At 48.5% G+C, this 134,325-nt stretch overlaps 1 protein-coding gene and 2 non-coding genes across 3 annotated transcripts; 1 reads left to right on the top strand and 2 right to left on the bottom strand.

The window, feature by feature from the left end:
- The first annotated feature begins 12,907 nt into the window (after nt 1-12,907).
- CD6 (CD6 molecule) lies at nt 12,908-62,865 on the top strand. The gene is given in 14 exon segments (XM_050757075.1): nt 12,908-13,179; nt 49,075-49,143; nt 50,065-50,415; nt 51,042-51,353; nt 52,078-52,100; nt 52,102-52,381; nt 53,575-53,640; nt 55,923-56,063; nt 56,404-56,499; nt 58,189-58,311; nt 59,963-60,034; nt 60,243-60,497; nt 60,775-60,879; nt 61,739-62,865. Coding segments are annotated over 14 exon segments (2,007 nt in total). The 5' UTR covers nt 12,908-13,130; the 3' UTR covers nt 61,804-62,865.
- LOC126936665 (U6 spliceosomal RNA) lies at nt 26,697-26,801 on the bottom strand. Its single transcript, XR_007719494.1, has one exon. It is a non-coding gene; the product is annotated as a U6 spliceosomal RNA (small nuclear RNA).
- Nucleotides 62,866-67,757: 4,892 nt separating the features above from the next.
- Nucleotides 67,758-67,829, bottom strand: TRNAE-CUC (transfer RNA glutamic acid (anticodon CUC)). The gene has a single exon. It is a non-coding gene; the product is annotated as a tRNA-Glu (tRNA).
- Nucleotides 67,830-134,325: the final 66,496 nt, after the last annotated feature.

Genomic DNA, 134,325 nt, shown 5'->3' with positions numbered 1-134,325 from the left:
GCTGGGATCCTGTGTTAGTCTGTTCTTGCATGGCTATAAAGAAATACCTGAGGCTGAGTAATTACAAAGAAAAGAGGTGCTGGGCGTGGTGGCTCATGCCTGTGATCTCAGCATTTTGGGAAGCCGAAGCGGGTAGATCACAAGATCAGGAGTTCACAGCCAGCCTGGCCAACATAGTGAAACTCCATCTCTACTAAAAATACAAAAACTAGCCGGGTGTGGTGGCGGGTACCTGTAATCCCACCTACTCAGGAGGCTGAGGCAGGAGAATTGCTTGAACCTGGGAGGTGGAGGTAAGAGTGAGCCAAGATTGTGCTACCGTGCTCCAGCCTGGGAGACAGAGCAAGACTCTGTTTTAAAAAAAAGAAGAAGAAGAAGAAGAAAAAGAAAAAGAGATTTAATTGGCTCATGGTTCTGCAGGCTGCACAAGAAGTATAGTGCCAGCATCTGCTTTTGGTGAGGCCTCAGGAAGCTTGTAATCATGATGGAAGGCAAAGGAGGGGAGCCAGCATGTCACATGGCAAGAAAGAGAGCAAGAGAGATAAGTGGGGGGGCCCAGAGTCTTTCAAACAACCAGATCTCCCACAAACTAACAGGGCAAGAACTCCCTGTTACCATAAGGGATGGGGATGGTGATAAGCCATTCATAAAGATCTGCCACAATGGTCCAGTCACCTCCTGTCAGACCCGCCTCCAAAACTGGGGATTACATTTCAGCATGAGATTAGGAGGGACAAACATCCAGACTGTCTCAGTTCTCCCTTATCATCCCTCGTGGCAACTCATGTCACACGGGCCTGCTTACTTCCCTGTTTCTCCCATTGGACTAGTGACTTTTTGAGGACAGGGCTCTTGTTTTCTTCCTCTCTGTTTCCTGGGACCATGCCTGGTACATAGAGGTCACATGGTCTCCAAGGGAATACTCTGGAGTTAGGTCACCAGAGGAAGGACCCTGGCTTGACCTCTTAAGAGCTGTGTGATCTTCAGCAATTACTTAACTTCTTCAGTTTCTTTATCTGAGAAATGGAGGAGAAAAATTATACTTAACTTAGAGGGGTTTTGTTGAGTATCAAAAAGAGATAACCCAGCATGGTGGCTGGCATAGAGTAAAGGCTCAAGAAATGTCTGTACCTGCCAGGCGTGGTGGCTCATGCCTATAATCCCAGAGCTTTGGGAGACCAGGGTGGGAGGATCGCTTGAGCCCAGGAGATTGAGATCAGCCTGGGCAACGTGGCAAAACTCCATCTCAGGCCTGGTATGGTGGCTCATGCCTGCAAACCCAGCACTTTGGGAGGCCGGGGAGGGTGGATCATCTGAGGTCAGGAGTTCGAGATCGGTCTGACCAATATGGTGAAACCCCTTCTCTACTAAATACAAAAATTAGCTGGGAGTCGTGGCGTGCGCCTGTAATCCCAGCTATTCAGGAGGCTGAGACAGGAGAATCGCTTGAACTCAGGAGGCGGAGGTTGCAATGAGCTGAGACGCGCCGCTGCACTCCAGCCTGGGCGACAGAACAAGATTCCATCTCAAAAAATAAGATAAAATAAAAAATCCATCTCTACAAAAAATTTAAAAATTAGCCGGGCAGGAGGCTGAGATGGGGGGATCGCTTGAGCCTGGGTGGTCAAGGTTGCATTGAGCCATGATTGTGCCATTGCATTTCAGCCTGGGTGACAAAGCAAGACCCTGGAGGCAGAGAGAGAGAGGAAATAACTGCACCATTATTAATTAATAAATAAATTGAGAATGCTCACGATGTGCTGAGTGCTGTTCAAGGTGCTGAGGACACAAGTGAATGAAACAGACAAAAATCTCTGCCCTTGTGGCTATGGGAAAGAGAAAACAAGCAAATAAGTATAGGATAGAATAGATTTAATGTCACATGTAATAAAGGTGATCATGAAAAAGAGTTAGAGACAGGGATGACAGCAGTTGCTTTTCAGATAGAATATACTATAATGCTAATTTACTGTAAGTCAGGATTTCTCAACATCGACACCATTGGCACTCCGGACTAGATACTTCTTTGCTGTGGGGAGCTGTCCTGTGAACCGCAGGGTGTTCAACAGTGTTCCTGGCCTCTATTCACAGATGCTTGCTGCATTCCATCCCCCATAGTTGTGACAACCGAAAAATGTCTTAGACATTACCAAACATCCCCTGGGGGCAAAGTTATTCCTGTCTGAAAGCTGCTGCTGCAAATAAATGTCTGCTGAATGGTGCCTCTCCCACAAAAGTGTATGTCCACATCCTAATCCCTGAAACCTGTGAATATTACTTCGTAGGGTGAAATATTTGCTTAAAGATCTAGAAGAAGGGAGCTTATTCTTGATTATTGGGATGGACCCTAACAGCTGTCAGAAATGCCCTATGAAGTGACACAAGAGGTTTGGGAAAAAATTAAAATATCAAGTGACAGAACAAGAGAAAGGCAGAGTGAGATTGGACAGACCCTCACAGAAGAGAGGCCACAAGCCAAGAGATGCCAAGGAACTCCCAGTGCCACCAGGAGGTAAAAGAGGCCAGGAACAGATTCTCCCCTAGCGACTCTTGAGGGAAGGCAGCCCTGTTAGCACCTTCATTTCAGACTTCCAGCCTCCAGAACTGTGAGGGAAGACATTTCTGATGTTTTAAACCACCGTGTTTGTCGTAATTTGTTACAGCAGCCTAGAAAACGATATAGAAGGGATGCATCATCAATGCGGGTGGTTTCACCATCAAGAGCTGTCATCCAAGATTCCCACGGGGTGTGGGGGCACCAAGGGGAAACTTCCCTTTTGCCCTCTGAAGGTTCACTGAAAAATCTCGGAGAAGAGGCAGATAAATCGGAGAAAAGGCATACAGACGTATTTAATGTGTATACACGGAAGCCTACAGAGTGAAGACCCAAAGAGACAAGGAAACTTGTCCACTTTGATGCTTAGGTTCCACAAAGTATGGACAGCCGTGTAGGTACAGAATTGAACAAAAAGGGTATGATCTAATGCTCTACTGACTGAGCTATCCAGGCTCCCTAAGGGTATGATCTAATGCTAACGGACTGAGTGGGGAAACCCAGCAAGGCCTGTCTGTCTAGATTCTTCTTGGCCTCTCTGTGCTGCATTCCTTCCTTCTGGGTGTATGACGGGGTTCTTTCTGCAATGGGAGTCTTACGACCTACATACAATCAAACAAGGCCTGTCTGGCTAGATTCTTCTAGGTATTCTGGGTTCTAGATTCTTCTTGGTATCCCGGGTTCTAGATTCTTCTTGGCCTCTCTGTGCTGCATTCCTTCCTTCTGGGTGTAGGACGGGGCTGTCTCTGGAATGGGAGTCTTACGACCTACATACAGTCAAACAAAGCCAAACCAAGACAATTTCTTGATGGCCAGGTTTTATACAGAAAGGTGGAGGGAAACTTAGAGTACAGTAATATAATTAGGCTTCATGGATGACTTTGGGGGAAAAGGGTTCTGTTTCTATGATCTGCCTTGGGGAAGAGGGATTCCAGTTTCTATGGCGAATCTTAGGGGAGAATGGGACTGAGAGACAGGAGGGCAGAAGGTTAGAGAAAAGCAGTTGCTTCTGAGGCTACTGTGGAGGACTTTATTTGGGGTATCGTTTTCTAAGCCCCAACAGGGAATTTAGGAAAGAGCCATTGACATGGATGTATTCTATGTGCAGATCACATGAAGCTAGAAGCGTTAGTCCATTTGGACAATGGATTCTGGACCACTGACAGGGGACCTCTATATGAATGAAGTGGACAGATCTGAATTATCAGGTCCCCCTCTTGGGAACCTAAGACCCAACTGGAAAGGGCCAGAACGATGTGGCTTAGCAGCATCAAGACAAAAAAATAGCCTTGGGATTTTTTCAACAACAGTAAGTTCAGGAAGAGTCAACCTTTAGGCCACCCTAGGCTACAGCATGATAGTGGTTGTCAAGGTAATGTGACTATAGGTGACTTTTTTTCTTTTCCTAATTTTCCAGAGTTCCTCTAATGTAGTTCGGAGGCTTTGATTGTTATATAAAGGTTAAATTTGGTATCAGGGACCTCACTCTGCTAGACCCCAGGCTGATTAGTTCCTTCCCAGACTGTTGGGTTCAGTGGACACCACACGTCAATGGAAACTGATCAGGCACCTTGGAATCCTATACATAAAGGGGAACATACAGCTGGGCTGCCCCTTGAAGAGAGCATACGTGTCTCAGGTAAAGCTTAGGAGAAGAACTAGGTCGGATGTTCAAGATGCTAAGTTTCAGCTCTGAGCACCATAGTTCTTCTTGCCCTTCTCAAAATGAGGTTCGTGAACCCCTAAGGATCCCTGAAACCCTTTCAGTGGTCCATGAGTTTAAAATTATTTGCATATAAACTTAAAGATACAATTTGCCTTTTTCACTGACATCATTTGCCTGGAGCAAAAGCAATGATGAGTAAAACCACTTGTGCCTTCCCATGAATCAAAGCCTTGGCACCAGGCTGGGCGCGGTGGCTCATGCCTGTAATCCCAACACTTTGGGAGGCTGTGGCAGGCGGATCACTTGAGGCCAGGAGTTCGAGATCAGTCTGGCCAACATGGCTAAACCCTAAAAATACAAAAATTAGCCAGGCATGGTGGCACGTGCCTGCAGTCCCAGCTTCTCAGAAGGCTGAGGCAGGAGAATCATTAAAACCTGGGAGGTGGAGGTTTCAGTGAGCCAAGATCATGCCACTGCACTCCAGACTGGGCTACAGAGTGACACTTTGCCAAAAAAAAAAAAAAAAAAAAAAAAAAAAAAAGCAGTGGCACCAAGCTACAGTAGTAGGTGTTGGATTTTTTTCATCCTCATGCATCCAGAGGATGCGTTCTTTTACTTAAGAATGTCCTCAATGAAGCAGTTAAAATTATTAATATTATTAAAGCACAATCTTTATTCTATGTGACAAATGAGAAGTAAGCAAAAATCACGCCTGCTGAATACTACAGTATGAAGGTTGCTCTGGGAAAAAAAAAGCACTTGTGCTATTTTTGGATTTGCCAGTTGAACTAGAATATTTCCCCCCGGAACACCATTTTTACTTGAAACTATGGTTATTCAGACTTAAAAGTTTGACTGACAATTGTTTGAAAATGAACACAGTGAGCCTGTCACTTGAAAGACAATGACAGTATTTGTTGCCAGTGATGAAATCAGAGCTTTTAAGTAAAAATTCAAATGTTAGAAAACCCGTGTCATGATCTTGACATCTTCCCAATACTCAAAAGTTTTCTGATGGGATCAGAGATGATATCGATGAATGTGATTTTCGATACTGTGTAAGGAAATATTTCAACATGTTATTACAAAATCATGCCTGGATAAGAGATCCATTCAAAGTACAAGATAGAACTATGCACTTTAAAAATGGACTGTAGAGCAGTATATTCTACAATGACTGAGGCATGTTATTACAAAATCATACATGGATAAGAAATCCATTCAAAGAACAAGATAGAGCAATAGACTTTAAAAATATATGAAAGGTCATTGATATGATTTCAGATTTCATGTTGGAGCTAACCTTTAGAAACTATCACTTGTGAACTTTTCTTGTAGTATCAGAGAAGAATATCTACAATTATTTTTAAAAGCTTATTAAAATGCTCCTCCTTTTATCTACTCCATATTGTGATATCAGATTTTTTCCCATATACTTCAACCTAAATAACATATCTCCACAAATTAAATGAAGAAGCAGATATGAAAATCCAGGTGGGTTCCACAAAGCTGGATGTTCAAGACATTTTCAAAAATATAAAATAATCATATCCCAATAATTTTTTTTTTTGAGACGGAGTCTTGTTCTGTCATGCAGGCTAGAATGGTTGACATCTGGCTCCATCTTGGCTCACTGCAACCTCCACAACCTCGGTTCAAGCCTTTCTCCTGCCTCAGCCTCCCAAGTAGGTGAGATTACAGGTACCCACCACCACACCTGGCTAATTTTTGTATTTTTAGTAGGGACGGGGTTTCACTATGTTGGTCAGGCTGGTCTTGAACTCCTGACCTCAGGTGATCTGTTCCCCTCGACCTTCCAAAGTGCTGGGATTACAAGAGTGAGTCACCATGCCTGGCCCCCAATACTTTTGTGGGGCTTGAGATATATAGTAATTTTTCACAGAAAGTGTTATTTATATTGACATGTAATGAGTTTGTTGTTTATATTTTAAAATGTATTAAATTGTATTAAATAAATATTTTAAATATCTTAGTTTATTGTTTAAACATTTTTTATTTTTAATTTTTGTGGGTACATAGTAGGCATGTGTATGTGTATATATATATGTTTATGGAGTACATTAGATTTTTTTTTGAGACAGTCTCACTGTCACCCAGGCTGGAGTGCAGTGGCACTATCTCAGCTCACTGCAACCTCCGCCTCCCAGGTTCAAGTGATTCTTCTGCCTCAGCCTCCAACGTAGCTGGAATTATAGGTGTGCACTACCACACCTGGCTAATTTTTTTGTGTTTTTAGTAGAGATGGTTATGTTAGTCAGGCTTGTCTCGAACCCCTGAGCTCAGGCAATCCACCCGCCTCGGCCTCCCAAAGTGCTGGGATGACAGGTGTGAGCCCCCACGCCCGGCCCCATATTTCTCTTTTAACTCACATCTATGGCCTTGAGAAAGCTCCTTCTGATAGAATTGGAAAACTTCAGACCTGGTTCACAAATGGGGTGGCACAAGAGGTTGTTACTAACCAGAAATGGACAGAAGCTATAGTCTCACTCAGAGGTGGCTCTGAAGGACAATGGTAAAGGGAAATACTGGCAGTGGGCAGAGATGGGATAGTAACTTTGTTCATTCACTGTACATGGAAACGAGTAGAGATATGGATATCCATGGACTCCTGGGCAGAGGCCTGGAAGGAACAAGACTGGAAAATCCGAGGCAAGGATATCTGGGGTAGAGGCATGTGGATGGACACGATGTATGTTAACGCCCAGTAGAGAAGCTCTACCACAGGGAGGCCTATGACTCTCAAGAGGACATTAGCCAGTTTCTCTCCATTTGCCACATCAGTGCTGGTGCAATGGGTGTTGGGAATGGAGACCACGTATGAGCAGACAGTTACAAGAACCATTTCAGAAGTCTGAGATGGAGTACTAGTTGTCCATAGTGTGGTCAACTCAATGAGACATCCTTTTATTGACTTTCCTTCTTTTCCTATTTCTCTTCTCTTTATTCCTCAACCTGTTCCCTCGGATCACATTCACAAATAACCTGTCGCCAAAAAGCCCTTGTTCTAGGCTCCATTTGAGGGGGAAGAGGCTAAGCTAAGCTATACTCATTTACAATAGTAACCTCTGTTCAGCACTCCTAGCCTCTCTTAAATGGCTGTTTCTTTTTATCCATATAATCTATTTATTGTGTCTATTGTTTATTATGTTTCTCTCCCACTAAAATGTAAGCTCTGTAAAAACAGGGATATTTGCCTGTTTTGGTCCGCATAGTGTCTCCAGCACCTAGAACACATGATAAAGTTGTGTTGAATGAGTGACTAAGTGATTAGAGTTAATGTATGTACATTTAGATGCTAAATATTTGGAACATGCTAGAAAATCCTGGGCCTCAGGAAACACAAGGTTTGTCTGAAGCTGGTTTGGAAACTGTGGTCAGGACTGAGAAATTTCAGGATTCAAGAGACTAAGGAGTGGGTTTGGCTTGGCCCAGGAGCAGGGCTGGTCCAAAATTTAGAGTCTGATAGAACCAGAGCCTTTCCTGCCCGTGGTGCCATGTTTCAGCCAAAGCCTTTATGTTTGTGCCACAATCCACCCCTGTGGTTAAGAGCCCAGGGTCTTCATCCAAACAGACCTGAGTTCAGAGCCTAGCCCTACTACTTCTTAGTTGTGGGATCCTGAGCAAACTACCTCCGTAACTTCAGTGTCATTATCTGCAAGGCTGTGCTAAGGACACAATGTACTTGGCTGAGTTGTAGTGAGAACTGAGGGTTAAGATTCCATGTACAGTGTCTGGCACAATAGGAAGTGCTCACTAAGTACCCGTCAGCGTTAAACTTTCCCCTGTGCCACATGGTGGGGGTGGCGGCCTTTCAGTTCTAGTTCCTCTCTTCCTTCTGGTGGGAGAGTCGGGCTTCCCTCAATAATGTTGCTTATTCCAATTTGCTGGGCCAAGGTCAGGAGAGAGATACAGTCTGGATGAAAAACTCCTGAGCTCTCCACAGGATGCAGAGCCACTGGGTGTCCCTTGCAAATTGAGTTCACAAGGTCCTGCTCCAAGAGTTCTAAATAAAAATGAGCTCATTGATTTGCACACCCAGCTGGGTGCACTTTTCAGCTTCATTTTTGAAGCTTCAAGTCTGTGAAACATGGGCGGCTTGGGGTGTATCATGTCAATCCAGCCCCAGCAACACCCACATTATGCTGTCTTGCCTCTACTTACCCTGTGCCCTGCCAGGAGCACCCTTCCTTCCACCCTACAGCTGAGCTACCTGCCGAAACCTACTGACCCTTCAGTTTATCCTATTCTCCCTTTCGTCTATTTCCTTTCCTGCCCTCTTTGGCTTTATAGCAGGCTTCTCTCCCCAACAGTTTCCATTTTATTGTTCAGCTAGTTTAACATGCATGTTTAACTGAAAAAGCTCAAACGCTAGTCAATATTTTGCCCTCCCACCAAATAATAGACCTTTCCCACTGTGATCACTCCTCACCAATTTGTTATTGTTTTATGGTTCTTTAGTTTTATCTCATTTTTTTCTTTTTTCTTTTTCTCTTTCTTTTTTTTTGGGGGGGGCAGGGGGGACAGAGTCTTGCTCTGTCACTCAGACTGGAGTGCAGTGGCGTGGTCTCAGCTCGCTGCAACCACCACCTCCCAGATTCAAGCGATTCTCTTGCCTCAGCCTCCTGAGTAGCTGGGACTACAGGCACGAGCCGCCATGCTTGGCTAATTTTTGTATTTTTAGTAGAGACAGGGTTTAGCCATGTTGGCCAAGCTGTTCTCAAACTCATGAGCTCAAGTGATCCAACCACCTCAGCCTCCCAAAGTGCTGGGATTACAGGCATGAGCCACCAAGTTCAGCCTATTTCATTTTTTCTCTAACTCCATAAATTGGACATTTTTGTAATTATTTTATGCAATCAGTGCTTATTTAATCCACTTCTGTGTTTACATATTTCTTTGCTCACCATTCTTACTTGAATCCAAGACCTTTTCTTCTGAGATTATTTTTCTTGTTTTTGAAGAACGTCCTTTAGAATTCCCTTAGGTGAGAGTCTGTTAGCTATAAATGTCTCCAGTTTTCATCTGAAAATGTGTCTTTTAAACCTTATACCTGAAAGATAGTCAGGGTTGACAGTTATTTTTTATTAGTACTTTAAGATGTTGTTCCATTGCCTTCTGGCTTTAATTGTTGGTATTGAGATATTAGCTGCCCATCTACTTCATAGTTCATCCATCTTCTGTCTAGTGATCAGCAGTTTTGCTACCAAAAGTGTTTGGTGTAGATTTCTTTTTATTTATCATGCTTGGGTTGGGGGAGCTTCCAGAATCTGAGGATTGTGTCTTTCATCAATTCTAGAAATTTTCCATTTTCTTCTAGATCTCTAATTAGATATTTAAATCCTTGTTCCTTGTCTATATCTCTTAGCCCTTTCATATTTTCTGTCACTTTGTCCTCCTGTGCTTCATCCTGGGTAAATTCTTCAAATCTATTGTTCACCCCAGTAGTTGTCTCTTCAGCCATATTAATCTGCTGTTTATTTTTATGTATTTATTTATTTATTTATTTGAGACAGAGTCTCACTCTCTCACCCAGGCTGGAGTGCAGCTCTGCCTTCTAGATTCAAGCAATTCTTGTGCCACAGCCTCCCGAGTAGCTGGGATTACAGGCATGTGCCACCCCGCCTGCCTAATTTTTGTATTTTTAGTAGAGATGGGGTTTCACTGTGTTGGCCAGGCTTGTCTTGAACTCCTGGCCTCAAGTCATCGGCCTGCCTCAGCCTCCCAAAGTGCTGGGCCTTAATTTACTGTTTAATCTGTATACTGGGCTTCTATTTTCAAAAATTATGTTCTCACATAGCTGCTTGCTTTTTTTCCCTCAATCTTCCTGGTCACTTTTAATAGTCTCTTGTTCCATATCTATACTTTCAATTACCAACTTCTAATTCTTGAAGCATATGAAACATCCTGATTCTACATTATATATACCATAATTCCAACATCTAAGATGTGTTTGAAGGTCTGCATTTTTAGTTTATTGCTTGGTGCCCCTGTCACCTAAAGCACCTCGTGTCCTGTGTTTTACGATTTTTCTGTTTTACAAATATGTGAACTCATGTTCCATGGAAGTTTCTCTGTGGGACTTCTTTGAGTCATGAATATAGGATGAGTTACTCCAGACAGGATTTTCACCATATGTTTCTGCCAAGTGTCTAAGAAGCTATTGTTTACCTCACTTTAAATTCTTATGTAATCTTCTGCTTATTTTTTCTGTGATTGTTTTTGCCACACAGGCACCATGAGTTTCACCTCCAGGTCTATCAGTGGGTAGACTTGTGGTGAGGGGCATTCAGGGTTGACATTTTTCTCCCACTCAGAGTCCATGCTGAGTTGGGCAAGCTCTGTGTCAGCTCGCTTTAAGGAATTTTTCTCTCCGAGTTCTTCACTGTGGATGTTGTATTTCAGTGACCTTTGTTTAAGGCAGAGATTTTGGATTTTGTTGTTCACTCGATTTTGTTTTTCAGCTTTAACTTTTGTCCATGTTCATAAGACTGAAGCTCTTGGTCAACTGGATCAACAGATACTTCTCTGCTGGCTGTGATCTCTTTGGATTTTTGTTGTATTTATTTATTTATGTATTTTAATTTTTTTTTTTTTTTGAGACGGAGTCTCGCTCTGTAGCCCAGACTGGAGTGCAGTGGCTCGATCTCAGCTCACTGCAAGCTCCACTTCCGGGGTTCACACCATTCTCCTGCCTCAGCCTCCCAAGTAGCTGGGACTACAGGAACCTGCCACCATGCCTGGCTAATTTTTGGTATTTTTAGTAGAGATGGGAATTTCACTGTGTTAGCCAGGATGGTCTCGATCTCCTGACCTCATGATCCGCCTGCCTCGGCCTCCCAATGTACTGGGATTACAGGCGTGAGCCACCGCGACCAGCCCTGTTGTCTTTATATATTAACATATACAGGGTCTCACTCTGTTGCCCAAGCTGGAGTGCAGCAGCACAATCTTGGCTCATTGCAGCCTTGACCTCCTGGGCTCAAGCGATCCTCCCACCTCAGCATCCTAAGTAGCTGAGACCACAGGTGTGCGCCACCACACCTGGCTAATGTTTTGCACCTTTTGCAGAGAGAGGGTTTCACCATGTTGCCCAGACTTATTGTCGTTTTTGATCTCTGATGATTTTCTTCATTTCTCACCACCTCAGCTACACATTTTAAAAGATGGTTTACAATATTTTTGTGGTGTTTTGTATTACAGGAATTCTTCAGCATCTGCTGTCTACCATATTGTCAGAAATGGAGTCTAGCTATCCTTCCCGGCCCCATTTCAAACGGGTTTCTCTTAGGACCAGGAGACCTCACATTATGTGTGTCCTACCCTGGCCTGTGGTTTGGTCACGTGTGTGTGAACTCCATGCTCCTTGAGGGCAGGAATATGGTTTCCTCTCTTTCGCTTCCACAGAGTCCTGTCCAGAGTTCTGCACACCAAGTCTCTGTAAATGAATGGAATTGCATCTGGGAGCTTGAGGCACCCATGCAAACCTGTGCTGTCAGTGACTTCCACCAGAGGGCAGTGGCAGCAGGTGCCAGCACTGGGGCAGGACTGGGCGGGGTCTAACTCTGGGGGCACCTGGCTCCCCGTGGCTCCAATACTTGCCACATCAAATGCATACACCCACCTTTAGGACCGAACCCAATGGAGGAGGACCCCTCCCCATTCCACATGTTGGAGAAATGAAGACAAGCAAGGATGCAGGAAGTGGAGGGCCAGGAGAAGTGGACCTGGGATGGGACCAACTGGGGCAGGGCCAGGATTTGGAACCAAACCTCTTCTGGATTTGACCACTTCCAGGGTCCTGCTTGGACAACCGAATTATCTATTCCTTTTTTCATTCAAGAAACATTTATTCGCCTCCTACCGTATGCTCCACAGGGAGTACCGTGGTGAATTAAACACACTTGGTCCCTGCCTTCTTCCTATAGCGTCAGTCTGCTGCACTGCAATGGGGCAACTTGGGGTTTCTCAGCAGCCCTGGGCTTCCTTCCTCCAGCCCTTCACTCCTGCTGTTCCTTCTGGCCCAGGGGCCTCCCACCATTGCTGCTTATCAAAAGCCTGCTCAGCCTTGTAGACCCAGCTCCCATGCCTGACTCCCACAGAGGCATGCCCAGTCTGGTACCTGGAGATGGGAGAGCTGGCCCCACTGTGCCATCTGAGGGGCCGGCTCCCACAGGGCCTTGGCACCCTTCCCTGTAGAAGGACTTGTGGGATGGTCATCTCTCAGGCCCTTCCCAATTTATGTTTCTCTGAGGGGAGACTTAGGCTCTTATCTCCAAAAGTGCATTAAGACCACACCCTCCTTCCCAACCACCATCGCCTCTAAAGTTAAGATAAAACTCAGGATTTAATCCATGAGAGCCAAATCGTGCAGACCGGGACAGGCAATGCCAGGACCCAGAATGACAGGGTCATTCCCTCCCTCTTCCAATAGGTACTGATTGAGCAGCTACTACATTATCAATTTTTTCTTCTGGGCCACCAGAAATGAGGCATGGCCCCTCCACTTGCCTTCTTAGAATACCCTCGGGGAAGTGTGTCTGCATGGATGTGTGTGCATGCTTGTGTCTGGCTCCGTGACTCTTGGGGTGCAGCCTGGATGGGTGGGCTCCGAGCACCGGCAGCTGGGGCTCTCCCCACCAGCCCCTGTAACAGCAGCCCAGCTTCCTGCAGACCAAAACCACAAGCAGAACAGGGAGGCGTGAGACACTCACAGGTTGGGTTTGATCGCATGCGTGTCGGAGGGGAGAGAGCAGAGAGACACAGGAACAGGAACAGCGAAGGGCAGAGCAGACCTGCGCCAGGGGCGCACAACGGCCGTGTCCACCTCCCGGCCCCAAAATGGTGCTTCCCACAGGCAGCCGCGTGTAGCAGCCAGAGACAGCTCCAGACATGTGGCTCTTCTTCGGGATCGCTGGATTGCTGACAGCAGCCCTCTCAGGTAGGCCCCCTTCCCTCATCTCCTGCCACTAGTGCTGGAGGAGCCAGATCCAGCCCTCTCAGTCCCCTTTCTGGTTGTTTGCCTGTGGTCACCTTTCTGGGATCTTTTAGCCAAGACTATACTCAGGTACCAGGGAGCTCCAGCATCTGGGGCTAGGATAGGACACAGGAGCCCCTCAAGGGGATGGGGCTGTGCCTGGGCAAGGAGCCCATCATGAGAAGCCTCCTGGAGTGACAGAATGTGGGAAGCATACTTTGTGCCTTACCAACAGGTCCCCAGGGTGTGAGGAGGGAGGTGCCCCTCCCACCCTTAAGCTCAGGAACTCCCCCATTTCCTATGTCTTGCCAACTCTTAAGAAGGAACCATTCACCCTCCAGAGAGGCAGGACCATTGACGGTGGTACTTTCCATGCTGAAGCTGAGGCTTGGGGTCCAGCAGGCTTAGGCCAGTCACAGGACAGCACCCCCAAAACAGGACTCAGGGAAGCCAGGGAGAGTTCCGGACAGCCAGGCGCTGATGGCTTCGGCACAACCAGTTGGGGTCGTCTAGGGCATAAGTGAGCATGAAGGCCACCCCCACGTCTCAAGCTGTCCCCAAGTGACAAGGCACCTGGCCACCCGGGGCCAGGGAATCAGATGACCAGAAGGTTTGGGGCACTGGACTATGCTCCCCAGATACTTGCTGGCCCCTGTTGAATGCAGGGTCCAAGCTGGCCGGAGCTGGGCAGGGGCCTGGAGATGCAAGAGGTCCTGACCCCATTGAGCTCTCACATTTTGGGGTTTGGGAGACCGGCGTGGAAACAGAATTCTGGGCCAGGGGAATCTGGGTCCACCCTGCAGCCGGGGAGCCAGGTGCTTTCATTTTGTGATGGGGGAGACCCAGGAAGACCCAGTCAGGAGGGGGCATCGAGCTGGCTTGGAGGACTGGGTATATGTTGGGAGACTCTGGGCAGGGGGTGCCCTCCTCTCTGCCTTGATCTCCTCTCCCTTGCCTTGATCTCCTGTGTTCCAAGCCCGTGGCCTCATACTGGTTCAGGCAAAGCCATTCGGCTCTAGGAGCTGGAGTTTGTGTGCCTTTGGCTCTGTGCGTGTAGCTTTGCCCTGCTAACTCTACCAGGACTTTCCAGAGCAGCAGCTCCGGAATTTCGGCTGCCTTCTGCCCCTGAGCTGAAACAGACTGTCCGAAAGCAGCCCCCTTTCCTCTTCCCCATGAAGCCCAGCCACAGGCTCCAGAGTAAAGTCGGGTCCAAAAGATCTTCCCTGACCCAGGGCTTCAGACCAGCTCCTTCTCAGCTTCCCAGTGGGAATGAGGGCCAGGGGCTGAGCTAGGCATTGGTGCCCTTGGCGTCCGAGCCGTGGCAGCTGGCCCAGCAGCCAGCCAGGAGAACTGGCTTTGAATGGTGCCCACAGGAGAGGCGGGAACCCAGAGACCCGGGCAGAGCTCAGGGAGGTCAAGCAAAGTAGTCCTGGAGCCTCCAAGCTCCTTCGTTCAGTGTGTCCCGCCCTGGCAGCTCTCGCCCGACCTGCTCCTTCCCAGTACTGTCATCCACTTTATGTTTTTGAAACTGTGTTGATATTTACTTGACTCACTTGTTGTTATCAATGCAAGCTCAGTTTTGAAAGGAAACTTTACATCACTGTTATAAGTGGAAAATCAGTATCACTTGCCATAGGTGAAAGGTAAAGAGAAACATAAAAACAAATGGTGGCAAAACCCAATTTCTATTACGCTTTAGCAAAAAGTGAAAAGATCGTGAAGACCCAGAGCTCGTCCTCTCTGTGAAAGGGGTGACGAGGGAGGGGAGAGGAGATGGCCTCCTGGCTCTAGTAGCTATTTTCTTCTTGACTTTGCAGAAGGACTGAAAACTCCGTGGGCAGGGAATAATTTCCTCACTCTGTGATTTCAGAGCATTAAACGCGGCTTCTGTAAACTCTCCCGAGGGTTGCTAGAGGTGTATGTCCTACTGCTGAAAAATATGGCCTCTCCAGGCAGGAGGAAGACGGCACCTTCAAGCAGCCCCCTTGTCTCTCTCCAGGGCTCATGCAAGGGACACTGAGCTGCTGCACCCCAGGCCTGCCTCAGCTTTTCTTCCTCTGTGTCTGGCTCAGCAGGCCCAAACCCTAGCAGAACCCAACCTCAGAGGGCAAGGTTGACCCACATCTGCTTGTGGGGAGTTTGTGTTAGGCCTAACATATTGGGGAAAGGAGACTAGGACCTCCAAGGAGAAAAAGAAGGAGAAAGAAAAATGATGGCAAAGAGGGAGGAAAGGGAGCTGGGAGAATGAAGTGCGTATGGAAGTTCCAGGCCTTTACCCCAAGAACTATTTTGGGGTGGGGCTCCCTGGCTCTGCCCTGGGACCACAGGCAGGTGGAATCCTGCCCTCCTTTGCACTGGCAGACCTGGCTGAGGACTTGCTGTGCTCGGGCAGACCTTCCCTCTCCTTCTTCTTCTTCTTTTTCTTTTCTTTTTTTTGACAGAGTCTTGCTCTGTTGCCAGGCTGGAGTGCAGTGACCCGATCTCGGGCTACTGCAACCTCCGCCTCCCGAGTTCAAGTGATTCTCCTGCCTCAGCATCTGGAGTAGCTGGGATGGCAGGCACGCGCCACCATGCCCAGCTAATTTTTGTATTTTTAGTAGAGGACTTTACCATGTTGGCCAGGATGGTCTCAATCTCCCGACCTCATGGGCCGCCCACCTCAGCCTCCCAAAGTGCTGGGATTACAAGCGTGAGCCACCGTGCCCAGCCTCCTTCTTCCCTTTCTAACCCTAGCAGGAGGCCCTATCTTCTGGGCCCCTGCCCAGGCGGCCCGGGTTCTGGGCCTGGACTTGGTTTGTGTTGTTGGTTTCTGTTGCTTAGAGATGCAAGCCTCCAGTTCTCTGCCTCAGTTTCCTAATCAGACAACTCAGGATGAAGGAACAGAGAGAATGAATTAGAAGCCCTTGACAGGGGAGGTTGGGGTGGCATCATGAGACCCCAGGTTCTGCCCTGGTCCTGCCTCTAATTCACCATGTGACTGTGCTGCTTTTCTTCGCCAGCGTGTTTTCTCATCAGTGGAAGGGGGATGCTTTGTTCAGACAATCTACAAGAAAGCTTTTGGCCAGATCTGACACTATGACGCAGTAACAAAGACCCAGGCCTTTCCCGCCAGGGCAGTGCTGAGCTCCGTGACTCTAACTCCATCTGCGCTCTGGCTGGCGAGGTCCTCGAGGGCTGTTTGTGGCTACTTTTAAAAAAAATAGTAATTCTTTAATTAACAATTTTTTAAGAACTTTTTTCTTAACTTGTGAGTTCAACATACTAATCATATTTTATTTTATAAGCCCTGTTATTTTGATCAATGATTTTCAATGGGCCTTTAATATTTGAGCAAATGAAGTTGAACAGACCTAACATCCTTAAATAATAAATGCCCTCACAAACGTAGCTAATCAAACTCCCTTAGTTCTGTGCTGTTCCATAGGGTAGCCGCTACAATCACGCATTTAAAATGTGAGAGTCCAAAATGAGATGTGTGAAGTGTAAAATATACAACAGGTTTTGAAGATGAGTTTCAAGAAAGAATGTAAAATATTTCAACAAATTTTATGTGATTTATATGTCAAAATGATAATATTTTTGATATGATGGGCTAAATGAATTTTATTATCACAATTAAGTTTACATATTTCTTTTTACTTTTTAAAAATGGGGTTCCTGGTCTGTTGTGGTAATTCACGCCTATAATCCCAGCACTTTGGGAGGCCAAGGCAGGAAGATTACTTGAACCCAGGAGCTCAAGACCAGCTGGGGAAACATGACAAAACCCTGTATTTCCAAAAAACACAAAAATTAGCTTGGGAGTGGTGGTGCAAGCCTGTAGTCCCAGCTACTCGGGAGGCTGAGGTGGGAGGATGGTTTGAGCCCGGGAGTTTGAGGCTACAATGAGCCATTACTGTGCCACTGCACTCCAGTCTGGTCGATGAAGGAGACCCTGTCTCAATAAAAAAAGCAGGGGGAGGGTTGTCCTGGAATATTTAAAATTACATACGTTACTTGCATTATATTTATATTGGATAGCACTGCCTTTGATATTCTAAACCACATTTACAAATATAATGAATTCCATATTTTATAGAGCAAGAAACAAAATGTTCCCAAGAATTTTAGAAAAAGCTTTCAGAACTAAAAAGCTAGCATAAGCGAAGTGAATATTAAGTTATTTTTTAAATTTGTATAGATATGGGGGTAGAAGTGCAGTTTTGTTACATGGCTATATTACGTAGTGGTGAAGTCTGGGATTGGAGTGTACCCAGCACTGGAATATGGTACATTGTACCCAATAAGTAATTTTAATTCCTCACTCCCCTCCCACCCTCCCACCTTTTGGAGACTCTGATGTCTGTCACTCCATTCTGTACGTCCGTGAGTACACGTTGTTTGGCTCCTACTTATAAGTGAGAACGTGGTGTTTGACTTTCTGTTTCTGAGTTATTAAAGCGAATATCAACTTCTCTTAAATATTCTAATGTTTACAGACATTGTCAAATTCTTTTAAATTTTCTGCTTCAAAATTGAACCGAAGTCAATTACCTGCTCACATTCCTGAGGAACTCAGTGGCCAAATGTTTTTGAATATCACAAATATAGGATTTTATACAACTCACGGAACTTGACCCAACTTACATTTAACACCAATGGATACATACTATGAGTGTTTGTTTATTTAATCATCTCTATTTTCTAAATTCTAATCTTCCTGGGTTTAAAAGCCACTTACTAAGGAGAAAACAATGGCGCCATTGCAGGTAACTTGGGTTATGCCAAGCAGGTTGAAGTTTTCCATCTCAGTGGACTGAGCTGAGGTCGGCGTTTTTGTTGTTTTGCCAAAACATAAGATACGGTTCACCTGTGTTGCTGATGGATGCGCTTCTGCCCTTTTTGATAGTCCGTGCCCTCCAACTGGGCTGGCTTCTTGACCTATGACCTCTGAATCCAAGTTATACAAACCTAATCCCCTACATCTGCCCTGCATCTGGCCTTATCGCTTGATTGGACTGAATTAAACACACATGTTTACTTTTCTATGCTGACCTCTTTTCACATTCTTCCTGCCTGGCAACACTTCATCTCATAGATACATAAATAATGTATGACAGGCTTCTGCGTCTTTCTCCCAGCTTAGCTTGGCTCTCTGGCCACAGGTCAATGACTGATGAGGACAGTTAGCGTGGCCTTCACTGTATTGGGGCCATGGAACGGGGTAGCTCCTAGGGTGCTGAAGCTCGGACTTTACAGAGGGATCTAGAATGAGTGAGAAACACTGCCCACGGCCCTCCTCATTCAGACCACATGAAGGCCTTATTTATGATATTTATAGAACATTCAAGAATTAAATTTGGCCCCCAGCTGTTAGATTCTGAGTTAAGGAATCAGCCTTCTCTCTGGGGCAAAGAGGAATAAACAGGTGGCCCCAACTGTCCTTTGGGACAGGAGCTTGAAGGATAAACCTCCCAGGTGTGTGGCCACCCTCTACTTGCCTGGACCACACATGGGACACCACGAGCTTTAACATCCATGCCATGTGCTCAGGCCTGCCCTGAGCAGACCCTGGTGGGGCTGGGATCCCCAGGCTGCATCTACTGCCTCAGCCACCATGGCCTCCAGGCCCTCCATCCTGTCCTCAGCACTGGCCCCTCTCCAGACTCATGGTAAGTTATCCAGAGTAGCTCTTCCCAGAGCACTTTATTCTAGTCCACCTTCCCAGTGTTGTGTTGGCCAACGCATCATCCACCGGGCAATTTGCTTAACGTAATTTCCTTCTTTTTTTTTTTTTTTTTTTTTTTTTTGAGATAGAGTCTCGCTCTGTTGACCAGGCTGGAGTATAGTGATGCGATCTCAGCTCACTGCAACCTCCACCTCCCAGGTTCAAGTGATTCTACTGCTTCAGCCTCTTGAGTAGCTGGGACTACAGGTGCGTGCCACCACACCCAGCTAATTTTTTGTATTTTTAATACAGATAGGGTTTCACCATGTTAGCCAGGATGGTCTCAATCTCCTGACCTCATGATCCGCCTGTCTCAGCTTCCCAAAGTGCTGGATTACAGGTGTGAGCCACTGTACCCATTTCTTTTCCCTTTCTTCCTTCTCTTCTATTTTCTTTTCTTTCTCTTTCTTTCTTTCTTTTTGATGGGGTCTCACTCTGTTGCTGAGGGTGGAGTGCAGTGTCAAGACCATAGCTCACTGCAGCTTCAAACTCTTGGGTTCAAGGGATCCTCCCACCTCAGCCTCCCAAATAGCTGGGATTACAGGCGCCTGACACCATGCCTGGCTACTCTTTCTTAATTGATGTTTTAAAATGTAAATACATTTATTTTGAGAAGAAACTTTGTATCACTCCCTTAAATGGAAAGCCATTCATTGTAAATCACCATCATGATGATCATTTTGAAAATAAACATAATGGAAATAAAACCATGTCATTAAATGCTAGCCAGATGCATCTGCTGCTTTCCCAAAAAGGGAGGGTTGTAGATGTCAGAGAGACTTTAGCGACTAACCCCATGGGAGATTTCCTCCTCCAAGTCTGTAATTAGAAAGGCTGACAGGGAAATAAAGAACATGCGTAACTTCCTCACCATGCAGGATAGTGGTAGATAATGCCAAGTCAATCACTAAATCATTTTGCATAGTTTCATGTATGTGCCCTGTGCTTTGGAAACACTGATCCAGAGAAAGGACAAAGCGGGTGGGCACTGTGTCCCCTGATAAGACCGAGCCTGGGGACGCTGACTGCTCAGCAGCCTGGGGGACATGAGACCCCCATATCAGGGGCTCCCCAGCACCCTGGGAAGTCCCTGGATTTTCCCAGTGAGCCTTGAGGTTGGGGGGCACCCAAGCTCATGTCCCTTGATTCAGCTCTGGGAAACTGGGCTCCTGCAGCCTGGGGAGGAGAAGGAACCTTGAGGAGGAGTAAGGTGGGTGTGGACTTTGAGAACTAGCTCTGGTCCTAACTTGCTGGGGAATCTTGGGCAAGTTCCTTCCTTTCTCTGGCCCTAGTTTCCTTCCTGGAAAACTGGGTAAACTGCACACTAAGGACCCAGCCTAAACACGCTTGTACTTTATATATGTTCCTTGAGGCTTTACAGGTTATGGAGCAGGGCACCTGGCTATATGGAGCAGAGATCCAGCCACTAGACACTTCACCCTAGGAAGGGCACAGTATCAACCCCAGCCGGCATCCTGTCCTATAGAATCATGGACTCTGGAGCCAGGCAGACGTGGGTTCTGAATTCCATCTCTGCATGGCCCCAGGGTGGTTTCTTTGCCTGCATGCTAGAGATAAAAATCTCCAGCTCACCAAAGTGTACAAGTTAACGTAGATGATGTATCTGAAAATAGCCGAACAAAATGCAGGGCTCAGAAATGTTAGCTTATAAATGCTCTACAGCAAGACCAAAGATAATCCCTTGCCTATGTGAATACAGGACTTGGCGGTTAACATAGTGCTGTTTGCACAATGAGCTCTGTCACCCACATGGCGACCTCATTTTATAGATGAGGAAACTGAGGTTTAGCGAGGCTAAGAGACTTGTCGGGACTTGGGCTTGGGTCTCCCAGCCAGCAGGCCGGTGCTTTTTCCATCGTGTGGGAGTTGCCTGGCTTGTGTCTAGCCAGCTGCCCTGTGGGCTCTATTCTAGTATAGGGTTTCTTCCTTAGATGCCAACTCCTAGCCTTGCAGCCTCACCACTGAGTCTAGGAACAGCCCTGAAGGACCTCTGAGGTCCTAGGGCCCCCTGGAAGTCTTAGCAACAGATGGGATCAAGTGTGGCTGCCTCCCTCATCATGGCATGCCCTCATGGGGTTTGCCTGGGGGTTGCCATGCACCTCGGGGCCAGGAGGAAGGCAAAATTAAAGAGGAACCATGAGCCAGGGGAGAGCTTGCTAGGCAGGAGCCTCCATATTTTGTTTCGTTTTCTTTTTTTTTTTTTTTTTTCTTTTTGAGACGGATTCTCGCTCTGTTACCCAAGCTGGAGTGCAATGGCATGATCCTGGCTCACTGCAACCTCCACCTCCCAGGTTCAAGCGATTCTCCTGCCTCAGCCTCCCAAGTAAGGGGACTACAGGCACCCACCACCATGCCCAGCTAATTTTTTGTATTTTTAGTAGATACAGGGTTTCACCATTTTGGCCAGGCTGGTCTCGAACTCCTAACCTCAGGTGATCCACCCACCCGCCTTAGCCTTCCAGAGTGCTTGGATTACAGGCGTGAGCCACTGAGCCTGGCCCAGGCTCCATATTTTCTTATTCACTCAGTATCTGCTGAGTACCAGGCCCTGTGCTGGCACTGCCATGGGACATGAAGGTTTGCCCTTGAACAGTTTATAGTGTCGTGGTAAGACACACCAGCACCAACCTGGGATAGGTGTGGCAACAGGTGCAATCCAGTGACAGCTGCAACCACCACCCATTACCGGGGACTTAATGTTCTCCAAGCACCAGCTATGCGTATGCTGTTCCACCCTGACAACATGAGGACAATCACCCCTTTTTTATGGGTGGGGAAACTGAGGTTCGGAAAGTTATGTATTTTGTCCCAGGCTGGTGGCTAATGTTGAATTGAAATCCATGTCATGATATGTCACCACTGTGGAAGTTGGCTGATGGGTACCCAGGATTTCTCTTTGCTATTTTGGCAACTTCTTGTGAGTCCATAGTTTAAAAATAAGAAGTTAAGGGGGAATAAAGGATTTCAGCCCTTTTTGGTGGCTCACACCTGTAATCCCAGCATGTTGGGAGGCCAAAGTGGGAGGATCACTTGAGTCCAAGAGTTCCAGACCAGCCTAGGCGACACAGTGTGACCCCCATGTTTACAAAAAATTAAAAAGTTAGCCGGGTGTGAGATTCATGCCTGTAGTTCCAGCTACTCGGGAGGCTGAGGCAGAGAATCGCTTGAGCCCAGGAGGGTGAGGCTGCAGTGAACCATGATCTCACCACTGCACTCCAGCCTGGACAACAGAGTAAGACCTTGTCTCAAAAAAAAAAAAAAGTATTTCAGAAAAAAGCCATTTGAAGGCCGGGTGCAGTGGCTCAAGCCTGTAACCCCTAACACTTTGGGAGGTCAAGGAGGGCGGGTCACTTGAGGTCAGGAGTCCGAGACCAGCCTGGCCAACATGGTGAAACCCCGTCTCTAGTTAAGAAATACAAAAATTACCCAGGTGTGGTTGGGGGGATGTGAGGCACCTGTAATCCCAGCTAATTGGAAGGCTGAGGGAAGAGAATTGCTTGAACCTGGGAGGCAGAGGTTACAGTGAACCAAGATTGCACCACTGCACTTCAGCCTGGGCAACAGAGACTCTGTTTCAAATAATTAATTAACTTAATTAAAAGAAAGAGAGACCCATTTGAGCAGAAACCTGGAGGTGGGACAGCCTGTGAGGGGCTGGCTGAGGGGAGGTGCTGACGAGCCAGCCCTGCTGGTCCTGTTGGTCACGTTGGGTGGGCAGGACCGAAATTCCCAAAGGAGCTGAGGTCCACGCTCTTTTCTGCCTCCTGACCCAGACTGGTGTGCCATGAGGATTCCATGAGCGCCAAGCACGGGGACCGGCCCATGGAAGGTGAGCCACAAAATGTACATTTACAAGTGTTAGGCAGGCAGTACGAGGATCACGTCCTCCCGTGTAGCACTCTGCAAATATGTAAACCTGCCTTCCCCTCGTCACAGCCCTAGGAGGTATGCGCTACTGTTTAATACTTCCATTTTACTGAGTAAGCGGCAGGCTCAGAGAGACTGACTCTTCCTAGATCGCACCACTAATAGATGACGGATACTTGCTTTGACCTCATGACTCCAAACTCAGTGCTTTTTCCCAGCCCGGGAATTGAGTAGGGTTTGGGCCGGGGACCCCTCCCCACCTCAAGACCCCTGCAGGAAAGGTCCGCCCTTCCCCCAGGGACTTTTCACCTCACCCACCAAGAGCTGGGCTGTCCTGGAACTATGTGGAGCCTGAGCTCTCCTCCTTCGGGCTGAGTGGCCATGCCCAGCCTTCGTTTCCCGGCTGTAAAGCAGGGCTAATGGGAGCTCAGGGCTGTGTGGGGCTCTCTAGATGCTGGCGGTGACATGCTTGGAGAAATGCCAGGCTCCTTAGGGTGTTAGGAGAGAGCTGTGGCCGCCGCTGCTACTCCAACTGGGGCCGGGGAGGCGCTCTCAGGGACAACTGAGGGAGGCAGAGGGAAGCCCAGCTTCCCACCCTCCATTTTGTAGGCTCCTGCAGCCCGACCGCCTTCTGCCTGAAAATGGCAGCTGAGAGAGGCCAGGAGGCAGGAGGCAGGAGGCAGGGCTGAGGAGGAAGCTCCGGGGCTGGGTCTCTGGTCCCAGGGAGATGCTGAGAGATAGGGAGATGGCCCTATCATAGGAATGTGGTCCCGTTTTCACTTGTATGGGAGGGTCTCCCATGTGGGTCTTCACCGTGTGCTGGGGGTGGGGGCACACTCAAAAGTCCGTCCAATAAGTGTCCAGGCCACCCCCAGTCTCCATGAAGACCCTGAGCTGGGCTGAGGTCTCCAGGAGGTGCCAGCAGATGCCCGGGGGGACGGGGGGGGGGCGTCCGTGCCTGGGGCCGGGGACTAGGGTCTTGTGGGGACATGGGCTGTAAGAATGACGAGGGGTGTCAGGGCTAGGGGCTTCTTGGGGTGTCTCGGGAGTCCCATCTGAGGCCCCACTTCTGACTTGGAGTCATGTACTGAGCGCTGTGGCAGAGAGAACGCAGAGATGAAGTCACTGTGTCCTCAGAGTCAGATGCAAAGCCAAGCATGACTTTGTTCATTCTACAGAAGGGCAGACGGACGCCCAGAGAGCTTAAGTAATGCCGCCAGTTGCTGACAGAGCTGGGAGCAGAGCCACTTCCGGTCACTGGGGTTTGGAGGGAGGATCAGTAGCCTTTTTGCTAGGGTGTTCACCTCTTTCAGGAGGGGTGCCCGGGAGCAGCCGGGGGCAGAGACAGCTGAGGAAGCCCCCCAGGCCTGGAGGAGGCCCGTTCCCCACTCCGCCTGGTGTGCTCTCATTTTCCCTCCCTCCCTCCTTCAGCCAAACTAAAAGATGCACAGTTGCCAAGTGGATTCAGCTCCTTGAAGAAATGTGTTGCTTTGCCAGGATGGGATTCTAGAAATATCATGACAGTGTCTGAGCTGGAAGAAACCCCAGCGAGCTGCCAGCCATCTCCTATTTGTCAGAGGAGGAAAGCGAGGTGCGAAGTGGGGAACGACATGCCCCAGGGTCTTGGAGCAGGGCTGAGAAGCCCAGGCCACAGGCCTTCTTCCCAGGGCCTCTTCCCACACTGCCCGCCCAGCAGGGCCTGGCGGGGCCTGTGTGAACCAGGCACAGGCTTAACTCCCCACCCCCACCCCTAGAGAGATTGCAGGGGACTGCTATGGCCCAGTGTGGCCTGACGTGGTCTGACAGGAACACAGGTGACCCTGGGCAGTGAGGAGCTGGCTTCATGCAGCTACTCTGCCCAGCCCCTCCAGCGGCTCCTCCAGTCCTCAGGCTCTGCCTTCTCTTTGTTTTTTTACTTAACTTTTTTTTTTTTTTTTTTTGAGACAGAGTCTCACTCTTGTTGCCCAGGCTGGAGTGCAGTGGTGTGATCTCGGCTCACTGCAACCTCCACCTCCCGGGTTCAAGCGGTTCTCGTGCCTCAGCCTCCCGAGTAGCTGGGATTACAGTCCTGCGCCACCACACCCAGCTAGTTTTTGTATTTTTAGTGGAGACGGGGTTTCACCATGTTGGTCAGGCTGGTCTTGAATTCCTGACCTCAAGTGATCCTCCCGCCTCAGCCTCCCAAAGTGCTGGGATTACAGACGTGAGCCACTGCACCTGGCCGGTTTTTTCACTTAACGTTTAATTTCAGCCTAATTTCAGGCTTATTGAGAAGCTGCAAGAACAATACAAAGAATTTCCACATGCTCTTTCCCCAGACTCTCCAACTGCTAACAATTTTCCACATTTGCTTTATTATTTCCTTTCAATGTGTCTGTTTTTCTATTGCTTTCCCCACAAACTGAGAGAAATTGTAATGTCCCCTTCTCCTAGATACCCCCATGTGTGTTGTTTTTTTTTTCTTTTTTGCATACAGACATTTTCTTACATAACCACAGTACATTTATCAAAACTAGGCAATTACTATTGATACAATTCTATTAGATAATCGACAGAATTTATTCAGATTTTGCCAGTGGTTCCAACAATATCTTCTAAGACAAAAGAAAATTTTGTTCAATATGCTGCGTTTAATTCTCATCTCTTTATTCTCCTTGAATCTGGAATGATTTCTTAGATTTTCTTTCTCTTTCATGACATTGATTTTTTGAAGCATAGAAGCAGTTATGCTGTAAAACGGCCCTTATCTGGATCGTCTGATGGTTCTTCGTGGTTCGATTTAAGTCGTGCCTCTTTGGCAGGAATATCACAGAAGCAAGTTTTGTCCTTCCCAGTGAATCATATCAGGAGGCACGTGGGCTTGCCCTGTCCCCTCTCTGGTGGTCTAACTTGCTTGGCTAACGTGTTGTCTGCTAGATTTCTCTGCTGTAAAGATAATTTCCCCCTTTGTATTCAACATGCATCTTGTGGGTAGATTCTTTGAGAATATGTAAATATCTTGATCTTCCTCAAACCTTTGCCCGCTAGTTGTAACATTATTATTGATTTTTGCCGGAATCAGTTATTATAAGGATAGTCACCCGGTGGTGATGTTATAATTCCACTATTCCTTCTGCATTAATAGTTGCTGACTTGGTTCTCTTTGCTGCCTCAGTGGGAGGGAGGCAGGTGGCTCAGTGCATGGCAGGCTAGTGCTAATGAGGCCAAGGTTTGAGCTCCCCTTCCACTGAGCCTCTGGTGGCTGCTGTCTTGCCCCACCTCGGATATTGGAGTCTGGGTCAGCACCTCTCCACCTTAGAGCCGGTTCTCCCTCCATCTTTACAATTTTGCCATTCATTTGTTGAACTACATTATGTTTTGGGCACCTTTTTTCAACCACTGAGGATATGGGACAAAGTCCCAGTGTTCAAGAAGTTTCTATTCTAATGGGAAAAATAGACCAGTAAAGTAAACACATTTTAAAAATAGGGTCATTTCAGAGAGGGCTATGTGCACCAAGGGCAATCAGGCAAAGTAAGGGGACTGAGAGCGGTTGCAGTGGAGACCCAGGCAGAGCCTCGGAGGGGATATAGACCTGAGTGATGAGATGAGCTGGGAATGCTGAGATCAGGGAGAGGACATTCCCAGCAGGGAGAGGAGCAGGGGCCGAGGCCCTGAGGCAGGAATGAGATTGATTTCAGACGGATGGAAGAGTGAAGGAGATGGAGTTGGAGAGGCTAGCAGGGCTTGAGGGCATAGATCATAGAGTTTGGAATTAATCCAAGGGCAATGGGAGCTCATCAGAGAGTTTTAGGTGTAGAAGGATGTGATTTAATTTGCCCTATATGCATATACCATTACTTAACAATTCTTTACATCAACTCCTTTTTTAATTCTTTTTTTAAACAAAGATATGCAATGCTTCATGAATTCGCGTGTCATACCTGTACAGGGATCACGCCAATCTTTTCTGTACCATTCCAGTTTCAGTAAATGTACTGCCGAAGCTTACACCCACTCCTTTTTTTCCTTTTTCTTTTTCTTTTTTTTTGAGACTGAGTTTCACTCTTGTTGCTCGGGCTGGAGTGCAATGGTGCCATCTTGGCTCACTGCAACCTCTGCCTCCTGGGTTCAAGTGATTCTCCTGCCTCAGCCTCCCAAGTAGCTGGGACTACAGGCAGGCTTGTACTACCTGTAGGCAGGCATGACTCCCACCATGCTTGGCGAATTATTGTATTTTTAGTAGAGACAGGGTTTTACCATGTTAGCCAGGCTGGTCTCAAACTCCTGACCTCAAGTGATCCGTCCGCCTCAGCCTCCCAAAGTGCTGGGATTACAGGTGTGGGCCACCACACCCGGCCACCCACTCCTTTTTTAAACCTAAGTTTATCTGAACTTAGAAATCTTCTATCACTACCACGTATCTCAAACCAGTACTACTTAAGTAAATACAATATATCTATATAAACAAAGAAAACTCTGAAAACATAAGTGTCATTAAATAGCCTGCTGCCCAAGCCTGAGCTGTCTCTCCATTCATTACCAAGTGTCAGATGGCCAGGCTCAGTGGCTGATGCCTGTCCTGTCAGCACTTTGGGAGGCCAAGGCAGGCAGGTTGCTTGAGCCCAGGAGTTCAAGAACATCCTGGGCAACACCGCAAGGCCCCATTTCTGCAAAAATAAAATTTAAAAAAAAGTGTTAGGTATTAAAGACTGAGTAGCGCCACAATGAGACTTTCTCCTTAAGGCAGACAGGGCAGAACAATTGGAAAAGGAATAATTTGTTTACTGCATGATTCAATTCCATTTAATCTTATATCTTAAATTGTCTTTCTGACTCAGACCTGATTTGAGAAGCATTTTGCTAACTGGTGGAAGGATTTGATAGGCCCAGCCCACCCATTTAACCATGGAGAAACTGAGGCCTTGGAACAGTCCTTAAGCAAGGACTTACCCAAGGTCCTGATAAGGGCTGCCCTCCATTCTACTCACCCTCAGTATCACTCCCACCCAATGCTAGCTGAAAATTCAGATGTGATGTAAACATTAGTCATCCTTATTGTAAAAACGGTGTAACAACCACATTAGAAGGAATGCAAAGAGAGAGAGAAGTCTCAGCCAGCACCTTCACACAACACGGCTGTTCGTTCTTGAAGGAGGAAGTTTTTGAGTCTGTGGAGCGTCACGGGCCTTCAGTCTCACCAGCAGGAAGGTGGGTGTGCTGATGGGCGCCGGGCTGGTGTTGATCCACACTTGGCAGGTGGCTCTGAGACCAGCCTCGACTCCAGGCTCCACCACTTCCGCCATGACCTTGGGCAAGTTCCCAAACCTCTCTGAGGTAAAATGGGTGTGGCCATGTCACTCTTCAGCTTTTGCGCTCTAGGTAGATGCTAAAGCCTTCCCTGAAGATCTCTATGGAACTTTTCATCACCCGCGTCTGTGGGGGCTGCCTCAGCCCTAACCATGTCAACATAACGTTGAAATTCAGTTCCGAGAAACCCTTGTGGGTTTGTAGACTCTACGGCATCTGGAAGTGAAAGAGGGACACATCTCTCCCTCTTACGGGTTCCTTACGGTACCCCGCTCTCAACACCCCTAATCCAGAATGCCCTAGAAGCTCTTCTCAGCTCCCAGTTCCTGCCCTGGAGGCAGCTTTTGTTGCAGGTTCACCTGTGGTTTAGTTTCCTAGAATTGCTGCAACAAACTGAGTGGCCAGAGCAACAGAAATGTATTGTCTCTGCCAGGCACGGTGGCGCACACCTGTAATCCCTGCACTTTGGGAGGCTGAGGCGGGCAGATCACCTGAGGTCAGGAGTTCAAGACTAGCCTGGCCAACATGGTGAAACCCTGTCTCTACTAAAAATACAAAAATTAGTCGGGTGAGGTGGCAAGTGCCTGTAATCCCTACTCAGGAGCCTCAGGCAGGAGAATCGCTTGAACCTGGGAGGCAGAGGTTGCAGTGAGCCGAGATGGTGCCACTGCACTCCAGCCTGGGCAACAGAGCGAGACTCTGTCTCAAAAACAGACAAACAAACAAAAAACAGAAATGTATTGTCTCACAGTTCTGGAGGCTCAAAGTCCAAGATCAAGGAGTCAGTGGGACTGGTTCCGTCTGAGGGCTGGGAGAGGGGAGCTGTTCTCTTCTGAGCTTCTGGTGGCTTGCTGGCAATCCTGGGCATTTCTTGACTTGTAGAAACATCATCCCAATCTCCGCCTTATCTTAAAATGGCATTCTCCTTTTGCGCATGTGCCTGTGTCCAAATGGCCCCCCTCTGTGAGGACAACAGTCATATTGAATTGGGGCCTGCCCTGATGGCCTCATGCTAACTTGATCACCTCTATAAAGACCCTATTTCCAAATAAGGTCACATTCTGGGGTACTGGAAATTAGGACTGTTTTAAGAAGAGGGGAACAATTCAGCTACTCATAGCAATGTATGTAGTGTGTGTGTGGCGTGTGTGTGTACACGTATGCATGTGTGTGGTGTGTGTGTGTGGTGGGGGGTAATGGAGGAAGAGGTGGGTCACTGCCCTGCTTAATCTCTGCTCCTAGCCCACTCATCCTCTGGAGAGACGCAAGCTACATCTCTCAGGTCATTTGGCAAAGGCCTGGAAAGAGGTATCTTTCCATTGATTTCTTACCCCGAAGAACTCCTGCTCATCCTCTAAAACCCTTCCCAATTGTCCCCTGTTCTTTGGAGTGAGTTATCCTAACTTTGTTTTTTCCAGAGTACTTTGTTCCACGCCCGAGGATAGCACTTACAACAGCTCATAATCAACTAGGAGTGCATCTGTATCTTCTACCAGGGCATGGGGCCTGGCCCAGAGCCTAGCTGAGACAATGGAGTGAATGAGTGGCATCTCCCTGACTAAGGGTTAAGATAGATGGGAACTCGAAAGGACTTTGAGCCACCTCAGAAGCATCCTATACGACTTGTGGAGAGGAGTAGGGGACAGTCATCTGGGCTGATAGCTGAGAGTATGAGATCAGATGTAGAGAGACCGGAAGTCTCGCTCCACCTCTTAGTAACTGTGGCCTTAGGCAAGTCATTTCATGCTGTGGAGCCTCAGTTTTCTCATCCGGAAAACTGAGCCTTCACAGGCTCCTCGTAGAGATGAATAAAAGAGTGTGTGCTGTTCACGTAAAGCTGGGGCACATGGTGGGCATTCAGATGTTACCTTCCTTCCAGGGAACCCATATTTTTTTCCTGAATTTGAATCCCTGAATCCAGTGGGACTCTGAGCCACATGGATCCATGTGGCCTTTGGCCACTGTCAGCCCCCAGCTATTAAGGACACAAGGTGGCCACGAAGCATCAGTCTGAACATCCCCGGTGCCTCCCCCAGCTTCTCTTTGAATCTGGATTTATTTAAAGAGAGGAGGTGAGTGGTAGGTGAGGAGGGGGCTGTTCTTAGGATATGGATGGGCACAGGACATGTGTCTGGTGAGCCTAGCCTGTCCCTGATGCCCCAAAGAGACTTTCTGGTCCCAGCCCAGCCCACACTCCCACCTGCTCGGGAGAGGCTGTGTTTCCTTCCAAGGATGGATGCTGATGATGTCTGATGGCTTCTGGATGTCTGATCTCAAGGGGGCTTTCTCGTTGGGGGCTTTAGGCCACCCTGGAAAGGTCTCAGCATCACTCCCTGGAGCGGGCAGGATTTTCACCCCTTGCCCACACACAAGCTTTATTCACCCTAAAACTGCTGCTGCTGCAGCTCTGGGAGACCTCGAACCAGGGCCCCTCCTGAGAGCCAGTGGGTGGGGGCAGGCCCCCTGGAAAATCGCTGAGAGCTCAGCAGTTTCAGCCTTCACTCCTCCTCCTCCCAGCCTGCAGAAACCTAGCCCAGCCTTTGCACAGAGGGCCATGCTCTGGGGAATTCTGTTCTTGAATTTCATACCTTGAGTGTCTAAGCCTGGCCTACCAGCTTCTGTCCCACCTCCAGGTGTTTGCTCGAGCTGTGCTCTCTCCCTAGAATGCCTTGTTAACTCTTTACACTTGTTGAGGGCGCCTGAAGAGTAGAAAGAGTGAATCTGGGGAACAAATTCAAATTTGGATTTGAATTCTGGCTCTGTCAATGTCAGGCTATGTGACCGTGGGCTAGGAACTTAATTTCTCTGAGCCTCTTTGTCTGTAAAATGGGTTTCATAATAGCACCTCCTCACAAGGTAGCCATGAGGCAACGTCTGCAAAGCACTCGGCACAGAGGAAGTCCTCAGGAAATGTGGATCTGCCTCAGTGAAATGCTCCTTGACCTTCAAGTCCTGGCCCAAAGGGCACCTCCCCTGCAGTACCTTCCTGGACTCACTTACCAGCCTCACAACTTGCAGAGCAGCCCTGTCCCTCCTCCAAGTTCCTCAAGCATGTCTCTTGCCTCTGCACCTACCTCAGAGGAACGGGATTTGAGTCAGCTCTTAACGCCTGACCTCCAGGCTGGACCACGGGCTCTATTATCTTTACTTTCCACGGCAGAGCCCAGCGTGGGCCTGGCCCTGGGCATGGCTCAAGAAATGCTGGGGGAGGTAAAGTGAGCTCTAGGGGCTTCCATTAATAATAAGAGTAACTAGAATTTGTTGAGCATTCACAGCACATGCTGAGGTGTTTATCAGAGCCCAGGAGACCCTCTTTCTGGGTTCAAATCCCTGCTCTGCTTCTTAGGGGCTCTGTTGTCCAAGAAAGTTCCTTGTCTCTTGAATCCTACATTTCCCCACCTGCACGGTGGTGATAACAACCGTGCCTACTTCTGAGCATTGTTAAGGAGATTCAAGAATTTAAAACTATAAAAATCCATGGCTTTCTTACTTAGAGAAGAGCACAAGAATCATTGGCAGGGTGCATTGATATGACTCGGACAATTTACAAAGGTTTTTCATATATGCTTTTATTTAAAAATTTTTCTGTTTTTATTTTTTATTTTACTAAAATTGTATTTAGTGAAAATAGTACAGAATTTAGAAAATACAAAAAAAAGGCCGGGCGAGGTGGCTCAAGCCTGTAATCCCAGCACTTTGGGAGGCCGAGACGGGCGGATCATGGGGTCAGGAGATCGAGACCATCCTGGCTAGTGCGGTGAAACCCCGTCTCTACTAAAAAATACAAAAAACTAGCCGGGCGAGGTGGCGGCGCCTGTAGTCCCAGCTACTCGGGAGGCTGAGGCAGGAGAATGGCATGAACCCAGGAGGCGGAGCTTGCAGTGAGCTGAGATCCGGCCACTGCACTCCAGGCTGGGCGACAGAGCGAGACTCCGTCTCAGGAAAAAAAAAAAAAAAAAAAAAAGAAAATACAAAAAAAAAAAACTTTAAAAACTTACCAATAGCTACCTTCAAAGATAACTGTTGTTACTAGCCTCCAGTAGAATCTTCCAGACATTTTGTTAGAGAGGAATATTGCAAACACACAGAAATGCACTAGAATGGGGTTTGTTTATTTGTTTGTTTGTTTTTGAGATGGAGTCTCACTCTGTCACCCAGGCTGGAGTGCAGTTGTGCGATCTCGGCTTATTGCAACCTCCACCTTCTGGATTCAAGTGATTCTCCTGCCTCCTGCCAAGTAGCTGGGACTACAGGCACACACCACCACACCCGGCTAATTTTTGTATTTTCAGTAGAGATGGGGTTTCACCATGTTGGTCACGCTGGTCTTGAACTCTTGACCTCAAGTGATCCACTTGCCTCGGCCTTCCAAAGTGCTGGGATTACAGGCGTGAGCCGCTGCACCTGGCCTGAGAATGTTTTAATGAACCCAATGCATCCTCACCACCCCGATTTAGAAAATGTTTACACTTTTGCCATATTTGCTCAGATCTGTATTAATAAGAAAAAAAACTATACAGATACTGTTACTGTTGAAATAATTCTTATCCTTTCCTCCCTAGAACACACAGTCCAAAGTGTGGTGTGTGTACCCTTTTCTCTCACATTTTTATACTCCTATTACACAAAAAACGTCTCCATACACAATGGATGGTGTTGAGACATGTGCTATATTTTATATAAATTGTACCCTACTGGTCATATTGTTCTGCAACTTATTATACTCTTCTCATTGTTTTCAAAATCTAACCAAGTGGGTAGATATGCATCTAGTTCATTCCTTCATGGGAATAATCCAGCCTATGATACAATACAGTCTGTTTATTTCCAGCTGATGGATGGTTAGATTACTTCTACTTTTCTTCTGTTACAAACAGTTCTGCAGAAAATATCCCTGCACACATCTGCATGTGAATATTGTTGTCTGTGATTTATACAAAAGGGTATAGCTTTCAGATCAAAGTATGAGCCTCCTGAAATCTATGACATATCATCAGCCACTTCTCCCTCCCTCCCTCCCTCCCTCCCTCCCTCCCTCCCTCCCCTCCCTCCCTCCCCCTCCTTCCTTCCTTCCTTCCTTCCTTCCTTCCTTCCTTCCTTCCTTCCTTCCTTCCTTCCTTCCTTCCTTTCTTTTTATTTGAGATGAAGTTTGCTCTTGTTGCCCAGGCTGGAGTGCAATGGCTCAATCTCGGCTCACTGCAACCTCTGCCTCCTGGGTTCAAGTGATTCTCCTGCTCAGCCTCTCAAGTAGCTGGGATTACAAGCATGTGCCACCACGCCTGGCTAATTGTTTTGTATTCTTTGTAGAGACAGGGTTTCTCCATGTTGGTCAGGCTGGTCTTGAACTCCCAATTTCAGGTGATGCGCCCGCCTCGGCCTCCGAAAATGCTGGGATTACAGGCGTGAGCCCCGCATTTGGCCTCCTCAGCCATTTTTCTATACATTATATCTAGAAGGCTATGATCATCTGAATATGTTGTTTTTAATCTGTTTTTTCCATCTACGATGCATATATGCACACATATTCATCTTTCACATATTTGCAGCTATAGTCATTGATTCCACAGGATCTTGGGCATTTGCCGTGGGCCGGGTATTGGGGTTGTGTTTGGTAATCTTACCTTAGCCCTGTGAGGTTTTTGTTTTGTTTTGTTTTCGGTTTAGAGGTGGAATCTCACCCTGTTGCCCAGGCTGGAGTGCAGTGACGATCATAGCTCACTGCAACCTCGAACTCCTGGGCTAAATTGATCCTCCTGCCTCAGCCTCCTCAGTAGCTAGAACTACAAATATGTATCCGGCTTATTTATTTATTTATTCATGTATATTCATATATATATATAGAGAGAGAGAGAGAAAGAGAGAGACAGAGTCTCACTCTGTCGCCAAGGAGTGCAGTGGCACGATCTTGGCTCACTGCAGCCTCAAACTCCTCGGCCCAAGTGATCCTCCAACCTCAGCCTCTCGAGTAGCTGGGACCACAGGTGTGCACCACCATGCCCAGCTAATTTTTTGCATTTTTGGTAGAGACGGGGTTTTGCCATGTTGCCCAAGCTGGTCTCGAATTCCTGTGCTCAAGCAATCCACCCACCTTGGCTTCCCAAAGTGCTGGGATTACAGCGTGAGTCACAGCACCCAGCCTCATTTTTTTATTTTTAAATTTGTTTTGTAGAGATAGGGTCTCTCTATGTTGTCCAGGCCGTCCTCAAACTCCTGGCCTCAAGCGATCCTCCTGCCTCAGCCACTGAAAGTGCTGGGATTACAAGCGTGAACCACTATGCCCAGCTTGTGAGGCTTTTTTAAATATATGTAACTGTGAGGTGAGGAAGGCAAGTTGGGCATATGGAGAGATTTGCCCAAGGTCACACTATAGTAAGGAAGAAGCTGGATTTCTAACCCAGGCATGTTTAATTTCAACCCAGTGTTCTTTCTGATGCCTATGATATGGTAGACGGTTTTTTCCCAACCAAGACCTACTGAATGGGAATTCTAAAAGAGGGACCTGAGGGCCAGGCACCGTGGCTCACACCTGTAATCCCAGCACTTTGGGAGGTCAAGGCGAGCAGACCACCTGAGGTCAGGAGTTCAACACCAGCCTGGCCAACATGGTGAAACCCCATCTCTACTAAAAATATAAAAATTAGCCGGGCATGGTGGCATGCACCTGTAATCCCAGCTATTAGGGGGACCGAGGCAGGAGAAGCACTGGAACTTGGGAGTCAGAGGTTGCAGTGAACCAAGATCACGCCACTACACTCCAGCCTCGGCGACAGAGTGAAACTCCGTCTCCAAAAATAAAAAAATTTTAAAAAATTAAAATAAAAATAAATAAATAAATAAAAGAGGCACCTGGACATTCTTCTCCTCCTCTCAGTGGTCTAAAGTCTGGCGGGGGATCAAGAAGATGGGGCTGGTGACACGCCAGTGTTTCTGGCCTGCTGTGCTCTCTTGGAGCCAAATCCCTACTCTTATCACTTGGGATTTTATTGAGCTGCTTGCAACCCTCCATGAGACCTTCTCATTTTACCGCCTGGTAGCTGGAAAGAAGGCACAGTCTGGCACGGGAGCCTTAGCCAGCCTTGGAGCCAGGACCCCAGGAGCCTTTTCTTTTAGAGGAACTCCTGTTACCACAGCAACTATAGCCCACATCTCCTCTCTAGGAACATTGGGTATTTGCAGAGCTGGGGAAGGATGCAGCCAAGTTGTGAGCCTGCAGCAGCTCTGATAAGGTTCACAAGAAAGGTGAGGAGTGAGGAGGAGAGAATGCAGCCTTCAGAGAACCAGAGTCACCCCCTTGCAGAAAAGAAGGCTAAGGAGCTGTCAGCATCATCTTTCTGCCTGGGATGGAATGTAGAATCAATAGCCAGCTGCCATCCCATAGCCACCAAGGACCAAATGAGGGAAAAAAGATAAAAGCCTCAGGTTGGAGGAAAATAACAACAGCTGCCATATACCGCGTCCTAAGCTTTTTACATAGATCACCCACCCATGCACTCTTCTTCAGTTCGCTTCATTTATCATGCCCAGTGCCAGGTTAAAGATGAAACCTAGCTGGGCTCAGTGGCTTTCCCTAGGTCACACAGCCAGTGATCAGCAGAGATGGGTTTAGATCACTGTTCTATCTGTCCCCAGAGTCCCTGTCTAAATCATGAAAGATGAATTTCCTGAGAATGGAGGCTGTTACACAGATGAATTGGTGCCGGGGATCTCCTGCTCCCCCGATCATCCTGCTCACACTCATCTCCCTCATATCATACCTGCCCCAGTTCCCAGCATACTCAACAAGTTCAGCAGTTGTTCATGGAACTGAATGCAGGCCGGCAACAGACTCATTTCTCAGCTTTCAGGAGAAGGTGGCTCACGCCCTCTCACTTTCTTGGGAGAGAAGGAGGGGGAGTCCCAGCAATTGAACATACCTCAAAGCCTACTAAATCGTGTTGATCTTATCTTTAAGTTTTTTAGTTTTTTACAGAGGAGAGTAGGAAACGTTATCTTTTACTTCCCCTTGGATTTGGTGACAGAGAGGAGGGGAGATGAAACCTGGGCATGCATGGAAGATACCACGCAGGTGAACATCGTCTGTCCTGTGACATGGGGGCAAAAGAGAGTTAAAAATGCTGAATTTCTGGCCAGGTGCAGTGGCTCATGCCTGTAATCCCAGCACTTTGGGAGGCCGAGGAAGGTGAATTGCTTGAGCTCAGGAGTTTGCAACCAGCCTGGGCAACATGGTGAAACTCCATCTCTAGTAAAATATAAAAAATTAGCCAGGTATGGTGGCACAGACCTGTAGTCCCAGCTACTCAGGAGGCTGAGGCAAGAGAATTGCTTGAACCCAGGAGGCAGAGGTTGCAGTAAGCCGAGATCCTGCCACTGCAGTCCAGCCTGGGCAACAGAGTGAAACTCCGTCCCCCTCCCCTACCCACCTCCCCCCTCCCAAAAAAAGGCTGAATTTCTTTGACCTGAGTGACTGGCAGTCCTCTGGGGCTGGGGCTCTTTGAGCCTTTACTGCCATCTCTCTCTGTCAATTGAGCAAATTGTTTTATTTGAGTCCCCAAGCCCTGCTTTGGTATAACCGGGGAGTGTGAAAACAAACCAAAATCCTGTAACATAACACCAAATAATACTCTCTTTCTCTTTCTCTCCCAAGAAAGTGAGAGCACATGAGCCATGTTCTCCTGAATGCTGAGAAATGAGTTTATTACTGATCGATGTTCTATTTCATTAACATTTGCCAAACTTGTTCCACGTGCTAGGAACTGGGACAGGTATTCGGGAGATAAGTGCACATGTAAAATACCAAAGCACCGAACTGTTGACTTTCCTTTGGGCGCCGGGGAGAGAAGTCACCCTAGCCTTCCTGGCCTCGGAGAGCCAAGTGGGTAGAAGCTGGTCTAGTCACTGCAGTCAATCACCTCTGCAGGCTAGGACAGCACTGTATGACTGAGCCCTCGACAGCTGCAGTTTCTTGACAAAGTAAACTCAGCCCAACCGGGCGTCACAGCCTCTCCAAGTCCCCTCAAAGGTTGAACACAGGTATCCCCTCCCAATTGAATTGCGTTACTTGCATGAGCCAGCACATGCGTCTTTTTTTTTTTTTTTTTTTTGAGATGGAGTCTTCCTCTGTCACCCAGGCTAGAATGCAGTGCTGCAATCTCGGCACAGTGCAACCTCCTCCTCCCAGGTTCAAGCGATTCTCCTACCTCAGCCTCCCGAGTAGCTGGGACTACAGGCATGCACCACTACACCCAGCTAATTTTTCTATTTTTAGTAGAGATTGGATTTCACCATCTTGGCGAGGCTGATCTCGAACTCCCGAACTCAACTAGTCCGCCCACCTCAGTCTCCCAAAGTGCTGAGATTACAGGCGTGAGCCACCACGCCCAGCCAGCATCTTTCTAATTTTAATGGAATTACAGGCATTTCTTTCCTTCTAGTTGTTTTGTTGATTGCTCACCATTAACAACACCAAGGGCATTTCTAAAAAGAAAGTAGTTACGACAGTTCCAGCACCCTCTCACTCAGAGCTTCCTCCCCTAAATTCACTGGCCCTCCTCTCCCAGTTGGCCTGTGCATCCTCAGGCGCTGCACAGTGCTGGAGCGAGCCCCATATGCGACAGCAAGTAGGGAAGGGGTGGGGGCAGTGCGAGGTGAGACTATTAAGTCTCATCTTTTCCCTGCTGTGGGGGCTGTGGGATGACACATGCCACCCAGGACCCCCTGCCCTGGAGAAGGAAGGTCTCCTGGTTGTTGCTTATCCTTGGAGTCTGGGGTCTTTTGGGAAATTAGTCCCGGGATCTTGGGTTCTGAGTTGTGTCACCGTTGCGGGGAAGGGTGGGTTATCGTTTCTAAGCTCTGTTGGTTGACCCTTGCAGAGGAGAAAGGAGTTTGGAAAGCCTCCGGGGTTGTCAAAACTTCCTGCCTCTTGCCCTTGGCATGATCACCAACGCAGAAATCAGGATGCTGGTTTCCAACCCCGGGGAGTGGCATGGTTAAGAATGTGGTCTCTGCAAGCAGACAGCCTGGGTTCAATTCCCAGCTTGGCCATTTTCTAGCTGTGTAATCTTAGGCTTACAAAACAAACAAACAAAAAAAAAAACGCTCTGTGCCTCAGTTTCCCCATCTCGTGATCTTACTTTGATAATTAAGTCATACTGAATGAATGTCAGCCATTACTGCTGAGCTGTGCCAGATTTGTGATGGGTGCTCGACGTGCCTTGGGGCCTCCCCTTTTCCTATCAGAGCAGAAAGCATCACAACGTCCTTCCCTTATCCCTCTGCACTCTGGACCCCAGATGCCCTAGATAGGTAGCTGTTCCCATCATTGTGGGTTGGGAGTAGAAAACTAGGAGTCCATCTGGCTGCTTCTCAAATGTCCCCATACAAACCAGGAACACCAGTTCAGCTGCCCGGCCACTGGGCCAGGGGCAGGTGAGTGTTTCTGGACAGCTCCCTGAACCAGTCCTGTTCCACTTGAATACCTGGAGCCTGAACCAGGGCCTAAGGAGGCAGGCCAACCAGGGTTCATGTAGCATGTGTCATCACTGCTCAGGACACAAAGGCCAGTCTTCTTATACAAGACGAGTGGTGGTCTGCAGGTCAGCAGGATGCATGCCTCTCCCAAGGTTCGGGGACACTAGTGGCAAGGGCCTGGTGCCAGTCTTGCAGAGGGGCAGACCCTGCCCTGTTCTGGCAGTGCTCCAGAGCAGCAGCTGGGCTATCTGGGAGATCACTGCACTGCACTGGGAGCCTGACCTCCCCGTGGGCCTTGGGGATACTCTTCCCTTGGGCCTCAGATTTTGCAATAATTCTGCCAAAATACTTGCTGACAAAAAGCCTTCTGAGAGAAGCATTATTAACTCCAGTTTATGGATGAGAATCTAAGGCTCAGACTGGCAAAGTGACTGGCCGAAGTTCTGTTCCTAATAAGGAACAGAGCTGGACTCCAGCCCAAGCCTTTGGATGCAAGGCCTGTGTACCTTCCCCCCATACAGCACAGTCTGATGCCAATATGTGAGCCACATTTATAATTTTAAATTTTTGGCCTGGCATGGTGGCTCATGCCTGTACTCCCAACACTTTGGGAGGCCAAGACAGGTGGATCACCTGAGGTCAGGAGTTCAAGACCAGCCTGGCCAACATGGTGAAACCCCATCTCTACTAAAAATATTTTAAAAGTAGCCAGGCATGGTGGTGCATGCCTGTAGTCCCAGCTACTCAGGGGGCTGAGGCAGAAGAATCGCTTGAACCTGGGAAGCGGAGGTTGCAGTGAGCCCAAGATTGTACCACTGCCCTCCAGTCTTGGGTGATAGAGCGAGACTCTGTCTCAAAATAAATAAATAAATAAATAAATAAAATAAAAATAATTAATAAATTTTTAGCAGCTGCATTTTTTCAAAAAAGTAAAAAGAAACAGATGAAATTACTTTAATAATATATGTAATTTAACCGAATATATCCAAAATATCATTTCTACATGACATCAATTAAAAAATTATTAACGAGATACTTCACATTCTTTCTTCTTACTAAGCCTTTGAGACACAACCTGTACCTCACGCTTAAAGCGCGTCTCAATTTGGACACTCAAGTTTCATCAAAAATATTCAATCCGTATTTAGATTTCATACTAGCTACAATTGAAAAAGGAGAATCACGTATCTAACTTACTCCAGCTGTTTGAAAAAGTTTTCCAATGATTGGATTGATTATGCCTTTAAACTTCAATGGAAAACATTTTGTAAATTAAGTAGGAATGAATTGAATTAAACAAAATGAAAATTTGAGTTTCTTTTTTTTTTTTTTTTTTTTTTTTTTTGTGACGGAGTCTCACTCTGTTGCCCAGGCTGGAGTGCAGTGGCCGGATCTCGGCTCACTGCAAGCTCTGCCTCCCGGGTTTACGTCCTTCTCCTGCCTCAGCCTCCCGAGTAGCTGGGACTACAGGCGCCCGCTACATCGCCCGGCTAGTTTTTTTGAATTTTTTAGTAGAGACGGGGTTTCACCGTGTTAGCCAGGATGGTCTCGATCTCCTGACCTCGTGATCCGCCCGCCTGGGCCTCCCAAGGTGCTGGGATTACAGGCTTGAGCCACCGCGCCTGGCCGAAAATTTGAGTTTCTTATTGGCACGAGCCCTATTTCAAGTACTCAGCAGCCTCACGTGGCTGGTGGCTGTTGTATTGGACAGCCCAGCAACATACGATTCTCTCTCCCAGCTGGACTGAGTGATCTCTAAGCCTTTCCACTGTAGGCTCCTCTCCTGCGTTTATACAGATGAGTACTTCGTGTACTATGGACCCACTTCTGTGATGATGAATGGACTATGTAGGACAGATTTCCCATTTATATTGACAGCATACTGAAAATAGCACGCTGTAGTGGTTAAAAGGGTGATTTCTAGAGCCAGACTGTCCAGGTTCAAATCTTGTTTTGATTGCTGACTGGCTGGGTAACCTTGGGTGATTTACTTAAGCTCTCTATGTCTCAGTTTTCTCAGTGATGACACTGGGGTGATGATATTAGTAGTATGCACCTCATTAGGGTAGTTGTAAGGATTTGCTAGTTCATGTAATGCACACAGATAACAGCTATCACCTATGGGGCATACAGTAAGTGCTCAATAGATGTTGTCTTTCATTACATATCTTATCTCATTATAATCAAAGAATGTAAGGACTGGACGAGATCAAAATCTCATCAATCTGTCATTATGCAAGTGAGAAAATGGGGCCAGAAAGTGAAAGAACTCGTCCAAGGTCATGTAGCAAGTTAATGATAGAAGTTAACCCTCATCTCCTGATGTCCAGCCCAGTGACCCCCTGCACTGTGCTCCCAACAATGCTGACATTTTCTGAGAAAAAACACTGTGACCTGCCGGCCACATGAGCTCTTCATTTCTTCCCTGGGAATGAGTATGGCTTTGGCTGACATGGCCACACTGTCTGCCCAGGTGCTCTCTGCAGGCTCAGTGGAACAGGGTGACTGGGTAGTCAGTGTTAAAGCTCGTTGTATTCGTACTTCAAGCTAGCCCACATGTCCCCCCAGGAAAAAAGTTCTGTGTATTTATTTGGAGACCTTTAATTTTTATTTGATATAGAACATTTGAAAAAAGTAGAACACAAGGCAGAAAGAAAACAGGAAAACAGGCCAGGCGCAGTGGCTCACGCCTGTCATCCCAGCACTTTGGGAGGCCAAGGCGGGCAGACCACCTGAGGTCAGGAGTTCAAGATCAGCCTGGCCAACATGGTGAAACCCAGTCTCTACTAATATATATAAATTAGGCAGGCATGGTGGCACATGTCTGTAGTCCCAGCTACTTGGGAGGCTGAGGCAGGAGAATTGCTTGAACTCAGGAGGCAGAGGTTGCAGTGAGCTGAGATCGTACCACTGCACTCCAGCCTGGGTGACAGAGCAAGACAGAAAGAAAGGAAAGAAAGAGAAGGAAGGAGGGAAGGAAGGGAGGGAGGGAGGGAGGGAGGGAGGGAGGGAGGAAGGAGGGAGGGAAGGAAGGAAGGAAGGAAGGAAGGAAGGAAGGAAGGAAGGAAGGAAGGAAGGAAGGAAGGAAAACTTATTAATACCATGTGGGCATGTATTTTCTTTCCCTGTAGTAGAGATTAAATTTTATTTATTGATATTCTTTTAGCATTTTTCCAGGGCAAGGCACTGTGCAAGATGCCGGGTATATGGGGGTGATGCTTAGAATCTAGTGAGCCAATGGTTGTCAAACAGTTCATGACCAGGATAGCTATGTAATTAAATGTCACTGGGCCCACAAGAAAAAAAAATCTCAGAATACAGTGAGAGGACAGAATGGGGGATAGAACTCGGGCTCTCTCTGGGTCCTGGAAAACCTTCAGAAGCTTGAAACCTGGCTGGGGGTGAGGACGGGGACTGGAGGGGAGAGCACAGCCATATTTATAACACAACCCTGTATTCTGCTTCTGCTACTTAACACTGTGGCATAAACTTACCCCTGCATCATTAACTACTCTCTGTAAATTTTTTTTTTTTTTTTTTTGGCAAGTATTTTTAATGTGCTATGTTTTTCTAACCAACTCCCCAATCACTTTTAGACAATCTGGTTGTCTCCAGTTTGGATTTTTTTTTTTGGTGGGTTTTTTTTTGTTTGTTTGTTTGTTTTTATTATACTATCAGAAACAGCACAGGGTCAGGCACTCATGCCTGTAATTCCAGCACTTTGGGAGGCTGAGGTGGGCGGATCCCTTGAAGCCAGGCGTTCGAGATCAACCTGGCCAACATAGTGAAACCCCATCTCTACTAAAAATACAAAGAAAAAAAATTAGCCAGGCATGGTGGTGGGCGCCTGTAACCCCAGCTACTCAGTAGCTGAGGCATGAGAATCGCTTGAACCAGGAAGGTGGAGGTGGCAGTGAACCGAGATCGTGCCACTGCACTCCAGCCTAGGCGACAGAGCGAGAACAAGACTCTATCGCAAAAAAGAAAAACTAAAAACTAAAAACCAGCACATCACAGCATTCTGGGGCTCCAATGGATGGAAAAGGGAATCTAGAACCATCTAGTTCCAAAGCATGGACTTTAGTCTCCAGGCAGTGTGGTACTTGAGATAGTTTTCTTTAGGATAGGTCTCCAGATGTGGAATTACTGGATCGAAAGGGCCTGGTTTGCTGCTGTTGTTGAGGCTGTTGGCATCTGTGTTTGCAAACACTTTCTGCTTTTTTTTTTTTTTTTTTTAAACTGTACTTCTAGCAGGTGACACATGCACCTGGCTACACTGCTTGTAGATTCCACCTCCGTGTTTCCATCGGCCCTTCCCACCCTGCCTCTGGTTCTGTACGGCATCTCTTCATCCATCATCCACTCAACTAGCATTCAGGATGCAACCGCGTTTTCCTCAGCACCTTTGACAAAGCCGGAGGACAGAGAATAACCTCAGCTGTAGCTGGTGTTGACCTGACACTGGTCACTGGGCATGGCCAGGGCGGCAGTCTGGGGAGTGAAAGTTTTCCCACCAGGCTTGCTCTGACACTGGGATGGCCAGCGGGAGGCTCAGCTTTCCCTCGATGTCTATGCCTCCTTTCTCCACAAGTCCCTCACCTCTCAGATGCCCGTGGGACATCTCAGGGGCCTGGGTGACACAACAGGAGTATCAGTGTCCCGTTTTCTCAGATTCCAGACAAGGCAGGTCTTTTGTGCTTTCATTCTTCCTGTGCTTACAGTCTCCTTCGCAGCCCGTTCCACCGGAGTCTTCTTCAGACTACCCCATCGGAGGTCCTGTCCCACTCGGGGGCATCTGCTTGGGGCTGGCCTGAAAAAGCCGCCTCCTTCCTGGGCTGGAGTCGGGGCTCCCAACCTTTTTCCTTCTCCTATTCTGAAACCAACCGCTCCCCTCCATCCCTTCCCTGTCTTGTTCCATCACTTTCCAGAATATGGGGCACAATTAGAGAAGACTTTCAGGGGCACACAGTATAACTTCAGGTGGTGAATGAAGTTAGCATTAAATAACACTGAATCACGTGGCAATAAAAGTTTAAATTATTATTATTTTTCCAATGTTCTGTCATTCCTTCTGATTCTATCAGATAGTCTGATGAGGATGTGGTGTTTTGCTTTTTTTTCTTTTTTGAGATGGAGTCTCGCTCTGTCACCCCAGCTGGAGTGCAGTAGTGGCTCGATCTCAGCTCATGGCAACCTCCGCCTCCCAGGTTCAAGCGATTCTCCTGCCTCAGCCTCCCGAGTAGCGGGGACTACAGTGCCCGCCCCATGCCTGGCTAACTTTTGCATTTTTAGTAGAGACAGGGTTTCACCATATTGGCCAGGCTGGTCTCAAACTCCTGACCTTGTGATCCACCCACCTCAGCCTCCTAAAGTGCTGGGATTACAGGTGTGAGCCACTGCACCCTGCTGACGATGTGTCTTTTAACATCTCTAACATGGCTTTGTTTTTAGTATGCTTAGTTTTACAATTACCTTCTATTTTAGGCAAGTCATATAAATAGTCCCTTTAGGTTTAATATCTTCTAATTTTTTTCAAATCAACATACACACCTAATTTTACATACATAGAATCATATCATACATGATTTTTAAACTACAGCCTTTTACCTTCATTGCTTGCTTTTCCTCCTGCAATCTTCCATGGCTGTGACTGTGTCCCAGGACCAGCTGCGTAATTTGCAGGGCCCGGTGCAAAATGGAGATGCAGGGTCTTTGGTTCAAGAAATTATGAGGAATTTCAAGATGGCAACAGCAGAGCATTCAAGCAAGGGCCAGGTCCTTCTAAGCATGAGGCCCTGCACACAGTCCACCAGCCCATGGAGCTAGTCCTTCTCGGCCTCTTCCCCTGAAGCCCACCCTTTTAATTTTTCCATTTTGATCATCTGCTGTGTGTTCTCCCACACTTGTCTTCATGTTCCTGTAATCATACCAGTTCACAGAGGCGGTTTTTGGCCTTGTTTTACAAAAATTGTATCATATTATATTCTATTCTTTGCGTCTTGCTTTTCCTACTCGACACAGCTTGGAAATCCTGCCAACCCATCTGGGTCTATTTCATTCTTTATAAAGGCTGCATAAGATGCCACGCTGTAAATGGACCATAATTGATTCAATAATTTCCCCTGTAAATGGGCATTCACGCTGTTTCTAACTTTTTGCCATTCAAAAATCTGCAGTGGACTGGGTGCGGTGGCTCACACCTGCAATCCCAGCAGTTTGGGAGTCCAAGGCAGGCAGATCACTTGAGGTCAGGTGTTTAAGACCCAACCTGGCCAACATGGAGAAACCCCATCTGTGCCAAAAATACAAAAAAATTAGCAGGGTGTGGTGGTGGGAACCTGTAATCCCAGCAACTTGGGAGGCTGAGGCAGGAGAATTGCTTGAATCTGGGAGGTGGAGGTTGCAGTGAGCCGAGATCACACTGCTGCACTCCAGCCTGGGTGACAGAGCGAGACACTGTCTCTAAAAAAAAAAAAAAAAAAAAAAAAAAAATCTGCAGTGAATATTTTTATGTTCAGGTGTCTTTAATGACGTAAAAAAGCAAATTCACAGGAAAGGGTAAAGGTTTGCTCTTACTCTGTTTTGTGTTGCTATAACAAAGTGCCACAAAGTGAGTAATTTAAAACAAAAAGAAATTTGTTTCTCATAGTTCTGCAGGTTGGGAAGCCCAAGATTTAAGGGCCACATCTGATGAGGGCCTTCTCCCTGCATCATAACACAATGGAAGGCATCACATGGCCGGAGAGTGCACAAGAGACAGAGCGAGGGCTGAATTCACTTCTACAACAAAGCCACTTCTGCAATAACCAACACACCCCCATGATAACAGCATTAAGCCGTTCATGAAGGCAGAATCCTCATGACTAATCAGCTCTTTTCTTTTTTCTTTTTTATTTTTTTGAGACAGAGTCTAGCTCTGTTGGCCAGGCTGGACTGCAGTGGCATGGTCTCAGCTCACTGTAACCTCTGCCTCTTGGACTCAAGCAATTCTCCTGCCTCAGCTTCCTGAGTAGCTGGAATTACAGGCGTGTGCCACTACACCCGACTAATTTTTGTATTTGTAGTAGAGACGGGGTTTCACCATGTTGACCAGGCTGGTCTCGAACTCCTGACCTCAGGTAATCCGCCCACCTCAGCCTTGCAAAGTGCTGGGCTTACAGGCGTGAGCCACCACGCCCAGCCCTAATCAACTGTTAAACATCCAACTTCTCAACACAGGTCATTGGGGGATAAAGTTTCCAGCACATGAACTTTGGTACACATTCAAACCATAGCAGGCTGCTTTTCAAATACATTTATTGTAGCAAAAAAGTGAACCAATTTAAAGAAAAGTGTGAGGCACAGGGCCAGGCAAAGGTGGTAACAACGGGCCGGGTGCGGTGGCTCATGCCTGTAATCCCAGCAATTTGGGAGGCTGAGGCGGGCAGATGGCTTGAGCTCAGAAATTCAAGACCAGCCTGGACAACATGGAGAAACCCCATCTCTACAAAAAAATATACAAATATTAGCTGACATCGTGGTGAGCGTCTGTAGTCCCAGCTACTCGGGAGACTGAGGCACGAGAATCGCTTGAACACAGGAGGCAGAGGTTGCAGTGAGTCGAGATTGCGCCGCTGCACTCCAGCCTGGGCGACAGAGCGAGACTCTGTCTCAAAACAAAAAAGGTGATCATGATGTCTGAGAAACGCTGATCTTGCATTCGGCCCTCTGTGAAATGAGGCCTGGATGGAAAGATGGTTCCAGGTAATTTCTGTTTTTCTTCCTGTAGTGCAGAAGTCAGAGAACAGAGAAGCCAGGTTCCCTTCCTGGGATAGGGGATGGGAGAATGCTTGTTGCAAAAATAAAGCCCTCAAGGTTATCTGCTTTCAACCAACTGCCTTGGAGCTGGCAGCTGCTGCTCACTCTTTCATTCGGTCAGTCAATCAACAAACACTGCCTTGGACACTGTGGGGGACACAGGGCTGACCCAGCCGTGGGCCCTGCCCTCTAGGGTTTTCCGATCTAGGAGAACACATTTGTGTCTTTATGCATGAGAGAGTGGTTTTCCAGACCCAGAGAGAGAAATGATACAGAGTTGAGTTAAAGGCCCCCCACCCCAACACACATCACATTCACACACACAGTCTTAATCACATATGCACAGAGTCACTCACACACACTCACATGCACACACCTCACAGTCATACACACTGCAGCCATCGTTCAATCCCCCTCCCCCACCGCATGTCGTAACATTGAAAACTATGCTGGAGCACTGGGACCGTTGCTGTGGGAACCGAGATTCTGAAATCCCAACTTGTGGGCATCTGAATTCTCGCGCTGATTATTATAATACATCAGCCACGGAGTTTGTGCTCTGAATTTGGAGTCATTTCTCCTCCAGGAGGTCAGGCTGGGCAGATAGCCAGGGAGTTAGCGAGGACGGCAATTAGAGGGCTGATGACTTTCTGCCTGATGATGGAGAGGCCCACACAGTTTCCTGGAGAGGGCTGTCTGCCAGGGTGTATACACGCACACACACATGCTCAGGCTCAGGGGGCGTGTCCGTGGAATCTGCTCAGGTGAAACTCCAGGAATGTGTAGCGGTCATTCCAAGTCTTCAGCCTCTGTATCGGTCAGGCCAGGCTAGGCAAGGCTGTAGTAACAAGGACACCCCCAAATCTTCATGGTTTAACATGATCATGGTTTACTCCTTACTCACACAAAATTCAAGCCGGGTCAACATCCCCTTCCCTCTTGCAGTTCCTCGGCAACCCAGGGCCTCTAATATGCTTCAACAGGGAAGACATAAGTGCAAAAGTCTCACTACCTCTTCCCTGCTTTGGCTCAAAAGTGGGCACACGTCTTCTGTCTAGGCTTCAACCAGCCCACCCTAAGTGCAAGAGAAACCAGGAAATGCAGAGGAGTTCATATGCAACCACAAAAGTCCCTGCCCCAGAGCCTCCCTTTGTGCTTTGCAAGCCCAAACATCCCAGCCCAGAGGGGAGGCAAGTCCTTGAAGACAGTTTAAATCCAGGCTCTGCAGCTTGCTCACCAGGTGGCCTCAGGCCATGCATCAGTCAGGGTCCCAGCAGGAACCAGGTGGCACACCTAGAATAGGAATTTAAAGGGGACTCATTTACAGAAGAACTATTTACCAAGGTAATGCAGTAAGTAGAATCTAAGAGCAACTTCTGGCCAAAGGAGACACAACCAAGGAGCGGTCAGTGAGTCCGAGTAGGAGACAGTCGAGGAGAGGTCACCTTGAATAAACAATGTCCTTCACATGAGGGACACAGCCTACCCGAGGGACCTCACAGGTGGGGCCAGAGGAATAAGTGTCACATCTTCACTCTCCTCACTTCTTCCTATCTCTGCTAAGGCTCCCCATTGGCTGAATCTGGCAGAAGCCATAAGGCCCAGGAAGACAGGGGTTAATTCAAACAGGTTGGCCTCCCAGGGCAGAATGGATAGTAGCTCTGGTGGAATAAATGGACCCTATCTGGCAGGGACAACTGATTTTTGCTTTTGGAGCCACCTTTTCCTAATCCGTAAAATAAGAATGCTAATACCTGCCTCATTGTGTTGTTGAAAGTAAATAGTATAGGCTGGATGCGGTGGCTCACACCTGTAATCCCAGCACTTTGGGAGGCTGAGGCAGGCAGATCACCTGAGGTCAGGAGTTCGAGACCAGCCTGACCCACATGGAGAAACCCCATCTCTACTAAAAATACAAAATTAGCCAGGCATGGTGGCCCATGGCTGTAATCCCAGCCACTTGGGAGGCTGAGGCAGGAGAATCGCTTGAACCTGGGAGGCAGAGGTTGTGGTGAGCCGAGATCGAGCCATTACACTCCAGCCTGGGTGACAAGAGCGAAACTCCGTCTCAAAAAAAAAAAGAAAAGAAAAGAAAGAAAGTAAATAGAATAATATATGAAAATACCTGTCCTTAGCGAATGTTAGTTTCTTAGTGTCTGAAAACACTTTGCAATCCAGTGGTTCCCAGTTCAGGATGTGCCAATTATTCTAAAGTCTGGTATGAAATTCTCAAACGAATTCTACAAACAAAATTTTTTTTTTTCTAAGTCACTCCCATTTTCAAGCTTTTTCTATATGTCAAGTATTTCATGGGCTGTCTCATTTCAGTCTCACAATATTTTCCTAAGTATCATTGTTGAAAAATTGGGACTGGCACAGAAAGATTAAGTCACTCATTCATGGTCACGAAGCCAGTTTGTGTGTCGGGCCCCAATGCCCACTGCCATTCCTACCTGTTCTACTCCGATTTCTGAAGATGTGTGTGCAATGAATAGATAAAGCGGAGGATCTTGAAACGCCAATGTTTGAGAATTTTCCCTACCCTGAAGGGAGGCAAATGCAAATGCTCCCAAAGTTGAGGACCATGTCTTTTCCAAAGGCCTCATGTAACCACCACAGGCTCCAGGAAGTGCCCCCTGCTCATCAGGGTGCCTCTGTGGCCTCCAGGCCTGAGCTCACTCACTCACCACGCTCCTGCTGGTTCATTTCAGGTCATCTGTCTCCAGCCCCATCTGACCAGCTCAACGCCAGCAGTGCAGAGAGCGAGGTCTGGCAGCCAGGTGAGCAAACATTGTCTCTGGGGGTCCATGGTCAGCTTTCTGTAGGTGGTCCCCCAATAAAGGAGGGAAGGACATTTAGGATGCCAGGAGGCTCCATGACTTCAGACAACACTTCTTCCTGACCCATCACCCGAAGTTCCACTATCAATTCACTTTGAGATCATAGAACTACCATTTTTTGAGAGGCCACTGATAAGTCACATACAGCTGGGCAGGTATGCCTGGAGCATTTTAAGGGGATTTGTGGAGAACAAGCTAGAGTTCTTGGTGGGGGTGGCAGGGTTCCACCAGATGGGTCCTTGATTTACTCAACAGACATTTATTAAGGACCTACTGTATGCAAAGCTGCATGCTAGCACTGGGGGTACAATCCTGGGCTAAAAGGGGCAGGTGGTTCCCAAAGAAGGGGTTCTGGGGAAGTGAGGACCACCATCAGCTGAAGCAGCCCATCATCAACCCCATGGCCAGCCCTTTGGCAATCCTCCAGGGTTCCCTGGTTACTGTGGCAGCCTCTAGAACAGTACCCTCAGAGGAGCAGAGGGGCCTTCAGGGGAAGCATGCACCCATTGGGCCAGGGCTCCTGAACTCACAACTCTGCCTTTCTTTCACAGACGGGTGCCCCTGGAGACAGGAGCAAGTGAGGAGGGTTTGTGGGGGCTGGACCCCTGGTTGTCTGTCACCCATCTTAACCTCTAGAGTCATTCCTGAGCCCCACCTTCGCCTGACTCTAAGGAGAATCACAGGGTCAGGCCTCAAGGGGGGATCAGGGATAAGCCAGCCCGGCTCCATTTTGCAGATTGGAAAGCTGAGACCCAGAGCCAAGCAGGGCGCTGTCAAAGGTCACGCAGAGTCAGTGGCAGAGCCTGGGCAACCGCCTGCCCCGGCCCCACCGGTCTCAGCTCACTGGTCTGACACTTCCAGGGGAGCGGCTTCCGGTCCGTCTGACGAACGGGAGCAGCAGCTGCAGCGGGACGGTGGAGGTCCGGCTCAGGGCGTCCTGGGAGCCCGCGTGCTGGGCGCTCTGGGACAGCCGCGCCGCAGAGGCCGTGTGCCGAGCACTGGACTGCGGTGGGGCGGAGGCAGCCACCCTGCTCCCCCGGCCGACCCCCGAGCTGCCGCCCCCGCCGGCGGCCGGGAACACAAGCGCTGCCGCTAACGCCACTCTGGCCGGAGCACCCGCCCTCCTGTGCAGTGGCACCGAGTGGCAGCTCTGCGAGGTGGTGGAGCACGCGTGCCGCAGCGACGGGAGGCGGGCCCGCGTCATCTGTGCAGGTACGAGTGCACCCCCTACACAGGCCCCCACCTGCCCCACTCCCCAGGCCTTCAGCCACTGCCCCTGGCTCCAGCCCCTGGACCCAAGCCTCGCCCTCCAGACCTCCACCCTCACCGCCTACCAGTGCAAACGCACCGGGTTCCCACACCGGAGGACGACGTCGAGTCACTTCCAGATCTGAGCATTTCCTCGGATCTGGCCCCCAGACTCCCCTACACTTGGTCCCTAGTCCCACTCCTGGATTCCCAAAGTTAACCCGGTCTCTAACCCCACTTACTGGGCCCGCTGCTTCCCTGTCCCCGCCCGCTCTGGGTCTCTATCTCCTCCCCTTTCCCCATATACATAAACATGCCAGGTTCACAGGATTCCCCTTAGCGCTGTGGCTCCCAGGATACCAAACCTGCCCTCCAGGCCCCGCCCACCAGGCCTCTGGTCCCTCCCACCAGCCTGCTGCTCTACCTACCCCATCTGCAGCCCTGGGGGGATTCCCAGTCTTGCCTACCCGGCTACAGCCTTCTTACTGGGTCCATAACATGCTCACAACTCTCCTGCCAGTCCAACCATCACCCCAACCCTCCCTTCCTTGCCGGGTGCCCCAGCGTCCACAACCCCCTCCCACCCCTAGAGAACCGCGCGCTGCGCCTGGTGGACGGTGGCGGCGCCTGCGCCGGCCGCGTGGAGATGCTGGAGCATGGCGAGTGGGGATCGGTGTGCGATGACACTTGGGACCTGGAGGATGCCCACGTGGTGTGCAGGCAACTGGGCTGCGGCTGGGCAGTCCAGGCCGTGCCCGGCTTGCACTTCACGCCCGGCCGTGGACCTATCCACCGGGACCAGGTGAACTGCTCCGGGGCCGAAGCTTACCTGTGGGACTGCCCGGGGCTGCCAGGACAGCACTACTGCGGCCACAAAGAGGACGCGGGCGTGGTGTGCTCAGGTCAGTGGGCGGAGTCACTGAAGCGCGGTCACCACTGACACTCACCATAGGCCTACTGGGCGCCAAGCCTGGAGTTAGTGCCGGAGAGGTGGTCCCTGTCCTTGAGAGGTCACAGTTCAGGAAGTGAGATGAGACTGAGACAAACGTAATTCAGGAGAGAAAGTGGTAAATGCCCCCAAGAAAGGCAGTCAGGTGGAGTCTAGAGGCAGCAGGCAATGTGGAGCTGGAGGCTAAGGCTGACCACCTCCTGAAAGAGATGACATTAAAAGTGAGACTCTTCCCGAGCGGGAGTTGGTCACCTGCATTCAAGCAGCAAGGAGAGACTGAAGGCAGGGAGGCCTCTGAGGAGGCTGTTGGTCTGTCCAGGTGAGGCCAGAAGGTTCTGGACCAGCCAGTGCCTCTCTTTGATATGCAGGAGATGGGGGAGGTGGGAGTGTTAAAATGTGGATTCTGATTCAGTAGGTCTGAGGCAGAGCTCCAGAGTCTGTTTCTGACAAGATCCCAGGCAATGCCGATGCTGCTGCTCCACAGACCACACTTATCACAGCAGGGCTGGCCAGAGCAGATGGGGCAGGTGACAGGGGGACACAGACACAGGAGGGAGAAGACACAAGATCTGGAGACCAAATGCCTTCATTGGTGCCTGCCCTGGTGGGTCTGGGCTGACGGGAATATCTGCCCAAAGGATCCTGACCGGACTCTGTCCCCTGCCCCTTTCCTGCAGAGCACCAGTCCTGGCGCCTGACCGGGGGGCGCCGACGCCTGCGAGGGGCAGGTGGAGGTACACTTCCGAGGGGTCTGGAACACAGTGTGTGACAGTGAGTGGTACGCATCAGAGGCCAAGGTACTCTGCCAGTCCTTGGGCTGCGGAACCGTGATCGAGAGGCCCAAGGGGCTGCCCCACTCCTTGTCCGGCAGGATGTACTACTCATGCAACGGGGAGGAGCTCACCCTCTCCAACTGCTCCTGGCGGTTCAACAACTCCAACCTCTGCAGCCAGTCGCTGGCAGCCAGGGTCCTCTGCTCAGGTACCCCATCCCACTCTACCCCCCTGATATGAGCCAGAATACTACCTGAATCCATGTCCTAAAAACTTACAGCCCAAGGACCACAATAGGCACCAGATCGGCAATGGCACATACGGCATAAGAAGGACCGTTGTCCTTACGGTGCCCAGGCAGACAGTGCTAATTCATCGAGGCATTTTCAGATGCTCCACTCAGCCCCAGAATGATGAATCGTATATGAAGACATTATATGCTAAGCAACGGTTCCTCTTAACTGGGATTGACTCAAGAGTTGAAACCAATTTGCCATCCCAGGCCTGGTGATGATAGTAAAAATAATATTAGCAGGCCCTAGTAAAAATATCGATGACAGCTTCTGGAACCCTGATCATATGCTAGGCATTGTTGAGCACTAAGTAGCTCTTATTTCAGCTAAGCCTCATACGCACTCTATGGTTTGGGTTCTACCATATTTCACCAAATCTAAGATGGCATTGTTTATAAGTCGCACCATTATTATTTTATGTACCGTAAAGAAGAACAAATGGTGCCAAAATAAACCACCAAACGTAATGATTGAGGCTATGATCCCAGTTTCAGACGTGTTAAAGTTTGAAAAAATGTGAGTGTTAGATAGATCTGAAGAAACATGATATTTGCGTTCTTACGGCGTTCAGACACCTGGTTACAAATTCCAGCTTTGCCATTTACTGGCAAGGAGGCTTCCAACAGTCCCTTAACCTACAAGTGTGGATGCTGATACTAGGCACTTCGCAGGATAGCTGGGAAACCTGATGGTAACTGCTGAGAGACTTTTAAGCTCCTTTCTTTGTGAGCATACCTGCCCAACGGGAATGCCGATGATGATAATGAAGATAATGTCAGCTCATCATCTCCCTAGGCCGATTAATAACAAACTGAAACTGAATGGAACAGGGATTTGTGGTCTGTAGCAGCTTACACAGGAAGAAGGGATAATTCTATTAGCCCTTTATTCTAATCAAAGAGCCTTCCCAGCATTTAATCCATGAGTTCCTCCTTACTGTGGGGGGAGGAGGGGAGGGATGTAAGTTTCCTTAGCCACGTGCCCCTGATAGGAGCACAACCCTAGTTCTGGGTTCCTTGTCTGTCCCATTCACTTTCTAACCCAAGGCCTGGCACACAGTAGGTGCTCAGTAACATGCATTGAGTGACTGGGCGGTGCTTTCTGACAGCTTCCCGGAGTTTGCACAATCTGTCCACTCCCGAAGTCCCTGCAAGTGTTCAGACAGTCACCACAGGTAAGTGTTGCTGGGTACTACATGGTTTCTCAGAAGCTTGGACACGTGTGTGTGTGTGTGTGTGTGTGTGTTTCTGTGCACACCTGTGTTGGGGTTGAGGATGGTTTGGTCCCCATCCTCCACTTCCAGCCAATGGACTTGCCTCCCCGGGGGCTCTCTGGGCGTCGCTTTCTACTCTTTCTACATCCCCTCCTTGCCAAGTCAGCCCGTAGATTACTGAGTCCTGAGACTTCCTGGACAGGAGTCCATTCCCCCACTTTCCTGTGAGCTCCTGGAGGGAAGAAGGAAAGAGCTAGAGAGAGCTGATACCACCTCGAGCAGGGGTCAGGGTCAGGGGGCGGCAGGGGTAGGGTGATCTTGGCCCAGCTGGGTAGCGGGAACATTGGGACACAGCCCTGTGTTCATAACAGGCCAAACACTGGGCCTAGTGCTTTGTAGCTATTATTTCCCAACCCTTTAATCCTCTCTGTAGCCAAATGGGAGAGGTCTTAGTATAATCCTTACATCAAGAAAGGAGCTGAGGCTCTGAGGCTGAAGTCATAGCTAGTGATTGCTGGCCAGAATTGACAACCAAGGCTCTGAATTCCAGGTCCATCCTTGGTCTACCCACCAGCTGTGTGTAGCTTGGCTGGCATCAGAGCAGACTCCCAGGACTCAAATCCCAGCTGTGCCTCTTGCTAGCTGTGTCCTGTTGGGCATCTCTTAACCTCTCTGAGCCTCAGATGCCTCAATTATAAAATGGGGGTGATATGCATATAGCACCTTTCTCCTAGCATTGCTGTGAGGCTCCAGTGAATTAATTTTTGTAAAGCACTTAGAACAGAGCCTCGAAGACTGTAAGAACTGTCTGAAGGTCTGCTGTTGCTGTGAGTATTTAGTTCAGGCATAGAGCCCCTTTGCAGTCCTGGGATACCCACAGGGGCTGGCCCAGACTCCCTTGCTGTGCCTCCTAGCTCTCTGTCATCTTCTCTCAGATACCCCAGAAGCAGTGAACAGGGGTTTGGGGAGAGGGCACAGAGGCCCTAGCCATGGATGACAGCACAGAGAGGAAATGAAACACACAACTGCACAGGCTGCCGGGCGAGCTCCTGCCAGGCCCTGCAGACAACCTGCACACACTTTCTCTTCCTGAAGTTGGGGTGGGGATCCACACCATCCCGGAAGGGCAAAGAGTGAAGCACAAAGAGAGATCCAGGGACCATGCCCCGGTCCTTGGTTCATCAGCCCCTCCCTCGGCCACGGCCCTCTCGGCCCACATTCACGGGTCTCCCCATGGCCGCAACACCCAGCCTCACTCTCACATCTACTTCTTGCTGCCAGATCCAGCTCCCATCCTGGCCCAAACTTCCCCATTTGCAGACAGAAAGGGGAGAAGAGAAAATGAAGACAGGGAGCAGGTTCTCTCCTGGGGAAGCAGACACTGCCTCCAGCAAGGAGGTCTGGATGATCTCATCTCCCTCCCCGTCGCTGTCACTACTAGTCATCTAGCCCTGTGGTCTGCTCACTCCAGGCACCCTCCTCACTGCCCCCTGTATCCATTCTTGTGCTTTGCATTCTTTCAAGCAGAGGGGAGGCTGAGGGAGGGGGAAGGCAAGAAGTCACCCCAGAGTGGGGCTGCAGAGGCGGGAGACCCTGAATCCCAGACCCCACTCCTGTCCTCATGGAGGGGATGTCTGGTGGGAAGGAGGGGGTCTCAGGCACAGCTCTCCTGATGGTCTGTTCACTGCCAGAGGTGGCTCAGAGTCGCCATCTCTGGGAAGTCAGCCTTGGGCTTCCCTCACAGAGAATGGGGTGCCTTTTATACGGCCTCATGCCTCCAGTGTCGCTGTTCAAACCTCCATCACAGCAGGTACCTCACCATATTGGATTGGGGTACTTATTGACCTCTCCACTAGACAAAGCCCTGCAAGGCCTATGATACTGTTGTCATATGTGTAGCCCCAGGGTCTAGTGCCAGGCACACAGGGTACTCAATAATTGTCTATTGAACAAAGACTAAATACTGAAGAGCTAGCAGACAGATAGATCTCTGCAACCTGGTGGCCAGAGTTGTATTTCAGGCAGTAATTCATTTAATCAATTAATCATGCATGCAGTATGCATTTATTGAGCCCCTAATGTATACCACACACTTAAAAGAAGATGGGAAAAAATGGAAAAAGGAAGCAAGGAGGAAGATAACATAAAAAGGGAAGCAGGTCAGCTTTATAGAGAATGGAAAGGCAAAAAGAAAGTTGAGTGCCCATTCCTCTTTCTTCCTGCATTGGAATTCTTGTTTCCAGAATCTTCTGTGACAGTGAAACTAGAGAACAAGGAATCTCGGGAGCTAATGCTCTTCATCTCCTCCATCGTTCTGGGAATTCTTCTCCTTGGCTCCCTCATCTTCATAGCCTTCATCCTCTTGAGAATTAAAGGAAAATATGGTAAGTGCAAGGTTCTGGGAGCCACTGCCATCCCAGGGGGGTGTGGGCCTCGGCAGAACCCCCGCAGCAGTGGTGTGGTCCAGCAATGGCCACCAGACCCTGGCCCTGGGGAACTCCCCATGGTGGAAAGGATTTTCCCAGCATGCCCAGCAGTCGTGTACCCACCAGCGGGGAGGACCAGGCTCTGTGCATGTGTGTGCGTGTGTGTGTGCGCGTGCACGTGCCTGCAAGTGTTGGGGGAATGAGGAGGATGGTGTCTCGATGAGAGCAGAATGGAACCAGGATAGACTGGGAGAGGGCAAAAAAATGACTTGTAGAATTTCTGCCTCCCCTCCCTCAGCCCTCCCCGTAATGGTGAACCACCAGCACCTACCCACCACCAACCCAGCAGGGAGCAATAGCTATCAACCGGTCCCCATCACCATCCCCAAAGAAGGTAGGATGTCCCCCATCCTGGGTGTGGGAGGGCTGGGGAGGACAAGAAGGGTGCACTTTCTGGAAGGTCAGCACTGCTTAGGTCCAAGACGTACATACGGCTGGAGATGAGATCTGGGCCAGCCCATTCACAGCCCTGGGACCTTGAGCAGGCTCAAGTCATCCCTAGACGTTGAAGGGCAGATGACTTCCAATTCAGTCACACTAGGACTCTAGAGTTTTGAATTCTGGACAAATATAGGCTAAGCACGGTCTAGATCTTGGTTCTCAGAGGAAAACTCTGTTCTGCTTTGCTCTGCTATTTGGCTGGTAGGCTTGTGATATCATCATCCCTGTCAGCATCCTGCCCAATTGGCCTTGCGAAGCCCCATCAAGATTCTCCTAGAATGTGGTTTTATTTCATATTTCATGTTTTCTAAGCAAAAAAAAAAATTGGGCCCAGGCACAGTGGCTCACGCCTGTAATCCCAGCACTTTGGGAGCCTGAGGTGGGCAGATCACTTGAGGTCAGGAGTTGGAGACCAACCTGGCCAACATGGTGAAACCTCGTTTCTACTAAAAATGCAAAAATTAGCGGGGTGTGGTGGTGTGCACCTGTAATCCCAGCTACTTGGGAAGCTGAGGCAGGAGAATCGCTTGAACCTGGGAGGCGGAGGTTGCAGTGAGCCGAGATCACGTCACTGCACTCCAGCCTGGGAGACACAGCAAGACTCTGTCTCAAAAAACAAAAAATAGGTCAGTCATTCATCCTTTATGAGATATGGACTTCTGCCTCTTGAAAGTCTTGCAGAGGAATTTGAGCTTAATCACCTTGCATTATGAATATATTCAATCACCTTTATGGGAAAGAGTTCAATGACATAAAAACCAATACAAAACTCAGCCAAATATTGTAAATATCCTTTGCACAGAGTGTCCATATATTTGAGAAGAGAATGTGAATACAGCATCTAGCACAAGGCTTAGCACAGGGCAGTTGCTCACCGAATAGCACAGTCTAGAGGTTTAGAGCCAGACTGCCGGCTCTGGGCCAGGTAAGAACCTGTCTGTGCCTCAGTTCCCTCCAAGGTAAAATGGGGATGGTAATGTACCTACTTCACAGAGTTATCATGAGGGTTAAATGAGGTAATACTTGTAAGTGTTAGAATAGTGCCTTACATATAGCAAGTACTGTGTTAAGCGTTTGCTAAATAAATGTTTAGTTCTCCATATTGGAAATGAATGAAGGCAGCCTAGAAACTTCAGACTGGGTGGTTTGTGCAAGATGGGCTACCCAGGCCGGGCACGGTGGTGGATGCCTGTAGTCCCAGCACTTTGGGAGGCCGAGGGGGATGGATCGCTTGAGCCCAGGAGTTTGAGACCAGCCTGGGCAACATTGTGAAAACCTTTCTCAATTCAAACATTAGCTGGGTGTGATGGTGCATGCCTGTGGTCCCAGCTACTAGGGAGACTGAGGTGGGAGGATCACCTGAGCCCAGGAGGTCAGTGCTGCAGTGAGCTGTGATGGCACCACTGTACTCCAGCCTGGACAACAGAGTGAGACCCTGTCCCAGAAAAGAAAAAAAAAAAGGGCTACTTGGTGCTCCCCTGCCACTCTGCCTCTCACCTCTGCTGTTCATACTCTCTACCATCTCTCCCTATACCTTTCTGCCCACCACTTTGCCATGCCCCCGACTCTGTTCTCTCCCCAGTTTTCATGCTGCCCATCGAGGTCCAGGCCCCGCCCCCTGAGGACTCAGACTCTGGCTCGGACTCAGACTATGAGCACTATGACTTCAGCGCCCAACCTCCTGTGGCCCTGACCACCTTCTACAGTGAGTGCCTGGCTGGGTTCCCGAGGGCCCACCTGCCTGAATCAGGGAGGGGACCCCGAGGGGACCGTCAGTAGTCCCACCTAGTAACCCCTGCATGACGTGGACAGAATCCCCCTGGTTACCCACTGGATTGACTGTAAATGGTCCCACATTGACGTTTTCACAGTGCTTTGTGACCCTGGGGTCATCTCGATGTCTCAGGACATCTCCGCTCTGACCTCTGTCTCTCCCATGTTTGTCTCCGGCCATGTAGGGTCTTAAAACCAGGCCTTTGACACTCACCTAAAGATGGCTCTCTGTGTGAGAGATGGGGGAGTGCAGATGAGACACACAGTTGGCAGGGGTTCTTGCCCGCCCATATCCCTCCGTGTCCCATCCTACCCTGTCTGATCCCATCAGCCCCACCCACTTCTTTACCTCCACTCTCATGCCAGCTTGCGCCTCATAGCCGGCTCTTTTCTTTGCCTTCTGGGATAGGAAGAGGAAAGATAACGCTGAAGGCAGGGCCCGGGCAATGCTGGGAGGTTGGAATAGACCAGCACATCCCACACCCTATTGTGGAATCACTTGGGAGCTTGTCAACAATTCCTGAGCCCCTCCCCACACCTAATGTATCAGTCAGGATGAGTTTGGCTGTGTGTGACCGAAGGCTCCAAATGACAGGATCCTGAGAGGTTGGCAGGGACCCAGCCCCTTCTTTCTTGTTGCTGTGCAGTCCCTAAGATGTTGCCTTCATCTGCATGGTCCAGAATGGCTCACCTGCATGTCCACATTCCAGGCAAGGGCAAGGGAAAGACAGGATGCTGGAGATGGCCACAGCATTCCCGCTCACAACCCAGCACCCAGCACACAAACCCACTAGCTGCAAGAGAGGCAGGGAAACGAAATCTCTGTCCTGGGCAGCTGTGTCCAGATAAAAGCCAGAATGGATATTGGGCAACAGACAGCTGTCCCGGCCCCGCCTGCTAACCCAGGGCTTCTGGGGCTGGGACACAGATGATTCCACATCTTCTGGCCTGAGGACCAATGTTTGGGAGCCACAGGGATGAAGTGTCTATCAAACCTGAGGTTCTGAGCCCAGGCATGTAAGATGCAAGACTAAAAGTCCATGATGCTATAACATTGAAATTAAAAGTCAGTGGTACCAGATTCAAAAGAGCTAACTCCAAGATCCCAGACAATCATATTCTCCAGACTCTACAAATCTGTTTCTGAAACTTGAAGATGCCACAGAGCCTGTGATGCAGTAATTCCAGACCATCTGGGTTTCACTCTAGGAAGGCTTCTTGAAGGAGCAAACATCTGTCCTTCTCCTGCCTAGAGCTGCCAGGTCACAAGGACAGAACCCAGACTCCTGATACTTCTCTAAGTAGTAGGAGGGACAGCTGGGGCTGGGGGCTGGGAGATTGCAGGGCACTAGAGTTTCTGGCCCCAGGCTAGTTAAACACGTTGGCCCTAGATTGAGGTGAAGGGTCTGTTGGATTGGGATATGAACCTGCAATTTGATGGGAAATGCTAAGCCCTCTGCCTCTAGAGTTGTCCTCCCACCCTGTTCAGCCACCCCAGGCCCAAGGAAATCCAGTCCCTTCTCCAGGCTCCTAAATGATGAGGTTGAGCCTTCACCCTTCTCCACCACTGCCTCTGCTTGCAGATTCCCAGCGGCATCGGGTCACAGATGAGGAGGTCCAGCAGAGCAGGTTCCAGATGCCACCCTTGGAGGAAGGTGAGTCAGGTTGGGGAGGGGGGTGAATGGCAGCCCCACCTCCAGACAGTAGCTCAGCTCACCTTGAGACCTTCCAGCAGGAGCCTCCCTCAATGAGTCTTTCTGGACTTTAATCAATCCTATAGGCAGTAAGTGCTTTCTGAAGTCTGACTTAAAGTCTTCTTGCTGCACGGCTTCTTTTGTCACCATTCTCCGTTTCCTGGCTTAGGACTTGAAGAGCTGCATGCCTCCCACATCCCAGCTGCCAACCCTGGACACTGCATTACAGACCCGCCATCCCTGGGTCCTCAGTATCACCCGAGGAGCAACAGTGAGTCGAGCACCTCTTCGGGGGAGGATTACTGCAATAGTCCCAGAAGCAAGCCACCTCCATGGAACCCCCAGGTGTTTTCTTCAGAGAGGAGTTCCTTCCCGGAGCAGCCCCCAAACTTGGAGCTGGCCGGCACCCAGCCAGCCTTTTCAGGTAAGCTGTGCCTCCCCCGAACCCCATCCCATAGCCAGCCTGGCTGGAGGGGGCGTGAAGCTGGGAGCCCTGAGCCAGGCCGAGGTCAGGATTCTACCCAGTCCCACAGCCATTCGCTGTGTGCCCTTGGAGAAGTCTCCTCCCATCTCTGGGCCTTCGCTTTGTCATTTGTCAAGCTAGGGACTTGGCTCTTGTGAGTCACGTGGGCCCCCCAGCTCTGGCAACTTGAGAAGTGGCTGTGTGCTGGCAGCGGGTGACTGGTTCTGGGGGTTTCCAGCAGGGCCCTCGGCTGATGACAGCTCCAGCACCTCGTCCGGGGAGTGGTACCAGAACTTCCAGCCACCACCCCAGCCCCCTTCGGAGGAGCAGTTTGGCTGTCCAGGTGCCAATATCTGGGGAAAGGATTTTGGGAGGGGGACAGAGAGGCACTGGGGAGTAGATGAGTGGGGAACTATTGGATGCATTAACTCAAGGGGAAAAGGAGAAAGAAAGGGTGAAAGAAGAGAGGGAAAATAACTTTTTAAAAAACAAAGCAAGGCCAGGCATGGTAGCTCAAGGCTGTAATCCCAGCACAAGGCAGGAAAATTTCTTGAGGCCAGGAGTTTAAGACTAGCCCCGGGAACATAGCAAGACCCAGTCTCTACAAAACTAAAAACTAATTATTAGCTGAGCGTAGTAGCATGTGCCTGTAGTCCTAGCTCCTCAGGAGGCTGAGGTGGGAGGTGTGAGCCCAGGAGATCCAGGCTGCAGTGAGCTATGATCGTATCACTATGGATCGTGCCACCACAGGGTCAGAGCGAGACTCTCTCTCTGCAAAACAAACACAAACACAACAAGAATATGAAGAGGTGGGGAAAATGGATGTGGACGGGATGAAGAAATAGTCAAACAGGTTGCTTTGATAAGAAGTGAGCTCCCTGTTAGTGGAGGCATTCAAGCAGAAGCAGCTGGTTGGCCCCTTGGGGGAGACTGTGGTAGCAGAGGGGCTCCTAGCATTCAGCCGTCCACCATGTCGTGCAGTGTGCTATCGTGGAGACCACAGCCCTGAACCAGACAGACAAGGCTCTTCCCTTAGTGCTGATGTCCCAGCCAGGGACATGGCCGGAAGCAAGATGATCAGATAGCTTCATGTAGCATCCCACGGGGATAGTGATGTGGAGCCAGACCCACTCAGCTCTGTCCCGCGGGGCAGCAGGGGCAATGACTGGGTCTCCCACTAACCTGGGCCTCTCTGCCCACAGGGTCCCCCAGCCCTCAGCCTGACTCCACCGACAACGATGACTACGATGACATCGGCGCAGCCTAGGCCGGGCCAGCCGAGGCTCCTGGGGTGGCTCCGACCCTCTGGCCTCCTGCTCTACCTACTCCCTTTCCCCTTCCCCTCCCTCCCAGCTCACCTCCCCATGGGGCTGAGAGTCCTCTCTTGGAGAGATGGAAGGAAACGTCACACCTTGTACTGCTCAGTCTCCATCCATCAAGCCAAACCTGCTGGCACCGCCCTCCCCCAGCCCCAGATAGCAGCCCCAGGGAGGATGCTGCCTCCAACAGGTGTGAGCCCTCTGTCTCGGGCATGAACAAGCAGAGTCTGGGCTACCTCTCAGCAGCTGGTGGAGGGGAGTTGGAGAGCTGGACTGGATGACTCTGGAGGCCCCTTCCAAACCTCAAGTGTCCGACGCTTTGATTCCCTGAGTTTCTGAAACTTCAGGGTCCAGAAGTCCTGGGAGGGGCAGAACTGGGCCCCCATGCCAGTGCTGCTGCAGGTGGACCCACGCACTAGGGGCTGCTGGGCTGTTGTCACTGATAGGTGACAACACCTATCAGTGTTGGGACGGGATAGCACACCAGCTGTCCCAGGCTTTGCTCGGGGTGGTAACTGCACCTGGGCAGGGAATACAGCCTTCCTGGGCACAACCAGCTGACAATGACAGGTTGACTGTGTACCCCCAACCAAGGAACTGGGGCCCAAGGCCAGTCCTGCCCCAGAGACACTCCAAGTCCGCCAGGGGCACAGACCAGTTCTACAGTGACTGTCCCTGGACAATGGGTGTTTATTCTGAGTTTCCTATGGTTTACAAAGAAGGTCCCAGCCCAGCCCCGCCACAGACCCCAGAGATAGGGGCCCAGTCCCCATGGGGGCAGGAGCATAGAGATGTCTTCCAGGAAGGGGCTCAGAAGCTGCACTAGGCCCCGAGTCCCCATGTGTCTCCTCGAATTGATGAGGATGCTCCTGGGAGGGATGCATGAATACGCAGTGTTGTACTCGGGGCTGCGAATGTCTCCGTGCAGCCCCCAGAGAGAGGTCCACGGGCTCAGACCAGGCTTTGTTGTCCTGCTCTGAGTATCCTGAGATTAAACTGAATTGCTGAATTAAACCAGGGCGTGGAATGACAATTTCTTAAACGTCATAGAACCCAGGCTTCATGTGTGTGTGCATGTGTGTTGCATGTATGTGCATGCGTGTGTGGAATGTATGTGCATGCATGTGTGGCATTGTGTGTGTGTGGCATGTATGTGCGTGTGTGTGGCATGTATGTGCATGCATGTGTGTGGCATGTATGTGCATGCATGTGTGTGTGGCATGTATGTGCATGTGTGTGTGTGCGTGGCATATGTTGGATACCAATGAGACAAAGAGTTGAGCTCAAATCTTTTATATGGGAAGTAATCCCAGGGAGCAGCAGTAAGAAAATGAGGAAGGAAAAGGGGGAAGGAAGGAAGACAATGTTCACGAACAGGTTGCTATTATGGGCAGCCAGGGCTCAGTGGTGCTGGGGACCTCTGGGAGACACACCTCAGAATTGTCCCACCAAGGGGGCAGGGAGCTGGGATATTGACCCACCCTCTCTGCCTGTCATTGGTTGAGGAGCATTAACCCCCAGCCCCAGCACTACCGAGCGGCTTGTGAGTGAGCTGAGCGCGTGCTGTGTCTGGAGAAGCCACAGGCAGAGGGTCAGAGGCACGTGCTATAAGAAGCCATCTTCCATGGCAATGGTCCAAGAAGAGCACCAACAGCAACTGCTCCATGTGCAGAGTGTGTGTGTGTGTGTGTGTGCATGCGTGTGTGTGCATGCGGGGGAGAAGTCAGGTCGGGGCAATGGTGGGGGCAACTCTATCTGTTTAGGTGGAAATGCTGGGGAATTGGAAAACCCACTGTGGCTCAGTGCCATAAAAATCACTGGGCAGGCCGGGCACAGTGGTTCACGCCTGTAATTCTCAGCAGAGGCCATGTCAGGAGGATCACTTTAACCCAGAAGTTCGAGACCAGCCTGGGCAACATAGTGAGATCCCATCTCTACCAAAAAGTAAAAACAAATATTGAAAATCATCCAGGTGTGGTGGTACACACCTGTAGTCTCAGCTACTTGGGAGGCTGAAGCAGGGAGGGAAATTGAGCCCAGGAATTTGAGGCTGTAGTGAGCCATGATCACATCACTGCACTCCAGCCTGGGTGAGAGTGAGACTCTATCGCAACACATTTTTTTAATACTGGGGATAGGAAAACAGAATCTGACAGACTCAGAGGCAGAGTCTATGAGAACTCAACCTCATTGCCTCCCTGGGCTGCTCCACAGCGGCCCTGGGCTCAGTGGCAGGGGTTACTGCGCTGAATGAGTTCCCGCCTGAGCCCCCAACAGCTTCAAAGGTAGGCTAATTCCAGGGAGTTGTATGCTTAGAGTTGCCCGGCAAAGGGCTGCACCACCCCAGAAGGAGGTGGGGATGAGGCCGGTGGAGCTGGAGGGGACTGGAGCGGATCTGCACAGAGGAATCGGCATTTCCTCCAGTCCTCTGCCCACTCAGGGCTGTGACTTTCGTCCTGCTGCCATGGCCAGTGCCCAGCTCTGCCTGCAGGGTGAGGGTTGGGGCTCAGGTTTTCTCAGAGCCCTCCCAGGAAGGGCGGGTGATGAAGGAGGTGGGACTGTGGGGCTAGGCGGGGCCTGCTTTCCATTCACCTGTCCCAGAGGTAGAGAGAAAGCCGCGCTCCCCAGGGCAACCGTCACAGGATGTGGCTGGCAGCAATGGGCCCCCTCCTCGGGCCTTCTGAACCCTCCCCAGGGTGGCGGGGGATTCCTAGGGGAGGAGCCACTGCTGGGGTAGGTGGGGCAGACTCAGGGGCAGGGGGCTTGTGAATGCCTGGGTTCAGCTCCCCACTCCACCCATCCTGGCTGTGTGGCCTCAGGCAAACCACTCAACATCTCTGAGCCTTTGTTTGCTGTAAGTTGGTCTGTAGAATGTGTGGGCAGTCGTGGGTAGCTCGCAGGTGGTGGTGAGGGTTAGAGGGTTGGCAGTAAATGCCCTCGTCATTGGTAGATTAATCACTGCAGGTAAGAGCACGCTTTAAAAGGAGAAAGGGGAAGCGAGGAGACACTCAGCAGCGCCTGGGTCTCCAGTGCGTTAGTGCTGGGGGTGGGGCAGGGCGGGGGCTGGGGGAACATGGAGAACGGCTTGTCCCACTCTCATTTTACAGGTGAGGACAGTGAGACCTAGGGTGGGAAAGGACCTGTCCAAGGCCACTGAGAATTAGTAACAGAGTCACAATTCCATCTTTCCCCACCCCATGCCCGCCCCGGCTCACACAGGGAGATGGCAATGCCTTCTGAGTCACCCCCATTTCTCCAGCCTCCCCGGAGCTGCCTCTCTCACCCCAGCACTCCCACCCAGGCCCCCACCCCCACAGTCTCAGAGAAATTGGGACGCTCTGCCCCAGCCCTGGGCAGTCTGGAGACACAGCATCGCACACAGTAGGAGGCTGATCCCAGCTGGCCCCTTCTCTGTGCCTCCCAGGAACTCAGACCTGGGACCTGCTCCTTACTGAGCCGACATGGGCCAGGCCTGTGCTGGGACTGGGAAAGCTGAGATGAATGACAGCCAGGTTCTGACCTGAAGGAGCACCAGCCTGCCAGGGAAGTCGCAAACATAAGCAGGTGGCTTCCCCGCCACTCCTGGGAGACCTCGTTATAATACGCCTCAAGGATCTGGAAGAGGAAACACAAAGAGGCCCAATGGACTTGGCAACAGAACCCAGTGGTTTCAGAAACATTGGCGTGGGGGGAAGGGCTGTCCCAGAATGGAAGCACCCAGCAATTTGACTGACAGCTCTGCAAGCTCAGGCAGAGAGTGATGCACAGGGAGTTCCTGGGAAGCTGACGCCTGATCTGGGCTGTGGAGGATGAATAGGAGTGAACCATGGACGTGGACAGGGAAGAGCATTCCAGGCCGAGGGAATGACACAAGCAAAGACAGAGCAAGAAACTGCACAGCTCGCGAGGTCAAGGGAGGTCCAGCTTGAGAGGAGATGAGGGATGGTTGAGTCTCACAACCGCATTTCATGGGTGAGAAAATTGAGGCCCAGAGAGGTTAAGTAAAATACCAAGGTCACACAGCTAAATAATGACAGTGCTGGGACTTAAATACAGCCTAGCTTCAGAGTCTGAGTGTTAATCATGACTCTTCCAGTGTCCCTGTGCCACCACAGCCACACGGCTGGGCATTACCAGAGCCCCGGCCTAGAATCTGGAGACACCGGCCTGTCTGCCCACCAACAGCACAGGCACTGGCTGCATTCTGGGATGTGGGGTTCGGGAATGTAAAATCAACACTATCAGGGCACCCTTATAGAGCCAGCTCTGTGCTGACCTCTGGCAGACACAGAAAGGACTGGAGCCTGGCCCTTGCCCTCGGGGAGTTTACAGGACCTGGGGCAGAGAGAGACCAGTAACTGCCATTCATCACCATGGTGATGATGATGGTGGGTAGCATTTACTATGTGCCACGCATGTGTTGTTTCATGCAATCCTCATAAGGGCACTCTGAGAAGGTATTATTCTCCCTAATTTGTAAATCGGGCAACCGAAGCCCAGAGAGGTTAGGTGACTAGCCAGAAGCCACACAGCTTGGCAGGTAGCACAACTTTTCCACCTAATGCCAAAGCCCCAATGTGAAAACACCACGCTGCACAGCGAGGGCTCATCATGAGCATGTTTAACCCCCATGAACTTAAGTGTGTGCTCAGCAGCAAAGAGAAAGACAAGGGGCAACCCAGCCCACTACTTCCCTTGGCTGAACAAACACCCAGGAGGAGACAGACAGGAGCTGTGGACCCTCCGTTCCCTCAGATCCTGGAAACTGTTCATCCTGTGGGTACCTTGCCACACGGGGTGAGATTTTAGCTGCTGGGGATTCGTTTTTCATGCATGGTGGGCCTGAAACAAAGCCCACCATTTCAACGAGCTGCTCTAACGCTGCCGGAAGAACATCTGGTTTGGAGCCAGAGCAGGGCAGACTCATATACAGGCATCTTCCTAAGTGACTGCTCTTTCCTTTCCCCCACTCTCTCCCTCCCTGTCTGCCCTCCTCCCCACCTTTCTCCCTCCTTCCCTCTTTATCTCCCTCCCTCCCTCCCTCCCCACCCTCCCTCCCTCCATCCCTTCCTTCCTTCTTCTTTCCTTCCTTCCTCCCTTCCTTCTCTTTCTCTCTCTTTTCTTTTTTTCTTTTCTTTTCTTTTTCTTTTTTGAGATGGAGTCTTGCTCTGTTACTCAGGCTGTAGTGCAGTGGCACAGTCTCATCTCACTGCGACCTCTGCATCCCAGATTCAAGCAATTCTCCTGCCTCAGCCTCCCGAGTAGCTGGGATTACAGGCATACGTCACCATGCCCAGCTAAGTTTTGTATTTTTAGTGGAGATGGGGTTTCATCATGTTGGCCAGACGGGTCTTGAACTCCTGACCTCAAGTGATCATCCTGCTTAGGCCTCCCAAAGTGCTGGGATTACAGGCGTGAGCCACTGTGCTGGACCCTTTCTGTTTTTAAAATGGGAAATACCTTAACATCATTAAAACTCCAACAACATGAATTCATACCATTAAAATCTTGCCCCCTCCACCCTGCCCCTTCCTCCCCACCCGGCCCACCCCAGGTAAACACAACTGTGTCTCTGATGTAGAAACAAGCAGATGTGAAGCCCTCTTGCTGCCTACACCTTCGTATACAGAAATGACATCCAGGCACCCTCTTGGGCTCCTTGCTTCTTTTTTTTTTTTTTTTTTTTTTTTTTTCCGGGTTCATGCCATTCTCCTGCCTCAGCCTCCTAAGTAGCTGGGACTACAGGCACCCGCCACCGTGCCCGGCTAATTTTTTGTATTTTTAGTAGAGACGGGGTTTCACCGTGGTCTCGATCTCCTGACCTTGTGATCCGCCCGCCTCGGCCTCCCAAAGTGCTGGGATTACAGGCTTGAGCCACCGCGCCCAGCCAAAGAAGGAAGGCTTCCCTGACCGGGAATCGAACCCGGGCCGCGGCGGTGAGAGCGCCGAATCCTAACCACTAGACCACCAGGGAGAAACAGCCTTCAGGGCCCTGCTTCTTTTTACTTCTCTAGTATCCCACAGAACGTTCCCAAGGGCAGAGTGATGCTACCCGTATTTGAGTTTTCTCCCACATGCTGTCCAAGCAGATACCTTTTGCCTCACATAGGACTCCACCACACCGCTACAGAGGCTGTGTGGACAGAGACGAAGGAGCCACTAACTCTGCCAGGGTTTATTGGGAAAAGCATGACAAAAGAGGGAACAATCAAGTCGGCCATTGAAGGATGCGTAGGAGTTTGCTGGATGGAAGAGTGAAGGATGTTCTCAGTAGCAACATGTGCAAGTATGGTGCATGCTGCCTGAAGCCCAGGGGAAAAGGGGGTGCGCAGGTGGGAAAGAGCATAGGGAGCATCTCCAAGGGTCTTGTGTAACTTGACCCTTGTCATTGTCTTAAAGGTGTTGGGAGTCGGGAGCAGTTTCTAAGGCAGGGAAGTGATCCGATGAGATGGATGCTCTAGAAGGGTTGCCGCTATGAAGTGGAGGGAGGTTTGACAGAGCTGGGGCCTGAAGGAAGGGAGGCCAGTCGGGGGGTGGGGGGTGGTTAGCATTGGGAGATGGAGAAGAGGGAACGAGTTGGAGAAGGATTCAGGACTTGGAGAGTGATGAGAAACATGGGAGACGATTCTCCAACGCAGCAGCCTCCAGCCGTGATGACAATATGACAGTGACATTAACAATAGCTTCGATTCCTGAGTGCACACTCAGAACCTGGGCATCAGGCACTGTTCTGAGCACAGATACTGACTCATTTATGCTCTCAACAGCCCCACGAGGAACCAGCACCATCCCCATCTTATGACTGAGGAAACTGAGGCTCAAGAAGGTTCAGAGTTTTTCCCAGGGCTATCAGCCGGTCATGGTATGGCCGCTGCCCATGCCCTCCTCCTTCCCATGTGAAGGTACAATCCATGCCAAAGTCTCACTTCTGTGCCTCCCAATGCCCAACTGGAGCCACACACAGTTCTTCAGGCCCCACAATTAACTGGCATCCTCCAGATATCTGAGAGAGCCCGAGGGGACCAGGTCAGGAGCACGCTCTGGCAGGATTATGCCACCAGGACCCACATGGCTGTGGCTCCGAGGCTCTGAGGCCCCTCCCAGGGAGCACAGGTACGGGCTTTCCTTCCTTGGCAGGGCATCACCTGCTCGTCCCTAACCTTGTCCCCTGGAAACCTCACCTCCGACGTACACCTGTCCATCCCCCACCCCTCGCTATCGCCCCATCTGCGGTTTCCACTTCCGCCCTCTCAAAGACCCTCTTGACGGTTCTGGTGAACGGTGAACGGACAGAGCGGCTGAAGCCCGTGTGGCCGTCTGGCGTGGACCTCTCTTGGCCGCCGTCCCAGGTCCCTGTCCTCGCTTTGTTAGGATGGGATGGAGTCTCCAGAGCAGGGAGGCGCAGGGGAGCCCCAGGGAAGGGATGGGTTGAAAGAAGCCTCAGTGGAAAGTTCATCTCCCACCACATCCTTCAGCTGTTTACCAGTTTGACGGAGTTCGGGCATCCTGACATGAAAAGAGGCTCACCTCTTACCAACATCATCGAGGAAGGACCGAAATAGCAACAAAGGGAGATAAAGGAGCGGGGCGGGGGGTGGGGGATGGGGGGAGAGAGTCATGAGACAGAGAGGAAAAGAGGAAGACAGAGGGAGAGAGCGGCGTGTCTGCGCAGACAGTGGAAGGCAGGAGCAGCCAGACAAAGCCTTTTTCTTCCCTGGCCCCGAACCCTGCACTTGCTGGACCCCTTACATTGTGGCCTCAGTTAATAATTCTCAAAACCTCCCAGAGCCTTAAGGTCTCCTAATGTCCGTTACCTTCCCCACGAGAAAAGTGAAGCCCAGAGAAGTCATGGGACTAGTTCAAGGTCACCCAGCTAGGACCAGGGGAGCCAGGTTCACAGCCAGTTGGTGCAGCTACCACGGGCGAGCAGGAGGGAGGAGAGGAGAGAAGATGGAAAGGTGATAGGCTGGAGGGGCAGAGAGTGGGTGGGCGACCATGACACATTCTTTCCTGGGGAAGGATCCCCCACCCCCTCCACAGAGGACCCCAGCCCTATGCAGGCTGAGGGCAGGTGCCCCCTCCCTGGCTCCCTTCCCCCAGCCCCTCCCACCTGCCCAGTCACCCACCAAGTGCAGGAGGAGGGGGAGGGGAGGGAGTGGGCCCCAGGGCCATGGGCTCTGGCTGAGATTCATTTTCCTTCAAGCCCCCTGCTCACAAACAGCCCCTCTGCCTGTGGGGTCTCCTGCCTCCCCTCCCCGCGCTGAGCCCGACCAGGCCCACACTCACTGCCTCCTCTCCATCCTTCCACACAGTGGGGAGATAAAATGATCCTCGTCCAGACACTCACAAACACATTCTCCTCCATGGCCTCCAGGCCACACACACAGCTCTCCCTAGAAACACCAGCATTGGGCCCAGGGGACTCCGCTTCCCTCCCATGGCCTCCCCTCTGGGGTGACCATCCCTCCCTCCAGGCCTGCCTCTCTTCCCCGGTTTCGAGGCAGGTGAAGGCTGTTTCTTATCTGAGGATGAGATACTAAAATAACTGGGATCAGTAGCCCCCCTCAACTTTTCTGCATAGCCAAGCAATACCCTTCATCGCATCGCTCTGACAGTCACCCTCTTTTCCCCCTTCTGTGGCCGGTGCCGTGACTTCCTGCAGTCTGCTCCGCGTTTGCTGCCCTCGCCTGCATCCCTCCCACCTTCTTGGCAACCTGAAGAGTAGGTGGGTGCATCCTGCATGCAGCAGAAGAGACTCGGCACACGCTAGAGATGCACAGCTCCAGACGCACGTCTGTCCCTGCAGGACCCCCTCAGCTCATGCCCACGCTCACGCTCTGATAAGAACAACCCATCCTGTGAAAGAGCTCTTCTGTGGTCCAGGGCCAGGCAAGGCCACCTACTGCGGCCTTTTGTCCTCAGGCCACCTACCCTGGGGATAGTTAGTGCAGGGCTGGATGTAGCCAAGTCCTCCTGCTAATGTCAAAGCCCCTCTAGCTGTGGGGACCCCTCTGAAGTATAGGGGTGATGGCAGTAGCATTAGCCCTGGAGCTCTGCCCAGTAGAAACCTCAAGATCTCCTCCCTCCCTTCCTGTTCCAGGAAACTCACCTCTTCTGCCCATACTCACGTCTTCCTACTGCTTTCTCAAGCTCTCTTCTCCATTCCTGATTTTATGGCTTCTTTCTTTCTTTCTTTCTTTCTTTCTTTCTTTCTTTCTTTCTTTCTTTCTTTCTTTCTTTCTTTCTCTCTCTCTCTCTCTCTCTCTCTCTCTCTCTCTCTCTCTCTCTCTCTCTCTCTCTCTCTCTCTCTCTCTCTCTCTCTTTCTTTCTTTCTTTGCCAGGGTCTTGCTCTGTTGCCCAGAGGGGAGTGCAGTGATGTGATAATAGCTCACTCAGCCTTGACCTCCCAAGTTCAATCAATCCTCCTACCCCAGCCTCCCAAGTACCTGGGATTACAGGCACACGCCACCACTCCTGGCTAGTTCTTTCTTTCTTTATTCCCATTCTTTTCTTTCCTTCTGCTGTCTTTCTTTCTCTTCCTTTCTTTCTTTCCTTCTTTCTTTCTTTCTCTCTCTTTCTTTATCTTTCTTTCTCTCCCTCTTTTTCTTTTTTCTCTCTGTCTCTTTCTTCTTTCCTTTCTTTCTTTTTCTTTTTTCTTCCTTTCTTTCTCTTTCTTTTTTCTTCCTTTCTTTCTCTTTCTCTCTCTTTCTTTCTCCTTCCTTCCTTCCCCTCCTCTCTCTTTTTTTTTCTCTCTCTCTCTTTTTCTTTCTTTTGACACAAGGTCTCACCATGTTGCCCAGGCTAGTCTCAAACTCCTGGGCACAAGCGATCCTCCCACCTCAGCCTCCCATAGTGCTGGGATTACAGGCATGAGTCACCGCACCCGGCCTGCCTGTTCTTTCTTTGAGACACGTTTGAGATTTGCATGTACCGTGCACCCACCCAAAGCATGCTTTCCTCCCAGCCCCTCACTAGTATCTGGTACAGGGCCAAGAACCCTGACTCTGCCTCTGAGAGTGAGCTCCCTGCACACAGGCTGGGACAGCCTAGTGTCACCACTTTATTGACTGTTCTTAACTCAGTGACCCAAGGCCTGACCATCCCAGTGGGGTGAAGCCCCAGGGGCAGAAGGAAGTTGATTTAAGGCAACATTTCTCAAAACTGTAATCCACGTACCTCTTCACAGTTTGTGCTTCATCTGTAGACCATTTGTTCTTTGGGTTGCTTGATAGTTTTTCTTTAAGTGGACTTACGTATTTAAAACTTAAATTTATTTAAAAAGGAAACTTTAGACATCTTACAAAATATCTGGCAGATACTTTTCAAAAATGCCAGTGTCATAGAATACAAAGACTCAAGGACTGTTTCAGATGAACAGAGTTAAAGAGACGTCCCGCTTAAACGCAAGGCGTGACCTGACGTTTTCTTTTGCCATAAAGGACATTATGGGGACAGGCAGTGAAACAGGAAGGAGGTCTAGTGATTACAGGGTTATATCAGTGTTAGTTCCCTGATTTTGAAAAGTGTACTACACTTATGTAACAAAATAGTCTTGCTTTTAGGAGATACACACTGGAGTGCTGACACACTCAGAGGTAAAAGAGGCCGGGCGCTGTGGTTCACGCCTGTAATCCCAGCACTTTGGGAGGCTGAGGCAGGCAGATCACCTGAAGTCAGGAGTTCAAGACCAGCCTGGCCGACATGGTGAAACCCCGTCTCTACTAAAAACACAAAAATTAGCTGGGCATGGTAGCAGACGCCTGTAATCCCAGCACTTCGGGAGGCTGAAACAGGAGAATCGCTTGAACCCAGGAGACGAAAGTTGCAGTGAGCCAAGATCACGCCATTGTACTCCAGCCTGGGTGACAAGAATGAAACTCCATGGCAAAAAAGAAAAAAAAAGAGGCATCTCGACTGAATGCAAGGCATGGCCTGGGGTTTTCTTTTGCCAGAAAGGACATTACCAGGACAGGCAGTGAAAGAACAGCATGCTTTTAAATAGTTCCGGAAAAAAGTGTGTGTGTGCGTGTGTGTGTAGTTAGGTAGGTAGTTTGGTGGGGAAGGTAGGGGGAGAGACAAAGAGAGAGAGGGAGAAAATATTGACACTAAGGGAATCTGGGTGAAAGGTATCCAGGAACTCTATTATGCTTGCAACTTTTCTGTATGTCTGAAACTGAATTAAAATTTTAAAAAAACTTAAGGGAAGGTACGTTGCCATTATAAATGGAAAACCAGTATCACTTGGTATACATTGAAGATAACTCTAAAGTAATGCTGTTACTTTTGTTGGACACATTCGTCCACCAGAGTCGGAGTCTAGGACCCACCTGTTCTTGGTTCTATGTGGAGACCGGCAAGGGTGAGAGAGTTGTTAAAGACATGCTCGAACCAACCCGAGACACTCTTCTTGCTGTTATAAAAAGGACTGGATCATTCTCTCACTATGTGATTCAGTGATCTTCAGAGTCCTGTCCTATGGCTTCAAGTTCAGGAACATTTGTTTCGTGGAAGTTTAACAGACACTGTCAGGGCCAGTTCCAACATGGAGCCTTGGCTCCAAGAGAGAAGACAGGGTCCCTGCCCTCACGAAGCTCAACAGCGTGGGCAGTCGTGGGTCCCGGGACGGAAGAGCTCCCTTCTCTGGACCCCAAAGTTCCGAGAGTCCCAGGAATCCAGAGGGGTGATTCAGGGCCAGCAGGTACCCCAGGAGCAGACACCCAGCAGTAGTGGCTCAGAGCTGGCGAAGACAAATGAATATCATCGGTGTGCGAGAAGTGAGGTGGCAGGACCCGGGCCCACAGCCTTTCACGGGGCAGCCCGATGCCCTCATCTGTTTAGTGTTTGTTCTGATTCTTCCTGCTACCTGCTTCCCATTCTGCTTCCTTCTGACCACCAAGCAGCCTTTCTATCCATCTTTTTTTAGGGCATATTTCATTTTTTTAATTAACTTTTTATTTTAGAACTGTTTTAGACTTACAGAAAAATTGCTTAGTCATTTTGTACACCCCATACTCAGTTTCTCCTACTGTTAACATCTTACATTAGCATGGTAAATTTCTCACACTTAATAAACCCATATTGATACATGATTACTCACTGAAGTCCATACATTATTTGGATTGCTTCAGGGTGTTTTGTTTTGTTTTGTTTGTTTGGTTGGTTGGTTGGTGGTTGTTGTGTGTGTGTGTTTTTTGTCTTTTTTGTTTGTTTGTTTGTTTTTTGAGATGGAGTTTCACTCTGGTCACCCAGGCTGGAGTGCAGTGGTATGATCTCAGCTCACCGCAACCTCCACTTCCCAGCTTCAAGCGATTCTCCTGCCTCAGCCTCCCAAGTAGCTGTGATCACAGGCATGCGCCACCACGCCCAGCTAATTTTTGTATTTTTAGTAAAGATGGGGTTTCACCCTGTAGACCAGGTTGGTCTCGAACTCCTCACCTCAGGTGATCCACCTGCCTCGGCCTCCCAAAGGGCTGGGATTACAGGCGTGAGCCACTGCACCTGGCTGGTTGGTTGGTTGTTTTGTTTTGTTTTGTTTTTGGGTTTTTTTGTGTTTTTCCATAGGAGCAGTGCTTTAATTACGGGATACACTTTCATCCAAAGACTCAACATCAAATACATCAGAAATGGTAAACAAAGAATGTCTCACAAAAGAAAAAAGAACTTCAAACTGTTGAATTATGTTCCACCCATAATCAGAGGTGAAAAAGACCATGGATATCCTTGCTATTTAAGTGTAGTTTTGTTTTGTTTAAGAGACAGAGCCTAGCTCTGATCCCCAGGCTGGAGTGCAGTGGCACAATCACAGCTGACTGCAGCCCCTGCTTCCCGGGTTCAAGAGATCCTCCCACCATCGAGACCATCCTGGCTGACATGGTGAAACCCCATCTCTACTAAAAATACAAAAAATTAGCCGGGCGCGGCAGTGGGCGCCTGTAGTCCCAGCTACTCGGGAGGCTGACACAGGAGAATGGCGTGAACCTGGGAGGTGGAGCTTGCAGTGAGCTGAGATTGAGCCACTGCACTCCAGCCTGGGCGACAGAGAGAGACTCCGTCTCAAAAAAAAAAAAAAAAAAGAGATCCTCCCACCTCAGGCTCCCAAGTAGTGGGACTACAGCACCCACCACTACACCCAGCTAATTTTTTATGTTTTGTAGAGATGGGGTCTCCCTATGTTGCCCAGGCTGGTCTCAAACTCCTGGGCTCTAGCAGCCCTCCCACCTCAGCCTCCCAAAGTGTTGGGATTACAGGCATGAGCCACTGTGCCCAGCCCAGATTGCTTTAGTTTTTATCTAATATCCTTTTTGTTTCCAAGATCCCATCCCACATACCATATCCCATTTAATCATCATGTCTTTCTACGCTCCTCTTGGTTGTGACAGCTTCTCAGACTCTGTTTTTGATAACCACGACAGTTTTGAGAAGAGTTTGCTCAGGTGTTTTGTAAAATGATCCTCAACTGCGATTTGTCTGTTTTTCTCATACTTAGATTTGGATGGCAGGTTTGGGGGAGAAAGACTGCAGAGGACAAGTGCCATTCTCATCACATCATTTCAAGGGTACCTGCCATCAACATGACTTGTCACTGTGGATGTCGGCCCTGATGACCTGGCTGAGGCTGCGTTGGTCAGCTTTCTCCACTGTGCAGCTAGTCTTTTCCACACTGTCCCCTCTGGAAGGAGGTCACTACGCACAGCTCACACACTTAAGGAATAGGAGGTTGGGGAGGAGGGAGAAAGCAAAATGAAAGAAAAGAAAGAAATGAGGAATCATGCCCAGGCTCTTTAAGGGCAGAGCAGCTACATAAATTATTTGCAAGTTTTTTTCGTGGGATATTTGTCTACATTTATTTATTTATGTATTTTGAGACGGAGTCTCACTCTGTCACCTAGGCTGGAGTGCAGTGCAGTGGTGCCATCTCAGCTCCCTGCAACCTCTGCCTTCTGGATTCAAGCGATTCTCCTGCCTCAGCCTCCCTAGTAGCTGGGACTACAGGTCCACACCACCACGCCCAGCTAATTTTTGTATTTTTAGTAGAGACGGGGTTTCACCACGTTGGCCAGACTGGTCTCGAACTCCTGGACTTAAGTGATCCACTTGTCTCAGCCTCCCAAAGTGCTGGGATTACAGGCATGAGCCACTGCACCCAGCCTACTTTCCTTTATTTATTCTATCTTCTATTTATATCAGTATGAGCTCGCAGATATTGACTTTGGATTAGAGTCCAGCACTACTTTGTGACTCAAGCTATTCCAGGTTTGTAATTATGGGATACACTTTCATCCAAAGATTCAACGTCAAATATATTAGAAATGGTAAACAAAGAATATCTCACAAAAGAAAAAAGAACTTCAAACCGTTGAATTATGTTCTGCCCACAATGAGAGGTGATTGGGAGTTCGTTCCATGGGCTCCTGTGACAGTTTCACAGACCTCTATCATTGTGGGTTCTATTGATCACGTCTTGATTTTCTGACACCACAAGATGCCCCGGGCTTTAAAAAGTAAGGAAATTCTGACACATGCTACAACGTGGATGAACCTTGAAGACATCGTGCTAGGTGAAATAAGCCAGTCCCAAAAAGACAAACACTATATGGCTCCACTTACAGGAAGTACTTCGAATTATTAAATTCATAGAGACAGAAAGTAGAAGGGCGGTCGCCAGGGGCTGGAGAGCAAGGCTTGGGGTATTCATGTTTAATGAACACAGAGTTTCAGTTTTGCCTGATGAGAAGAGTCCTGGAGATGGAGGGTGGTGATGGTTGTGCAACATTATGCTTGTATTTAATACCACTGACTAGTACACTTAAAAATGGTTACAATGGACCAGGCATGGTGCCTCATACCTGTAATCCCAACACTTTGAGAGGCCAAGAGAGGAGGATCACTTGAGCCCAGGAGTTCGAGACCAGCCTGGGCAACACAGCAAGACCCCTTTCTCTGCAGAATAATAAGTTAACTGGGCATTGCGGCACACACCTGTAGTTCTACTTACTTGGGAGCCAAAGTGGGAGGATCACTGGAGCCCGAGAGTTTGAGGTCACAGTGAGCTATGATCACACTACTGCATGCTAGCCTGGGCAACAGAGCAAGATCTGTCTCAAAAAAAAAAAGGTAAAGAGGAGCTCATACTAATGCCACCAAATCTAAACCATTACACATGGATTATTGCAGATTTTTCTTGTTGATCCATAACCTCCCACTCCAACAGTGAGAAACTGTCTCCCACTACCTGCCAACCATTTCCTTAATTGTTTAATTCCACATGTCATTTTTCTGTCTTACATGTTTCCTGCTTTCTCCCCAAGATTATAAGTTGCTCAAAGACAAGGCCTGGGCTTGGTTTTGTTCTTTCTGCCCCTGCTCCTGCAACCCAACATCCAGCAGAATGCCTTTAAAACAATAGACTTAATATTTTATGAGTGTCTACATGGGTAGACACTCTGCTGATCTCTAGGGGTGCAAAGGTGGGTAAGACGTGGTGCTGGCTGCCTGGTGGATCCCAGTGCCAACAAATATTCGTTGAACACTGAAGGCAATGGAATGACAAGTCATGCACATCCCCCATAGAGAACCACAAGGAAGGAGAGGCAGACTGGAACGCCAGTGTTGTGCAAGCAGGGATGTGAGCTTGCTGTGGTCACTGCTGTATCCCCCACACCCAGAAGAGGGTCTGGCACATCATACAAGGTTAATAAATGCTTGAGGAAGGCGAGTAGCAGGTCTCCATTTTTGCGTGAGTGCCTTTCAGACCCCTTGCAGACATACACTCCTAAATGTCCCCTTCTATGCGGAATCTGAACCACCCACATCCGCGGGTGAATGAGCTCCGGGGCTACCCATCCTCCTAGATACCTTTGCTTGTGCAGTTATTTTGACAGCTGGTAAAGTATTACTCTACAAAGATGAGTGGAACATGGAGACATAAAGGGCCAGTTCCAGCGAGAGGATTAGACCTCATTCATCTAATCCTGTTAGGGCAAAGTAGAAACATCTGGCCCACTCGCTCTGGGAAACTCTGGGGAAAATCCCTGACACTGTCTGCCTTGTACCCCGTGGCATGATTTTTCCCTGTTGCAGGGAAGGATGACATGAAGAGGCCCTGATTGGCTTCATGTCAGGTCCAGCAGGCATAGGCCCCCTTCAAGAAATTGATTACACAGCTTTTATGCAGTATAGGAGGGTCTTCAGTTAATTGTCTCTCTTTGTTTAAGAAGCAGGCTTGCTGTTCCTTTGACGTATGTTTCTATAAATAGGTTATGCTGCAACCAGCATATCTGTGTCCCAAAAAGGTTTTTAAAAAGTTGTAAATGAGCTGGGTGTGGTGGCTCATGCTGGTAATCCCAGCACTTTGGGAGGCTAATGTGGGAGGATCGCTTGAGTCCAGGAGTTTGAGACCAACCTGAGCAACAAAGCAAGAGACTCCATCTCTACAACAAATTTGTAAAACCTAGCTGGGCATGGTGGTACATGCCTGTAATCCCAGCTGCTTAGGGGTCTGAGCTGGGAGGATCACTTGAGCCTGGGAGGTCGAGGCTGCAGTGAGCCATGTTCATACCACTGCACTCCAGCCTGGGTGACACAGCAAGACCTTGTCTCAACAACAACAACAACAAAATGGAAAGTGAATGTCACTGTCATCCCTCATTTCTGCCCCAGTCTGAAACACTGAAAGAGCTCAGCCTTGCCCCTCTTGGGCCCCCTGCCCCCAGCATCAGCTCCCTCTACCCCACCCCCACCCAGGCATCACGCCCTGAGTCAGACACAGGTTTTCTGAAGGTCCCAGACACGACCCTGGGTTGTCCTTCTCCGGTCAGTGAGTCCCAGGCTGTAGGAGCCCAGGCCTTGCCTGTGGCAGGGGGAGACCCCACTCTCCAGTGTAAAGCCCTGCCTGAGCCGTGAGCGACAGCTCTGAACCCCAGATTCCCTCGGTACGTCGCTTTTTAATTAAGTAAGATGAAAAGACGAGACATAATGAGAAAGCAAGCCTTGGGGGCACGGCGGTGGGAATCATAATATGTTATTCCAAAGGCAGAAAGAAACCATTTCCGTATGATCTGTTTAGAACGAATGTTACTCCTTCTCTCGTTTCTGTTTTCATTCAATTTGCAAACATTTATTCCATTCCTACTCCAACGGCGCCTCTTCCTCCCCTTCCACACACTTGCGCTGTGCCAGGCATTTTCCAGACATCATTGCACTGAATCCTAACAACCGTCTGTGGTCGTTACTGTTATTATCCCTGTAGCTTAGGCAACAAACGGCTAGCAGCAGAACCAGAACTCACACCCAGATCGGAGGAGTCGGAGGCCTGGGCTCTGCCACTACACACTGTGGTCCCCCGGGCCTAGGCTGGGCTGGGCACCAGGGGCTGCAGGCTTTTCTCCGGGGATGTTCGCACACTGGCCTTGGCCCCTAGAGGAGGGAGGAGAGAATGGACCCCTCTCATACATCAATTCAAGGACAACCGATTTTTCTCTAAGAGGAAGACACCCACACGAAAACCGGAAGGCAGCCTTGAGTGTCGTGTGATAAGTTTATCAGCGCCATCTCGCCAGCCACCCCCTCCCCAGGGTCTCGATCAATGGGACACAGTGCGCCTCCAGTCTGAGAGGCTTCCTTGGGTGGGTGGTGGGACTGCAAGGTGGCCCTTTGGCAGAGCCTACAAGAGCTAAATGAGGTCGCCAATTGGCCCATTACCCACGTAATCTAGCCATCCCCTCCAGAGCAACTGAGAAATGCCTCGGTGGGCAGAGCCTCAAGTCCACCAGATAACGGGCCCCAACTTGACCTCTCTTGTCATCAGAAATCACTGCCAAGTTTCCAAGCCAGGAAAAGAGCAACATTCGTGAGGCCTGTTCCACGCACCCACCTACGATCCTCTCAGTGGAGGCAGAGCCCCAGCATATGCCTGCAAAGTCCAGGACTGTTCCCCGACTTCAGAGAGGAGGAAATTGAGGCTCACTGGGCTTCAGCCATAAGCCCACAGGCCACACGGCCAGTGCCAGAGCTGAGACACGAGTTCTTCCTCTTGAGCTCAAAGTTGAGGTCTCAGACTGGCAGCCTGGGGACCCAATTTAACCTACGGATGCGCTTTTTGAGGCCAGCTCAGTGTTTTAGAATTTCCTTTGGAGTGAATTGCCAACATTTGAAACTCAGGAGATTTTCATATAGAATTCCAGTTTCTTGGTTTCTTCGGAAAGATTGGAAATTCTGGCCACCCCGGGCCTGAAATCTTAACAGTAAGCTATAATCAGCTGGACTGGAGCCAGGAGAGGCTGCCTTCCCAGATGAGTTTGGGATCCTGTTGGTATTTGAGTTTGTCACCCCTGCCCCACTGCTCATGGCCTCTCCCTCCCCAAAAGCCAGCTCAGGGATACTTGGCCCATGGGGAGGCCGAGCACAGCGGTAGCCTGGCCGGCTATGCTGGGGGAGACCTTGAATGTCCAACTCTCCCCCTGGCAAAGACCACACTGCACAGCCTGTTGGAGTGGGTTGGGGGCTGCACAGTGTCCTCCCAGGTATCTGGAGTGCCAGGGCCTACAGGTGTGACCTGTCCCTGGTTGGCCTGTAACTAACCTGGCACTGCCCACTGCACCCCTACAAGGCCTACACAAGGTCATGCTCTGTCGCCCAGGCTGGAGTGCAGTGGCGTGATCTCAGCTCACTGCAACCTTCGCCTCCCGGGTTCAAGCGATTCTCCTGCCTCAGCCTCCCGAGTAGCTGGGATTACAGGCATGCGCCACCATGCCTGGCTAGAGATGGGGTTTCTCCGTATTTGTCAGGCTGGTCTCGTATTCCCTACCTCAGGTGATCTGCCTGCTTCCGCCTCCCAAAGTACTGGGATTACAGGCGTGAGCCTCTGCGCCCGGCCGAGATGAGCTTTTCATAGACAAGGACAGAGGACGTGAAAGGCCGATGTGCTGGCCCGATCCTGCCCTAAGCCTGGCAGTGGGTGAGGCTGGCTGAGCACAGCACTGCTTCCAATCCCTCTGTGCCTGGCCTTCCCTGAGGCTTCTGTGGGGTCTGGGAAGTTTGTGAGCTTGGAATGGGCCAGAATTGGCCTCCAGGGACGTTGGCGGATATCTGTAAATGGACAGATTGATCTGTACAAACCTTTGTCTATTCATCACAAACTGACATCAACCCATGCTGGGAAAAGCCCCTTTGAAATCACCACTGACAACCCATGCAGGTGCACGAAATCCTGCTGTTAGCACCTCACCCCTTTGCGTTAAAGGGGTTGCCTCCTCTGGGCTCATTTTTAAAGGCAGGCACTCCTGGGAAGCGTCAGCCGTTAATACCCGCGTATGAATCACTTTCCCAGACTTAAATTTTCAGAAAACTCAGAGGCCACTTAGTCCGAATGGCGCATTCATTTTTCTGAGTTATCCACAGTCAGGAGCAGAGCAGGAGCCACAAGGAGGCTTTCCTGAGTCTGTGGTCTAGGGCAGCGGGTGGCAAACTCTTCCAGTAAATAAATGGTCAGATAATAAATATGTCAGGATTCGCCGGCCACACAGTCTCTGTTGCAGCTGCTCAGCTCTGCCATTAACTCTGTTAAAAGCAGCCAGAGACAGCACAGAAAGGAGCGAATGCGGCTGGGTTCTCATCAAACTACCCATGCATGCTAAGATTTGAATTTCATATAATTTGTATATGTCACAAAATATGATTCTCTTTCCTTTTTTCCAACCATTTAAACATGTGAAAGCCACACTTGTCTTGTGGGCAGGACAAAACCGGGCACCGGGCCAGGTTTGGCGGGAGGGCCATAGTTAGCTTACCTCTGGTCTAGTGGAATGGTTTCAAGAAAGCTGCACTGCAGGCTCTCACACATTTCAGAGCTGTTTTCTAAAACGGTTGGCATTCATTTGGACGAAGCAGGATGTGATTCATATATCATATCCAATGTCATACTTTCAATACTGACATTTTAAAACTTATGTCATCCTTTTAAATAAACCTAGTGGAATACAATGTTGATACCCACCATCTTCCATTTTAAAAATATATGAGTACGCCTTTCTTGAGTGCCTAGTGCCATTACACCATTCCTTTTTCTCCTTGGGTTCTTGTTCCACCCTTTCCATATAATCTTTTTTTTTTTTTTTTTTCTTTTTTGAGACAGAGTTTCTCTCTTGTTGCCCAGGCTGGAGTACAATGGCACAATCTCGGCTCACCGCAACCTCCATCTCCCGGGTTCAAGCGATTCTCCTGCCTCAGTCTCCCAGGTAGCTAGCATTACAGGCATGCAGCACCATCCACGGCTACTTTTTTTGTATAGACGGGGTTTCACCATGTTAGTCATGCTGGTCTCGAACTCCTGACCTCAGGCGATCCGCCTGCCTCGGCCTTCCAAAGTGCTGGGATTACAGGCATGAGCCACCGCATCCAACACCCTTTGATTCTTTGAAACAAAATGTATATAAATTAAAATGCTAAAACTTTATCATTTCCTGTGATCATAAGGCTCTGACAACATTTTCCTCTAGATTATGTTGTCATTATGATTATTCACACACAAAGCAAAATAATAAGGGTACTACAAATTTTGATCCTGTTTATTATATCAGTATAAACAATGATTAGCCACAGAAAGCTAAATGTTATTGGAAAGGTATCTGAATGGGGTATTTAGGATTTTCCCTCTCGCTTAGTTAACATACCCAGAGATGGATATTATTTGTCACTAGAACAAGACAGGAATTAGCATCCTGTTTTCATTTTTCTAGATATGACCACTGAGTCCATGGAGCTAGAAGGAATTTGTTATAGTGAATTTTTCCAACTCTGTCCAAGTTGGAGGCCAAAAATGTCACAAGATAACCTAGAGTCAAATTATTTTTTACTTTTTAAAATGATGCTGAAGGCCAGGTGGGGTGGCTCACATCTGTAATCTCAGCACTTTGGAAGGCAGAGGCGGGTGGATTACCCGAGGTCAGGAGTTCGAGACCTACTTGGCCAATATGGTGAAACCCTGTCTCTACTAAAAATACAAAAATTAGCTAGGCATGGTGGCAGGCGCCTGTAATCCCAGCTACTTGGGAGGCTGAGGCAGGAGAATTGCTTGAACCCGTGAGGCGGAGGTTGCAGTGAGCCGAGATCACGTCACTGCACTCCAGCCTGGGCAACAGACCAAGACTCTGTCTCAAAATAAAAAAGTAAAAGTAAAATAATAATAATACTAATAAAATGATGTTGGAGGTAAATATTAAAAGCCATCTGACCTGCAAAATGATTTATTACCTTAGTTCCAATGCCAACACCTCAAACTGTCCCTTTATTGGTGCCCCAGAAGTTTTTTCACCCACTAGGATCCAGGATGGGTTAGGTCTGCATCATTTTAAGTCAAGTAGAAGAGCAATTAAGAAAGGCAGCTGGGAAAGGCAAACTGATGCGATGCATTGGTGAGGAGGAAGGAAGTCCAGAAGGAAGCTGACTTGGAAATCCACTCCCGTTAAGACTCCCCATACCCCTTTCTATCTGAAGATCACCAGCCTAGAACAAAGCTGAAGAAAGACAGACACTCTGTGTGGAAAATTGCAAAAGCTCTCTGCAAGAACAACTCCATCCAACCCTGCGCTAAGACCCTCAACCAAGCTCTAACAAAGCTTCTGGCAGCCTCAGGCCACGCCACTGGGACAGCCCAGCCCCGCTTTGCACTCCTGTGTGGAAAAGCTTGGGGCTGCCAAAAGAATTTGTTCCAGCCAACACATGAGGATGGACATTTATGTAAAAACTTCCAGTTGTAAATCCTTTCTCTCTCCCTTTGAGTCCTATGTGTGCCTCCTACCGCCCAGAAGCATCTTTCTCAAGACTTGACAACCATTTCTTTGAAATGGTATCATCAGCAAGGGTAGGGCCTGTCCCCACCTCTGAGGGAGGGCAGGAGCCTGACTTCAATAGAGGCCAGTTAGTCTACACAGCTGGTCTCATTATGCTGACGCGTAATTTTTCACTTTTCTGATTGTTTGAGCCCCGGCTCATTCCTCCCTACTCCCTCATTCTCTCTTAAAAGCAGAGGGCACTGAGGGAACCCAGTCAGAGGGCACCCCAGACAGGTGCGGTGGCTCACACCTATCATCCCGGCACTTTGGGAGGCCAAGGTGGGAGGATCCCTTGAGCTCAGGAGTTCGAGACCAGCCTGGCAACATAGGGAGACTTCCGTCTCTACAATTTTTTTTTTTTTTTTAATTAGCTAGGGGTGGTGGTGTGCACCTACAGTCCCAGCTACTTGAGAGGCTGAGGCAAGAGGACAGTTCGATCCTAGGAGGCTGAGGCTGCAGTGAGCTGTGATCACACCACTGTACTCCAGCCTGGATAAGAGAGCAAGACCCTGTCTCAAAAAACAAACGGAAAAACAAATCACCCAGTTACGTCTGCACAAATCAAAGTTGAGCTCAGCTTACACTAGAGCCTCTTCCCTACTGTAGAAGCTATCGCTGAATAAAATCTGTGTTTACCACCTTTAACAAGGGCCGATTTTGTTTATCTTTGACCATGTAATATCTCCTCTCCCTGGCAGATCGATGATCAGTCACAGTAGGACCCTCAATCCAGGTGGGGCTGGAGGATCCTTTCTCCAGGGTGCTCGTGGCGATCGCTACACTGATCACAGAGGCCACCAGACCAAGAGGACACAGAGCTGTCCATCCAGACGACATAAAGCAGAAGGTGCCACTGCTCCCATGGAAGCCCCCTCCCTCCGGAGCCTCTCCCCTTCCTCGGTGCACTCTTCACCAAGGATTTATGTGTGGTGCTGTGGGAAGCCCAGGTCAGACGCCCTGGCAGGACAGACTAAATTCCTTCTAAACTGAGGGAAGTGCCTCCTGTTGTGGAAGAAAAGGAACGAGCCACTTGGCTGGGCCCAGTGGCTCACATCTGTAATTCCAGCACTTCGGGAGGCTGAGGCGGGCGGGTCACTTGAGGCCAAGAGTTCGAGACCAGCCTGGCCAACATGGTGAAACCCTGTCTCTACCAAAAATATAAAAATTAGCTGGGCATGGTGGCAGGCACCTGTAGTCCCAGCTACTCAAGAGGCTGAGGCAGGAGAATCGTTTGAACCTGGGAGGCAGAGGTTGCAGTGAGCCGAGATCATGCCACTGCACTCCAGCTTTGGCGACAGAGTAAGACTCTGCCTCAAAAATAAAACAAAATAAATTTTTTTTAAAAAAAGAAAAAGAAACAAGACCTTGACATTTTGGACTGTTAAGTTTCTCCATAAGGCCCATCTAAAGCACAGATCACATATATAGCAAAAGTGGAAGGGGACGAGGTAGCAGACTTTCCCAAGGCCACTGAAGCTAGTCAGAGGCCACTGTCCTCTCCCACTTCAAACAGCCCTGATGGCTATAAACACTACGTGGCCTGACACGTGGCCAGCAGAGGGTGACCCCAAGTCCCCTGACAGCACCCATCAGTTTGCCTGGGCAGACCCTAAGAGCCAGCAGCCCAAAGATAGTCCTGGGCATGGGAAGTCAACATGAAGCTGCATATGGTGAAAATACAGGTTGAGTCTCTTTTGAAACTGAGAAGTGCCCCCTCGCCCATGGGGATATAAAGCTGTCTCGTGGTAGATTCTGGAAATCCCAAGACTCAGAGCCCTTCACAGGGCATGGCAGGGCTGAGGGGAATGTTGGATGACAATGCTGGGGGCATGGACTCTTGGTCCCTAAGGAGCCCCGGCTGTGCCTCCTGCAACTCCTTCCAGGCCTCTGGAGTGACAAGGCGTAATTCAGGTGCCAGGGCTGAAGCTGCAGGGGCCCTGGAGGGGGTGTGGTGGCAGCAGCCTCTGAGCTAAGAAAGTCGATCATTCTAGAGCTCTCACCATTCTATTTAAAGCTCAAGACGAAGAGAAGGCGGGAAGGGAAATGCTCAAGGCAAACAACCTCCGAGCAGCACCCAGAGACCGTGCCTGGGGAGGAGGGGCCCGGGTGCTGCCAGAGGGCTCAGAAACGGCTGCTGTGCAGAGAAAGCCCTGCATTGCATGGGGCTGAGTGATGCTGAGTGTGAGAAATGGAAAACATCCTCAAAGGCTATCAAAGGGAGACGGGTTCGTCGGTTAGACACACCCACAGCGGGATGCTCTGCAGAGAATGACGCAGAGCTCAATTTATTGACTTGGGAGGTGACCCCAGCACATTACTATTGAGTTAAAAAATAAATTTAAAAATGGCATTGATAGTAAGATCCCATTTATGTAAAGTACTCTCTCTCTCACACACACACAAACACACACACACCCACCCACCCACCTGGTATCGGAAAAGTCAGGAAACAGCATCAGGGCCAGCTTCATGTGCAGAGCCCCAAGCTTGGTTTAACACTCTGCCACCACCATCTTAATTTGTAATTCTGTGACGACCCCTGCGTGGAGTAAGCTCACTTAAAAAAAAATCAACTTTGATGAGAGATAATTTACATACAATAAATACACCCATTTTAAGTGGGCAGTTGGATGCGTTTTGACGAATATCCATCAACGACCTAAACTAAGATATAGAACCTCTCCTCACCCCCATCAAGTGCCTCCCGCCCCGTGCAACCACAGTCCCTGCCCCAACCCCACACAACCACTGTCACTGACACTGTCCCTATAGCTTACTCTTGTCATTTCCAGAATACGATACAAATGAAATTGCACGCCGTGCACTCGTTTCTGCCTTCTTGCCTCCCGGTCATGGTCTGGGAGTCCCCACTGTGCTATCAGTGGTTGGCTTCTTTTGTATTGCAGAGCAATGTGGATATACATGTTGATGTACATGCATCACCATTCGCCTCTTTCCCCATTAGTGGACATCGGGATGGTTTCCAGCGTGGAGCTGTTAATGAGCAGTGCTGATGTGAGCTTTTGTGTAGAAGCGCGTAGCAACATATGCTTTCACTTCTCTTGGGCAAATATGTAAGAGGGCAATTATCGTGTTGTATGGTAGGTGTATGTTTAATTGCCAAAGAAATTGCCAAACTGTTTTCCAAAATGTTTGGACCATGTTTAGATAAACAGCACAGGACATTTTTGAATACTACGTGCAATATGTTTTTCTGCAACTTCCAGTGCAACAAACCCATTTCAGAGTATCCAGAAATTCTGGAAACAAGGGTCAAATACTGATAATTTATTGTACTTTGTTCAGGTTAACAGTTGGACCTATTGCTCCAAATGTAGAGGTACTACGCCTGAAAAAGTGTCTAGCAGTTAAAGAAAAACATATTGAGCCCAGAATGTGGAGGTGTAACAAATATAATGTTTTAAAATAAGTGTATCCTATGTTTCCTGAATTTTGGGCCATGCTGAGCCTGAAAAAACAAACAAGAGGGTCATCTCAATATGTTACGCATTTTATAATGATAGCTGTGGTTTACTTCCCAGCTATAAAAGCTACATTTATTTGTTGTAGAAAATTTAGAGAATACAAAGAAGAATAAAAATATAGTTCCTACTCATCATAATGCTATTTTCTCCTGTGTGTTTTGCTAGGTGTTTGTGTGTATTTAATATTAATCATATTTTTTTATCTCACGTTAACTTCCTAAAATATCTCCTTATTTACAAAAGCAGTACTCCCTCATAGCAAAAGTTTAAAAAGAAAATATTAATAATATAAAATTAAAAATTGAAATAAGAGCCTCCTCCCCAAAGTTAACAACCTGTTCTACATCCTTCCAGAAATTTTTTATGTGGGTTCAGTCCTTTATTCGCATATATGTGTATGAGCATTGCATTTTAAAACATGTTATATAACATTGTGTTATAAAAACATGTATACAAGATGTTTCTGAACACATATATTTTAAAATTCATATGATTTCATATCATATTTTTACCTAGTAATAGGCATTAAACATTCTTAGAAAAAAGTTTTAAATATCTACATTCTATTCCACTGTATAAGTGCGCCTTAATTTATTAAACTATTACTCAAATGTTAAAGTTCTTGGGTGAGTCTGTGTGTGTGTGTGTGTATGTGTGTGTAGTAATACTGTGATAAGCATTTTTTGTCTGTAAAATTTGGCCACATCTCTAATTCAATGCTTAGGATAGAGTCCTCGAGCTAGAATTTCTAGATCAAATTATATATCACATTAATAATCTTAAACAACTGTTATCAAATTGTGTCCAAAACGTTTTAACCAATTTACCCTTCAACTGGTCAAAATTCAGTGCAACTGTTCTAAAATTTTTTAACTTTTAGAGTGAAAAATCATGTGTCATTGTTGAACTAATTGACATACTCATGGTTATTAGAGAGCTTAGCATTTTTCTCATATGCTGATGCCTTTTCTATCTTTTCTTTTGTAAACTGCTTACATTTTAACATATTTTTCATTAGGCTCAGTCTTTTTCTTATGGAAATATAAAAGTATTTAATATGTTTTGCATTTCTAGCATTTATAATAGTGCATCAACCATTATAAGCACTTAAGAAATGTTAAATGAAGGAACATATACAAGGGATAGTAATCATTTTTTCTATATGTTGCAAATATGTGTTCTTAGCAAATAAATAGCTTAAAATTTTGCTCATGGTGTTTTTTTATTTAAAATAGAATTTAAAATGCTATTTCTATTTTTCTTCTGTAGTTCCTTCATATTCTATGTCTGGTAAGTCTTTCCCTCATTCTTAAATCAGATAAACTTTGGCCTACATTATCTTCTCATTCTATTTTTATGAAATACTTAAATCTTATTATCTGGAAGGGCAAACTCGGTTTCATCACTCCCATTTTTCAAAAAATTCTCAGTAATTCTCTCCAGCTTATCTTTTAGGTAAACTTTAAAATTACTTAAATCCCCCCACCGTGCACATACAAATACCATTTGGGTTTAGGGAGAACTGCCTTCAACCTATAAATTATGAGACTTAGGGTCTCTGCCCCTCATGTCCCGAGATCTTTGTTGGAGTCAGTTGGAAGGGATGCCAAGGTCACGACGCCAATATGATAAGATGTCCATAGCACCCCAGAGCTCTGCATCAGACTCCAGCTTGCTGGGCGAGCTCAAAGACGATTCATTAATTAGTATTTTGAAAAGACAGACACCGAGTCCATGAGATTGGGGTCAAATAGGCACTCTCTTGCGGTTCAGGTTGGAATGTAAATTGAGAGACAGCTTTTGAAAGCAACTGGAAAATGCGTACCGAGGGCTTTACCAATGCCTGTGCCTTTGACCAGGAGACCCACGTCTAGAAACTGCCAAGAAAACAGTGTGGACAAACATATACGCACAAAGATGTCCTCTGCTATATAAGGAAAAACTAGAATGAGATGTCTAACATCTAGGAAACCCATCTGGTAAATTCCAGTGTACAGATCTAAGAGAATTTCATGCAGTTTTCAGAAGGGATTCTTCTTATAAATCCCAGCAAGATGTACAGTAAACAAACCTAGCGGCTGCCCACGATGCTCTGGATGGTAGATTTGGATGAGATTCTGTTTTTTCTTTCTAGTTTTTAAAATAGTTTTCCAAGTGTTGTGCCATAAACATGTATTTCCTTGATGCTTTTTTTGAAACCTATTTTAAATGAGCAGTTAACATGTTTAAAAATTAATATAACTTTTTATGATAACAAATCCACACTCATGAAAAGGAAAAAAGAAAAAAAAAAGGCTGAACACTGCACAAAATCTCTAAAGAAGAAGGTAAAAATAATCTGAAATCCTACCACCTGGAGATAACCACCTCTATACATCCACATACCTATATGTAGACACACATACAGAGACACGTGCACGTTGTTTTGCAAATTGCTTCTTTTCCTCATCAATATGTCATGGACATCCTCCAACAGCAATAAAAGTCCATCAACCTCATTCTTTTTTAATGGTCCTTGTTAAAATATTTCCACCCATACATCTTGTCGTATGGACGTACCTTTATTTATTTAACCAATGCTCTCTTGATGCACCTCGAAGTTGTTTGCAACATTTCACTTAGTCATTAACATACCAATAAATGATCTGGACTGTGGGGAACCAGCCTCTGCTGTAGTGTTAATATTCTACTGTGAATTCACTATTCGGGTCAGGGCGTCAGTTTCATCCTTTGTAAGACAAGGACATGGCGATTCCTGAGATGCCTCCAGCTGTAGTGGTCTCTGGTTTCTTGCAGTGGCAGCTGGTTTCTCAAGAATATGAAGTGCTCCATGTAATTTAGAGCAATCTGCACAGCTAAGAATAGTGATCCTCTCTAAAATGATACTGTGGAAGCCCTCAAATTACCGCCAGACTCCAACAGGACATATTTCCCTATCTGCAGGGTGACTGGAAGGTGGCTTCTGATGCCAACTTGGGCTACAACCATGCTGGAATGCAGCTCTGTCTTCAGTCAGGCCAGCAGCATTCAAAGAAGCACAACTGTGCAACCATCTGCCTCTCTCCCAGTGGTCCAGTTCTCTTTTTCTACAGACTGCTCTCAGAGTTCTGCCCACTTCCTTTACCTGCGTTTTTCCTTGAACTTCAAATATACATACATATTAGGATGCCTTGAGCTCCGTGTTTGCTCTGCAGCAAATCTCTCAATAATCCACCTGCTATCAGCATCACACCCCTGACAAATGATCCTAACGGGCCTCTTCCCAGCAAAGAGCTTTTGATGTTGCATAGCAAGCATGAGAGTGAGATTCAACCAGGCAGACTGACTTTATCCAACCATAGCAATGACAAACCTTAACTGGGCACCTACTATGTGCCAGACACACTTCGCTTTTGTACATCACTTCATTTCTGAAGACTGGCCAGTTTAAAGGCAGTTAGGGAAAACCCTTGTTGAGAATTCCAACTTTAAAAAGTGTCTCTGACTCTAGAAACCAGGTTTAGAAAAGCCAGTCCTCTGATGCATAAATCCCCGCTACCGACAGTCATCGCACCTAGCAGCTTACATCTTTCACAAGCATTCACATTCACTTGCTTTGGTCCTGAAGAGCTGCTTTTACTGACTTGTGCTTTGGGGCAGACCTTCAGGCATTGAGGGATTTTGTAGGAAACAGCACCATGAAACTTGCTGTTTGTTGCTCATAGAGATGATGAGAATGTGTTTTGAGACAGTAGAGAGGGTCCTCAAGCCTCTGAGTTTGCCTCTTTGCTTTGGCCACCAGGAAGCTCAGAATCAAACCAGTGTCCCACCACCTATAACATGAACAGACCTTTTGATATGATGCATCATAAGGATAACTTTCGCATCAATTCATCTTTTCCCCCGTGTTTTCCTATCACCCAGAGTTTCCAGGTTATTTTTCATTCTGTTCCATTTTGTGTACTGTTTCCTCACACCCATGGTGAATGGGAAGAGAAATAAATAAATGTTACAAGTCAGAGACAGGACAAGAGACTGGCACCCTAACTCCCAGCCCTTTCCCCACCTTTGATGTTGGGCCATCTGAGGAGGGGGAGTCACTTTGACAGGCTGATCCGAGTCACCCCCCGTCATTGCAACTTCAGAACAAAGTGCACCCATGGGCCCTTTCCACATCTTCTCCAACCACCTCACATTTTGTTCTTACCCATCAAAACAGATCTGATCTCTTCCCTGTCCACCAGGTAAAGGTGACAAAGTCAGTAAATCAAAATCACCCTTGAAGGGTCATCTCCTACGGATCCAGAACTCTGAATTAGTAGCCTCTTGGGTTCCAAGGTGACTGAAAGAAAGCCTGAATTTAAAACCAAAACCCAAAACGCCATGTACCACCTAAAGCCCCCACACTGCTGCAAAGCACAGGCAAGAAGTTTGCATCAGGTGCACGTCTGCAACAAACTGCACAAGCATCACCTTCCTTCGCTCATTAAGCTTCAGTGCTCGTTGCCTCGCTGTCTGGCCCACCCTCCCTCCTGGTCCATCCACCCTGGTGCCACTGTGAACCCTGCATCCTCCAGGAAGCCTTCCCTGACCCATCCATTCAGGCCTCCACTCTGTTTCCACCTATTGCTAGCTCAGCACAGTTCAGCAGGTCACTGCTTCCAATCCTGCCCTGTCCCCCCACCCCTCCCTCCTGGCTGCTGCCCTCAGCTAAAGCCACGTGGATGCCTGTTCTTGAAACACCAGCCTGGTTTCAAATGAGATCACAGAAAGCTACCTGCTTGGCTACATACAGCATTTCCTTTTTAACTAAAGTTCAGCCAAAGCTGTCATTAAGACCTGGCCTTAGGCAAGAAGTGATGGTAAATTCCCCACGCTGCAGCATCTCGTAAATGGTTCAAATTAGGATAAACCCCAACACCCAGCCCAGCATCACAAAAGAACAGTTCAAAAGAAATGCACCTCCACACAATGTGTCTCAACATCTACTGCACTATACCCGTGACCTTGAGTTAGTTACCTCGTCTCCTCTGAATTTCTTATCCGGTGGAATGTAGGTAATCACGGCGCGCCCAGCTCACATTACCAAGTAGTTGTTTATTTCCCTGCTGTGTGTTTCAGTTTCCTCATCTCACTGGGTTGTTGTGAATCTATGTGAACTAAGGCATGAAAAGTGCTTAGAATGGGGCCAGCAATCTTCAAATGCCGGGGACTAATAGTGATACAATCATCAAATCATCGTGACAATCTTAGCACAGTGCCTGGCATTCAGTAGGCACTTGATAAACCCTAGCTGCTGATGCTGTGTGCCCCTTACTAACTTGTAAGATTTCAAAGCCCTTTACATGTATTTTTCACACACGGTCATAGCTCGTTCAACTGAATTCTGTGTTCTTTGTACAACTACACAGTTTCACCACTGTGGGAAGAGGACACTTTTCTTATTTTGTAATGAAACAATAATTTGGGTGGCACATCATAAGTTTAGTTTGCTTTTCTTTGCTTTCCTTTTTAAAATTTAAATTAATTTTGAAACAGGGCACCACTCTGTCTCCCAGGCTGGAGCCTAGTGGCGTGATCATGGCTCACTACAACCTCTGCCTCCTGAGTTCAAGTGATCCTCCCACCTCAGCTTCCCAAGGAGCTGGAACTACAGGTACGCCTTGGCTGTTTTTTGTATTTTTTAAAATATATTAATGGGGTTTTGTCATGTTGCCCAGGCTGATCTCAAACTCGAGGGCTCAAGCAATCTGCCTGCCTCGGCCTCCCAATGTGCTGGGATTACAGGTGTGAGCCACTGCGTCAGGCCTGTTTTCCTTGTGAAAGTAAATGAATTGACTGATTATTTTTAAATGAATGTTTTAAAACGGCATGAATGAAACAACGTTCACCACAGAAGTCCACAGCCTACAACCCCACTCTTTGTCTGCCACAAACCACTGTGTCCTGGCCCTGCCTCCCTCTGCTCTGGCTCCAAGTGACTCTGTTTCCCTCTCCATTTCCTTCCCCTTCCCATTTCCCCTGTGGTCTCACAGGGTTGTGTCTCGTGACAGCTCATAGTCTTTTCTGGGCTGCTCCATCAACCCCTGCTCCCCAAAGTCTGTCATTTTTAATGGCTGTTTAATCTGAGTGGCTTTTCAGTCGTTTCCTTAGTTATGATTTCAATGGCGTATAGGTTTTCCAACCAACGGATAAGTTCACAGTGGCCACTTTAAGCGCACAACTCTTTCCCCTTTAAATTGTGTCCTTAAAGTTAGGACATTTAAAACAAGAAATGTAATCACATTTTTTTTTCCTGGTTTAAATGTAATATACAATGAAAGGAGATTGGAGTATGCTATCCCCAAATATGCCACTTTGGCATAAAGATGAATTTGAGCTGAAATTGATAAGGTCTTTGCCCCGCCCCTTTCTGAAAGCAGGGAACAGTGACCCATGCCTGTAATTCCAGCACTCCAGGAGGCTGAGGCAAGAGGATCACTTAAGCCTAGGAGTTCAAGACCAGCCCAGGCAACATAAGGAGACCTCATCTATACAGAAAGTTAAAAAAATTAGCCAAGCCTGATGGTGCATGCCTGTGGTCCCAGCTACTCAAGAGGTTGAGGTGGGATGATTGTTTGAGCCCGGGAGGTGGAGAAGTAGAGGCTGCGTGAGCTGAGATCACGCGCTGCCCTCTGACCTGGGCAACGGAGCAAGATCTTGTCTAAAAAAAAAAAGAAAAAGAAAAGTTTTCTTTGTAAAAGTAACATAAAATTCCATTTGCAAAAGTATCTCTTTCTCATACCAAGAAGAGAAGGACAGCTCTTTTTGGTTTGTTTGTTTATTTATTTGTTTTTATTTTTTTATTATACTTTTAAGTTCTAGGGTACATGTGCACCATGTGCAGGTTTGTTACATATGTATACATGTGCCATGTTGCTGTGCTGCACCCATTAACTCGTCATTTACATTAGGTATTTCTCCTAATGCTATCCCTCCCCCCTCCCCCCGCCTCACAACAGGCCCCAGTGTGTGATGTTCCCCACCCTGTGTCCAAGTGATCTCATTGTTCAATTCCCACCTATGAGGGAGAACATGCGGTGTTTGGTTTTCTGAAGAGAAGGACAACTCTGAATCACAGGTGACCACTTTTATTATGCAACTCCAGTTTGCATAACAAATCTTACTAAATAACCCTAACCTTCCATTAGTTCCCCCCATATATTTACCTTCCAACAATTTACTGCCCTTAGAAGTCATAACCTCCTTTTTCTTCATCTAGTTGCTTCTCCAAGATGTACTGCCTTTTGTTAAAATAGTATATAACCCCTTCTTTGGGTTTTCACTTCATGTCTGTGAAATCCTCACTTGCCTGTGAAATATTTTCTCCTGTTCAATCGTCTTTTACCAATTTGATTCTCAGGCCCAAGTCACTGAACCTCAGAGGGTAGAGGAAAAGTCGTTGTTGCTGTTGTTATTTTCTCTCTCCTGCATAGTCATATGTTGACATTTTAGAAAATCCACAAATGTCTAAAGAAAAACTGTAATCACTCACAAATAACCGACCTACCCCGGAGGCCATGAAGCACCCATGCAGGCACCTTTTCCTCTAGCCTCCCACCCCCTTCTGCACAGACACAGAGGAAATGTGAGCTGACTGAACAGCACAGAGAGCGGGGGGCTGGAGGTGCAGGGAATCTGGCTACTTCACCTCTGAGCCATGCAACCTGGGGCAAACATTGAACCTTCCTCAGTCTAGTTTCCTCATCTGTGAAATGGGGAGAAGACGAGGATCTGCCTCACAAGGTTGCTGTGAGGACTCTAGGACACAGCAAGGGCTGTCTACACACCTGGCATGCGGTCAGGGCCCACCGGGTGGCAACTACTTAAATATAAACTAAATATAAATATATTCTGTCATGTTAGTACAGAAATATCAGTGACTGATATTTTATAAAATAGAATGATATATATTTAAACATGATGTATTCAAAATTTTATACATTAAACATGTAAAGTTATAAGTTACAAATTAAAATATATAGGCCAAGGCAGGAGGATCCCTTGAAGCTAGGAGTTTCAGACCAGCCTGAGCAAAAAACAAAGAAAGGAAAATAATAATAAAATACATGATGGATCGGTGACCACACTGTAAATCTTCACAGGCAGCTTGCTAGCTGCACTTTATACACTAGCGTTTCCCATCATTACAAGTTGCTACATCATTTTTAAGGACTGCCCAGACCTCATTTCACAGCATCTTTGATATTTAACAGGACCAACTGCTAATTGGGGTGCCATAACAGCACAGCTAGGATAGGAGAATCATTGAGATTCCCTGTTCCAAAAAAGCCATCTCCAACCCACACTCCTTTCGGCTTCATTAACGCCTCGGTAGAAGTGGCTCCCTGTGCACTTGGCCTTTGATTCACAATCACCAGCTAACACCAACAAACCAGCTCTGGAGGAATTAAACAGCAAGCATTTCAGTGAGCGTGGACCCACAGATGGGGGCCCCTGCCTTGCCCCCATCTCCAAACCATGGCCTGAACTCTGCACCCTGGAGTAGTCCTGCCCTGGGGGCTGGAGACCTGGGGCAGCGGGTGGAGAAGGTGGATTTCCTGGCAGTGCTATGAGCAATCAGTCCCCAGAACAGCCTACATTGTCTTCCCAACACTGTGGAAGAGGGAACAAAGAGCAGAAAAAAACGCAATCTGTGTGCTCAGGAGCGGCTTGTTTCTGGGTCTAGTCTCTCAGCACCTGGGAGCTGTCTTTAATTAACACTGAAGAACGGTGTTCAGTGCGTTCCTGGCTCTCCTACCTGGGGGAATCGGGTCAAGCCCAAACCACACATCACGGTTCTCCTTCCCACTGCAGGAAGTAAGCCCCTGTCTCTTGAGAGAGGGTGAGCCACTATTCAATTTAAATTGGTTTCCTGGCCTCAGCAGCCTCAGAAAGTTCTTCGTGGCTGGTGGCTGCCCCTCTGTGGGAAAGCTGGAGTAGCAAAAGGATAGGGATTCTCAAAAGCAAATGGGGCCAGGTGCGGTGGCATGTGCCTATAATCCCAGCCCTTTGGGAGGCTACGGCAGGTGAATTGCTTGAGCCCAGGAGTTCACGATCAGCCTGGGCAACACGATGAAACCCCATCTCTACTAAAAAACATACAAAAATTAGCCAGGTGTGGTGGTGCACACCTGTAGTCCCAGCTACCTGGCAGCCTGAGGTAGAAGGATCCCTTGAGCCTGGGAGGCCGAGGTTGCAGTGAATCGAGATCACGCCACTGCACTCCAGCCCGGGCAACAGAGCAACAAGACCTTCTCTCAAAACAAAACAAAAACAAAACAAAACAAACAAACAAACAAAGCAAATGGGAAAAAAAAAACCAGGTGCTCAGCCTTGTAGCTGAAGCCAAGGGTTATCGGGGCCATGGATGAGTTTGGAATTGGGTTGATAGGGTTCGAGTCTGATGCTGAAGCTTTGTGGCAGGTTAACCAGCAAGGAATTTCAGCTTTAGAGTGGGACAGTAATAATCCTCAGAACTCAGTTTCTCCGGCTGCAAAACAGCACAATAACAGGAAGAGGACCTGGTGGCAAAACTACACACAACCCAAAAGTCCAGCAACTGGCGAATGGAAAAACAAAAACAGTATATCCATGCAATGAAATAATACCCAGCAGGGAAAAAGAACACATATGCATACCTGCTACGGCATGGATGGACCTCAAAGATAGTGTGCGAAGTAAAAAAAAGCCCAGCACGAAAGACCACATATTGCATGATTCCATTTATCTGAAGGCAAAACTATAAAGACAGGAAGTAGATCGGTGGTCGCCTTAGTCTGGGGTAGAAGTGAAGAGTGACTGCAGATGGGTACCAGAGGATCTTTCCAGGGTGATAGAAACATTATAAAATTGGGCAGGGTGAGGTGGCTCATACCTGTAATCCCAGCACGTTGGGAGGCTAAGGCGGGCAGATCACATGAGGTCAGGAGTTCAAGACCAGCCTGGCCAACATAGTGAAATCCCATCTCTACTAAAAATAGAAAAATTAGCCAGGTGTGGTGGCGCATGCCTGTAATTCCAGCTACTTAGGAGGCTGAGGCACGAGAATCGCTTGAACCTGGGAGACAGAGATTGCAGTGAGCTGAGATTGGGCCACTGCACTCCAGCCTGGGTGACAGAGCCAGACTCTGTCTCAAAAAAAAAAAAAAAAAAGAAAAGAAAAAGAAAAAAAATTATAAAATTAGACTGTGGTTGCACAGCTTCATAATGTTACTAAACAAAATTAAACTTTTAGTTTCAACCAAAACAAGTGAATTCACCTGTAGTCTCATCTACCTGGAAGGCTAAGGTGAGAAGATCACTTGAGATCAGAAGTCTAAGTCCAGCCTGGGCAACATAGTGAGGCCACATTTCTTTTTAAAAAGTGAATTTTACAGTATATAAGTAATACTTCAACAAAGCTGTTTTAAAAACGTGCCTGGCACATCGTGTATTGTAAGGATCAGTTCAGTTACCGTATAGGAGAGTTTTTTTGAAAACTGTCATGTGCTATGGAGAGGCCGGCCCTAGTGATTCACAAGGCTATAGCGGAGAGTGGGTGTGACCGCACTACCAGACCTGGAATCAACACGGAACTCCAGAACTTACTCGCTGGGACCGTGGGCAAGTTCCCTAACACCTCTGGGCCTCTGCCTCTTCATCTCTGCCGTGGAGATGGTAACAGTTTCAGCCTTACAGGGCTGATGTGAAGATTAAATGAGTTAACGTGAGCAAGCCGCTGAGGACAGCCTTGCACACGGTCACGCACTCGGTAACGGCAGCTCTTGCTCTCATCCTCATCCTCACTCTTCCTATCCCAGCAGCTCAGAGGGGGCCCCCAAGACCAAAAGCAGGGCTGGAGACACGTCCTGTTCATCACAGCGTCCCTTCTGCGGTTCATGCCATTTGTCAGAGTTCCTTGGGCTTCGGATTAGATGTGGTCATCTGTCCTGAACCTCCTCACGGCCCCACAGGCCCAGAGCTGGGCTCTGCCCATCATGAGGCTGCTTCCTGTTCCCCAAACACTGGCCACGATGTGAGGTCAGCCCAAAGGCGTAGGTGAGGAAGAGTGGGGTCCCTGGGACAGGAAGACAGGGCGACAGGAGGGGTCCAGCTCCAAGGTCAGGGAGGAGCCACAGGCTGAGCATCCCAGAGCCCCCGCTGCCTGGCACAAAGAAGCATAAGAAGACTGGCTCACTCTCATTGAGCCCTATATCGTCCCCTGCATTACAGCCAAGAAAACGCAGGCTCCAAGACACGGAACGCATTTTCCTGGGTCAGAAGCACAGTCAAACCTGGTCTATTTATGCCAAAGCCCAAGTGCAGGTGCCCAGAGGAGGCATGTTAAGGTGGGGCAGGAGGCTGGGGATAAATGAGGGAGGGAGGGAATGGGGGCTCAGCTCTACCTCACACACACACACACACACACACACACACACACACACACACACACACAGGGCTTACCTCTCCTCTCAACACACACACTCTAGATAACACTTCCTCCAAGGGCACTTGTGAAAATGCAGATTCCTGGGCCCCACTCCGAACCAACTGAATGGAACCTCTGGCCTAGAAACAGGAAACCTGCATTTTTTAAGTGTCCCCCAGTAATTCTTAAGCAATTTTAAGCCGGACGCATGGCTCATGCCTGTAATCCTAGCACTTTGGGAGGCCGAGGCAGGTGGATAGCTTGAGCCCAAGAGTTTGAGACCACCCTGGCCAACATAGTGAATCTCTATTTAAACAAAGAAACAAAAAAGAAATTTGAGAACAACATTCCCCAAATAAGGTGGGAAAATAGCTGCAAAAATAGAAAAAAGATCCATCAGAAGAGATCATCAATTTACCCTGTCAAAACAAAGAATCGCAAAAAAACGAGAAGGCCTCAGCCTGCCACTAAGGCTTTCGGCATTTATCACAGTGAACAAATGGGGATTTTTTTATTTTGAGACCTCAGAGTGTGTTGACGAGCAAAAGCCTCACACTGAATTCTCACAGCAACGTGGTGGCCCTCACACCTGTCCCCATGTACAGAGGGAGAAACTGAGGCCTGGAGAAGGGAAAGCCCAGAGCCGCCCACATGAAGCTGGTCACTGCACCATTGCCTGCAAGTTCAGGTCGATGCAGACCTCAGAGCCGCAGCCTGAAGCCCCCAAAGGTGCTTTTCTTCATCTAGTCAATGCCCCACTGCAGGTAGCCACGACCAAAGAGTAAATCCCAAACCGGGGCCTGCCCAGTGACACTCATTAGTCAGTAGGTGCCGCCCCAAGTGACCAGCCAGATGGATTGATGGCTGTGACCTTATGCCTGTGTGGCCCCTCGTGGTTTACCAAGTGCTTTTCCAGCATTGCCCGATTTGCTCACAATGATAATTAGTCGTCACAGTAACAAATGGGTCTGCAAATGAGGATGACACCCAGAATGGGGGCTGAGCTCCGGCGCACTGCCTGGAACCCTGGCGCCCAACCCTCGTGGAGCCGCAGAAACTGCTGAGGTCTGTGCCGACCCCAGAATCCTGCCTTAGCCTGGAGTGCCACCTGCACAAAAGCTTTTCTTATTTGAAGCTCCTCAGGGAAAGCTGAAGAGCCCCAAAGGGAGCTAGGCTGGATTTCAGGCTCCTCCGCCACGGAGCCGCAGCTTGGCCAGGGTCTGGGGACTTCTCCCTAGATTACCTGGAGAACACCCACCGCCCCATGGCCCTGGCAGGCTCACCGGCTCAGCCTTCCTTGCCCCCAGCCCCCTGACTGTACCTTACCAGCCCCTGCAGTTCCTGGGAAACAGGTCTTACCCGGATCCCAGAGTGCGCCTCAGCCCACCGAGAAACCACCTTCCCACTCTAGAAACTCAACTCCAAACCCACCCCCTCCATGAAACAAGCCAGGAGTCACAAACACCCCCAGCACCACCCCTCTGAGTTCCACAGGCCTGGCTCCTGGCGCCAGCATCTCAAGCATGTGGGCCGAGGCCCGGCTTCCTACCCTGGGAGCTGGTCAGGCCATTGTTCATCCTCAAGGAGGCGTCAGTGATGGTGGCGGAGGCTGCGGATTGCCTCAAATGTTTTAGAATGTGACTTTTCCCCCAGGGGCCCAAGGTTAACTGATTCCAAGCACTCATCAGTGCTAAGTGGAGCCACGCATTCTCTCAGCGCATCCTCAAACCAAGGCTATGAAGCAGCTGTTGTTACTACCTCCATTTCACAGGCATGGAAAATGAGGCTCAGAGAGGTTAAGTAACTCAGGTGGGTAAGTGGCCGAGCCAGGATTCGAACCCAAGTCAGACGGACACCAGAATCCATGCTCCTCTTTACAGCCACACTGCTCCGCCCGCCTTGCCGTCCTTCTCACAAGAAGACACAGGAGGAAAGAGTCTCAGATCAGGAGTCGGAACTGCACAGCCATGTACTAGGCGTGTTGCCTCAGGAGGCCAGGAAAATGGCTGAGTCCCAAGTCTATGGCTAGGGCTGAGGCCCATAGTGTGACCTGTGATTTATCCCCCAAGCAGAGCACTTTGAAGAGTAAAAGAGGCTATAAAGCTATGAATAATGATGATAGAACAACCAGTGTTGGTCAGGACTGTCCCAGGCAAGCAGGATGTGGGGTCACCCAACGTGGAGTTGAAGTTAGCTAAATTCTCTGAACCTCAATCTCCTTATATTTAAAGTGAAGATATCGTGAGCACCCACTAAAATAATTTGTGTGACCACACTAAACTATAAAACCTTACATCCAAATGCAGGTGTTTTGTTTAGTTTTTAAATTTACAACAACAAACAAGACTGGGTGAACTCATTCATGGTCTACTTTCACGCGCAGGACCTCAGCAAAGTAACTGGTGGTGTAACGAGGGGTCTGCCCCTATTCGAGTTGTAAACTGACAGCAGGTGGGCCACATTTTCCCTATATGACAAGTTTTGTTTGGTCAATAGAGTGTTGAAGTTCTTGAATTTGAATGCCACGGCCCTGCCACACCCTGTCGGCTTGTACCTGGCCTGATGCACAGGGTATGGACATCTGCCTGACCCCTGTAGGTGCCCAGGTTTGCAACCCCTGGAATAGACCCATTCGAAAGCCCCTTCTCATCCTGACATCCTACGAGTCTTCCTAGAACTGATAAACATCCCAACTGAAGGTGTATAGGTAGATTAGTTGCAACAAATGTTCCACATTAATCTCTTAGATGAGTAACGTTCAACATTAATCAAAACACAAGAAAATCTCCTCCCGCGCAATATCAAAGCCTTAATTCAACAATCAATCAGGAAAAACAGAGTCGCAGAATCAAAGGGTCGTCACGGCTGGGTGCAGTGGCTCATGCCTGCAATTCTAGCATTTTGGGAGGCTGAGGCGGGAGGATTGCTTGAGCCAAGGAGTTCGAGGCCAGCCTGGGCAACATAGTGAGACCCTTTCTTCTAAAAAAAAAAAAAAAAGACACTCAGTTGGGGTTTTGGTTTTCCACAAGTTGAGGTTGCCAGCCTCATCAGATTAACCTTGAACTCTGACAACTAAGGAAAGAGAGTGGAGGAAGCAAGGAGCCTCTGCCACCTATGTGAGCCTCAGGTTCCTCCTCCATAAACCCGAGAGACTGATGTGTGCCTGGCTGCATTGAGAGGGCTTCATGAGCTCTACCGGGCACAGAGCCCAGCATGCATAAATGCTCAGTAAACAGAGCCCTACCATCCGCGTTGCTCTCGTCCACCACAGTAGGCAGCCTTAAAATGGGGTCACTCTCCATAAAGAACAAACACTCGTCAGCAGCTCCACCCTGCCATCTTTCTTGTGCTCAGCTTCTTGGAGAGGCAATGTGGTATTCATTGAAGGAGCACTACATTTGGAGTTTTGATGATTTGCATTTGAATCCTGGCTGTGCCTTTCGTGGTAGTGCAACCTCCAATGACCTCCTTGACCTTTCTGGGTCTGTTTGGCATCTGCTAAAAGGGGATCATGATGACCTCTGCCCTGCCCACCTCACAGATCCTCATCTTATCCACTGATAACCCCAGCTGTGAGATCCTGTAGTAGCTGATGTACATGTTAACTGTCATTATCAGTTGAGAAATTTCTCAACTAGGACCAAGCCCTTCACATCTACTCCTGTTTCTGCCACTGAAGCGAACTAAATATATATATATATATAGCCGGGCGCGGTGGCTCATGCCTGTAATCCCAGCACTTTGGGAGGCCGAGGTGGGCGGATCACGAGGTCAGGAGATCGAGACCATCCTGGCTAACACGGTGAAACCCCGTCTCTACTAAAAATACAAAAAAATTAGCTGGGCGTGGTGGCGGGCGCCTGTAGTCCCAGCTACTCGGGAGGCTGAGGCAGGAGAATGGCGTGAACCCATGAGGCGGAGCTTGCAGTGAGCTGAGATTGCACCACTGCGCTCCAGCCTGGGCAACAGAGCACGACTCCGTCTCAAAAAATATATATACATATATATATATGTATGTGTGTGTGTGTGTGTGTATATATATATATATATATATATCACCTTGGACCTTTTCTTTTCTAGCAAGGGCTATCCATAGTTATCTACACAGGGTGGCTGGTCCCAGGGGCCCAGGGGTGTGATTCCCATTTGGGGTAATAAGTAAATGCTCTTCATAGCAACTGCATATAAGATGAACAAATACACCATGCCAACAGCTGGACCCTATCAACAGATGAAGCCAGGATTCCAACACTGACTCCCAGAGTCAGTTCTTCATTATTCTAGATACAAGATCAAGGCTGGGTCCAGGTTCTGTTGAGCCTGAAGCCTATACAATTTGGGGGTCCCTCTTTAAAAAATAGAATAAACAAATAAAATTAGATAAAAGGTACCTGTAATGCCAGCACTTTGGGAGGCCAAGGTGGGTGAATCACTTGAGGTCAGGAGTTTGAGACCAGCCTGGCCAACATGGTGAAACCCCGTCTCTACTAAAAATACAAAAATAAGCCGGACATGGTGGCAGGCACCTGTAATCCCAGAACTCAGGAGGCTGAGGCACAAGAATCGCTTGAACCCGGGAGGCGGTGGTTGCAATGAGCCAAGACCACACCACTGCACTCCAGCCTGGGTGACAGAGCTACACTCAGTCTCAAAAAAAAAAAAAAGATAAACGGCCTTGGGACGGCCCTAAGACTGACCTTCTCCAGCCTTTTGGTCAGTCTGTCTGGACTTGTCTACACATTGTCGCTTTAATTATTTCCCAAAAAACTCTACATCACAAACGCATTGTTGAAGATGAGGAAACGGGGCTCAGAGAGGTAGAGGAATTTGTCCAACCCAGTTGTCCAGGAAAGACCAGGCACGGTGGACTCCAAATCCCACATTCTTCCAGCCACAACATGCATCTCTTGAATAAATGTTTAAAGATGTTGTGGGTAATTGGTATTGATGAATGGAACACAAATTTGGGGCAAGTTTCAGGTTCACCCTATCCACACCCTACCCGACTCCCACCAGAACTCCTGAATATCACAAACATCCTTCCAGGACCCCACACACAAAAAGTCCCAGGTCATAACTATATTAGAGTCATGGAAAATGAGAAAATGGAAAAAACCTCCATCATTCCCAGCAAAGACTCAACAGGGCCCTCACGAAGCTCCACCTTGTTCCCACTGAGGCAGCTTCCGGCAAGTGCCTGTTTGTACAACCAACGAGAAACACAACTCTTGCTGATCTCAATTCTTACCCCCACTCGTTCAGTTCTCTTATGACGACAGGCACCTCAATTCAGTTTCACAGCATCCCAAAACGTGCCGGAGTAGGCTGGGTGAGACTCTCGGGGCTCAAAGTCTATCATTACATCTTGGTTGCGACCACAGAGGGTTTTTTTTTTTTTTCTTTTAAACACCAGCTTAAGGGCAGAAGAATTAGTCAGGGCTCAGATCTTCCAGATCGCTACTGTATGGGGACCATAACCTCACTGTAAGGCCCCTGTGCTCAGCCACAAACCCCACTTGGAACAAAGAAAACTCCCAGGTACTTTACCAGACACCGATTGCGCCATCCTGTTTGGGACACAGTCATTTGGCGCTCCAGGTTCTCAACCCATAGTAATAACGCCTCATGCTTTTGAAACTGAAAAATGCATCCAAAAAAATCTCGATGACACACCATGACTCATGTCCCATCCCCACCCCCACCTCCCTCCTGCCCCACCCCAGGGAGTGGGGGGCTCGTCCTTTTCATTCACCCCGATGTGAAACCAGGTTGGTCAGTGCCTGTCAGTTTCACTTCCTGTTTCCTTGCTTCCATCAGAGAGGGGAACTGTGAGGAGGGATAGATGTCATGCTGTGGTGGGGCCAGACAAGCCCCACCTTTTTGTGCCTCCAGAAGAAGCACATCCTTGGCTTGGGTGGTAACAATAACATCTGGGTAGAAATATCAAGTGGTATCAGGCTTCCAGACCACTGTTCATGCAAGGTGCATCCACTCAGTAAGCCTCTATGGAGGCCTCTTCCGGGCCAAGCGTTTGTTCGAAGTTGTGCATGGAGAGAAAGATATTCCTCCTCTCAAGGCGCCCACAGCCCAGGGGGTACTGAGAAGCCAACAGATAATCAATGCAGTGAGATGGCTGTGGGGATGGGGTGTGAAAGAATTGGGATGGGGTGGGGACAGCCTGCTTTCAAGGAGTCTAGGCAGGCATCTCAGAGGTGACAGCCAAGACTAGATGGAGGACAATAATAAGGATGATGATGATGATGACACTGATGAACAATATGTCAAGCATTTTCTAACACTTTGCATTTGTTGACTCACGTATTCTTCCCAGTCACCCTTATTCCCACTTTATAGAGGAGGGAACTGAGGCATCAAGATGGTGAGTAACTGGCCCAAAGTCACATAGCTGTTACAAGCACTATATGAGGACAAGTTGACCTGCCAAAGACAGCATAGGGACCAGGACGGAGAAAGTCACAGAGAGGAAAGGGCATGGCATTTATAGGGAGCTGCCAACATCTTGGGGCACACAGCAAAGGGCAAAAGTGGTCCTAGCATGTGGGTGTGTGGCCCACAGACATGCTTTGTTGATGGCCCATATAGTATTTTTAAAAATATAAACCAACACTTGAAAATTAGGCTCTTTCATATAAAAACCCAGATTCCCCAAATTATGTTGAACAATCAGGATCTGGGAACATGGTGGCCATATTCTCCCATGGCAATAATCAGAGTTGGGTTGGTTCTCTTTAGATGGGGTGCAGCCTTCAACCCTGGTTCCCTACAGCCACTTCAACTGCCTGATGTCCCCTTCATCCAGTCCCATTAATCCACCAACAAGACCTGCCTGGTGTGTGTATGACAGGACTGAGTCAGGCCACAGAGCTGCAGAACTTGGACTGAAGCGTTTCCAGTAAGGGGAGGGCAGTGGTGATACGGCCAGATTCCTACTGTGTGGAGATGAGTCCAGCAGCTACCTGGAAGAGGGACTGCATGGAGCACGGGACTGCACGGAGCACAAGACTGCAGCAGGGAAGAGGATAAAGTACCATTCATGCAGGATCAGAACTGGGGCAAGCGTGAAGAGGCCCCTCTATTGAACTTCCGTGGAGGTTGATTTTACCGGAAATCTTTTCTCTATTTTCTCCCTGGGGCTCAGGATATAAACTATACTTAGTAAGCAGCACTTTTTCATAAGGAAGCCTAAGATTCGCAGAGACCCTGCCAAAGAAACTTACAGAGAGCCAAAGGAGAAAAATAAGGCAGATGCTCTCGGGGGAGTTAATTTTAAGGCATTACAGCATTTAATACACAGATTCCACTTCAGTGTTAAACCAAACCAGTCACAGAAGCTTAAAAAACAGTGACCACGTCAACCACTTCACTTTACTCCCAGCCCCCAAAACCTCTCCTGCCCACCATGTTTTCAACTTGAAGCCACACTGAACCACGGAGCACTGTTAGGAAGGCTAGGGGTGGGCAGAGGGGACAGCCTGAGATCATGTAACACGAGAAGCTTCCCTCCAGTTGGGGAGATGGGGACCAAGCCCCACGGACCACGAGTGAGAAAGACACATCGTGTTTCCATTTCACGTGTGCCATTCACGTGCTGAGTTCTGGGGCGCTGCAGAGGAGCAGCAGTTACAGACGTGCTGATGGTGTGGTCAGGTAAGAAGCAGGAAAAGGTTCGGGCACGGTGGCTCCCGTCTGTAATCCCAGCACTTTGGGAGGCCAAGGCAGGCAGGTCATCTGAGGTCAGGAGTTCAATACCACCTAGCCAACATGGTGAAACCCTGTCTCTAGAAAAATAAAAAGTTAGCCAGGCATGATGGCGGATGCCTGTAATCCCGGCTACTCAGGAGGCTGAGCCAGGAGAATTGCTTGAATCCGGGAGGTGAAGGTTGCAGTGAGCCGCGATTCGCGCCAATGCACTCCAGCCTGGGTGACTGATCAAGACTCCATCTCAAAAAAAAAAAAAAAAGACAGGAAAGTAATTTGACAACTAGGAGATCTATGACGACACCACTCAGTTGTGGGAAGGTCTTGGGTGTTAGGGGCACATTTGACAATTCTGCCTGTTTGCTGTGTGGCACTGATGCCTGGCTGAGCTTCTCTGTGTCTGTCTCCTCATCTTTAAAATGAGAACGCTTTGTACACTGGGAAGTGACCTGTGGAAGTGAGAGGCCCTGTTGCCATGTGTCCTTTTCATCATTGCTTGCCTGTTTTACCTTTTTTTTTTTTTTGAGACAGAGTCTCGTTCTATTGCCCAAGCTAGAGTACAGTGGTATGATCTCGGCTCACTGCAACTTTCACCTCCCGGGTTCAAGCAATTCTCCAGCCTCAGTCTCCTGAGTAGCTGGGACTACAGGCACGTGCCATCGCATCCAGCTGATTTTTATACTTTTAGTAGAGATGGGGTTTTGCCATGTTGGCTAGGCTGGCCTCAAACTCCTGACCTCAGGTGATCTGCCTGCCTCGGCCTCCCAAAGTGCTGGGGTTACAGGTGTGAGCCACCGTGCCTGGCTGCTTGCCTGTTTTTCAATCCAGGACTGGCCCCCAGGCTGGAAGTCCACAGAGAGGGTCAGGCCCTCCACCTTTCCTTCTCTCCCTTCCCAAAGTTTCCCAGGTCTGATGCCGTCCCAGGACCCTTTCTCAGGCTATCAAATCCACACTAAGGTGCTATCCAAAAAGATTCCCCCATTCCTTACTTTTAAAGAGCACCCTAAGCAGTGACTAACGGTGATATTTCAGGAGGCACTGAGTGGTTGTGTCTTGAGCGCTCAGATTCTACCCTATGAGCATCTACATTAAATCGAGTCAAAGACCAGGATAAAAGCGAAAAAACCCAACCAAGTTTCCAGGTTTTCATACTGCTTGGCTCTGTGTAGGCTGGCATGAGCAAACAGGTTTCGATCCACGTGCCAGATCTGATGGTATGAAACACTGATATGGCTGGGCACTGTGGCTCTTGCCCGTAATCCCAGTACTTTGAGAGGCCAAGGCGGGAGAATGGCTTGAGCATAGGAGTTTGAGACCAACCTGGGCAACACAGTGAGACCGGCGTCTCTACAAAAAATAATGATAATAATAATTAGCTGGACATGGTGGTGTGTGTCTGTGGTCCCAACTACCCGGGAGGATGAGGTGGGAAGATCACTTGAGCCTGGAAGGTTCAGACTGCAGTGAGCTACGACTGTGCCACTGCACACCAGCCTGAGCAACAGAGTGAGACCTTGTCTCAAAAAAAAAAAAAAAAAAGAAAAGAAAAAGAAACACCGATTATGCCGAGAATAAGTCTGAGCCGCGTCTGAACTCAGCAGACACAAACACTGTGATGGAGTAGACATGCTGTCGGGAGCACACAGAGCAGTCATATGCGTGTTGCATATTTGCTACTGTGTAGACAAAACACCTAGGCCCGGGGTGTCCAAGCTTTTGGCTTCCGTGGGCCACACTGGAAGAAGAATTGTCTTGGGCTATGCATGAAATACACTGACACGACCGGGCGCGGTGGCTCATGCTTGTAATCCCAGCACTTTGGGAGGCCGACGGGGGTGGATCACCTGAGGTCAGGAGTTCAATACCAGCCTGGCCAACATGGAGCCTGGCCATCTCAACTAAAAATACAAAAAGTAACTGAGCGTGATGGTGGGCACCTGCAATCCCAGCTACTTGGGAGGCTGAGGCAGGAGACTCCCTTGAACCCGGGAGGCAGAGGATGCAGTGATCTGAGATCACACCACTGCACTCCAGTCTGGCGACAAGAGTGAGATTCTGTTTCCAAAACAAAAAAAAAAAAAAGAAAAGAAAAAACAAAAAGAAATACACTGACACTAGCAATAGCTGATAAGCTAAAAATTCACACACACAAAAATCTCATAATGTTTCAAGAAAGTTTACAAATTTTTGTTGGGCCGCATTCAAAGCCGTCCTGGGACACGGGCTGGACAAGCTTGACCTGCCTGTCTGTCTTCCCCGGGGCACCCCCAGATGTCTGGCATGTGTAGACCAGCCTCAGTGCATGCAGCTGGAAGGTGCAGTGCCTGTCAGAGGTGCCCGTTTCCCCACCAAGGGCCTCATGTTCACATGCCCACTCCAAGTTCACTCCATCATCCATCTCACTCTGTTTTCTATTGAAAGCACCCTGTCACCTTTCATGTTTCCAACTCAGGAAACAGCAACCACGGAACAGAAGAAAAATCGAGATCCCGTTTGCCTTGATGGATTCATTTCGATACAACTTCACTCAAAAGCTCGCCGCTTCCTGATTTCACATTTCACCATCAAAGACGAGGCCGGGGCAGAGCAGGGGGATGTGGCCCAATCGGCAACATGCGTGGCTGAGCAACAGGTTTCTGCCGGGAGAGGCGACTCTGGGATGGCAGCTTTGGAATCCATTGGCCCATCCCAACAGCCAACAGAGGCAGAACGTTCTGGAACATCACCCACCTCTTCCATCCTACAGGCTCCCGCAGCCAACTGTGGCAAAGGTGTATCAAAGCCCTGAGAGAAATTGAAGTGAGACAAAGCCAGGCTCTCTGTGCTGATGAGGGAAGCAAGGCCCAGAGAGGGCAGTGGTGTGGCCACTGTCACGCAGCGGGGCTCTGGGTCCAGTCCCTCTCTCTGGTTTGGGCACTTCCCTCCTGCAACCAGCATTGATGACTTCAGGTTACATGATGTAGGAATGTCTCCAACCCTTTCCCCAAGGTGCGGACAGGGCTCACATCAGTTAGTTGCTCAAGCAACCCCAGAACCAGGATTATAACAAGGTGGTGCTCTGCCACAGGGCTGATAGAGAGGACAGGCCCTGGCCAGAGCAGAGGTGAGGCAGGGACTGTGGACCACAGGCCCTTCCCAGAGCTTTTCATGAGCAGCTACTAGGCCCTTGCTAGAGAAGCCCAGCATGACCGAGAGGCAGTCTCTGAATATGGTGACCATGCCACACTGTGAGGATAGAACCCAGCCCTGGCTAAAGCCCACCAAAGGTAAGAGCAATGATTCATTCATTCATTCATTTGACGAAGTTGGTGCCTGGCTCTGTGGCTACAGTCCTGAAAAAGACATAGTATCTACGTCTTCGGGTTGCTTAAGTAAAATCATTAGCACTAAACAAAATGTGGTATTCATACAATAAAACACAACACAGCAACTAAAAATCAGGAGCTCCTGTTACACTCAAACATGTGATGAATTTCATGGGCATAACGAGGAGCTGAAGAGGCCAGGCACAGAAGACTCCGTATGCTACAATTCAGAACTACTTATGGAAAGCTGGAGAACAGACCCACGGTGAGAGACATCAGAACAGTGCTTAGCTCTTGGCGGGAGGGGGGCAGCTGACGGGAGAGGCTCTAGGGAACCTTAATGGGGGATGAAAATGTTCTAGATCTTGAGCTGGGTGGAGGTTACACAGTGTACATGTGTGTGGGTACGTGGGTGTGTGTGTGTGCATGCAGTATACATCAAAACAAAGTTTTATGTTTTTTAAAATCATTAACAGTGTTTACACCTCTTTTCTCAGAGCTAACCTTACATACGCTTGATCAAATGACGAAAAGCTTCAGCCAGAGACAGTTTGGCCTGGGTTCTGAATCTTCCCTGAGCTCTTAAATTCTACCCAGTGAGCATCTAGGTTAAAACCTGGATGAAACCTGGATAAAAGATTTAAAAACTCAACCAAGTTTCCAAGTTTTTGTACTGCTTGGCTCCGTGTAGATCCGAGTTAACAAACAGGTTTCAATCCACATACCAGATCTGATGGTATGAAACACTGATTATGGCTGGGCACTGTGGCTCACACCCATAATCCCAACACTTTGGGAGGCCGAGGCAGGAGGATAGCTTGAAATAGGAGACTGGGGCCCCTGCAAACCCATTGAATTTCCTGGTGGTCACAGTGGACAGTTAGCCTGGGGTCTCTCTCTGTGAAAATGCAATGAACACAAGGCCCCTTTCCATGGCCTGTGCTTGGAACCAGCAAAGGAGTCGGCCATTCTGCATCCTGAGCTCAGACAGAGGAGCTGTGGGTGACAGATGGTGCCTGCCAGGAGCAGTGAGGCATGAGTCTCCGGTCAATGACAGATGCGGCTGGAGCCCAGTGTGAGGCCCCAGGCTCCAGCGTGACCTAGTTTTCGAGACTGATGGGACTGGCGTTGACGGCCTCTCATGCACTTTCCTCTGTTCAGTGGGGGGCAGAGAGAACCCAAAATAGCAACGCCCTCCCCCAACCCACACTTAGACAACAGGTGACTAAGAAAGGAAGGCAGGAGGGGAGCTGGAGAGGCGAATGGCTGGCGGGCCAAGTGGGGTGGGCTCTGGGGCAGATATGTCTGCCTCTCTTCTCTGAGGCACGACTGAGGGGCAGAGAAAGGCCAGGCAGTGACGGTGACTTCACATACGCTGCTGCCAACGCCCCCCATCCCTCCCCATCCACCGTGGTAACACCAATATGTTCCCAGCTTGGTTCTCTCTCTCTCTCTCCCCACCCACCTCGGACCCCAGACTCATACCCAGCCCTGTCTGCTCAGCATCTCCACTTGGGTGTCCGAGAGCAAATCAAGTGTCCTATGGCCAAAAGCTAACTCCTGACCATCCCTATCTCAAGACAGGGCTTCTCCATCCTTCCAGGTGCTCTGGCCAAAAACTGTGGCGTCACCTGTCATTCCTCTTTCTCTCACATCCAGCTGCGATCCAGCCAGAAATCCTATGGGTTCTGCCTTCGAAATGTAACCAGACTCTGGCCACTTCCCACCACCTCCACTGCGACCGCCCTGGTCCCCGCCACCATCATCTCTGCCTCCTCATCTGCCTTCCTGCTTCCTGCCCCGGTTCCCTTCAGGGTGTTCTGCCCCGCTGGATGCGGAGTGATACCGTATAGAAGGCCCCCATGACATCTCCCACCTCATAGCCTACTGCTCTACCTGCTCGAACCACTTGGGCTACACTGGCCACCAGACACACTGGATGGCCTCAGGGCCTTTGCTGGTCCTGGGCTGGAAGGCTCTTCCTCTGGAGAGCCCTCAACTCCCTTCCTCGCCTTGGGTGGGGCCTTCCTTGACAGCCCTATTTAAATTGCCACCCTGCCCTCCCCCTTCCCCCTTCTTTTCTCCTGCTTTAGTCCCTTCCATAGCATTTATTGCCACTGGATACACAATATGTTTTTACTTATTTATTTTGTTCCTTGTCAGTGCCCCAGATTAGACTGTAAGGAGCATGAGGGCAGGAAGGTTTGGGGTCTGTTTTGTTCTTGCCATATCTCCCAACACCAAGGACGGTGCCTAGTGCATAGCAGGCACCTAGTAAGTTATTGAATAAGTGAATGAGTCGAGGAACAGTGACCTCCCTCTGGAACCACAGGCTTGGTAGCAAAGCTCTCCCCCTTTCTTCTGGCCCCTCTCAGCGCCCCACTCAGGGCAGAACTCCAGGTACGCAGTGTGTCTCCAGCAGGTCCCTGTGTCCCCTTAGAGGTCGGAAAAAGGGATCCATCAGTTCCAATGCCTCAAGATGCCTCTTGCCTCCTTTGTCATCTGTCTCCCTCACATCTGCCCTGCCTTTTACAATTTACAAAGAGCTTTGAAGCCCTGTAAGGTTTCAGCATCCTTGTTGTGCAGGCTGGGAGACTCAGGCAGCAGCCCAAAGACACACAGCTCAGAAGGGAGGAGAACACCCATCCCGACAGCAAGCTCGGTCATTGCTCAGATTCACCCTATCCCTGCCACCTGCTTCCTCCAGGCCAGCACTGCAAGCACATCATGATGACAACGACGACACTGGACAGAGGACAGACAAAACCAGTGAGATTCTTGCAACAGGGGAAAATGCGTCCACCAGCAACAAGAAGACTGGGACTGGGGAGGGGGTGCAGAAGGGATTAAGGGGTTCAAGGAGGCCTGGGAGGACAGAAGGGGATTCTGTTTGGGTTCCCCTCACCCAACCTAAAGCATATCCTGCTGGAAACACAGGAGGCAATACCCTGAGCCTTTTAAGTGCATATCCCATGACCCCATAGCCCTACACCTAGAGATTTATTGCAAAGCCATCAGGGAAAGAGTGCACACAGAACAGTCCTAGTTAACTGTACGGGGTGCTTGGCAGAGCAGTGCTTGTGAGAGGAGGACAATGGAAACCTTCTCAGTGTCCCCAGGTAGGGGAATGGGATTTATACGCCATGACTCCCTTGAAAACAATGAATGTGCACCTATATTTCCTAACTCAGAAAGCCGGCAATGACATTGAGCCTAAAATTATGTGTCATACGGGCCCATCTGTGTGTGTGTGTTTGTTTGAAATGTATGTGTTTGCAAAGAAAAGTGTCTAGGAAGAAGTACATCAGATGCAACAATGGTGGCTGTTGCTAGTGAGCCTAGAGGGAGCCTATTCTCTTTTTTATTCTTTTCTGTATTCTATTGCTGTAGGATAATTAAGGAATCAGAGAGACCGAGGGGTTGAGGAGGAATTATTTAATTATTTAGGTGCACCAATCCAGTTGGATTAACATCCAAAGGACTGAGCCCCAAACAAAGAGTCCAGTTACCTTTTAAGCATTTTGTGGGGCAGTGGGGGGAATCTGTGCATATTACAGAGGCAAGAAACAAAGACAGTTATTCAGTTGAGACATGCATTACATTATTTCTTACTTCTTAAGGAATAACATGTTTTACAACTTGAGATTATCTGTTTAGCAACCTTGCAGCTGCACAGCTAGAGAAACAGAGTCTTCACAATGGCTGGGAAAGGGAGAGATAAGGCTCACTAGCCTCAGAAAGAAAAACAGGCAGTTAATTTTAAAGGACTCCAGCCCTTTCTCTTCCTCAAGGGGAATTGGGTTTTCTTACACACAACTGAGTTTTTGTAACACAATTTTTAATTTCTTTTAATTCCTGTTTCACTATGAATAATTTTATGACTAGCATATATCAATATTTTTAGTAAATAAAACAGTAAAGGTGCATGCATTTTACAAAAACAAATTAAATGCTCCAAAGACTTCCCCAAGGGGCCAGGCCCACCAGGGCCCTCTCTCCAGCCAGACCCCGCACCTGCCCGTTGATGGCAGCCTCTAAGCCTCTGAAGCTGAGGGCCTGACACCTCCAGCCAAGCCTCTGTGTGTGAGTGAGGGGGAAGAAACAGAAAAGAACCACTTCCTGCAGAGCTGGTGGTGGTGGCGGATCTCGGGGAGGAGAGACACCCACCCAAGGTGAGGACCAGAGGCTCCTTCAGCAAACATGAACGCGACTCAGGACGCCGCCCTGACTCACAGGGCAGTGTGGCCCTCACGGTGGCCAGGGCTTAGCTGCACTGTCACTGCCATCGACCAAAGGCCGGTGATCACAGGCAGAAGAGGCCTGCAGGTGGGATGAGCCCAGTGGGCCTTGTGGGGATGGAGCTAGTCCTGCTTTAGGGGACAGAGTCTGAAGCAAGAGCCAGCAGGTAGCCTCAACCCATGGATTCCCCTGCGGGTCTCTAGGGCCACACCCATGGCAGAGCCTCCAGATAGGATCCCATTGCTCTTTAAGGAGCATTTGGGCAGGTCCCCAACAGCCTGGAGGAAACCCCTTACCAAACCCCTTAGAACCACCAGCAAAGGAAAGCCATGCTTGCAGGTAGAATGTGGATCCATGAGGTGGACTGTGTTCTATCCACTTCATACTCAGGGTGCCCGGCCCAGGCCAGGTGCTTAGTACTCATTTATTAAATGAAGGGATGAATGAATGAGGATGAATGAATGAACGAGCCCTCCACAAAGATGACCCACGTCACTACTTTGGAAAGAAATGTCTTTGCTGTGAGCTGGGCTTCTCAGCGGGTGGAGGTGCAACTGTGTTCCAAACAAAGAAGCTATTTTTAAAGAGAGAGAAGAAGGAAGGACTGAGTCCGGAATGCCTGAGGCCTGGTTACTGGACAAACCAGGGGACCCCTCCTGATCGTGCAGAGGAAGGGCAGCCAGCTTCTGGGAAGAAGTGGGGCCCACCCGGAGCAGTCTCACAGGAGGGAGGTGATGACAGTATTGCTGGGCCTCAGTTTCCTGCCTTTAGAGGGTGAGTGCCAGTCTACAGGAGCTCAGATCATAAGGCCCAAGTCCCATTCTCCGCCGGCTCCCCACCTCCCAGATGAGGACTTCTGTTAGACTGAGTCACTTGGGAGACTTAGCTCTCTTTGGGCACAGCTTGGCCCCCTGTGCATGTGGCCAGATGCCAGAGGACTGGGCGCTTCTGGGAGATGGGCCTCTCGGTGCATCAAGACGGCTTCACAGTGAGCGTGAGTGTGAGGCCGTTGTGCCCCTCCTCCCTGATCTTCTGCCACGACCCTGGGGCCCACTTCAGTCACCACTGCCAAATCATCACCCTCCACCACACACACTCGGGCTATGGTCACACCCAGACCACCAGGATGGACACACAGAGCTGCAGACCCAACCCTTGGCAGATACCATAAAACAGCCCAGCTGGCTCCAGTGGGCGGGAACCCTGGTAGGAAGACATGGAAGCCATCTGCTCAGGTGTCCTCTTTCTGCAGGCCCAGAGAGAGGAGACTTGCTCAAGCTCAGGTCAGAATCCAATCCGGGATCAGAAGCCAGGGCCCCAGGCCCCATGTGCAGTGCACCATGGGGAGTTTTAGCGATAAAAGTCAGGGCTTCCCAAGAGCCCTGAATCAGCAGGAAGTGGTAGCACCTTGCTTTCCTGGGGCACGTCCCCACTCCTCACCCACCAGACCCTTCATCGACCCTCACGCTACCCATCCAGGAGTTGGGGCAGCCAGGGTTGCAATTGTCCCCGACAGAGAAGAATTGTGCCCCAAATTCCAGAGGCCAGGAGGGAAATAGGATAAACCATAAGGCACCCCCAGCGCCTTCAGGAGTCTTCCTGCCTCTAATTTGCTGTGTGACCTTGGGGAAGTCCCTTCCCCTCTCTGGGACTCATTTTCCTGATCCGCATGATAGAGTTTGGTCTCCAAGGTTTCATCTGACCCTGAGAAGCTCTGAATCCAAGCCTGGACACATTCTTACTGTGTCAGAGGCAAACAGCCAAACTAGCTGGTTACTAAAAATAGAAAGGCAGCTGGGCAAGGTGGCTCATGCCTGTAATCCCAGCACTTTGGGAGGCCAAGGGGGATGGTTCACTTGAGGCCAAGAGTTTAAGACCAGCCTGTCCAACATGGTGAAACCCCATCTCTACTAAAAATACAAAAATTAGCCAGGCGTAGTGGCGCATACCTGTAATCCCAGCCACTCGGGAGGCTGAGGCAGGAGAATTACTTGAACCCAGGGGGCAGAGATTGCAGTGAACCGTGATCACGCTAATGGACTCCAGCCTAGGTAACAGAGCAAGATTCTGTCTCAAATAAAAATAAAAATAAAAAATAAAAAATGGAAAGGCACTAAAAAAAGGTGTGGGGTGGGCTAGGAATTTTTAGATACAGGCACCATTGTTATTTTTATTTTTATTAAATTTATTTCCCTTTTTTCATATTTTCATTTCACAAAAAATAGTGAAAAAAGTTTCCATGTACAAAGCATTGTCAACAATGTTTGTTGGCCATATTGACAGCTGCAGCTCCCTCCAGCCATTTATTAATGGTTTTTTTAAAAAAACCTACTTCTGCCCATGAATCTGCAACACATTAACCGAGCATTTGGGTCAAAATTTCATGTACGTGCTACCTCTTCCCTCTGGATGAAAAACTCCTGGGGAATGGGGATTATGTCTTCCATAATTTTCTCCCCTCGTGTCCAGCCTGGCTTTAGGCCCGATAATGACTGTTGTCATCATTGTGGCTGTTCTTAATGATTTTCATTATAGAACCTGAAGGAAACTTCAAAACTAATCCAACCTCCTCTCTTTACCAATGGGGAAATTGAACCCAAGAGAGTAAATTTTATTTGGTCTAATACTAGATCCTCGGTGGAAAGGCTCAATGTTGTAAACATGTTTATTCTACTTCAAATCAATCCAGAAATTCATTGAAATTTAAATCTAATTGGACTGGGGGGAGTTGGGGAGATCTGACAAATTTATTTGAAAATGAAGAAGGATAGCTAAGAAGTGTTAGAAGCAGAAGAATAATGTCCTTCCCCATAATAAGAGTATAGTTCAATCTAAACATTTACACAATTTAAAACAGGGTATACCATTTTAGGAACAGATTAATTAATGGAAAAGAAGGAAGAATTCAGAAAAGGAAATTCATATCATTTATTTTAAAATTCAATAATGTAGTGCTAATCCTAAGCAGTGGAAGAAAACCTGGAATTTTCAAAAAGTGATGTTGAAGCAGTTGTTCTCCTTTTGGGGAAAGCAAACTGAAAAATAAAAAATTTTAAAGGTAATTTTAAATAATTAAAATAAGTCACATCTCACACCTACTCAAAAATGAAGTATAGTTGGATTAAAGATTTCTGTGTAATAAAAAAAGATACTAGAAGAAAATATAGGGGAAAATTTTTTATAACTTGAACGTGGAAAATATCTTTCTCAGCATGGTATAAAAACTAAAAATCGTGAAAAGAAAGAATTTTGACCCCATGAAAACATAAAATGTATGAATAGTGGAAGATATCATTAAAATTGTAGATAACAAATGACAGTCTGGGAGAAAATATTTTCAACACATGGAACAGACTAAGGATTAATATCCATTATATATAAAGAGCACCTACAAATCAATCAGGAAAGGACTGACAACCCCCACCAAAACAGGTAACAAATATGAATAGATAACCAGTGAAGAAACACAAATGTTTTGCGGACACAAAACATATTTAAAAAGTGTTCAATCTCTCTGCTAATTAAAGTAATAAAAATTTTAAACTCAGTTGACATTTTATACTTACCATATTGGTAAAAGTCAAAAAATATTGGTAACATTCAGAATTGAGGATGTAGAAGGGAATCAAAGCTTTTCTTCCTTGACAGTAATAATGTCAGTGGTTCAGCTTTCTTAAAAGAACCACTTGGGCATTATCTTTCAACATTTTTAAATGTTCATATCCATGCAGCAGCATCATATCTGGAAATCCATCCTCCAAGATACTAAACACAAGTGCCTAAAGACATGTTTGTTGTGCTCTCCTTGTAACAGGCAGACAAATTGTTGATGAATGATAAAGAAGGATAAAATAAATCATGGTAGTCCCAGCTACTTGGGAGGCTGAGGTGGGAGGATTGCTTGAGGCCAGAAGTTTGAGCCCAGCTTGGGCAACATAGCAAGACCCCCATCTCAAAAAGAAAATTATTGCACATTCATGTTATGGATGGCTGTGCAGATATTAAAGAGAATGACATAAATCTGCCTGTATTGACATGGAAAGTCACACACAATTTATTGGAAGGTGGGAAAAAAAGAAATAATTATGTAGTAATCAGTATAATATTATCACATTTCCATTTTGTAAAACAAACAAATAAATAAAGATTCAGACAAAACTTTTAGTGGTGGCTACCGCTGAGGAGTGGAGCTGGTGGGAGTGATAGGATGATGGAACATTGCTTTTTAAAAATGTATGTTGGTCAAATTGAAAAAAATTAAAAATATCCTTCAGATATTTCAATAATGAGAAAAGCAAGAAATAAAAATAAAATAAATGTACGTTGGTGCTCTTTGAATGCGTTTTGATGATATTTGCAGTTTTGCATATACATACATTGTGTGTGTGTGTGCAGGCCTATATAATTAACAACAAAACATATCCTCATTGGCACTGTGCAAAGCAGTTACAATGTTTATTTTAGGAATGAGGAAACAGTCCTGAGTTATGTCACTTGCCCGAGAAACTCACATGCTGCGAGTGACTACAAAGGAATTCTAGTCCCAGCCCGAACTGAAAACCAGGGAGTACCCTTCCCTGCCAAGTCCCCTTCCCTAAGCACAGAGCTTGGCCGTGCAAATTGCAGACTTGGTGGATGACGGCTGTGGGGAGTTAGAGGTAGCGAGTGAGCATGCATTGTTTCTCCAAATGCTGTTTCGATATTATTTGTTTGATGATATTTCAGATCATCAAAAATACTGGGGAAGTATTGAATTGTTAAGAAGCAGGAAAAAACATACCAACCCCCAGAGACAATTACCATTAATATTTTGTAATATTTCTTCCAATATTTTCATTGCATTTACAAACACGGTTCATATTACATTGTAGGTGTGATTTTGCATCTTTCTTTGAAAACAACACTGTATCAGAGTCATTTTCTTTTGTCATTAAAGTCTTCCTAAACATCAACATTTTTAAATAGTAGTATTTTACTTACTATTTAATTTCATCCTGCTTACCTACCACCCACCCAAACCCAACCAGCAGAGCACCAGTGTCCCATCTAAGATAAAATATACTCGGTATATATTCTACACCAAGCAGAGGGGTGACGAAGACACGCTGTACCTCATACCACACAGCAAAATTAACTCTGGGTGGATTAAAGAGCTAAAGGGAAAAAAATCACAGAAAGACTTGAAAAAAGTTGATGAGAGTATTTATCAAACCTCTGTGTGGGGGAGGACTTTCTAACCTAAAGCTATGGGAGAAACCACAAAAAAAAAAGATCACTAGATTTGGCTACCTAACATTTTGATACCCTGTAAACAACCTGAACAAAAAAGTAAAGGTCAAATAGCAAGTGGGGTAAAATGTTTGCAATAAATGTAAAAAAGATTAGTAGCCATCATAAATAAAGAGCTCATACAAATCAATATAAATCACCCACTGAGACCCAAATGCCTAACTGGGGAAAGGCTTAGGAGTGTACTATCCAATATAGTAGCCACTAGCCACACATGGCTATTTAAATTTAAATTAATTTAGAATTTAAATTAAAACCTTAGGTAAATTAAGTCTAAATTTAAATACAATTAAATTTAAAATTTACTCAGTTAACTAGCCATATTTCAAGTACTCAATGGACACATTTGGCTGGTTGCTATTGGACAGGCAATATAGGCCATATGGACCCTATTAAACAGGAAGATATAGGCCATTTCTATCATCGCAGAAAGCTTGATTGGAAAGCACTGCTTTAGACAGTTTGCAAAAGAAGACACAAAAGTGACCAATAAACACATTTAGAAACTCAGCTTCGTTAGCAATAAAAGGAATGCAAACTAAAACAAGGTCACATATTCATCTAGTTAGGAGTAAACAGGGTATTGCTAATTGAAGAGTAAAGAGTTACGGACCATCTGGAAAATAATTTGGCAATATAAGTTAAGAACTGTAAAAACCCTTAGCCCAGCAATTCAGTTCCTGGGATTATGTGCAGCCTAAAGAAATTGTCAGAAATACACAAACCGTTTTGTGCAGAAACGTATTGATTCCTAAATTATTTATAATTTCAGAGAGCCGCAGCCTGAAAGCTAAACCTCAGGGAAGGGATTCCACCCATCAAGACCAACCACTCAATAGACGAACAAACCATCAATAAACATTACGTTTTGCCAAGAGGAACTAATGACTTGGAAAATACTTACAAAAATACATATAAAAAACACCGCATTCGAAACTGAACGGTTAGGATAACATCAACTATAAAAATATGAAGACTATGCGCAAAAAACTGCCAATCGCCAGAATAAATATCACTGGGTGATAGGATTCTGAATATTATTTTTGCTGTTCAGTAATTCCTGAATTTTTAACAATGGCCATTTTCTGGTTTTATACAAAACTAGAAAGGTCATTAAAAATTCACAGGAGAGGTAACTTAGTGATTAAGAGCAGGGACCTAAGCCGGCTGAGCCTTCGACACCAATCCCCTGTTGCTCCCTGGCTCTCAGACCTCAGATGAGGTCAGCTCAGCTTCCTTGTCTGCAAAATTAACAACAACACCCGCCTCTTGAGGTTTCTTGAGAAGTGAGCAAGATGGTGCCTGCACAGTGCTGGGAAGAGTCTGTGCACATGAGCCCAGAACATAAGTGAGGGCTGCTCTTTGTATTAACATGGGAAATGCTTATGTTACTCAGCTGCTGCGTGACAAACCAGGACCCAGAATCCTCTATAGAACATGCTCTCGGCCGGGCGCGGTGGCTCAAGCCTGTAATCCCAGCACTTTGGGAGGCCGAGACGGGCGGATCACGAGGTCAGGAGATCGAGACCATCCTGGCTAACACGGTGAAACCCCGTCTCTACTAAAAAATACAAAAAACTAGCCGGGCGCGGTGGCGGGCGCCTGTAGTCCCAACTACTCGGGAGGCTGAGGCAGGAGAATGGCGTGAACCCGGGAGGCGGAGCTTGCAGTGAGCTGAGATCCGGCCACTGCACTCCAGCCTGGGCGGCAGAGCGAGACTCCGTCTCAAAAAAAAAAAAAACAAAAAAAAAAAAAAAACATGCTCTCAACTGGAAAAACTATATGCTTTTTTTTTTTTTTTTTTTGAGCCAGAGTCTTGCTCTGTTGCCCAGGCTGGAGTGCAGTGGTGCAATCTTGGCTCACTGCAGCCTCTGCCTCCCAGGTTCAAGTGATTCTCCTGCCTCAGCCTCCAGAGTAGCTGGGATTACAGGTGCATGCCATCGTGTCCAGCTAATTTTTGTATCTTTAGTAGAGACGGGGTTTCACCATGTTGGCCAGGCTGGTCTTGATCTGACCTTGTGATCTGCCCGCCTTGGCCTCCCGAAGAGCTGGGATTACAGGTGTGAGCCACCGCGCCTGGACAACATACGCTTTTTCAAAAGTCCACAAAGACCAGGAGCTACTCCAAACTGCTCATGGCAGTCACCTTGGGGAGATGGGAATAAATGTCCTCTCTTTGCTTAAAGAAACATGAAAATATCTTTCTGTGCTTTCCAAATTGTCTCCAATGAGCATGCTATCTTCACAGTGAAGGGGGAAAAAGCTTTATAAAGAAAGAAAAAAGCTGAAATAAATAAAGGTTTAACTGGTTGTGCTGAGGAGGTCATCAGTTGGCACACAAGTGAGGCACACAGCCTCCGCAGCTGGGGATTACTGGGGAGACCTCTGCCTTGTGGGATTCTGGGCTTATTTAATTTTTTTTCTTTCTTGAGACGGAGTCTCGCTCTGTCACCCAGGCTGAAGTGCAATGGCTCGATCTCGGCTCACCGCAACCTCCACCTCCTGGGTTCAAGCAATTCTCCTGCCTCAGCCTCCTGAGTAGTTGGGATTACAGGCACCTGCCACCACACCTGGCTAATTTTTGTATTTTTAGTAGAGACGTTGTTTCATTACATTTGCCAGACTGGTCTTGAACTCCTGACCAACAGCCAGGTGAACTGCCTGCCTCGGTCTACCAAAGTGCTGGGATTATAGGCACAAGCCACCACATCCAGCCAGATTTAATTTTTTTGCATATATTTGATGTATTTCCAAACTGTACAAGAGGTAGTAAATAAGTATTATTTTTCCTAACTAGAAAAAGACAGGTCGTTAAGAAAAGTAAAGCAAACCTGGCCCTCTGCGTTGGGACTGGTGAGAGGGACGAAGGTAGATGGAAACAAGAACTGAGGGGCAGGGTGGGGGTGAGTGTTAGCACAGGGGCCCACCCTGCTGAGCCTGTGGGTGGGGCTGCAGAGCAAAGGCCTCCCAGCCTCCCCCTGCTCCACGCTGAGCCTTGTCTCCTCATCCACCCACAAGCCGAGGCCCAGCACAGCTGCAGACACGCCAAGGTGATGGGGGGCAGACTACCTGGACTGAGAAGGGGTTCTTTTTTATTTTCTAACCTTCCAATAAAACATCCGTGAATTTTTTCACTGTCAGATCAAATAGGAAAGGAACTTGCGTTTTGCAGTGCGTGGAGCTGATAACAGATCTATTGCAGTTCTGAAACGTACAGAATTTTTTTCCTCTTGAGAACCTGGGAGTAGTCATCCCCACCCTGTCCCCAAAGCTGGCCCTAGTCATGACAAGCACTCCAAAACCCACGGGTCCCGGGTCCCCATACACCTGGGAGACCAAAGCATCTAACATGAAAAAGGACCACGGCCATAAAGAGGAAGAAACGCCTTCTCAGGGTGAGGCTCGCCCACCCGCTCTCTGCCAGGCCAGGCTTTGCTGTGTGCGAGCCCCTCTCCTGATCTCTGAACTCCTCAGATTCCTGGGAGAGACGGAGCCCGTGAGACCTTTTTGTCCACTAAAAGTAGGGGCCAGTGGGACTTAGGTTCAGTTCTGTCCGGCTGGTCATACTTCTGAGGTGCTGAATTTAGAATTTTGGTTGACACGAATGGGCTGTTTCTGGAGTCAAAGAAGCCTGTGGTGATGCAAAAAGAGATCAAGAAAATCCAAAGGAACAGGATAGTTTTGTGGGACACTCAGGGACTCTGGGGTCAGACAACAGAACCATCCATTCTGGGCCACAGCTGTAATGCACAGACAAGAATCCATGCGTGTAGGGTGCTGGGTGCAGTAGGTTACACGGCGGCTGCATGGAAAGTACTAGGATTAACCCTCTCTGGCCCCTTTTGTTGTTGCCACAGCAACAGGAAAGGTTGGGGAATAATGGGATGAATGGACCCGGGATCCAGAACCTTAAGTCTGGACCAGCTATGTGGGTCTGTGTCAGTCACTTGACCTTGGCGGGGACTCAGCTTTCTTCTCTGTATAACGGATTCATTTCAGCTCCAACTCTGAATCAGACAAGCCCCAGCACCCTACCCGAGGCTCCTCAGAACAGGGGCATCCTCACCTCACTGCAGGAGCTGGGAAGACGAAAGAAATGCTATAATCTCTAGCAGAACAAGCAACTGCACAAGCAGCTCAACAATCAAGACACACCAAGTCGCGGTCTCCGAAGTGGGGAGAAGTTGCATTCTCTGCAGCAAAACCTGGCAAACCAACAAAACATGAAACCACACTTCCAGGCAGAGCCGTCTTGTACTGCACCAGAGCTTCTAGAGCCTTTTCTTTTCTTTTTTTTCTTTTTCTTTTTCTTTCTTTCTTTTTTTTTTTTTTTTTTTTTTTTTTTTTTGAGACTGAGTCTCACTCTGTTGCCAGGCTAGAGTGCAGTGGCGCGATCTTGGCTCACTGCAACTTCCACCTCCTGGGTTCAAGCGATTCTCCTGCCTCAGCCTCTTGAGTAGCTGGGACTACAGGCACACACCACCATGCCCAGCTAATTTTTGTATTTTTAGTAGAGACGGCGTTTCACCATGGCCAGGATGGTCTCCATCTCCTGACCTCATGATCCGCCTGCCTCGGCCTCTCAAAGTATTGGGATTACAGGGGTAAGCCCAGCATAGAGCCTTTTTTAGGGGCATGGGAGGCACTGAGGTGCAGACTAAAGGTGCAGGCCTTCTCCCCAGGAAAACACACAAATGCCCACCCACGATGTCAGGCAGCTGCTGGAACACTGAAGGACAAACCTGGATCCCAAGGTCAGGACACCTGTTCCACCCGGGGCTCAGTGTGCCCCTAGACAACTTCCTATGCCAGGGGCACCCTCGGAGGAGCCAGAAACCAGACTAGAGCCCCAGTAGCTCTCAATGAACTGCCTGGACAGGGAGTTCTGTCCCCAGCTCTGGGGCCCACGCGTCATTCTGGCTACCTTGAGAACCTGGGAGTAGAAACTCCTCCCCGCTCCCTGGGATTCCCAAACTCTGGCCAGAACAAAGGGAGCTCATTAGCTGGGCCCCACAGGCCTGCCTTTAGATTCACTTACGACCGAGGGGCAGTGAATAACAGGACCTCAACAAAGGAGTTCTCTGTCCCAAGGCCTTTGAGGGTCTCTTGGGCTGAAAGATCCCATTTCCAGGGGTGGCTGCTCTGTGGCATGCCCGACTCTGGACCTCAACATAGGGAAGCCTCTCTGTTCCCCGACATCAGCCCTTGTCCCCAGCATGCAGCCTCCTTCTTTGGGATCCAGATGCTGGAAGGACTTGCAGCTAAGCTCTGGACCCCACAGGAGAAATCCTCATTTGTGCTTTAAATAATCCCTTTTCTCCACACATCCTGTATCAGAAATTGTCCTGGCACCCGACTGGACGAGCACTGTCCACACTGTGTATTAGCGGGGTCTGGAGAGGAATGGGCTCTCAGGATTACAGAATTGGAGACTTCTCACCTTTCTATCCAATCCCTCTGTCAGAGGGGAAACTCAGAAGGGAGCTTAGACTCCAGAAAAGATGGAGGAAGAAGGAGCAGGCCATACCTCAATGCAGAGGGGGAACTGAGGAGGTCTTCCTGGGGGAGGAAGCCTTGGCAGGGCCTGGCTGAGGGTGAGAGTGGAGGCAGGGCCAGGTCCAGCTTCCTTCCACTCCCCACACTCCTTTCCACACCCTACCCAGACCTCAGCCGTGGGCGTGTTGCCCAGCATCAACCCCGGGGCTTCCTGCCCAGTGCCTGTCTCATCCAGGGACCTCAGCAGCTCTGCACACTGGTCCAAGAAACCTCACAGGGGCACAGAGAGCAGGCACTGAGAGTGACCCCCCGGAGGGCAGGAGCCAGCCCCCACAGAAACACACAACCCAGTAAAGGGACTCCCCTGCAGCCCCTCCCTGCCGGGCAAGCGCACAGGCAGGGCGTGGTTTGTATGCCATGGGGCACGCTTGACTTTCCAGCCTGGTACCAACGCGGCAGAAGGGTCTTGGTACAGAATCAAAGGAACGACACACGGAGGTCACAGATTACCTGGCAGGTGCCATCTGCGTCTGACAGTTGGGTTGTGTTTTTCACAGTTACAAATCACATCCCTTCAGGAATATCGGGAGGGGCCCTGTGCTTGCAGGCACACACCCATCTCAAGCTGCCCTCCTTGGCAGAGCATGTGGGGAAGCGGGTGAGCAGTGAATGTTCCTGCCAGATGCTGGCCTCTGCTCTACCGACCTCACCCCATTTAACAATCCGATGAGAATTTCATGACAATTTCATGACAATCCGATGAGGCAGGTACTAGTGTTATTCCCACTTTTCAGAGGAGCTTGCACAGCTGGTGATTGACAGAGAAGAAAAGGGGGCTCTAGAAACCCATTTTAACCCCCTGTCCCTGCCAGGGAGGCTGCCCTGAGAACCAGTCTGTCCCGGAACCTCCTGCTGACCCTCTTACCCCCCCAGCCTCCCTGTCCTGCAGAGAGGTTAGGACGCAGGAGCTGTGGGTTCCCACCAGCCCAACCCTTCTTCCTGAGCATCCTGGGGAAGCCCCCTAACGTTGCTGGACCACCATGCCCCTGTGTGTTGGGCCCCATGGCCTCAGAGTGGGGTATGTCCTAACAGAAGGCCTCCCATAGAGGACAACGCCTGATGGAGTGGAGGGTATCCTCTCAGCAGGAGAATCAGGAGCCCTGGGTCCCTGTTGGTTCCTTAACTTGCTGTGTGATCATGGGCAGGGCACTTCACCTCTCTGAAAGATGGGGCAAATGTCATCTTTGCTGTCTTCCTCCCCAGGTTGTTATGAAGATCAGGTTGATCTCAGTGATGAATGTGAAAGTGCCACACTCGGCAAGGATGACTCGAGGCAGACACAGGCAGGGGTTGTTATTGACAACAGTGACAACAACCCTTGCCCTGCAGGGGAGCAGGGACCCTCCCCTGCTTTGCAGATGAAGTAAAGTGAGGCTCTAGGGAAGGCAGGTTTCCACTCCAAAAACATTAGAGACTTACTTTGCCTTTAAACCCTTCACAGAGGGAGACTCAAATCCCAGTCTACAAGTTCCCTGCAAGGGGACAGAAAGGATCTCCAGGGACCCAGATCTCCCCTGGATTTACCAGGCAGCTGGAACAAAGTATAAACAGCCAAGGACTTAGTGTCCGGAGATGCAAGTGCAGGCTCTGCTTCTGTTTCTGTCTCACTGTGGGTGTCGTAGTCAGTTTCCTCGTTGATTGTGCGGGGACAGGACACCTCCCTGTTTGACGGGGCTGTCAGGGACGTGAAGTGCGATGCTTCCGTGCAAATGCTTTGTAAAGTGCAGTGCTCCAAGAGAGGCATTAAGAGTGTCCAAACCATACACCACCCAGGCCACCTCAAGGCCACTCTACAACTGGGAAAGCACCCCGCCTCTGTAGTTGTGGCTTTGTGTGTTTCACACCCTCCTTGTCTCCAGCTCTCTGAGAAAGTCCCGTTTACTGTGATATGCAGGTATCTGCGGGTGGCAGCAGAGCTTCAAGGTTAAAAGATGTAGACTTTGTATGACCAAATGCCTGTCATGGTTGAATGTGCAAATAAATGGTGGTTGTCTCTATAGAGACAACAGAATACTATACAGCAATGAAAAAGAACAAGCTCCTATACACAATAATATGAATGAATCATCCAAGTATAATGAGTGAAAAAAATCAAAACACAAAAGGTATAAACTTTGTGATACATTTAAAGTTCAAAGAAAAGGGCCAGGCACGGTGGCTCACGCCTGTAATCCCAGCACTTTGGGAGGCTGAGGTAGATGGAGCACTTCAGGCCAGGAGTTCAAGACCAGCCTAGCCAACAAGATGAAACCCCATCTGTACTAAAAATATAAAAATTAGCCCGGCGTGGTGGTGCACACCTGTAATCCCAGCTGTTCGGGAGGCTGATGCAGGAGAGTCATTTGAACCTGGGAGGTGGAGGCTGTAGTGAGCCAAGATGGCACCGCTGCACTCTAGCCTGGGTGACAGACTATTGTCTCAAAAAAATAAATAAATAAAATAAAGTTCAAAGAAAAGGCAAAGCCAATCCGCGATGACAGAAGTCAGGACAGTGGATACCTGGGTAGGGAGCAGTGGGGGACAGTGGGGAGCCTCCCAGGTGCTGGTTACACAAGCACGTGCAGTGTGTGAAGTTACATTTATAACATACTGCGTGCACTGTGCTGTGTGTATCCTATATTTAAGTAAAAAGTTGTTGTTGTCATTTTAAATTAAGCATCGGGGTTCCAGTCCAGCTTTACCACCTGGATGGTGTATAATCTCAGGCTAATTAAACTCTCTTGAGTATCTACTCACTCCTCTGCAAAATAGAATAAAAATGATATCTGCCCCAAATGCTTCCAAATGTCAATGATTTAAATTTCCATTCACGTTTACCTTATCCAAATACCAAGTATTATTTTTCACTTAATATTTTTGCTTTAAATCAACTCACTAGTTAATCTAAAAATGAAATGTGTAAACCATGAATCTGGTGAGCTAGTTATTTTCAGTATATATATTAATATAAAGTAAAACAAACACATTATTAAGATAAAAATGCTTATTTGTGAGCCGCCTCAAGTCATCCTCCATATCAGTGAAGGTGGCATGTATACATTCACTCTGTCACCCAGGCTGGAGTGCAATGGCTTGATCTTAGCTCACTACAGACTCAACCTCCTGGGATCAAGCAATCCTCCCATCTCTGCCTCCCAAGTAGCTGAGATTACAGGCACACAGAACCATGCCTGGCTAATTTTTTTTTTTTTTTTTTTTTATAGAGACAGGGTTTTGCCCATGTTGCCCAGGATGGTCTTTAACTCCTGGGCTCAAGTGATCCTCCTGCCTCGGCCTCCCAAAGTGCTGGGATTACAGGCAGGAGCCACTACGCCTGGCCAAGGTGGCATACTCACTCTGGGGAAAAAAACAAGATAACGTAATTACATAGAGTCCCTAGCACTGTGTAAGCCCCTAGTGAATGGTAGCTATTATCATCATCATCATCATCATTGACATCTTCAACATTACTGACATCATCACCATCATCTTCATCATTTCATCATCACCGTCATCATCATGACTGCCATCATCATCATTGTCATCATTGACACCATCATCACTATCATCATTATCACCACGTATAACACCAATAAGTACTTGTTTCCCAATCATCCCACAGAGTCAACCCAACACAGCCCTGGCCTCAGAAGAGCTTACAGAATTAGGAACATATAACCCATGTTGAAGTGTTGGGGTTTGCTGGGACGCATATCGAGGTGAGCGCTCCACATGGGTGTGGATGGGGTAGAAGTTGTTGAGCTATGCCCTCCCACCCTCCACACCAGACCAGAACTGACTCTCCCCAGATTGCCTTGGGGACCTGCCTCTTGCCGCAGGCCAAGGCTGACTGCACCTGGACCCATCCCCTCATCTCTCAGAACTTCAGTCTCCTCATCTCTGAAACCAAGCTGGTGACCTCGGCTCCTCCAAACCTCCCAGCAATGGGCCAAGGGAAGGACATGCCATCAAAGACAAACAGAAGTCACTCGAGGAGTGTCCTGGACACTCAATAAATGATCACAAACATGTCTTATTCTTTTATCAAATTTGTCCCCTGAGGTAGGCCTGCACCTCTTCCACACTGACGGTCACAGGGCACCTGGAGTGCCCATCATGGAACAGAAACATCCTGATCCCTAAAGTAGTTATAAACCTACTCAAATGTGTCCCTCTTTAAGTCAACTCAGCCAATCAGTTTTCAGATCTACTAGAACTAAGTTGGGATGGATGTTTTTAATTCAATTTTTATAGTGTGCTTTTAGTATTTAAAATGGTCATAATCCTTGACTCAAATAATTCTAATTAAAGGAAATAAGGATATGATTGTGCAAAAATATTTATCACAGTTATTTTTAACAGCAAAAAAAAAAGAGAGAGAGGAGCTGGGCAAAGTGACTCATACTTGTAATGCCAGCACTTTGCAGGGCTGAGGCAGGAGGATTGCTTGAGCCTAGGAGTTTGAGACCAGCCTGGGCAACACAGTGAGATCCTATCTCTACAAAAAATTTGTTTTTAAAAATTAACCAAGCATGGTAGCTCATGCCTGTAGTCCCAGCTAAGGCTGAGGAGGGAGGGTCACTTGAGTCCAGGAAGTTAAAGTAGCAGTGAGCTGTGATCGCACCACTGCACTCCAGCCTGGGCGACAGACTGAGATACTGTCTCAAAAAAATCAAAACAAAAAAAAAGAGTAAACAACACAAATGTCCAATAATAGGAATTGGTTAAGTAAACATCAGAACTTTTATTAGCTATTGTAGACCCATTTTTTTAAAACCATGTTATGTAAGTCTATGACATGGCACGACATTCAAGATATATTTTAAGAAAAAAAAGCAGGATACAAAGATATTTCTCTCTATATATCTACATATAGATATCTTTGTGTATGTATATATCCTTTTAAGTATATTTATAAAAGATATATAATTTATATAAAATATATATACCTCGTACATATAAACATGTATATCACAAATACATGATACTAATTTTGAAACAGTAGATTATCATTATAAATTGAAAAGAATAAAATATATGACATATTAACAGTGGTCATAATGAATGATAGGATTGTGACTGGTTTTATTTTTTTCTTTATATTCTATAGTTTTGCTAATTTTTCACAAAAATATGCATTATTTTTATTATTAAAAAATCATGTTGGGCCGGGCACAGTGGCTCACATCTTTAATCCCAGCATTTTGGGAGGCCGAGGCGGGCACATCACAAGGTCAGGAGATAGAGACCAGCCTGGCTAATGTGGTGAAACCCCATCTCTACTAAAAATACAAAAAATTAGCCAGGTGTGGTGGCGGGCACCTGTAATCCCAGCTACTTGGGAGGCTGAGGCAGGAGACTTGATTGAACCCGGGAGGCGGAGGTTGCAGTGAGCCAAGATCGGCCACTGCACTCCAGCCTGGGCAACAGAGTGAGACCATGTCTCAAAAAAAAAAAAATCATGTTATAAAAATGTTATATGTTATATATAATTATACAAATACCAGAACTTTCTTCTTTAAAATATTTTCTGCAGACCCCTTTTATGTGCATAAAATAAAATCCCTACCCAACCTCACGCTGCTATCTTGATCGACTCTCACCCCCACAATTAATTTGTTATTATTATTTTGATGAATATTCTGCAAAACCTTTTTCTGTAAATGTAGAAACTGTTCAACTCATTCATATTTTTATTTTATGAAAATAAGATTGCAATATATAAATTGTTCTGAAATTTAATGTTTTCACTGAGCAAAATATCATGGCCATTTCTGTGTGTCAGGATATAGGGATCTATGAGCCCTTTCTTGACGGCTGTAGTCTGACTATACCAGAGTGTGGCTGGTCTCGAACTTATTTGCCCTTTGCCCTATCTTTCCATGTTTTTATTATCCCTTGGTGGCTTCAACACCCCTGTGCAGACTGCCTTGCCCCCTGGTGAGTATAGGAGGCCTCTCTAAAGGTAATAGTGTATATGAGGTTTTTTTTTAATGTGGCTTTTGCCATTTTGTCCCTTAAAAATGGATGTATCGATTTTCCAGCTTCTAGTAACTGATATTCTTTAAATGAGATTCCAAGCTTCAACTCACAGATTGAGGAATCTGGCAGACCATCTGGTGCAGTGCCTTTATTTCACAAATAAACTGAGAGCCGGGAGAGAGACTCCACCCTAGGCACAGTGCCGGTGAGGGACTGAGCCAGGATGCTGCCCATAGCACCCCACTTCTGGACCCATCTAGAAGCCACTACGCTAGCAGGACTCAGAAACCATTGTCCTTGTGCTTCCCTCAGCCTGGAAAATTGATCCCACCACCAAAGTGGAAAATCACTCATCCTTTGGGTCTTCATCTAGATGTCACCTCCTCCAGGAAGCCTTCCCTGATTTTCCCAAAGGCTGGCTTGGACACATGTCCTCCACTGTGCTCCCTCAGGCCTGGCCTTTCCATGCTGTGTCCCAGTTGCCTGTCGGGTAACCTCCCCACTGGGCTGGAAGCTCAGGGAGGTGGGGGTGGGTGGGCAGGGTGTGCTTGTCAGTCTGTTTCATGTGTCCCTGCTGAAAGCTTCCCTGTCAATCATTCATCTGTTCAAGAAATAGCTTTGTGCCAGGTGCTAGGTGCGGGGGAGAGAAGGCAGGAGCACTCCTGACCAGTGTCGGGCCTTCAGGAATGCTAAGAACTGCTCTAAGAAGCTGAGAGCCATGCTGAAGTTTGGCATGCTGACTGCCACCGTGAGCCTTTGCCACAGGTGTGCCCAGCCAGTCTCCCAACATCCCTTCAAGGCAGGCTGTGTTCCACACGTTTTATAGATGGGATCTGAGGCTCCAAGAGCGACACTGAGGACACACAGCTGGGTCTGCCGGCCTCCTAGGCCCCCAGCATCTCAGCAAAACCCCCAGATGGCCAGGAGAAGCACCAGCCTGAGATGAGAGAGAGAGGCTGCACCAGGGAAAGGGGTGCCCGTAGAAGAGGAGGCCTGGCGGTCCAGTCCAAAGTTCACTGTGGGTTATCTGTGCACCTTGGGAAATTCACATAACCTCTCTGATCCTCAGTTATTTCATGTGAACAACAGCTTTCATTAACACCTGTCGTACACTACTAGGAGGCCTTATTTTCTCAACCAAAGCCTATGCCGTATGGTGGAACAAGTCTAATCTTACAGTAGCAGCGGAAGAGTGAACATGAATGCTGAGTCCTCAGGGCCTCAGGCTGTGGGATGTATGACTGGCACCCCGGGTTGTGGGCAGGCCTGTAGCAGGCCTGGGTTGGGGGCAGGTAGCAATGGAAAGGGGCTCCAGGAACACAGCCCCATTGAGGGGAACTTGAGGGGGCCCAGCAGAGGCGGGGGTGAACGCGGCCTGAGCCAACCAGCCCTCCCACTCCAGGGTACCACTGATCACAGATCTTCCAGAAGCCACAGGAGGCTGTCTAGTGTTGTCCGTGAGGGGCTAGGAAAGTAGGGGGTCCGTGGGGGAGCCTTCTCTGTCCCTCCAGGCAAGACAGCCCCCTCCCCAGCTGACACTGAGACACCTTCCCAAGACAGCAGGACCCTGTTCAGGCACTTGGAATCCTCAGTCTCCTGCCCTTCCCCAAAGCCCTGACACTCACTCAACACTCAGCCCCTCTCACACTAGCAAAAGAGGCAAACCTCCAGGCCCCACACAGAGAAATTCCCCACCTCCGACTGGACTCCAGTCGAACACTTTCATGTGGGGTTCCTAGGACAAGAGAGCTGGGCCTCGGGATCATCCAATCTCCACATTTTACAGATGCGCCAACCTCGGCCCAGAGCATGACAGGGACCTGACCACAAAGGTGACAAAGGTGGGACTCGAATGCAGGTGCCACCAGGCCAGCGTGTCTCCACCACACTGCACACCACATGCATGTCCAGACCTGGATCCTAGGTCTCTCCTTCTCCCCTTCCCCACCCTCCACCAACAGCCAAACTGGGCGGGAGCGAAGCTGGGGGTGGGGAGGCACTTTCTGAGCTGGCAGGGAGGGGAGTGTTGCAAAGTCGGCTGCCTGGGTTCCCCCACCCCCACAGCCAAACAGAGGTTTCCAAGGATCCAGGTCACTGAGTCATCCACACACACCTGCAGGCCTCTCCTGCCCTTCTCATCTGGCCACCACCAGGCCATCCATCATCTTTGGGAATCATTCCATAGATTTCTTCCTTCATTCATTCAACAAACCCTGAGGTCCTACTATGCACCAGTCACATTCCTCAGTCTCCTTCCTCTCCTCCCTCCTACCCTCAGCTCCTCCCTCTTCCCCACATCCCTAGTGCCCCTTTGCCCCGGTGAAGAGGGCACACCTGGGGGCATTGAGGAGTCACCGAGTCCAGAGGGGAGACAGACACAGGCACACCCCACCCCAGGTTACCTGGTGTGGCCCAGGGCAGCACCGGCAGGCACCTCTCCGGGAGAGGCTGAGGAGGTTCTGACACCTGGCCCTGGGGGCTCAGCAACCCCCTCCCCCACCCTCAGCCTCTACTGGGCCGTGCAGCCTGGAAAACCCAGCCTGGGCTCAGCTGACTTCCTCTTGTGTCATGGAAAGTGCAGTGATGGGGACAGGAAACTCCCGCCAGGGATCTGGGGTCTGAGCGGGGACCGGGGCCCAGAGGTTTCTGGACCTAGAGGCCCGGAGGGGTGAAAGGGGCGGGGGGGTAACTTATGGGGGTGGGCAGCAGGGAGGGAGCCTACGGGGCAGTGTTCTCGGAGGGCAGAGGCCCCCTTATCTAGGGTCAAGGCAGTGCCAAGCCCTGGGGACCTGAAAGACGGCAACCCGAGGCCCTGAGCTACTTTCAGTTTTCCAAAACCAAACTAACAAACAAAAAGAGTAGAAATTATGCCGTGATGAAGACTCCGAGATCAAAGCAAAGCCCAAATGTTCGGTTTGTTTTCTTTTCCTTGGGTAAAGAGGTGGGGAGTGGTGGCGAGGGTGGCGGAGTGAGGAAAATGTGGGATCATACTTCAGCGTTGACCTCCTGGGGCCAAATACTTTACCCTCCGAGCCTCAGTTTTCTCATCTGTGAAATGGAAAGCTGTGCCCACTCCCATGATAATTGGGAAGACTGAAGGAGCTGATGCCCCTGGCTAGAGGAAGGTGCTTAGTAAAACTTCCCTCACTCTTTTGGGCTGCAATTATGTACACTGAGTGTGGGAACAGGGGCTGTGAAGGGCTGCTTACGATACACAGTTGTGTGACTCACGAACAGCACTCATCAAGAAAAAACATCCCTGCAGAGTCTTTGGTGCTAAGAAGGGTGGAGCCATGTCTGTCTCTTTTGTCTTCACATCCCTGTGCTTAGCACGGGGCAAATATTGATGAATGAATGAGTGAATGAATGAATGAATGAACAAACAAATGCATGAAAGAGGTTGGGATTTCCAGAGTCAAGGGACCAGGAAGGATGGATGTGAGGGATGGGGCAGGGAACTGGGCCAGGCCTGGCCAGGAGGGGCTGGGTGAGGTCTCCCCATCCCAGGCTGAGGCCACCTCTGGCAGGAGGGAGAGGCACCTCTGAAGGCTGAATGAAGGATGGGTGTGGCCCCAATCACAGCTACCTTAGGAGTCCTCTTTCCTTGATCCTGGGGTGGGGATCAAAGCTTCCCTCTGCTAAAGAGGTTCAAGCACAC

This window comes from Macaca thibetana, chromosome 14 (genome assembly GCF_024542745.1).
Source record: "Macaca thibetana thibetana isolate TM-01 chromosome 14, ASM2454274v1, whole genome shotgun sequence".
NCBI classification, from domain to species: Eukaryota; Metazoa; Chordata; class Mammalia; order Primates; family Cercopithecidae; genus Macaca; species Macaca thibetana.
Note: the sequence above shows the minus strand (reverse complement) of the source record. Positions and strands in the feature narration are given on the sequence as shown.